The sequence below is a fragment of the Cheilinus undulatus genome, linkage group 1, assembly GCF_018320785.1.
Source record: "Cheilinus undulatus linkage group 1, ASM1832078v1, whole genome shotgun sequence".
NCBI classification, from domain to species: Eukaryota; Metazoa; Chordata; class Actinopteri; order Labriformes; family Labridae; genus Cheilinus; species Cheilinus undulatus.
In genome coordinates, this window is record NC_054865.1 from 614,831 (window position 1) to 759,009 (window position 144,179).

Here is a 144,179-nt window from a genome sequence, read left to right on the forward strand (position 1 = left end):
TTATTATAGAATATTATAGAATACTTTTTGAATATACTATAAAATATTTTACAATTTTAGTAATTATATATATTTTTAGAGTATTTTTCTACTGATATTACTGTAGGATATGATCATAAAGATATTACAGTAGATTATTTTAAAATAATATAGAATATTATAGGAATAAAACTCTAGAATATATTTGTTGAATATTTTATATTATTTTACAAATATTACTGTACAATATTATTAAAGAATTATTTTAGAGTATTATAGGAATATTTCTGTAGAATTTTCAGTATAATTATCGAGTTTTACTAAATAAATATTATTGTAGAATAATATTTTAGAAATATTACTGTAGATAATTTTAGATTATTATTATGAAATAGTATATAATATGAACTATTGTACAGTTTTATTAAACATGTATTTTTGTAGAATATTATAATAAAACATTCCTATAGATTTTCATACGATATTACTGTAGAATATTATAGTAGAATATTATCATAGCAATTTTACTGTAGAATATGATTATAGAATACTATAAATATTTACCTGTTGGACGGAGAATCAGCACCTGCAGGGTGTGGACAGCTCCGTTTGACCTCTGTGACCTTTTCGTGCAGATGGAGGATTATTCTTTTTATTCAAACAGCTGGTCTGCTAAAACTGAGATTTCTATGAGTTATAGTAGTTATATTTTTATTAATAATCACAATGTTAACTGCAATGATGATGACGATAGTATTTTCATTATAAATGCATCTCATTTGTCTTATATCACTGAAAATTCTGTTATGAACCTGAATGACTGGAACTGATCCAGAATAAGGTGGACAGTTAAAACAGCCATGAACTGTTCAGCTTTTACTAAAATATGTGAAATAAATTCAGCAGACTGAACACATCCTCCAAACTTTATTATTTCTGCATCAATCACAATAATGTAGAAAAGTTATGAAGCCGCCATCTTTAATCAGCCGTCCTCTCACTGTTTAGTATCACCACAGAAAACACGCCACGCCTGGACCAGTTTAGTGAAGCTGGATCAGGAGGGGAGCAGAGTCAGGAACCATCCAATCAGGAGCCTCCATTTGTGCGCTGGATTGGTCACCTGTGCTGTTACATATTTATGTTTATATCCTGTTCTATCAGGACCCTGAGGTGAGTGGGTTAAGTATGAACACAGAAACGTCATGAACCCAGACCTCCTGGTGAGGGTTCTGAGTCTGAGAGCTGCAGGAAATATTCACCAGCATTCGCCATGAGAGAGCCGGGTGGTCATGTGACCTTAATGAAGCTGCCTGATCCTCCTCTCTGGCTACTGTCTGCTCTTTATCGTCCCTCATTACAACAAAACTATTACCTGAAAACATGACTACACCTGTCCCAGACTCGACTCTAACATTAACACCTTTTTATCCTAATGTGTGATGGTGACCTCAATCATCTACTGATCAATGCCTGATCAATCATCTACTGATCAATGCCTGATCAATGATCTACTGATCAATGCCTGATCAATCATCTACTGATCAATGCCTGATCAGTCATCTACTGATCAATGCCTGATCAATCATCTACTGATCAATGCCTGATCAGTCATCTACTGATCAATGCCTAATCAGTCATCTACTGATCAATGCTTAATCAATCATCTACTGATCAATGCCTGATCAATCATCTACTGATCAATGCCTGATCAGTCATCTACTGATCAATGCCTGATCAATCATCTACTGATCAATGCCTAATTAATCATCTACTGATCAATGCCTGATCAATCATCTACTGATCAATGCCTGATCAATCATCTACTGATCAATGCCTGATCAATCATCTACTGATCAATGCTTAACCAATCACCTACCGATCAATGCTTAACCAATCATCTACTGATCAATGCCTAATCAATCGTCTAATCTATCTCTGAGCTCTAAACGTTCTCTGAGCTCTTAATGTTCTCTGAGCTCTAAACGTTCTCTGAGCTCTAAACGTTCTCTGAGCTCTAAATGTTCTCTGAGCTCTAAACGTTCTCTGAGCTCTAAATGTTCTCTGAGCTCTAAACGTTCTCTGAGCTCTAAACGTTCTCTGAGCTCTAAATGTTCTCTGAGCTCTAAACGTTCTCTGAGCTCTAAACGTTCTCTGAGCTCTAAATGTTCTCTGAGCTCTAAATGTTCTCTAAACGTTCTCTGAGCTCTAAATGTTCTCTGAGCTCTAAACGTTCTCTGAGCTCTAAATGTTCTCTGAGCTCTAAACGTTCTCTGAGCTCTAAATGTTCTCTGAGCTCTAAACGTTCTCTGAGCTCTAAACGTTCTCTGAGCTCTAAATGTTCTCTGAGCTCTAAACGTTCTCTGAGCTCTAAACGTTCTCTGAGCTCTAAATGTTCTCTGAGCTCTAAACATTCTCTGAGCTCTAAATGTTCTCTAAACGTTCTCTGAGCTCTAAATGTTCTCTGAGCTCTTAATGTTCTCTAAATGTTCTCTGAGCTCTAAATGTTCTCTGAGCTCTAAACGTTCTCTGAGCTCTAAACATTCTCTGAGCTCTAAATGTTCTCTAAACGTTCTCTGAGCTCTAAATATTCTCTGAGCTCTAAATGTTCTCTGAGCTCTAAACGTTCTCTGAGCTCTAAACGTTCTCTGAGCTCTAAATGTTCTCTGAGCTCTTAATGTTCTCTAAACGTTCTCTGAGCTCTAAACGTTCTCTGAGCTCTAAATGTTCTCTGAGCTCTTAATGTTCTCTAAACGTTCTCTGAGCTCTAAACGTTCTCTGAGCTCTAAACGTTCTCTGAGCTCTAAATATTCTCTGAGCTCTAAATATTCTCTGAGCTCTAAATGTTCTCTGAGCTCTAAACGTTCTCTGAGCTCTAAATGTTCTCTGAGCTCTTAATGTTCTCTGAGCTCTAAACGTTCTCTGAGCTCTAAATGTTCTCTGAGCGCTAAACGTTCTCTGAGCTCTAAATGTTCTCTGAGCTCTAAACGTTTAGAGCTCTAAAAGTTCTCTGAGCTCTAAAGTTCTCTGAGCCCTAAACGTTCTCTGAGCTCTAAATGTTCCTCTGAGCTCTAAATGTTCTCTGAGCTCTAAATGTTCTCTGAGCTCTAAATATTCTCTGAGCTCTAAATGTTCTCTGAGCTCTAAACGTTCTCTGAGCTCTAAACGTTCTCTGAGCTCTAAATGTTCTCTGAGCTCTTAATGTTCTCTAAACGTTCTCTGAGCTCTAAACGTTCTCTGAGCTCTAAATGTTCTCTGAGCTCTAAACGTTTAGAGCTCTAAAAGTTCTCTGAGCTCTAAAGTTCTCTGAGCTCTAAACGTTCTCTGAGCTCTAAATGTTCCTCTGAGCTCTAAATGTTCTATAAAACGTTCTCTGAGCTCTTAATGTTCTCTGAGCTCTAAACGTTCTCTGAGCTCTAAACATTCTCTGAGCTCTAAATGTTCTCTAAACGTTCTCCGAGCTCTAAATGTTCTCTGAGCTCTAAATGTTCTCTAAACGTTCTCTGAGCTCTAAATGTTCTCTGAGCTCTAAATGTTCTCTAAACGCTCTCTGAGCTCTAAACGTTCTCTGAGCTCTTAATGTTCTCTGAGCTCTAAATGTTCTCTGAGCTCTAAATGTTCTCTGAGCTTTAAATGTTCTCTGAGCTCTAAACGTTCTCTGAGCTCTTAATGTTCTCTGAGCTCTAAATGTTCTCTGAGCTCTAAATGTTCTCTGAGCTCTTAATGTTCTCTGAGCTCTAAATGTTCTCTGAGCTCTAAATGTTCTCTGAGCTCTAAACGTTCTCTGAGCTCTAAATGTTGTCTGAGCTCTAAACGTTCTCTGAGCTCTAAATGTTCTCTGAGCTCTAAATGTTCTCTGAGCTCTTAATGTTCTCTAAACGTTCTCTGAGCTCTTAACGTTCTCTGAGCTCTAAATGTTCTCTGAGCTCTAAATATTCTCTGAGCTCTAAATGTTCTCTGAGCTCTAAACGTTCTCTGAGCTCTAAACGTTCTCTGAGCTCTAAATGTTCTCTGAGCTCTAAATGTTCTCTGAGCTCTAAACGTTCTCTGAGCTCTAAACGTTCTCTGAGCTCTTAACGTTCTCTGAGCTCTAAATGTTCTCTGAGCTCTAAATATTCTCTGAGCTCTAAATGTTCTCTGAGCTCTAAACGTTCTCTGAGCTCTAAACGTTCTCTGAGCTCTTAATGTTCTCTGAGCTCTAAATGTTCTCTGAGTTCTTAACGTTCTCTGAGCTTTTAATGTCCTCTGAGCTCTAAATGTTCTCTGAGCTCTAAATGTTCTCTGAGCTCTTAATGTTCTCTAAATGTTCTCTGAGCTCTAAACGTTCTCTGAGCTCTAAATGTTCTCTGAGCTCTAAACGTTTAGAGCTCTAAAAGTTCTCTGAGCTCTAAAGTTCTCTGAGCTCTAAACGTTCTCTGAGCTCTAAATGTTCCTCTGAGCTCTAAATGTTCTATAAAACGTTCTCTGAGCTCTTAATGTTCTCTGAGCTCTAAACGTTCTCTGAGCTCTAAACATTCTCTGAGCTCTAAATGTTCTCTAAACGTTCTCCGAGCTCTAAATGTTCTCTGAGCTCTAAATGTTCTCTAAACATTCTCTGAGCTCTAAATGTTCTCTGAGCTCTAAATGTTCTCTAAACGCTCTCTGAGCTCTAAACGTTCTCTGAGCTCTTAATGTTCTCTGAGCTCTAAATGTTCTCTGAGCTCTAAATGTTCTCTGAGCTCTAAATGTTCTCTGAGCTTTAAATGTTCTCTGAGCTCTAAACGTTCTCTGAGCTCTTAATGTTCTCTGAGCTCTAAATGTTCTCTGAGCTCTTAATGTTCTCTGAGCTCTAAATGTTCTCTGAGCTCTAAATGTTCTCTGAGCTCTAAACGTTCTCTGAGCTCTAAATGTTGTCTGAGCTCTAAATGTTCTCTGAGCTCTTAATGTTCTCTAAACGTTCTCTGAGCTCTTAACGTTCTCTGAGCTCTAAATGTTCTCTGAGCTCTAAATATTCTCTGAGCTCTAAATGTTCTCTGAGCTCTAAACGTTCTCTGAGCTCTAAACGTTCTCTGAGCTCTAAATGTTCTCTGAGCTCTAAACGTTCTCTGAGCTCTAAACGTTCTCTGAGCTCTAAACGTTCTCTGAGCTCTTAACGTTCTCTGAGCTCTAAATGTTCTCTGAGCTCTAAATATTCTCTGAGCTCTAAATGTTCTCTGAGCTCTAAACGTTCTCTGAGCTCTAAACGTTCTCTGAGCTCTTAATGTTCTCTGAGCTCTAAATGTTCTCTGAGTTCTTAACGTTCTCTGAGCTTTTAATGTCCTCTGAGCTCTAAATGTTTTCTGAGCTCTTAATGTTCTCTGAGCTCTTAATGTTCTCTGAGCTCTAAATGTTCTCTGAGCTCTAAATGTTCTCTGAGCTCTTAATGTTCTCTGAGCTCTAAATGTTCTCTGAGCTCTAAATGTTCTCTGAGCTCTAAATATTCTCTGAGCTCTTAATGTTCTCTGAGCTCTAAATGTTCTCTGAGCTCTAAATGTTCTCTGAGCTCTAAACGTTCTCTGAGCTCTAAATGTTCTCTGAGCTCTTAACGTTCTTTGAGCTCTAAATGTTCTCTGAGCTCTAAATGTTCTCTGAGCTCTAAACGTTCTCTGAGCTCTAAATGTTCTCTGAGCTCTTAACGTTCTCTGAGCTCTAAATGTTCTCTGAGCTCTAAATGTTCTCTGAGCTCTTAACATTCTCTGAGCTCTAAATGTTCTCTGAGCTCTAAATGTTCTCTGAGCTCTTAACGTTCTCTGAGCTCTAAATGTTCTCTGAGCTCTTAACGTTCTCTGAGCTCTAAATGTTCTCTGAGCTCTAAACGTTCTCTGAGCTCTAAATGTTCTCTGAGCTCTTAACGTTCTCTGAGCTCTAAATGTTCTCTGAGCTCTAAATGTTCTCTGAGCTCTTAATGTTCTCTGAGCTCTAAATGTTCTCTGAGCTCTAAACGTTCTCTGAGCTCTAAACGTTCTCTGAGCTCTAAATGTTCTCTGAGCTCTTAATGTTCTCTAAATGTTCTCTGAGCTCTAAATGTTCTCTGAGCTCTAAACGTTCTCTGAGCTCTAAATGTTCTCTGAGCTCTAAATATTCTCTGAGCTCTAAATGTTCTCTGAGCTCTAAACGTTCTCTGAGCTCTAAACGTTCTCTGAGCTCTAAATGTTCTCTGAGCGCTAAACGTTCTCTGAGCTCTAAATGTTCTCTGAGCTCTAAAGTTCTCTGAGCTCTAAACGTTCTCTGAGCTCTAAATGTTCTCTGAGCTCTAAACGTTTAGAGCTCTAAAAGTTCTCTGAGCTCTAAAGTTCTCTGAGCTCTAAACGTTCTCTGAGCTCTAAATGTTCCTCTGAGCTCTAAATTTTCTATAAAACGTTCTCTGAGCTCTAAACGTTCTCTGAGCTCTAAACGTTCTCTGAGCTCTAAATGTTCTCTGAGCTCTAAATGTTCTGCTCTAAATGTTCTCTGAGCTCTAAACATTCTCTGAGCTCTAAATGTTCTCTAAACGTTCTCTGAGCTCTAAATGTTCTCTGAGCTCTAAATGTTCTCTAAACGTTCTCTGAGCTCTAAATGTTCTCTGAGCTCTAAATGTTCTCTAAACGCTCTCTGAGCTCTAAACGTTCTCTGAGCTCTTAATGTTCTCTGAGCTTTAAATGTTCTCTGAGCTCTAAACGTTCTCTGAGCTCTTAATGTTCTCTGAGCTCTAAATGTTCTCTGAGCTCTAAACGTTCTCTGAGCTCTAAACGTTCTCTGAGCTCTAAATGTTCTCTGAGCTCTAAACGTTTAGAGCTCTAAAAGTTCTCTGAGCTCTAAAGTTCTCTGAGCTCTAAACGTTCTCTGAGCTCTAAATGTTCCTCTGAGCTCTAAATGTTCTATAAAACGTTCTCTGAGCTCTAAACGTTCTCTGAGCTCTAAACGTTCTCTGAGCTCTAAATGTTCTCTGAGCTCTAAATGTTGTCTGAGCTCTAAACGTTCTCCGAGCTCTAAATGTTCTCTGAGCTCTAAATGTTCTCTGAGCTCTTAATGTTCTCTAAACGTTCTCTGAGCTCTTAACGTTCTCTGAGCTCTTAATGTTCTCTGAGCTCTAAATGTTCTCTGAGCTCTTAACGTTCTCTGAGCTTTTAATGTCCTCTGAGCTCTAAATGTTTTCTGAGCTCTTAATGTTCTCTAAACGTTCTCTGAGCTCTAAACGTTCTCTGAGCTCTAAACATTCTCTGAGCTCTAAATATTCTCTGAGCTCTAAATGTTCTCTGAGCTCTAAACGTTCTCTGAGCTCTAAATGTTCTCTGAGCTCTAAATGTTCTCTGAGCTCTAAACGTTCTCCGAGCTCTAAACGTTCTCTGAGCTCTAAATGTTCTCTGAGCTCTAAATGTTCTCTGAGCTCTAAATGTTCTCTGAGCTCTAAACGTTCTCTGAGCTCTAAATGTTGTCTGAGCTCTAAACGTTCTCCGAGCTCTAAATGTTCTCTGAGCTCTAAATGTTCTCTGAGCTCTTAATGTTCTCTAAACGTTCTCTGAGCTCTTAACGTTCTCTGAGCTCTAAATGTTCTCTGAGCTCTAAATATTCTCTGAGCTCTAAATGTTCTCTGAGCTCTAAATGTTCTCTGAGCTCTTAATGTTCTCTGAGCTCTAAATGTTCTCTGAGCTCTAAATGTTCTCTGAGCTCTTAATGTTCTCTGAGCTCTAAACGTTCTCTGAGCTCTTTTCTATCTTAGTAACACATCCTTGATTCAAGTTGCACTCACTTCAGACCACAGCCACAGCTGCCATTGACATCCTAGAACAGCCTCATCGTGTCGCAGCTCCTTGGTTTCAACTGGCTAAAGAGAGTCCCAACATTCTGTCCCACACACACACACACACACACGGCAAAAGTCTGAGAGCCAAAAGCCATCATCAGACTTTAACAGGAACTATTAAAAACCTGTCACAGGCAGTAGATAGATGAATCCAGTCTAAACAGCTGAATGATGAGTCTACTTTTAAAGTCTGGGGGAGGGGTTAAAGGGCTTAGCAGTGGCCTGAGGTCTGTGTGGGACAGCGCCCTGTAGTGGGAACATTTTTAACACTCATCCCAATGTAAAGGATGTAAATAGTGATGGGTGTATGGTTAAATAGAAGGTTTTACTGTCATCAGTGAAGGATGCATTAATGACGCCAGAGTCCTCGCTATGAACCATCAGTAAAGGTTAAAAAGACGCTCCTTTCACTCAGAGTTTAGGAAACGGGGCTCTGATTTATTTCTGCCTTCAACATTTGACCAAAAACTTTGGAGTAAACTACAAAAACTGACCTCAACTCCAGGCTGTGTGAAATTAGACAAATGCTCAGACACAATCCCTGACGACCTAGAGTGTTTAGGGTCAGATAGAGACCCTCGGTACCCCAGCAGAAGGCCAGGAGGGTACAGATCAGTTATCTTGGTACCGGTCCAAATATCTGCTGACAGAACTGAACTTTACCGGACCGCTCAGTGGGAACGCCATGAGAGAGAGCGCAAGAGCGCTGGGAAACCTCAAACAGACTGTTAAGGTTAGAAATGAGAGACTAATAGCTGGTTAACCACGAGTTAGCGGGTCCATAGAGACTCCTCATCAGCTGATCATTGAACAGCCAGTGCTGAATCATTCCCTGATCATGTGATCCCTGGTTAGTTAGCAGTCCCCAGCACCCGTCCTGATTTTAATGTGACTGACAAACTTTTTATCCAATCAACACCAAAGAAAAGGTCAAACAGACTCTGATGAAGATCACGAGTCTGACCGCTCCTAAACCACCGACGGAGTCTAGCTAAAGATGGGAGATCCCGGTACAAACACTCTGGTGGGTCCTGGAGAAGGTCCTAGAATCCTGGAGGTCTCTCTGAGGCTCCAATAGGAGACGGAAATGTTTGACTCCTCCCCCTACAGGTGGACATCTCCAATCAGAGACAGAAATGTTTGACTCCTCCCCCTGCAGGTGGATGTCCAATCAGAGACAGAAATGTTTGACTCCTCCCCCCTGCAAGTGGATGTCTCCAATCAGGGACAGAAATGTTTGACTCCTCCCCCCTGCAGAAGGACGTCTCCAATCAGAGACAGAAATGTTTGACTCCTCCCCCTGCAGATGGACATCGCCAATCAGAGACAGAAATGTTTGACTCCTCCCCTCTGCAGGTGGATGTCCAATCAGAGACAGAAATGTTTGACTCCTCCCCCCTGCAAGTGGACGTCTCCAATAAGGGACAGAAATGTTTGACTCCTCCCCCTGCAGATGGACGTCTCCAATCAGAGACAGAAATGTTTGACTCCTCCCCCTGCAGATGGACGTCTCCAATCAGAGACAGAAATGTTTGACTCCTCCCCCTGCAGGTGGACGTCTCCAATCAGAGACAGAAATGTTTGACTCCTCCCCCTGCAGGTGGACATCTCCAATCAGAGACAGAAATGTTTGACTCCTCCCCCTGCAGTTGGACGTCTCCAATCAGAGACAGAAATGTTTGACTCCTCCCCCTGCAGTTGGACGTCTCCAATCAGAGACAGAAATGTTTGACTCCTCCCCCTGCAGTTGGACGTCTCCAATCAGAGACAGAAATGTTTGTCTCCTCCTCCTCCTCACCATGTCAGCCCTCCTGCTGCTCCGCCCTCTCCTCGGTTTCTGAGCTTGTGTCTCCTGGTTCGCCATCATCCGTCTCTTCTGTGCTTGGACTCTCCGGCCCACCATCTGTCTCCCTGAGTGGGGCGGCGGGATCTCTGACCACGCCCTCCATCTCCACCTCCCCCTCTAGCTCCTCTGACGTCTCCTCCTCCACGCGGCCCACGGTGTCGGGGATGATCTCCACCTCAATGTCGGACGAGTCCCCGATCTCTTTGAACCACACCGTCTTCTGCCCTTCCTTCCTCCTCTGCTTTTGGAGTTTGGACCTCGCCGAGTAGTCGTCGCCGTCGCCCCTGCCCCTCCTGGACGCCTTCGCCGACGGGCTACTGGCAGGGACGTGGTTGTCGTAGACGCCACAGGAGGAGCAGTGGCGGCTCCGTCTCTCCATGGGGATGACCCGGCCCCGGGGCTGGGGGAAGGTGCTCCGTCGGGGGGCGGCGTTGTTCCAGCGTCGGGCCACCCCACGGCTCTGATCGGCCTCGGCGGTGAAGCCATCGTTGGTGAACTGAAGAGAGTCTCTGTGACCTGAACGGGGACGCTCCACCTTCAAACATGGCGCCAGACACTGAGAGATGGAGAGAGAAGAAAGTTAAACTTGTACATTCTTTTACTATAAAATTCTAGAGATGAATAAATGCAACTCTCAGAGATAAACTTCATTTGAATCTATAACTCTTAAAGCTGATTCAACTGAACTAAGAGAGAGCAGTAACCTCCAGAGATCAGTGATGAAGCTTCTGGGAAAGAGCATTAGACTGCACTTCCTTCAGTGACCACTAGAGGCTGTGTCCCGTACTGAGCCACTCCCCATCAACCTCCATGTTAAACTTTACAGAAGACATAAACATGTTCACACCATCCATCATCTACACCACCAGGTGTGGTCCCACTCACACCTACGGGCAATTTAGAGACACTGGTGTTGTGTTTTCATTTTCTTCGACATGAGCAGCGTGCCGTCAACAAGTCTGGACCGCCGGAGGTAAAACCTAGCTAATCTTTTCAGGAAGGAAGCGTCTTTGCCGTTCAAACACTCGATGTGACGTCCAAAAATAAAAACGCTCTGAAGTAAAAACATACCTCACATATTTTGTCCATGCCAGCGTTTGCCTTCGCCAGGCGGGAAATTAAAAAGCCAATCACGATGAGGCAGAGCACCAGCAGAGCCGCCATGACCAGCCCGAGGAGCGCCATGTCTCCAGGGCGGTACCCGATGTTTGAGTCTGATGGGATGGCCACGGCTGGAAGAGATGTGAGTGAGAAACGGGTCATTGTCAGGATTTAGACAGAAGTTCACGTTCAGAGGTGAAAATTAAAGGAAGAACTAAAACTGTCAGGTGTGTTTGCTCCAGGAGAAATCCTGGTCTGTTTGAACCTGTCCCTGGTTTTATGATGACTCAGGCTCCAGGTATCACCTCAGCCTGGAGTCTGAGTAGACTCGTTTCTAGAATGTCCCATAAGGCAGGGGTTCTCAACCTTTTCAGCCCGCGACCCCCAAAATAAAGGTTCCAGAGACCGGGGACCCCCCTGGACCTGACGGGGGTTGAACACAGCCATGAACATGCTAGAATAGTCATGTGGAGACAAGGCTGTCCATAAGGGGGGGTAAAGGGGGAGGTTTCTGGGGCCCAGCCAAACTGGGGGCACACGGAGGTCAGCAAAACCATGGTCCATATCCATACTTCATATTTGACCTGAATAATAACCGCTCTGATCAAAGAAACACTTATCTTTATTTATTCATTTATGTAGTAAATAGGCTTCTTTAAAAGAAAATAACAATTAATATAGGTTAAAATTGCTAAAATCGGCTAATAATGGCAAAAATGGTGGAAAAGGTGAAGAAATCGGATTTTAAATAACATAAATGTGTTAAAAGTGGCAAAAATTGGGTGAAAGTGGCAAAAATGGGCACAGAAAGTGATATAAGGGGATAAAAAAGTGGTTGACATTGGCTATTAAGTGCAAAAAAATGGTGGAGATTAGGTGGACTAGGATGAAAACTTGATATAAACTGGGAAAAATGGGTTAACTGTGGTTAAAATGGGCAAAAGAAGTGTAAAAAATGGTTGATAGAGCCAATAATAGGCAGAAAGTGGCAAGAATTGGTTTAGAAGTGGCAAAGACAGGCAGAAAAGTGATGGAGAGGGTTTAAAATGGACAAAAATGGGTTTTAAGGGGCAAAAATGTGCTAAAATTGACAAAATTGTTGTTAAAAAGTGATAAAAATGGTTAACATTTGGTGAAATTGGTGTAAAGTGGCAACAGAGTCATTTAAAAACTATTCTTATTTTTTTAAGGCATCTGGTGACCCCCTCTCAGTGTCCCGTGACCCCAAAGGGGGTCCTGACCCTAAGGTTGAGAACCACTGCCTTAAAGCGATAGTATGATAGACGGCGTGACTGAAACACGTCTCCATCCTTGGCTATGATGGGTGTGAGGGCAGAATCAACAGTGACGTAAGGGGTAAATACCAACGCCTGACGTTTCATCATGTGACTCCCAGAACACGCCCATGTACAGTCAGGTGACTAAACCCAGCCTCTTTACATCTTGCGCCTGGTGTTGCACCCAGTTCTGTGTTTTTTTTACCTTTTTTACCCATGGTGCATCTGGGATCAGACCACATTCATACACAAACCGCCTCTTTTACCCTCCAGAGTTCCTTCAGTATCCTAACACATCTGTCCTAGAGGACAGAGAGTCGGAGCGTTGTTCTCACCTGGGATGACCTGAACGGACAGGGCGGCGGTCCCAAACTCTCCTGTGGTCATGTCCACGGCTCGGAGCTGTGTCCAGGAACATGGAAAGAACAAAAGAGTCAGTAAACGTTAGTAAACATAGTCACAGTGGAAGAACAAGATGTTTCCCATCAGCCACCTGGAGGGCGAAGGACTCGGTCTTCACGACTCTCTTCAGGATCACGAAGCCGTCCGCGGTGACGTTGACATAGCTGCTGTACTGAACCTCGTACTTCATGTCCGGGTTCAGACCCTGAAAACAGAGAGAAGGAGTCAGAAGGTCAGCGCCCACGTCCTCAGTCCTGCTGTAACGATCCAGCTCAGACTGATCCGTGAGTGTAGTCTGAGCTAGACCAGGAGGAAATCTGTATCTGCTGGTAAATGATCATCCTGACACAGAAGAGACTCAGAGAGGAGGACGCCAGGAGGATGTCTGACAGTGACGAGGTTAGAACACTAGGCTCAGTCCTTTTCACCCCCTCCCCTTGGTTTCCAGGACCTCCTCGATCCTTGAAATAGAAGTCCAAGTGTTGTGGTAAAATCTTGCCCAGTGAAACGGGACAAGCCTTAACTGGACATATTATGCAAAATTCACTTTTTCATGTTTTTCTAATGCAAATATGTCCCCCTGGTCTGTCCACAATCCCAGAAAAGTACCAGAATCCAATCCCTTCCTCCCCTCTCTTTCTCCACCTTTCAAAAAAATGTGTGCTAAAACAAGCCGTTCTCAGATTTTTCCCTCATGATGTCACATGGGTAGTTAGCCCCACCCCCATGTTAAGTTCTCCCTCCCCTCTTGGAAGAAAGTCCCACCTTCCTCTCCTGATCCTGGCAGCTGGCACCAACTTTTAGAAAAGTAGGTGGAACTGGTCTCACTCCAGTTCTGGTCTCACTCTAGTTCTGGTCTCACTCCAGTTCTGGTCTCACTCTAGTTCTGGTCTCACTCCAGTTCTGGTCTCACTCTAGTTCTGGTCTCACTCTAGTTCTGGTCTCACTCCAGTTCTGGTCTCACTCTAGTTCTGGTCTCACTCTAGTTCTGGTCTCACTCCAGTTCTGGTCTCACTCTAGTTCTGGTCTCACTCCAGTTCTGGTCTCACTCCAGTTCTGGTCTCACTCCACTTCCACCAACTTTTCTGAAAGCTGCCAACAATGAGCTTCTATTGATCAAAAATGGAGGGAAAAGCTCCCAACATCCCCAGCTTCACCAACGCCCCTCCTCTGCCTTTAAAGTTGATGTCATCCTTTAAAGTTTATAAACATTCCAGCCTTCAAACCAACAACATTCACACCTGCATCAGACAGGTGAGCTCTAACAGAACCATGGTACTGATGTCAGCAGAGCAGGGGGAGGGGCTTGTACCCAGACACCAAACAACTGTGCCGTACTTAGACCTGACTGTAAATCCTCTCTGAACCTGATCCAGGTCTATGGGAGGACATGTGACTCAAGCAGGGACTCACACCTGTAGTGGGTCTAGACCTCAGGTGAGAAACAGAGCGGTAGAAACATCAAACCCTTGTAGATCATAAACACGTCTGATCATAAGTCTCCTCACCCCGGCGAAGTCCTCGTCCCTGGCCCGGACCCTGAAGGGTCTGTTGGTGCTGCGGTCTCGGAGGATCATGCTCTCAGGGACCGAGTTGCTGTAGATAAATCCCTCATATCTCTCTTTCTCAAAGCGAGGAGGGTTCCTGCTCTTCTTCATCACCTCAAAGGTCACCTGGGTCACAGCGAACTGGTCTCTGTTGATCACCTGAGACGCCTGAGAGAGAGAACAGGGTCACCACATGATGTCACCATGAAGGCGGTCAGCATGAACAATATTCCTCTGGTTTTATACCAGACTTAAAAATCATCCATTGAACCTTTTTACTGATCTTTAGCATCATAAGGAACCGGAGACAGTCCGGTTTTAGTCGGGTTTATTCAAAGCTCCAGCAGGATAAAGAGATCCAGCAGGATCCGTCAGATCTGACAGGTCAGAGATTTAGGTTTATGATATCAGAGGAGAGGACGCTGCTGCATCGACGCTAAAACATCCCCAACGTTTCAGTGCCAAAGGTTGACAATGCTTTTGCACAATTTAGACAATGTGCAGCTTTAGGTCATTAATCCCAACAGTACTCCAGTCAGAGTCTCGGTCTTCATGATCCCCTCCTGATCTGGTCCTCACTCAGATGGCTCTGTTAGTCTGGACTCTGACTCTCTAGCTTTACTCAGTAAGGGGTTTTAGGTACGAATCAGCTGTTTTAGTCAGAAACCAGAGCTGCAGCGTACCAGCACAGTGAGAACGATCGGGCCCACGATGTCCGCAGCTTTAGTCATGCTGATGTTTCCCGTGTCCTCGTCGATCTGGAAAATATTTCCTTCATTTCCTGATGAATAAAAACCACAAAGCAGAAAAACCTGAGTCTTTAGTTTCATTCAACCGTAAATCTCTCTGGAAAATCTGTAAATATCCGTAACCCTGTAGATAAATCATGTTTTTATGGTCTAACCTCTGAGGATCCTGTAGCTGATCTGTTCGCTCCGGTTCTTGTCTCCATCTTTGGCGAACACTGGACCAGGCTCCAGAACCAGGGGCCCCTCCTGTCCATGCAAAAACAAGAATTATCTAGTCTTCTGCCCTAAAACCCTTTTGTTCTGGACCCTTCTTTGTTTCTACTGAGTCCTCAGATTCTCCACAGTCCAGTCCAGACCAAAGATTCACCACCAGACCAGCTGAAACCTACAGGCCTCTCTGCACCACTCTGACGGTCTGGCTGCAGACCACAGATCTCAGACCCCCCTTTCAGACCTCTACTGTGACAAGTAGAAAAGTCAGAAAAACACCCTAAACCCTAAACACCCTAAAAAGTCAGAAACACACCCTAAACACCCTAAAAAGTCAGAAAAACACCCTAAACCCTAAACACCCTAAAAAGTCAGAAACACACCCTAAACCCTAAACACCCTAAAAAGTCAGAAACACACCCTAAACACCCTAAAAAGTCAGAAAAACACCCTAAACCCTAAACACCCTAAAAAGTCAGAAAAACACCCTAAACACCCTAAAAAGTCAGAAAAACACCCTAAACCCTAAACACCCTAAAAAGTCAGAAACACACCCTAAACCCTAAACACCCTAAAAAGTCAGACACACACCCTAAACACCCTAAAAAGTCAGAAAAACACCCTAAACCCTAAACACCCTAAAAAGTCAGAAACACACCCTAAACCCTAAACACCCTAAAAAGTCAGAAAAACACCCTAAACACCCTAAAAAGTCAGAAAAACACCCTAAACCCTAAACACCCTAAAAAGTCAGAAACACACCATAAACCCTAAACACCCTAAAAAGTCAGAAACACACCCTAAACCCTAAACACCCTAAAAAGTCAGAAACACACCCTAAACCCTAAACACCCTAAAAAGTCAGAAACACACCCTAAACCCTAAACACCCTAAAAAGTCAGAAAAACACCCTAAACCCTAAACACCCTAAAAAGTCAGAAAAACACCCTAAACCCTAAACACCCTAAAAAGTCAGAAACACACCCTAAACCCTAAACACCCTAAAAAGTCAGAAACACACCCTAAACCCTAAACACCCTAAAAAGTCAGAAACACACCCTAAACCCTAAACACCCTAAAAAGTCAGAAAAACACCCTAAACCCTAAACACCCTAAAAAGTTAGAAACACACCCTAAACGTTGGAAATAACGTTGATTAAACTTCTGATTATTGTTTAATTTCAGGATTAGGATAAAAAAGTGAAAAACTGCAGAACCTAAAATGTTTAATAAAGCCAAATAAACAGTCTAACAGGAAAGACTCTAACACAGCTAATGTAGCTAAAGCTAAAGCTAACAAGGCTACAGTAGCTGCTTAGCTGTTGTAGTTAAATAGCTGACATAGCTAAGGCTGAAACTAACAAAGCTACATTAGCTGTGTTAGCTATGTAAGCTATGGAGGAAGTGCAGAAAATGCAGCTGGTGTAGCTAAGGCTGAAGCTAACAAAGCTACAGTAGATACTTAGCTATTGTAGCTAAATAGCTAAAAAAAAAGGTAAACATGCAAAGTTAATGAAAAGTGAGTAAATGTGGCACAAAAAAATAATTTCAACACCTGAGCCAAAAACACCTTAGCTCAAACATGAGGGACTGTTAGCCAGGATGCTAACGACAACGCTACTGATCCAAGACACATCAATAGATCAGAGCAGGGGAGGGACACTCTGGGTTTATCAGGGGCCAACCTCTGGGTTTATCAGGGGCCAACCTCTGGGTTTATCAGGGGCCAACCTCTGGGTTTATCAGGGGCCATTCTCTGGGTTTATCAGGGGCCAGCCTCTGGGTTTATCAGGGGCCATTCTTTGGGTTTATCAGGGGCCATTCTCTGGGTTTATCAGGGGCCAACCTCTGGGTTTATCAGGGGCCATTCTTTGGGTTTATCAGGGGCCAGCCTCTGGGTTTATCAGGGGCCATTCTCTGGGTTTATCAGGGGCCATTCTCTGGGTTTATCAGGGGCCATTCTCTGGGTTTATCAGGGGCCAACCTCTGGGTTTATCAGGGGCCATTCTCTGGGTTTATCAGGGGCCAACCTCTGGGTTTATCAGGGGCCAACCTCTGGGTTCAAAGGTGACAGTGTTCCAGACCAGACTCATAAAACAGAAATCAGCTGTTCAGTTTGGTTAAACTGACTGCTGAATCTATGATAAAAGGTGAGGAATGGCAGAGGACTGATTTCGAGCAGAGGTACTGATAGGCTGTGAGACCCAGGTGTGCTTCATTATCACCTGTTAACACCCGACCAATGCTGTCGGCCGGCCTGACCCGAGCTACGGCGTCTCTGAAACAGTCCTGGGGTCGTTGAGAATCTCTGGTCTGGATGAGGATCTGACATTAAAAGGATAAAATCAGGATCCTGCCCCCTGTCCTGATCCTGTCCTGACTTTCTCACCTCCTTCTCGGTCAGGTTCACTCGCCCTCTGTAGCCCGTGCTCACGCACAGTTTGGCGATCCCTAAGTTTGTCCTCATACATGGCTGAAACCACGGCGGCCGGTTGTCCACATCCTTCACCAGCACAGTGATGGTTGCCACCGAGGTGAAGAAGGGCTGGTCAGATGCTGACCCGTTAAACGTGTCCTGAAACAGGGGTCAAAGGTTAAAGCAGCGGCTGCAGGGAGGATTTTATGACTGCTTAGAATTAAAATTCTGTACCTGCACATGTAGAACCAGAGAAATCTTCTGCACTATGTCGTAGTCCAGGATGCTTTTCACCAGTATCTTTGGAGAGTTGATGTTTTCTAGACGGAAATATTTATCCTGGTTCAACGGATGGAGAGACAAGGAGGAATAATCAGGATACATCCAGAATAAGATGGGCAGATAACAGCAAATCAGAGAAGTAGTTGAAATATTGTTTGGTGTGGTGAATAAGAACATTCCGGTTTGTACTAAGAAGGTCTTCAAACTCAGAGAGGATTTACAGTTTAAATGGTTCGCTAATGTTTGAAATGATGCATGTTCGTTTAAAGGTTAACGATGAACGTCTGTGAGTCTCTGTTATACTCAAAGACTTTAAAATGTCAAATCAGCAAAAGTTGATCAAAATTATTCTAATCTAAAGAACCGTGTATTCGTTTGTCATTGTACTGCTGATTTTCTGGGTTTTTCCTTGGAAGAGGCTAAAAGACGCTGACCAACACATTTACGTAAAAATGATCTTTGACCTGAACATTCAAAATATCCCATCAAAGGACCTGAAAAGGCCCTGAAAGATTCCCAAAATGTCCCAGAGTAACTCCACCATAAAAACGAAACATTCCAATAACAATTCCCCACAAATTCCATCTAATTTCCTGACCACTTTCAAGCTTATTGCTCCTGAAATGTCCTAAAATGTCCATCAGTAGCGATGTGCCAATATAAACATAAATAAACAGTCCTTGCTGGGGAATCCAGAGGGATCTGGACTTTTGTTTTTCCTCCACAGAGAAGATTTTGGGTAATAATCAGAAAATTCTCAGGCATTTTGATCAAACCAGAGCCATGTTACCATCCTGGCCCACAAACATCATCCCTGCAGCTCTCTGTGCCTGGACCTCCATGATTCAGGTCTGAGTTCCTTCTTCCCTCAGTCATCATCAGGACCAGGACCATCTTACCGTTGCAGACTCTAAGCGATAGTAGAGCGGCTCAGAATCCACGTCTGTGGCCTCGATCAGTCCCACGCTAGTGTTCACCGCCGTCAGCTGAAAGACAAAATCAGAGACAACCTCACCTTCAACCTGGGATGTACTTCCTGTTTACACTGGCCATTAGTGATGTGATTGGTCCATTAGAGGGCTTCGTGTTTACACTGGCCATTAGAGATGTGATTGGTCCATTAGAGGGCTTCCTGTTTACACTGGCCATTAGTGATGTGATTGGTCCATTAGAGGGCTTCCTGTTTACACTGACCATTAGAGATGTGATTGGTCGACTGATTTGTTGAAAAAAGAAATCAGTTAAATAGAAGCTGTCAGACAAAGTGAAGTAAGCTTCAAGATCTCAGAAAGAAATGCATCATGTCTCATATTTATCTTTTGGTGTCAAACCAAAATGTTTTTGGTCTAAAACAGCGAAAATAAAGGAACTGGGCCCTGCATTCCAATACCTCTAGAGGGGACGGTACATCAGACATCATCCCTGTTAGGTTTGCACTCAGACGTTCATTCTCAGACTCTTTCCATGTGAACGCAGTCTTTTAGACACAAATGAAACTTAAGTTTCTCTATGCTCACTCCAGGCTAAACGTTGTGTTGCAATAGCCTGGGAAAACAATGATATGCTTGCAGTCTGACTCTGGTTTTAAAGCCTCTCTGGTTGTTTAGCCTGGATAAACTGATTTACACTACTAAAGGGAAAATACAGAATTTCTTTAAGTTTGGAGAAAATGTATTACATTTGTTAAAAGTCATGAACAAAGATATCTGGACATTTGTGAAGATAAAATACTCTACTGAGATAACAGCATATTGTTAAACAGAACTGCTATCAAGAACTACATGAGATGCTTTTGTTTGTATTTTTTAATTCATGTATCATTAGTGTGTTTTGTGTGGCTCTGCTGTGTGTCTGTGTACATTTTGTATCTGTTCTGTGTGTGTGAATGTCTTAGTGTATCCTTCTGAAAAAGCACAATAAAAAAGTACTAACACGTGGTTTCTGAAGGCCTGGTTCAGTTATAAATCTACATTATGGTTCTGTATAAATGGCATGATGATGAACATGAACTGTCCTCACCTCATTCACCTCCAGAACAAAGTGATTCTGAGCAAAGTTGGGAGGATTATCATTGACATTTTCCACTAAAACCTCCACAGACTCGTTCACCTGTAGGAGAGAGGACAGAGAGCCAATCAGAAACAGACTTTCAGACTTCACTTTATCAGAGCCAATCAGGGACTGACTTTCAGACCTCACTGTGTCAGAGCCAATCAGAGACAGACTTTCAGACCTCACTGTGTCAGAGCCAATCAGAGACAGGCTTTCAGACCTCATTTTATCAGAGTCAATCAGGGACTGACTTTAAGACTTCACTGTGTCAGAGCCAAGCAGAGACAGACTTTCAGACTTCACTGTATCAGAGCTTGGATTCCAGGATCTGTAACTACTAATGTGGATCAATTCGTCCATCATCCATGCTCAGAAAAAGCAGAACCTGTGTCTCCCTGCTGTGGTCAGAGATTGCTGAGTAGACATGTGTTTGACTCACAAAGCTGGATCCGGATCTACTGCACTGAACCCAGACCACCAGAGCTGAACTGGAAAGGGACTGCAGACACAAAAGAACAATATAGAAAATAAACACACAGCATTATTAATACAGCACAATACGAAATGAGCACACAGCACTACTAATACAAGACTACTGACAATTAAGACACAGCATTATTAATACAGCACTACAGACAATTAACACACAGCATCATTAAAACAGCACTACAGACAATTAACACACAGCATCATTAATACAGCGCTACAGACAATAAACACACAGCATTGTTAATACAGCACTACAAACAATTAAGACACAGCATTATTAATACAGGACAATAGAAAATTAACACACAGCATTATTAATACAGCACTACAGAAAATAAACACAGCATTATTAAGACAGCACTACAGACAATTAACACAGAGCATCATTAATACAGCACTACAGAAAACTGACACACAGCATTATTAATACAGCACTATAAAAAATAAACACACAGCATTGTTAATACAGCACTACAGAAAATAAACACAGCATTATTAATACAGCACCACAGAAAATAAACACACAGCATTATCAATACAGCACTACAGAAAATAAACACACAGCATTATCAATACAGCACTACAGAAAATAAACACAGCATTATTAATACAGCACTACAGAAAATAAACACACAGCATTATGAATACAGCACTACAGAAAATAAACACACAGCATTATGAATACAGCACTACAGACAATAAACACACAGCATTATGGAAACAGCACTACAGACAACACACAGCATTATTAACAGAGCACGAAAGAAAATAAACACACAGCATTATTGATACAGCACTATAGACAATTAACACACAGCATTGTAAATATAGGACTACAGAAAATTATGACACAGCATTATTAATACAGCACAGAAGAAAAAAAACAGACAGCATTATCAATACAGCACTACAGAAAATAAACACACAGAATTATTAATACAGCACTACAGAAAATAAACACAGAGCATGATCAATACAGCACTCCAGAAAATAAACACACAGCATTATGAATACAGTACTACAGAAAATAAACACACAGCATTATTAATGCAGCACTACAGACAATTAACACACAGCATTATGAAAACAGCACTACAGACAATTGACACACAGCATTATGAAAACAGCACTACAGACAACACACAGGATTATTAATATAGGGCTACAGACAATAAACACACAGCATTTTTAATACAGCACTACAGACAATAAACACACAGCATTATTAATACAGCACTACAGACAAATAACACACAGCATTATTAATACAGCAGTAACGTTAAAATTAACACACAGCAGTATCGATATAGCACTAGAGAAAATTAACACAGCATTATTAATGCAGCACTACAGACAATTAAGACACAGCATTGGTAATACAGCATGATAGAAAATTAACACATTATTAATAACGCACAAAAGAAAATTAAAACACAGCATTATTAATACAGCACTATACAAACTGAGCACATAGCATTATCAATACAGCACTACAGAAAATTAACACACAGCATTATAAAAACAGCAGCTTTAGACAATTAACACACAGCATTGTTAATAAAGCACTACAGACAATTAACACACCGCATAATTAATACAGCACTACAGACAATAAACACATAGCATTATTAATACAGCACTAGAGAAAATTAACACACAGCATTATCAATACAGCACTACAGACAATAAACACACAGCATTATTAATACAGCAATACGGACAAATAACACACAACATTTTTAATATAGCATTGTTAAAGAATAAACACACAGCATTTTTAATACAGCACTACAGACAATAAACACACAGCATTATTAAAACAGCACTACAGACAATTGACACACAGCATGATTAATACAGCACTATAGAAAAATTAACAAACAGCATTATTGATATAGCATTGTTAAAAAATAAACACACAGCATTATTAATACAGCACTACAGACAATAAACACACAGCATTATTAAAACAGCACCAACAGACAATTGACATGCAGCATTATTAATGACACACAGCAGTATAGAAAAATTAACACTCAGCATTATTAATACAGCACTAAAGAAAACTAACACACAGCAGTATTGATAGAGCACTAGAGAAAATTAACACAGCATTATTAATGCAGCGCTACAGACAATTAAGACACAGCATTAGTAATACAGCATGATAGAAATTTAACACATTATTAATAAAGCACAATAGAAAATTAACACACAGCATTAATAATACCGCAGTATACGAACTGAGCACATAGCATTATTATTAATAATAATAATAATTATTATTATTAATACAGCACAAGAGAAAATTAACAAACAGCATCATAAAAAGCAGCACTATAGAAAGTTAACACACAGAATTTTAATTAAGGCACTACAGACAATTAACACACAGCATTATTAATACAGCACTACAGACAATAAACACACAGCATTATTAATACAGCACCACAGAAAATTAACACACAGAATTATTATTACAGCACTACAGACAATAAACACACATCATTAAAAATACAGCACTACAGATAATAAACACACAGCATTATTAATACAACACTAGAGAAAATTAACACATAACATGATTAATACAGCACTATATGAAATGAGCACACAGCATTATTAATACAGCACTACAGACAATTAACACACAGCATTAACAATACAGCACTATAGAAAATTAACACACAGCATTATTAATAGAGCACTTTACAACATGAGCACACTGCATGATTAACAGCACTTAAGACAATAAACACAGCATTATTAATACAGCACTATAGAAAATTAACACAGCATTATTAATGCAGCACTACAGACAATTAACACAGAGCATCATTATTAATACAGCACTATAGGAAATTAACACACAGCATTATTAATACAGTTCTATATAAAATTAGCACACAGCATTATTACTACAGCACTATAGAAAATCAATGCACAGCAATATTAAAATAGCACTACAGTTAATTAACACACAGCATTATTATTATAGCACTACAGTAACTTAACACACAGCATTATTAATATAGCATTGTAGTAAATTAACACACAGCATGATTAACACAGCACTACAGTAAATTAACACACAGCATTATTTATACAGCACTATAGAAAAATTAACAAACAGCATGATTAATACAGCACTATAGAAAATTAACACACATCATAATTTATATAGCACTATTCAAAATTACCATACAGCATTATTAATACAGCATTATAGAAAATTACCAGACAGCATCATTAATACAGCACTTACGACAATTAACAAACAGCATTAATAATGCAGCACTACAGATAATAAACACACAGCATTAATACAGCACTATAGAAAATAAACACACAGCATTATTAATACAGCATTATGAAAAAAATTAACACACAGCAATATTAATACAGCACTAGAGACATTTAACACACAGCAGTATTAATACAACACTAAAGAAAATTAACACACAACATTATTAATACAGCATTGTAGAAAATTACCACACACTATTATTAATACAGCACTATGGAAAACTAACGCACAGCATTATTTACACAGTTCTATATAAAATTAACACACAGCATTATTAATACAGCACTATAGAAAATTAACATACAGCAAAATTAATATAGCACTACAGTAAATTCACACACAGCATTATCAATGTGGCATTACAGTTAATTAACACACAGCATTATTAATATAGCACTACAGTAACTTAACACACAGCATTATTAATACAGCACAACAGACAATTAACACACAGCATTGTTAATACCACACTATAGAAAAATTACACACAGCATGATTAATACAGCACTACAGTAAATAAACACACAGCATCATTAAAACAGCACTACATAAAAATATGTCACAGCATTATTAAAACAGCACTGTAGAAAATTACCACACATCATAATTTATAAAGCATTATGGAAAATGAACACACAGCATTATTAATACAGCATTATATAAAATTAACACACAGCATTAATAATATAGCACTGTAGAAAATTAACACACAGTATTATAAAAACAGCACTATAGAAAATTAACACACAGCATTGTTAATAAAGTACGACAGACAATTAACACAAAGCATTATTAATACAACAATACAGACAATAAACACACAGCATCATTAAAATAGCACTATCGAAAATTAACACACAGCATTATTAATACAGCACTACAGAAAATTACTACACAGCATTATTAATACAGTTCTATATAAAATTAACACACAACATTATTAATACAGCACTACAGAAAATTAACACACAGCATGATTATAACAGCACTTTGGAAAATTAACACACATCATAATTGATATAGCACTTTGGACAATTAACACACAGCATTTTTAATACACCACAATAGAAAATTAACACACAGCATTTTTAATATAGCACTGTAGAAAATTAAAACACAGCATCATTAAAACAGCACTATAGAAAATTAACACACAGCATTGTTAATATAGTACTACAGACAATTAACACACAGCATTTTTAATACAGCAGTATCGAAAATTAACACACAGCATTATTAATACAGCACTATCGAAAATTAACACAGAGCATTGTTAATACGGCACTACTGAATATTAACACACAGCTGTATTATTAATATAGCACTACAGTAACTTAACACACAGCATTATTAATACAGCACTACAGTAAATTATCACACAACATTATTAAAATAGCACTGTAGAAATATAACACACCGCATTATAATACAGCACTATAGAAATATAACACACAGCATTATTAATACAGCACTATAGAAATATAACATACAGCATTATTAATACAGCACTACCGAAATATAACAAACAGCATTATTAATACAGCACTACAGACAGTTAACACACAGCATTATTTATATTGCACTATAGAAAATTAACACAGTATTTTAAATATAGCACTATAGAAAATTAACTCAGCATTAACAATACAGCACTATAGAAAATTAACACAGAGCATTGTTAATACGGCACTACTGAATATTAACACACAGCTGTATTATTAATATAGCACTACAGTAACTTAACACACAGCATTATTAATACAGCACTACAGTAAATTATCACACAACATTATTAAAATAGCACTGTAGAAATATAACACACCGCATTATAATACAGCACTATAGAAATATAACACACAGCATTATTAATACAGCACTATAGAAATATAACATACAGCATTATTAATACAGCACTACCGAAATATAACAAACAGCATTATTAATACAGCACTACAGACAGTTAACACACAGCATTATTTATATTGCACTATAGAAAATTAACACAGTATTTTAAATATAGCACTATAGAAAATTAACTCAGCATTAACAATACAGCACTATAGAAAATTAACACACAGCATTTTTATTACAGCACTACAGAAAATTACCCACGCAGCCTTATTATCATAGCACAATAGAAAATTAATGCACAGCATTATTAATGTAGCACTATAAAAAAATTAACACATAGCATTATTAATACAGCACTACAGAAAAATAACACACAGCATTATTAATACACCACTATGGAAAATAAACACACAGCATTATTAATACACCACTATAGAAAATTAACACACAGCATTGTTATTAAAGCACTATGGAAAATTAACACACAGCGGTATTAATATAGCACGATATTAAATTAACTCACAGCATTATTAATACAGCACAATGGACAATTAACACACAGCATTATTAATACACCACTATGGAAAATTAACACACAGCATTGTAAATAAATCACTGTAGAAAATTAACACACAGCGTTGTTATTATTATAGCACTCTTGAAAATAACCACACAGCATTATTAATACACCACTATGAAAAATTAAAACACAGCATCATCAATACAGCACTACAGACAATTAACACACAGTTTTATTAATATATCACTATAGAAAATTAACACAGCATTATCAATACAGCACTCTAGAATATTAACACACAGCATTATTAATACACCACTATGGAAAATTAAAACACAGCATTATTATAACAGCACTATAGAAAATTAACACACAGCTTTATTAATACACCACTTAAGAAAATTAACTCACTGCATTATTAATACAGCACTGTAGAAAATTAACACACAGCATTTTTAATACACCACAATAGAAAATTAACAAACAGCGTTATTAATACAGCACTATAGAAAATTAACACACAGCATTATTCATATAGCACTTAAGAAAATTAACACACAGCATTATTAATACAGCACTATAGAAAATTAACACTCAGTATTATTATTACAGCACTATCGAAAATTTACACAGAGCATTACTAATACCTTACTTTTCATGTGATCAGCCTTTGGTCATTTTAATACCTTAAAACCACCTCACTCTCTCTGCTCAGAAGTTTTTAGGTTCCATGTCATTTTACGGACTTTTTAAACTCATTTTGTGTGAATAATTTTCTTAACTAAGAAGATAAATCAGGACAGAAATACTAAAGGTGTAATGAGACAAAAGCTGGCACTGCTTAACATGAAATCTTTAACCGACAGATGTGATAAATGCTCATCATAGTGAGGTGATCTGGGGCTACAGTGGCCCTCAGAGGCAACTGCAAATTTTTAATTTTCCATTGATGATTTTTATTTACTGCTACATACATTTCACTTAAAACTAACTTTAAAATAGGTGTATATATATATATATATATATATATATATATATATATATAAACACATATATATTTCACAAAAGAAATCTGCAACGGGCAAAAATATTATGAAGAACAAATTCAAAAGATGCTAAATTAACTATTTGACCTTTAAAAAAACATTTTACCACATTTCTACCATACATTTCACTAGGTGCAAAAACATTTTAACAAAAATCATTATTTTTTATAAATAAAAAAATAACTCAGAAATGCCATTTATGACACAACGAAATGATCCACACCCCACCCCAAAAAATAGATAGTAAACAGAAATAATTGATAAAATATTACATTATTTATTAAACTAATAAAACCGTTAACTAAACATTAATGTAATTGCAAAAAAAGAAAAATTCAGAGAGCCTAAAAGACAATTAATCACATGAAAAACATTTAATAAAAATTGAAAATATTTTATGACATGCAAAAAAAGAAACTGAAACATTGTGCCAGGCAAAAAATATTTGATTTTAAAAATGGAAATAATTCATAAACCACTGAAATATTCTGTAAACAATAAAGCCCTGCATTCAACAACTGCCTTTGTTCCATGTTTTTGCTTTTTGTGAAATAGTAGTTTTGTGGATTTTGGTCTAGTGAAATATTTCTCTGGTCAGTTGAACTTTTTTGTATTTGACCTTCAGGGCCACCGTAGATGTTTTTAACTGTTATCCATTCAACATCAGTGTGACTGTATCACCTCATAGTCGAGTCCTTTCTTCACCATCAGAGCATTTCCTCTCAGGTAGAACAGATCCTCAGGGTTCACTGACACGCTCAGAGTCACATCATCGATGGAGCTGATCCTCACCACCTCCACGTCAGCCGTGTTATTCTCAGCCACCGACACAGGGCCAGGAGGAACCGTGCACACTGTCGGGGAACCAGAACCAACATCAGACGGAAGCAACATGGAGCATATGTGACCGAAGCCAGATAAAGTTCCTGCAAGTCGGCATTCCGGTGGTTGAGAAAAATGGATACAAAGTCGTTCTCACCAAAATGATAATTTTTCATTTTTTCTCATTTTATGCAAGTCCGACATTTAAACTATTCATTTGATAAAAAAAGTAACACAAATGTGATATTTAAACGCGTTAATTTTGTGTTTAAAAATGCCCTCTTTTTGTAGTTTCTGGGGGAGATTGAAGGGAGGGGAAGCAAAACTGCTGGGTGATAATTGGCCACTCAGCCTGCCATTGTCCCCAGTTTCAGCCATTGAGATGGATGATAACAAACACTGCATCGCTCAAAATCCAACCCCCATCAGCAGGTAACTACAGCTGTTTCTAGTTATCACCTTTATCAACAAGCCTGCAGCGAAGAAAAGTAGAAAGATGATGAAGAAGCAGCAAGAATTATCAACAGACTTGGGACGACTTCAGGATCACTCGACAGTGAAAGTTTGATGAAGGCGGATTTCCTGTGGGAATATTTTGATGAGCGTCACCAGTCCGATTCAGAAGCTTGGTTTGGGTGGACTTTATGTAAATGTGGCTCTATTGTTCACGCCCATTACCTGGCCTGCCTGAAGGTAGGAGAAGTCCTGAAACTTTGAGCCGGGTTTTCTCAGAACAAACAGAAACTAGAAGTTAACATTCAGATGAGCATATCTTTGTACAATACGCTCAGATTAAGGTGTGTGATACACTGTTAGAAAGCTTGGAATCTACACTTTCATAATGTGTAAAAAAACTCAAAAATGACCTCGGACGACTTGCAGGAGTTTTTACCAGATTTGGTCACAAATATGTAACAATATGTACATAAACATCCATCCATCTATCTATCCATCTATCCATCCATCATCCATCCATCCATCCATCTACCCATCCATCCATCCATCCATCTACCCATCCATCCAACCATCCATCCATCCATCCATCCATCTACCCATCCATCCATCCACCCATCTACCCATCCATCCATCCATCCATCCATCCATCCATCTACCCATCCATCCATCCATCCATCCATCCATCCATCCAACATCCATCCATCCATCCATCCATCCATCCATCCAACATCCATCCATCCATCCATCCATCCATCCATCTACCCATCCATCCATCCATCTACCCATCCATCCATCCATCCATCCATCCATCCAACATCCATCCATCCATCCATCCAACATCCATCCATCCATCCATCCATCCATCCATCCATCCATCCATCCAACATCCATCCATCCATCCATCCATCCAACATCCATCCATCCATCCATCCATCCATCTACCCATCCATCCATCCATCCATCCATCCATCCATCCAACATCCATCCATCCATCCATCCAACATCCATCCATCCATCCATCCATCCATCCATCCATCCATCCATCCATCCATTCATCCATCCAGCTGTTTCAGTTCTGACACAGCTCCTGACTTAGTATCTTGTGCATGAGGGGCCTAAATGGTTTTCCAACATGTGAGGTAGGGAGGTTATTAAATTTATAAGATTGAAAATATTCAACATTTTTAAATACTGTAATGTTGATGGTTGTACAATGAGGTATGAGTATGGTATAATAAGGTACTGTATGGCCCAGTATATGATTCAATACAATATTTTAAATACCATACCATTCAGTATGATACAATAAGATTCTATACAGTATGATGAGGAATGATACAATACCATAGTATCCAACAGGACATGATGTCACCCTTCCTTTATGTCCCCCTTTGGGAAATTAGTTTTTTATTCACTTATTAAAAGTTTAGGTTCTTTCTGACACTACTGATCATCAGAATAACAGATCTGTAGTTTAAATATGGTTTTAAAAAGTCTTGATGTTTAAGTTATTGAAGTTACTGAACTAAAACATCAATCTGATTTTTGCTGCTATGACAGGCTGATATTTTCAACTGGCCAGCAGCAAATATGGACTTTCTGTTTCAGCCCCATGTCTGTGATGAACTTGTTCACCGTGCAGCTCAGGAGGAAATCAGCTGACTATTCAGATGTGGAGAAAAGTGAATGGCTGAAATTGATCAAAATACATGAGGATTTGATCAACTTTTGCAAGATTTGCAAGATTACTCTGCAAATGGATGTAACTTATTGGCTGCACTGTTTTTTAACTTCTAGTATCAACAAATAATGAAGGATGGAAAAACAACAAATAAACAAACAAAAACAATAAACAGAAGCCTTAGACACAATGTTGGTGTCGTATTTACAATCAAACTAGCACGCATCTAAACTGTATACAAACACTGAAAGACCCCCCCCCCCATAAGCTTTTATTTAAATCAGGCTGCAGATCTGATCATCACCACTGATGACTAAAATATCAGACTTTTTGAGTGTTTTGAATTTGACATCCAGAGAAACAACAACAGAGACATCCTCAGCCTCCCTCAGCAGCCTCCCCTTTCCTCCCTCCTCCTCCCCCTAGACTCAGATTCACCTCCTCCCCTTGGCCCTCCTGCGGTGTAAACTTGGCAGCGTAAACCCAGTGTTGCACTCACCTCTCTCAGCCCAACAGAAGGACCATAGACAGGTGGACAGGAAGCACCCCAGCAGGACAAGTCCAGGTCTGCTCTTCAGGTTCAGCTCCATGTCGTGGTGTCGGAGCAGACTCGGGTGAAGTGGGTGAGGAGGGTGAGGAGCCGTGGTACCAGCTGGTACTGGGCCACATAAAGAGCTGTCTGTGCTGCAGCAGCAGAGTGGGAGTCGACTACAGGCCCCATATTTGTGACTTCATCACGGAGGACTCAGCCTCCCACTCAAATACCTGCATCTGTTTGAGCTGCACTGATGCATCATGGGAGGAATCTTGCACAGGAATGTTGACAGCTGGAAAAAATTTTCACATTCAGGATGAAATAATCCTTGTGATGTATGAAGGAGCTCGGAGAAAAAAGAAAAAAATATATATAGCTGCAGGCTGCAGATTGTGGGCTGAGGCCCTTTAAGTTCTAAATACATCTGAGGATCCTTCAGACTATTAGGAACACCTCTGTCAGCAGATTTACCTCTGTGTGATGACGAGGGGACCATCATTAATGTCAACATCACAGCGCCAGCAGCACGCTGACTGTATGTGCTAAAGATTTATGATCAATATCCTTGAAAATGTCTGATAAACAACAACTAAAAAGAAATAATGGTACCTCAGGATGCACAAACCCTGACTTTAAAAAAGTTGGGCCGTGGTGTAAATGTAAATTAAAACAGGAAGTTATTTACAAATCTTTTTAACCAATATTTAACTAATTACAGCAAAAAATCAAGATAGTAGCATAACCTGTGTCGACCTGCTGTGGTCAGAGATTTCTGAGAAGATGTGTTTGACTCACAGAGCTGGATCCGGATCTACTGCACTGAACCCAGACCACCAGAGCTGAACTGGACAGGGACTACAGACACAAAAAAAACAATATAGAAATATAACACAGCATTATTAATACAGCACAATAGAAATATAACACACAGCATTATTAATACAGCACAATAGAAATATAACACACAGCATTATTAATACAGCACAATAGAAATATAACACACAGCATTATTAATACAGCACTATAGAAATATAACACACAGCATTATTAATACAGCACTATAGAAATATAACACACAGCATTATTAATACAGCACTATAGAAATATAACACACAGCATTATTAATACAGCACTATAGAAATATAACACACAGCATTATTAATACAGCACTACAGAGATATAACACACAGCATTATTAATACAGCACTACAGAAATATAACACACAGCATTATTAATACAGCACTACAGAAATATAACACACAGCATTATTAATACAGCACTACAGAGATATAACACACAGCATTATTAATACAGCACTACAGAGATATAACACACAGCATTATTAATACAGCACTACAGAAATATAACACACAGCATTATTAATACAGCACTACAGAGATATAACACACAGCATTATTAATACAGCACTATAGAAATATAACACACAGCATTATTAATACAGCACTATAGAAATATAACACACAGCATTATTAATACAGCACTATAGAAATATAACACACAGCATTATTAATACAGCACTACAGAGATATAACACACAGCATTATTAATACAGCACTACAGAAATATAACACACAGCATTATTAATACAGCACTACAGAAATATAACACACAGCATTATTAATACAGCACTACAGAGATATAACACACAGCATTATTAATACAGCACTACAGAAATATAACACACAGCATTATTAATACAGCACTACAGAAATATAACACAGCATTATTAATACAGCACAATAGAAATATAACACTCAGCATTATTAATACAGCACCATAGAGATATAACACACAGCATTATTAATACAGCACTACAGAAATATAAAACACAGCATTATTAATACAGCACTACAGAGATATAACACACAGCATTATTAATACAGCACTACAGAAATATAACACAGCATTATTAATACAGCACCATAGAAATATAACACTCAGCATTATTAATACAGCACCATAGAAATATAACACACAGCATTATTAATGCAGCACTACAGAAATATAACACACAGCATTATTAATACAGCACTACAGAAATATAACACAGCATTATTAATACAGCACAATAGAAATATAACACTCAGCATTATTAATACAGCACCATAGAAATATAACACACAGCATTATTAATACAGCACTACAGAAATATAACACACAGCATTATTAATACAGCACTACAGAGATATAACACACAGCATTATTAATACAGCACTACAGAAATATAACACACAGCATTATTAATACAGCACTACAGAAATATAACACACAGCATTATTAATACAGCACAATAGAAATATAACACTCAGCATTATTAATACAGCACAATAGAAATATAACACTCAGCATTATTAATACAGCACAATAGAATTATAACACACAGCATTATTAATACAGCACTACAGAAATATAACACACAGCATTATTAATACAGCACTACAGAAATATAACACAGCATTATAAATACAGCACTACAGAAATATAACACAGCATTATTAATACAGCACTACAGAAAAATAACACACAGCATTATTAATACAGCACTACAGAAATATAACACACAGCATTATTAATACAGCACTACAGAAATATAACACACAGCATTATTAATACAGCACTACAGAAATATAACACACAGCATTATTAATGCAGCACTACAGAAATATAACACACAGCATTATTAATACAGCACTATAGAAATATAACACAGCATTATAAATACAGCACTACAGAAATATAACACAGCATTATTAATACAGAACTACAGAAAAATAACACAGCATTATTAATACAGCACTATAGAAATATAACACACAGCATTATTAAAACAGCACTATAGAAAATTTAATGTCTCAAACTTTATTAAAGTTTTTAATAAATACACATTGTGAAATTGTCAGCTGTTCAAAAACATTCAGTACAGAATCATTTTTACCACTGTAAGGGTGTCCGTCCCTCCTGCCGAAAATGGCCTGATACTGGTTAAAATGGAGAGAAAAAGCCTCCGACATCTCTAGCATCACAAATATTCAGTACTCTGCCTATAAGATGATGTCATCCTTTAATGTTTAGAAAAAGAAACAATATCCATCCTTTGAAGATGATGTCATCCTTCAATGTCTATAAAATGTAAAAATATCTGCCTTTCAAGATGATGTCATCCTTCAATGTCTATAAAATGTTGAGAAAACTTTACAATATCTGCCATTGAAGATGATGTCATCCTTCAATGTTTATTAAACGTTACAATATCTGCCTTTCAAGATGATGTCATCCTTCAATGTTTATTAAACGTTACAATATCTGCCTTTCAAGATGATGTCATCCTTCCCGGATAACTGTATTTTATATGTGGGGGGGGGGGGGTTTCTATACATTTTTGTTCTTTCTTCTTAATCTCCTTTTCTGTATCGTGTTAAATTTACATTAAATGCTTTAATGTTAGTCACTCTCACTCAGAGAAAACTGCATTTGTGTTGGAAGTTATTGTGCTTATTAAATTTTGTCTTCACAAATTAAGTTTTTTGTTTAAGTTTAATAGAAGTTTTTGAGGAAAAAAACAGATGGTTGCATTTGCTTTTTCAGATGCACCTCCATATTTTAATCAAAACCCACCTATGATAGTGACAAAAATATAAAGTTATACAGCTAGATAACCAAAAGATGGTCAACGATCATTAGAACTAATGACATCAGGACATCAGCCCACTGAAAACATACAGCTGGGGAAAAACCTCCAACCCTCTCTTCATGTCTGCTTTCAGAAATCATGAATGATGATGCACTGGGCATGCTCACACGACAGCACAGAGACACTGGCACTGACAGGGACACATGATGGCTTCATGTGGACAAAACCCCTCTGTCCACAGACCGTCCTCTGTGTGGGAACAACGGCTCACAGTCATGATGAAGCTCATGCATCATGTTTCCTCACATAAACACAGACATGTGACCAGCAGGGGGCGCCTCCGCTCAGAGGATCAGTGACGGTCTGCTCCCCTGTTGACAGGCAGGCTCACAGATGCCCAGGAACACGACAAAACCACCAAAGACCCTAAAGAGCTTTTAGAAATATATTCACACAGCCTGTTCTTTAGTTTTTATTATATTTACTCACAATAAAACTCAAGGACCATTTAAAGTCTTGACCAATCAAATTAGACCATTTTACTTTAAAGAATATACCCTGAGCACAAAAAGTAAAGAAGCTTGTGTTTGGTATATTATTTCTTTGTTGTAACAATGCTTCTTGGTAATAAATCTTATACTGTTGGAAAGCCTGTTTATTACCCTTTAAATGATGCCACATTTGTAAGGATCATACATTTGTGTGATGAGCAGCAGAGCTGAGGATGTGGGTTGCGCCCATGAAAAATGTGCCAAATCTTCTCTGCCAATGCCAAACAGCTGATTCTGCCATTGACTCTTGCTTGGTGTTTGGTGTATTGGATGATTGAAGTTTGAAAAAAACAATACATATTAGCAATTCAAGGCAGGCTTCCTGGCAGCCCCATGAGACCGGAGATTGGCTGTGTGCAGTCTGTTCTGGATTGTCTGGGCAGAGAGCCGTCGGCCATATCGTCCTGCAAACCTTGAGAGCAAATCTGTAGAAGACAGCCTACGGTACTTAAGTGCTGACAGGGTGAGGAAACAGTATTCTTGGGGTGTTGTCTTCTTGGGACGCCCACTTGGCGGCCTGTCTCTGACATTGCCCATTATATGGAACTTGGCCTTCAGTTTGGAGATGGTACTAGGGTTCACTCCAAACAATGCTGCACTTTGGTTTTGCAGAACACCAGCTTGAAGTTGCCCAACCGACGGGCCCTATCCAGATCAGTCAAATGTGGCATGCAGGGCCCATGCTCACAGGTGCTGCCAGTCAGGCACCTGATTGGAGCACCTGGGGGTACCAGAAGCTCAAAACAAGAGTCAACGGCAGAATCAGCTGCTTGGCATTGGCAGAGAAGATTTGGCACATTTTTCATGGCCACAACCCACATCCTCAGCTCTGCTGCTCATCCCACAAATGCATGATCCTTACAAATGTGGCATCATTTAAAAGGGTAATAAACAGGCTTCCCAACGGTATACACATGTGGACAAAATAGTTGGTACCCCTCTGTTAATGAAAGAAAAACCCACAATGGTCACAGAAATAACTTGAATCTGACAAAAGTGATAATAAATAAAAAATCTATGAAAATTAACCAATGAAAATCAGACATTGCTTTTGAACTGTGGTTCAACAGAATTATTTTAAAAAACAAACTCATGAAACAGGTCTGGACAAAAATGATGGTACCCTTAACTTAATATTTTGTTGCTCAACCTTTTGAGGCAATCACTGCAATCAAACCATTTCTGTAACTCTCAGTGAGACTTCTGCTCCTCTCAGCAGGTATTTTGGCCCACTCCTCATCAGCAAACTGCTCCAGTTGTCTCAGGTTTGAAGGGTGCCTTCTCCAGACACCATGTTTCAGCTCCTTCCACAGATGTTCAGTAGGATTTAGATCAGGGCTCATAGAAGGCCACTTCAGAATAGTCCAGTGTTTTGCTCTTAGCCATTCTTGGCTGTTTTTAGCTGTGTGTTTTGGGTCATTATCCTGTAAGACCCATGACCTGCGACTGAGACCAAGCTTTCTGACACTGGGCTGCACATTTCTCTCTAGAATACCTTGATAGTCTTGAGATTTCATTGTACCCTGCACAGATTCAAGACACCCTGTGCCAGATGCAGCAAAGCAGCCCCAGAACATAACAGAGCCTCCTCCATGTTTCACAGTAGGGACAGTCTTCTTTTCTTGGTATGCTTCATTTTTGCATCTGTGAACATAGAGCTGATGTTTCCCTGTCCATAAAGTTCCAGTTTTGCCTGGTCTGTCCATAGGACATTCTCCCAGAAGCTTTGTGGCTTGTCAACATGCAGTTTGGCAAATTCCAGTCTGGCTTTTTTATGATTTGTTTTCAACAGTGGTGTCCTCCTTGGTCGTCTCCCATGAAGTCCACTGTCATGCCACTTGAAAATGTGTTTTCTACTTTGTTTCAGCAGTTCAGTGTGGTTTGTTTATCTTTGTAACCATGGTAACGCAGTACCAGTGCATGTTGGGAAACAGGAAGTAAAAATTGCCATGCGGTAATAAGCTACAAGCATGTGTGAGCTCCACCACTCGTCAGCTTCTAAGTCGATCGGTTTTCTTTCTCCCTTTTTGCTAAGGCAACGTCTTTTCACAAAATTCCCAGTAAACTTCATGGAAGTGAATCAGCTGTGTCCTGGAGTTTCTTGGAAGTGTTTAAGCTGAACGGAACATAGCCCATGACATCCACTTTGGCTCAAACAAGGACGGATGGTGCGATCTGACACTGATGTACCTTGACCTTGGAGTTGACCTTTAATGTCTTTGGAGGTTGTTCTGGGCTCTTTTGTTACCATTCGTATTATCCGTCTCTTCGATGTGTCATCAGTTTTCCTCCTGCGGCCACGTCCAGGGAGGTTGGCTACAGTCCCGTGGATCTTAAATTTCTGAATAATATGGTCAACTGTAGTCACAGGAACATCAAGCTGGTTGGAGATGGTCTTATAACCTTTACCTTTAACATGCTTGTCTATCATTTTCTTTCTAATCTCCTGAGACAACTCTCTCCTTGGCTTCCTCTGGTCCATGTTTAGTGTGGTACACACCATGTCACCAAACAGCACAGTGACTACTTGTCACCCTTCAAATAGGCCGACTGACTGATTACAGGTTTGTAGACACCTGTGATGCTAATTAGAGGACACACCTTGGTTGAACATGTCCCTGTGGTCACATTATTTTACATCTTTTCCAGGGGTACCATCATTTTTGTCCAGACCTGTTTCATGAGTTTGTTTTTTAAAATAATTCTGTTGAACCACAGTTCAAAAGCAATGTCTGATTTTCATTGGTTAATTTATATTGAATTTCTATTTATTATCACTTTTGTCAGATTCAAGTTATTTCTGTGACCATTGTGGGTTTTTCTTTCATTAACAGAGGGGTACCAACTATTTTGTCCACGTGTGTAAGATTTATTACCAAGAAGCATTGTTACAACAAAGAAATAATCTACCAAACTCAAGCCTCTTTACTTTTTGTGCTCAGTTCATTTATGATGTATAAGAGGGTCCCAACATTCTGTCACACACATACCGTAAAAGTCTGAGATAACGAAAAAGTGAACAGAGCTGAATAATGAGTCTACTTTTAAAACCGAACTGAAGTCTGCAGGAGGAACTGAGTCAGAGTGAGGGCTAGGACTGAGATTTTGTGTGTGTGGGTGTGTGTGTGTGTGTGTGGTAGAATGTTGGGACTCTCTCAGTGAGATCAAAGGAGAACAGCACAGCAACAGCGGGCAGAGCTCACATGATTGGTCCATTCTCTACCTGTTTCCTATTGGTCAGTTCAGAGAAAAATACAAGAGTAGAAGAATGTTTAATGTGGTGCAGAAAGTTCCGTACGTGTTCAGAGAGAAAATCTGAGTTTTAATCCATCAGAATGAGAGGCAATGGTAGAGTAGGAAGAGGCTGGCAGCTTTGAGTGGACGACTGAAAGAAAATCAGAGCTTAAATCAATAAGTCAGGATCTGAGGACGTTAAAATGTCCAACAATAATGATCCACTGTCTGTCTTATTGATCACATTCTCTCTCTGATTGGTTTCCTGCCTCATAATCTCAGCGTGTTTGGAACATGGTGTTGGACTTTTAACCGGTCCAGTTTCTAATTCTCTGTGCCGGGTTGATGAGGTAACTGTGACTGAGGGTTTAACACAGAAAATAATCTCATTAAGAGTTCTTAGTCGGAGAAAAATGTTGGTTCACAGCTCTGATTGGTCAGATTTTCCTCAGTGATCGCGGCCTAAACAATAATATTTACATGACAGATAAAGAAAGTTACAGCTATGATTCTAGTCCACACTCATGGTCCTCATTCTTCACCACTGTCAGGACCAGTCACCCCCCTGACCTCAGCCTTGACCTGTCTCACGCTGAGGATTATGGGAACTGCCCAGTCACATAGGTGTGGTGAGTTGGCTGACCTTTGACCCACAGAGACACTAACAGGAGTCAGCTTAACTCCCTCGCAGCTCGTCGTCTTGTGCTGTCATTCCAGTCTAACCAGTATCCCACTGGGTTTTTTCTCTGACTGGTTAATCAGCGTGCCCTGTACCAGCAGGTTTATGACAACAGGATGGAGAAAAGCTGTTAAAAAGGCTCCATTCTGATCAGCATGTAGGGACACCAGGCTCCGTCAGAGAGCCTCAGAGAGGATGACGTTAATACCAGAAGAGGACAGAGGCTCTGAGATCAGGTCTGTACGGATGCATGGACAGTTTGGAATCCAAACACCCCCTTTAGTTCTGGACTGGAGTTACTTATAACCCTCTTTTTCTGCCATTTGTTTTCACCGTGGAAGGTTCTCTTTATTTTGCTAGGTTATCCAGGACCATCCAGGACCATCCAGGACTATCCAGGACCATCCAGGACTATCCTGGACTTTCCAGAGATTTTTCCACCCCTCCATTCTAGGCCGCAGCAGATGTGGACCTGACCATCTTTAGAGGTTTTGGATGTCTGTGGGTCTGTAGGTCTTCCTCAGGTCTTTCAGGGGTTTTAGTTGAGCCTTCTCTGAATAAATAATTTTTGTGTAAACCTCCTTTAATGTGTTTGGGTTAATTATAGACTGAGGGTCTGCCATGGGGGTTCACCCCCGTTAGTCCCTGATGTCCCAGGACGGTGGCTTCTATCCTGAGCCTCTCTCCCCTCTCTCCTCTCTCTCTGCTCTCTCCTCTCTCTCCTCTCTCCCCTCTCTCCCCTCTCTCACCTATCTCTCCTCTCTCTCACCTCTCTCTCCACTCTCTCCTCTCTACCCTCTCTGTCCTCTCTCTTCTCTCTCTCTCCTCTCTCCCCTCTCTCCCCTCTCTCTCCTCTCTCTCCTCTCTCCCCTCTCTCTCCTCTCTCCCCTCTCTCTCCTCTCTCATCTCTCTCTCCTCTCTCTCCTCTCTCCCCTCTCTTACCCTCTCTCCTCTTTCTCCTCTCTCACCTCTCTCCTCTCTCTCCCCTCTCTCCCCCCTCTCCTCTCTCTCCTCACTCTCCCCTCTCTCCTCCTCCCCTCTCTCCCTCTCTTACCTATCTCTCCTCTCCTCTCTCCCCTCTCTCTCCTCTCTCCCCTCTCTCCTCTCTCTCCTCACTCCCCTCTCTCCTCTCTCCCCTCTCTCTCCTCTCTTCCCTCTCTCCTCTCTCTCCTCTCTCCCCTCTCTCCTCTCTCTCCTCACTCCCCTCTCTCTCCTCTCTCCCCTCTCTAATCTCTCTCTCCTCTCTCTCCTCTCTCTCCTCTCTCCCCTCTCTCCTCTCTCTCTCCTCTCTCTCCTCTCTCCCCTATCTCTCCTCTCTTCCCTCTCTCCTCTCTCTCCTCACTCCCCTCTCTCTCCTCTCTCCCCTCTCTCCTCTCTCTCTCCTCTCTCTCCTCTCTCCAGCCTCCTGCTCTTTTCCTCTGTCTGAAGCCAGAAACATGGGTGTAGCGGAGGAGCTGTTGGACGCCATCCATTAATAATGATTTCTTCTTTTAAACCTTATTAATGACACTGACCCTGTCAGCACTGAGCTCCCAGCATGCACTGCACACTGCCTGGCCGTGTCACAGAGTGAGGATTGAGTGGAAATTCGCAGCTGAACTTTAAAACGATCAGAGACGAGGACAGAGGGGATGTAACACGAATTTCACAGCTACAGGAAATAAAACTATTAACCTTTTCCATGATGGTGAAGACTGATCCGTCTGATGGAGTCCGTTTGATCTGATCAAGGACGTAACCATGGAAACCCTTCATCCTGTGTCCATTGTGATGGCACCTCTGATGATGTCATCCCAGCTGACCAGTTCCATCTCAACTGTCTGACTCTCTGACCGCGACCCTCGTCCTCCAGCTTCCTCTCCTGGTCCTGGTTCTTTAGTCAATGAACGCCACGTCCTCACAGGCTGGAAGCTCATGCACAGAGACACGCCCCTTTGATGACTATATAAGGGCATGAGGCTGCAGGGCGGTGTGCAAACACAGAGGGGAAGTATGCAGAGGTCAGTAATGTCTAAAATAGAATAAAAACAACTGAGCTGAAATACTGGGACAGTTCTAACATGGATGCAGAGCTGCTCCACATCAGACCTCAGCCTTCTGCTCCTATTTTTACACATTCTTTTTTAATTATTATTCTAAATGACTAACAACAGACATTTAGGAGAACATGTTTTATTTTTAACAGAATATTTTTAATTCAATTATCAGAACCTCTAACACAGGGGTGTCAAACTCAATCTCAGCAGAGGCCAGAATCTGGATTTAGGTCTAACCTGAGGGCCGACCAGGGTCAACATTTCACTGAAAACTGTCAACCTCATTTTCACCAGTGATGAATTATGGGAAGTAAAAAAAACTTAGCTCTGATGATAAACACCATAAACATCAACATAAAAAAGTCAAAATGATCAGTTTAAAGGCTCAAAATCTGAAGTAAAAAGGCAATCTTACTAGTTCAAAAGGTCAAAACACAAAATTAAAAGAAAATAGAATAGAAAAATAATATATAAGGCAGAAAAATAAGACTGAAAGTCAAAATCATGAATGTAAAAGATCAAAATATGAGACAAAATTCATGAATTTAAAAGGTGAAGTGTAAGAATATGAAATCAAAAATTGTAAGTTTAGAAGGCCAAAATATGAGATACAACTCAAAATCATCAGTTTCAAAGGCCAAATTATGAGATAAATTAATATTTATGAATTTAAAATATGAGATAAAATTTAAAACTTTGTGTTTTAAAAGCCAGAAATATTTATTTAAAAGGTCAAAATATGAAAGAAAAATGTGAAATCCTGACGTTAGGTTGTAACTGTAAGATGCATAATTGAACATTGGAAATGAAAACACATTAATTTTATCTAATTGTTTTGACTCTTGACTCTAAATGTGATGACTTCAGGATATCTTTAAACATGAAGGTTTAGTTTACATTTTTATACTGGAGTCAGATCTGCAGAGCTCATACTGGGGGGCCAGTTAGAGTCAAAATGTGAAAGGATCTTGCAGGCCGGGTATAATTGAACCACGGGCCAGATTTGGCCCCTGGGCCTTGAGTTTGACACCCCGGCTCTAACAGGTTTATTTGTTTATTTGTTTATTTCATTTGGATCCCCGTTAGCTGTACCCTGGAGCACAGCTAGTCTCCCTGGGTTTACATTTAACTTTACAAGAAAGCAGCACAGTCTGTGCAAACCATCACAAATAGGAAAGAGAATTAAAATCAAAGTTCACACAAATCCAGAAACTTAAAATGTCCATTGAAATTATACAATAATTTCTGTTAAAAATAAAACAAATGTCAACCACAAAACATTAATACCAAAACTACAATCACTCTGTCTATGGCTAGTGTCCTACAAATATGATGTGCCAAGGTGTTTTGTAATACGACTTTTAAAAACACATTTTTGTGTTAATGTAGTCAGTAGTAGAGGTAAGGTTTCCCTGCCTTCATTGCTCTGTACTCTGCCGTAAGTTTTAGGAGGTTAGCGTTCCCTTTGGTAGTGAAAACCTCTGCTGCTTTCATGTCATCTCACAGCAGGAGGTTGAGGACATCATCAGGAAAATGAAGGCATGCACCTGTGTTCTTGACCCCTTCCCCACTTCTTTGGTGAAGTCAAACCTCACTGCTATCAGTCCACTCATCACCTCTATCATAAACCACGCCCTATAGGCCGGCCATGTTCCACCTCAACTGAAAACTGCTGTCATCAGGCCACTCCTCAAAAAACCTACATTAGACCCAGAAATCCTCTCCAACTACAGACCAATCCATTCCTTTCCAAAGTACTGGAAAAAGCCGTTTCCATTCAACTCCATCATCACCTAAAAAACAACAGTCTGTTTGAAAAATTTCAGTCTGGTTTCCACCCTGCACACAGCACAGAAACGGCTCTAGTAGGGGTCACCAACGACCTCCTGATGACAGCTGATACTGGTTCCCCATCCCTCCTCATTCTCCTGGACCTTACAGCGGCATTTGACACTGTGGACCACAACATCCTCCTTCACCGCCTCACAGACACAGCCCTCAGCTGGTTCACATCATACCTCACTGACAGAACTGAATATGTTGCTCTAGGTCAGGCCAAATCCCACACCCACAGTGTCACCTGCGGTGTCCCCCAAGGGTCAGTGTTGGGCCCCACCCTCTTCCCCTTGGCCATGTCATCAGCAGGCATGGAATCTCATTCCACTGCTATGCTGATGAAACACAGCTTTACCTTAAAGTACCCCCACCCCTTCTGCACCACTGCCACTTTCCACCCTGACCACCTGCCTGGAGGAGATTGAAGTGTGGATGAAGCTTAACTTCCTCCAGTTAAACTGCTCAAAGACAGAAGCCATCCTGATTGGCACTCCACACCAGGTCCGCTTATCCTCCATCACCAGCATCACCTTCTCAAAACATACCCCTCTCCAAAACAGTCACCAGCTTGGGTGTTCGAATGGATACCCACCTCTCTTTCGAGATGCACATCAACCACCTCTGCAAGACATCCTTCTTCCACCTCCGGAACATCGCCAAACTCCGACCCACTCTCACTCTCTCCGATGCTGAAAAGCTCATCCACGCTTTTGTCTCCTCCAGGCTGGATTACGGGATCCCCGACCAGAGCCTTAATAGGCTTCAATACATTCAGAGCAGCGCGGCCAGGATCCTGATGAGGGTGCGAAAGTACGATCACATCACCCCCATCCTCAAATCACTCCACTGGCTCCCTGTCCCACTCCGGATTGAATACAAAGTTTCCCTCCTCACCCACCAGTGCATCCATGGACATGCCCCCCCCCCCCCTCACCCCACAGACCTCCTCACGGACTCTCCGTTCCACAGGCAGCTACCTCCTCAAACCCCCAAAGACAAAGCTCTGCACCATGGGGGGTCGGGCTTTCTCTTCAGCCGCTCCCAGTCTGTGGAACGCCCTCCCAGACGACCTGAGGGCTCCACAGACTGTTGATGCTTTTAAGCGTGGACTAAAAACCTACCTCTTCAGAAAAGCTTTTAGCTGGACTCACTCACCTTGCTGTTGTTTTATCATTGTCTATTTGCTATGTGCTCTTATCTGTTTTTAACCCTGTAGCACTTTGAGATTTTCTTTAAAAATATAAAGTGCGTTACAAATAAAATTTATTATTATTATTATTATTATTAAAACTGTCCATTTGTCTCCTGTCTAGTGTTGTATCTGTACGTTCTAAACTCAGTTTTAGTTTGCTGTACTGATAAACAGGCGTTTAAACTGCAGCAGTTTCCATGTTGCCAGTAGAAATGAAGCAGTCGTGTTGTCCTCCACCTTTAGCCAGCCCAGCCTTCGGTGCACGCTGCTGATATCAGTGTCATATGGACACGGTAGAGCCAGGCGCGCTGCCTTGTTTTGTATGAGCTGCAGTCTACTTCAGTCTTTTTTGGTCACATTCAACCATGTTAGCTGACAATCATCCAGCTGTGAGAGAACCAGAGTATTCAGTACAAGTTTAGTTAATTCAGGGTTGAGAAATTTTCTGCTTCTCCTTACTACAGCCAAGGACCTTCCCATTTTACCAACTATAGATTCTGTATGTTTTGACCAGGATAATTTGTTGTCTAAGGTAACGCCCAAGAGCTTAATGTCCTTTCCTTGCTCTATAGGTGAATTATTGATGCAGAGGTTAGCTCTGGCCCTCAGAGAATGATTGGACCTGAAAACTATGCTTTTAGTCTTGGATGTATTCAGTATAAGCTTGTTTTCTTGAATCCATTTTCCTATGATATCTAATTCCTTGTTCAAGGTGGTGGTCAAATCAGCAGGTGTAGTTGTTGATGCATCTACTGTAATATCATCTGTGTACATTATTGATTCAGCATCTGATAGAACTGAAGGTAAACCGTGTGTAAACAGAGCAGAGGGCTGAGGCAGCTAGCTTGGGAAAGGCCACAGTCTGAAAAACTTCCAGTAAAGAAAACTCTGTCATCTATTTGTCAGATAGTTTTCATCCACGTTACTGCTGATGGTCTCAATCTGTAACCCTCTAACGTCCTTAGAGGAAGCTTGTGATTGGTCACATCAACAGCAGCTGTAAAACCTAATAGGACTGCTCCACATGTCTTTTTGTTGTCTAACTCTCTGTCCCAGTCGTCTGTCATTTGTGTGAGCTGTGCATGTAGAGCGTCCTTTTCTATAGGCATGCTGGGAATCTGTGGTCAGATCATTTCTGAGAAGTCTTCTTGTATTTGATGGGATACTGCCTTCTCCAGGATCTTAGTGCTGATAGCGAGCTTATGGGCCCACTGTTAGGACCGTTAAGTGTCCTGTCCCTCCTGAAGAGATTGTAGCCCTCTATACACACAGCATCATCATCAAAACGCTCATCCAAATGGGGTTCAGATATTGCAAATACATGAATAATGTTTGAGAACAATAAATCTGAAATTTCATGCACTTTGTTTCTTAAACTACAGATATTCAAAGAGCAACCTTCAAACTTCTCTTTGGAAACACAGAAGCAGTTGAGATGGCAAGAAAACTGATCTCTAAAAGCAGGAGTTACCTTCATTCATTGTCTTATTTTGATGTAAAAACATTCATTAGATTGGTTTAACAGTTCTTTTCTTCTTCCTTATTGACGCTTGTGAATGATTAGTCAGTCATTCCTGAGAAAAGCAGTGTCCTCTCTGTCTCTTGCAGCTTTCATCTTGGGACTCAGCTCCTTTCTCCTCTCTGAACTGAATCAGGATAGTCCTCATTTATGTAGATGTTTGACCCTTTTAGCTCCTCTGTGTTCCTCAGCACGCTGTCCTTATCTTTGCTCTTTAGGAATTTCACCAGTACTGGTCGAGGTCTGACTGAAACATCATCTGTTGCCTTTGGAGTTTTTCCCATGTGCTGAACTCTGTCTATCCCAGTGGTGTGGGGATCCAGGCCAAGCTTGTCCTTGAAGAGAGTCAGCACTTTCTCCTCAGAGTCTGGGACACTTTCCTTCTCAGTCTCAGGGATACCATCAGTTAACACATTTTGACGTCTGGATTGGCCATCAAGAAAGTCTGCTTTTGCACCTGTTGCAATCATTGATTCTGCCAGTTTGTGTATGTCAGTCTCATTTGATTTACAGTTCGATGACAGGTTGTTATTGTAAGCTTTCAGGTCACTAAATATCTCTGTAGACTTTTTGTACCCACTCAGGCTGTTAGTGCCAAGAATGTCACATTGAAACAAAAAAAAAAAAAAAAAAAACACAATTATTGATCATCCAGCCATCACAGTAAATAAAATAAAATACATAAAATTTAATTCAATTTAATTTAATTTAAAACAAATAAAATACAAAAAATTCAATTTAATTCAATTTAAAAGAAAATAAAATACATAAAAGTTAATTTAATTTAATTTAATTTAATTTGATTTAATTTAAAATAAAATTAAATACATACAATTTAATTTAATTTGATTTATTTAAAATAAGATTAAATACATAAAATTTAATTTAATTTAATTTAATTTAAAATAAGATTAAATACATAAAATTTAATTTAATTTAATTTAGAACAAAATAAAATACAAAAAATTCAATTTAATTCAATTTGAAATAAAATAAAATAAAATACATAAAATTTAATTTAATTTAATTTAATTTAAAATAAAATAAAATAAAATACATAAAATTAAATTAAATCTAAAATAACTAAATTAAAATAATTTAATTTAATTTAATTTAAAATAATTAAATTAAAATAATTTTTATTTAATTTAATTTATAATAATTAAATTAAATTAAATTAAATTAAATTAAATTAAATTAAATTAAAGATTTTTCATTCTGGAGTCAAAGATTCAAATTTACAGTTTTTCCTATTCGTAAACAAATGTCAGACATTTTATCATATTTCGCCTGAGAGGAAATTACACACATTTTCCCGGTTTCCCATAGGGGGCACTTTTATACCAATTTATAAAATCTTGAAATAAAAAAAATACATGAAAGACAAAGTTGTTGCTTATTATTATATATATATATATTTGAGGCTGTGAAAATCTCCCTCAGGGAAATTCAATTTGCATGCAGAGTATGAGAAATATTTGTATTTTTGGTGGGTTTTCAAATGACAAACATTACATTTTAACACTTAAACTGGCGTTTAAAGGGTTGAATTCCTAAAACAAAAAAATCTAAATGTGATATTTATGACCAGGTCTGATCTTCACTGAAATAGAAATAAAATGGAACTTGGTTTATTTTTATATATGCAGCCATTTCAGTGTAATAATTCCCCCCCAGCCTTGAACAAATGTGATGATGTTCAGACAGGAACCGTGGGCTGACAGGGCTAACCACTGCTCCACCGTGCTGCCCTTATTCTATAGAATAAAACCTCAGGTTCATGTCTCTATGAGTCTCTGCTCACGTGTTTCTGACCAAAGATTGTAAAACTCCTCACCAAGCCTGACTGTCCAGTCTCTAGTCAGTGTGGGACCTTTTCTCACAGTTGGTCTGAAGGGTGACAGAGAGGAGCGTTCTTGATCTGTAATTTTCTCCAGAAGAATAAAGTTTTATTTAACCCAGCATTAATCAAAGCTCTGACTCCTTCTCTCTCGTGTTCACACTCGTTCTGAGGAATTACAGCGCCGGTGACGCCGGTGTTATGTTTCTGCAGGCGGCGGTGTGATTCTGTGTCTCATCCTGAATCTCTGTGATGAATGTGAGCCGATAATTGCTGCTGACTTTATTTTAATCACAGGCGAGAACACCTGAACACCAACATCCTCAGAGAACTGTTTACTGCAGGGTCAGATCTTCAGGATGAAGATCAGGGATGTAACGCTGATCACTGAGCCGTTTCCCTTTAAAGCTTTAAGAAAGGAGCGTAGAAGATATCTCCATGTGTCCTTCATCTGTGGACTTTCTCCTCTGCTACTGATCCCGTATGTCACGGTCCTGCAGCGTGTGCCCAATCCGCTCCCACAGCTGAGTCCAGTCCCACCTGCTGCCCCACAAACTCTGACAGTCTGTGCTAAATGTCCAGAATATCGGACTCTGTGTTTGAATAAAGGGTGGTGTTCATGTGTTCACTTCAGCAGCAGCCTGATGAATACACAGCTGAAACCCTCACTGTTCCTCGCACCCCCAAAGTGTTGAGTTCACCTCTTCTCAGATTTCTCACAGCTTCACGGTTAACACTGTAGGAAGTGTTCATATTTCAACACTCTGATAGAGTCCATCTTTGAGAACTCAGCACAAACAGAAGACTACAGCATCGCCACGTCCTCTTCATACCTAAAGGTCACACAGGGGTCAGTTAAAATGATGGAGAGCTTGAGCTACAGTCATCATGAATAAAATACTGTGAAATCAGCTGATCGCTCAGGTTTTGTGCTAAGGCCCTTAGCCCTTAGACCTCATGACTAAACAGGCCCTGTTTAGTCATTTGGAGGCTGTTTCACTTTTCTAAAATCAGTCAAGGCGGTTCATGTCTGTCCAGGTGTTCAGTCGTAATCCTGAACGTTCAACAGTCCTTCATCAGAACTCAGACTCCTGACTCTTGTCCAGGTGAACTTAGAAGATTAGAATAGATGCTCACTGTCAGACATTTGGATTCACTGATCCATTTCACCTCATAGTGATCCACCGCTTCATAGTTTCAGCCTCTCTATGGGATCAACTGGACCACCGCTGGACTGGGATGAAGTTGTCTGGGGATTTGGACCTTGATGCTGGGGCCAGAGGTCCTCCACAGGGACTGTTGGGGATAACCAACATCTGTTTGAATGCTTTTGTTCACTGCTGCTTCTGATTTGTTAAAATAGTTGAAAGATGTATCCCTTATTATGCACAGCTACCCTGACATCATCTGGCCTCATGGTCGACCTGCTGGAAAGGTAGACCATGTTGATGTTGATGATGTTCCTGAGGCAGATTTGCCAGGATCAGGATTCATGAGGACTCAAACACCTCAGGTAATGCATGAATGGATGATAACATGCATTACGTAATAATAATACTACTAATAATAATGATGAAAAAAAAACAAATACAAATACTACTACTAATAATAATAAAAATAACAAAATTAATAATAATAATGATAATAACACATTAATATAAGAAAAATAATAATAATATAATAAAATAATAATAATAGTAGTAACAATAACAATATTAATAATAATGATAATAACACATTAATATAATAATAATAATAAAATAATAAAATAATAATAATAACAATACAAATAAAAAATACAAATAAATAATAATAATAATAATAATAATAATAATAATAAAATAATAATAATAATAAAGTAATAATAATAATAATAATAATAATAATAATAATAATAAAATAATAATAATAAAATAATAATTTATATAATAATAATACAAATAAAATAATAATAATAAATGTATATAATAATAATAATAATAATAATAATAATAATAATAATTTTTATAATAATAATACAAATAAAATAATAAAAATAAATAATAATAATAATAATTTTTATAATAATGATACGTGACTCTGTGCTCTGTGCATGTTTTCACACATTCACTGCTGATTATCCTTCACGGATTCTTCCACGGTGGTTTCTCTGTCAGTGGTTCTGGTCTTCTTAGCTGATCTGGTCTTGCTGCAGCGTACAGCCTCATAAGCAGATTTACGCGGATGGATTTAAAGGCTCTCTCTGATTCGCTCTCTTTAACTGGTTCTGAAGGAGCAGTCTGAGGAGTATGAGAGAGTCTGAGGAGTGTGAGAGAGTCTGAGGAGTATGAGAGAGTCTGAGGAGTATGAGAGAGTCTGAGGAGTATGAGAGAGTCTGAGGAGTGTGAGGAGTGTGAGGAGTCAGAGAGTGTGAGGAGTGTTAGAGAGTGTGAGGAGTCTGAGGAGTCAGAGAGTGTGAGGAGTGTTAGAGAGTGTGAGGAGTGTGATCCACAGGATGACAGCAGAGTTAGACAGCAGTCAGAGAGTGCTGCTCATGGCGAAGGACCTAGAGAACGGGCTGGATCAGCAGGATAAGAGGCGATCTGTTCCTGGGAAAGGCGCGGATTTGGAGCTGGGAGCGCACGGAGCTCTGAGCTGATCGGACCGTCTCTGTGGCCCCCTGCTGGACTCGGAGGTGCTGGACTCGGCTCATAGATGAGATCTGGCCCGGGCAGAGGCGTCAGAGAGCGGATAACATGTCGGAGATCCCCGCTGACGCACAGGATAACCGCACGGTGCCAGCCGCAGCAGCCTCGGTGTCTTACAGCTTTCCCGCGCTCATCTTCGGGGTTTTACTGATCGTCGCGGTCACCTGTGGGAATGTTCTGGTCTGTGTCAGTGTGTACGTGGAGAAAGCGCTGAAAACCACCACCAACTACTTCATAGTCAGCCTGGCGTTCGCAGACCTGCTGCTGGCGCTGCTCGTCCTGCCGCTCTTCGTTTACGCAGAGGTAAGAAGCGAGTTACGGAAGCCTGGAGGTGCCACTGAGCCATGTCTGATTTTATGTAAGGATTAAGAGCCCCACACAATTTAGACCAGGGGCAAAAGTGTATCCACTGAGGGCCACAGTCAGAGAAATATCAGGGGCCAAACTTAAAAACTGAGGGCCACAGTCAGAGAAATATCAGGGGCCAAACTTAAAAACTGAGGGCCACAGTCAGAGAAATATCAGGGGCCTAACATTATCCACTGAGGGCCACAGTCAGAGAAATATCAGGGGCCAAACTTAAAAACTGAGGGCCACAGTCAGAGAAATATCAGGGGCCTAACATTATCCACTGAGGGCCACAGTCAGAGAAATATCAGGGGCCAAACTTTATCCTCTGAGGGGCCACAGTCAGAGAAATATCAGGGGCCTAACATTATCTACCAGGGGCCACAGTCAGAGAAATATCAGGGGCCAAACTTTATAAACTGAGGGCCACAGTCAGAGAAATATCAGGGGCCAAACTTAATCCTCTAAGGGCCACAGTCAGAGAAATATCAGGGGCCTAACATTATCTACTAGGGGCCACAGTCAGAGAAATATCAGGGGCCAAACTTTATCTACTAGGGGCCACAGTCAGAGAAATATCAGGGGCCAAATTTTATCTACTAGGGGCCACAGTCAGAGAAATATCAGGGGCCAAACTTTATCCTCTGAGGGGCTACAGTCAGAGAAATATCAGGGGCCAAACTTTATCCACTGAGGGCCACAGTCAGAGAAATATCAGGGGCCTAACATTATCTACTAGGGGCCACAGTCAGAGAAATATCAGGGGCCAAACTTTATCCTCTGAGGGGCTACAGTCAGAGAAATATCAGGGGCCAAACTTTATCCACTGAGGGCCACAGTCAGAGAAATATCAGGGGCCTAACATTATCTACTAGGGGCCACAGTCAGAGAAATATCAGGGGCCAAACTTTATAAACTGAGGGCCACAGTCAGAGAAATATCAGGGGCCTAACATTATATACTAGGGGCCACAGTCAGAGAAATATCAGGGGCCTAACATTATCTACTAGGGGCCACAGTCAGAGAAATATCAGGGGCCAAACTTTATCCTCTGAGGGGCCACAGTCAGAGAAATATCAGGGGCCAAACTTTATCCTCGGAGGGGTCACAGTCAGAGAAATATCAGGGGCCTAACATTATCTACTAGGGGCCACAGTCAGAGAAATATCAGGGGCCAAACTTTATCCTCTGAGGGACTACAGTCAGAGAAATATCAGGGGCCAAACTTTATCCTCTGAGGGGCCACAGTCAGAGAAATATCAGGGGCCTAACATTATCTACTAGGGGCCTCAGTCAGAGAAATATCAGGGGCCAAACTTTATAAACTGAGGGCCACAGTCAGAGAAATATCAGGGGCCAAACTTAATCCTCTGAGGGCCACAGTCAGAGAAATATCAGGGGCCAAACATTATCTACTAGGGGCCACAGTCAGAGAAATATCAGGGGCCAAACTTTATAAACTGAGGGCCACAGTCAGAGAAATATCAGGGGCCAAACTTTATCTACCAGGTGCCACAGTCAGAGAAATATCAGGGGCCAAACTTTATAAACTGAGGACCACAGTCAGAGAAATATCGGGGGCCAAACTTTATCTACTAGGGGCCACAGTCAGAGAAATATCAGGGGCCAAACATTATCTACTAGGGGCCACAGTCAGAGAAATATCAGGGGCCTAACATTATAAACTGAGGGCCACAGTCAGAGAAATATCAGGGGCCAAACTTAATCCTCTGAGGGCCACAGTCAGAGAAATATCAGGGGCCAAACTTTATCTACTAGGAGCCACAGTCAGAGAAATATCAGGGGCCAAACTTTATCTACCAGGGGCCACAGTCAGAGAAATATCAGGGGCCAAACTTAAAAACTGAGGGCCACAGTCAGAGAAATATCAGGGGCCTAACATTATCCACTGAGGGCCACAGTCAGAGAAATATCAGGGGCCTAACATTATCCTTTGAGGGGCCACAGTCAGAGAAATATCAGGGGCCAAACTTTATCCTCTGAGGGCCACAGTCAGAGAAATATCAGGGGCCTAACTTTATCCACTGAGGGCCACAGTCAGAGAAATATCAGGGGCCAAACTTTATCCTCTGAGGGGCCACAGTCAGAGAAATATCAGGGGCCTAACATTATCTACTAGGGGCCACAGTCAGAAAAATATCAGGGGCCAAACTTAAAACATGAGGGCCACAGTCAGAGAAATATCAGGGGCCAAACTTAAAAACTGAGGGCCACAGTCAGAGAAATATCAGGGGCCAAACTTTATCCACTGAGGGCCACAGTCAGAGAAATATCAGGGGCCAAACTTTATAAACTGAGGGCCACAGACAGAGAAATATCAGGGGCCAAACTTTATCCTCTGAGGGGCCACAGTCAGAGAAATATCAGGGGCCTAACATTATCTACTAGGGGCCACAGTCAGAGAAATATCAGGGGCCAAACTTAATCCTCTGTGGGCCACAGTCAGAGAAATATCAGGGGCCAAACTTTATAAACTGAGGGCCACAGTCAGAGAAATATCGGGGGCCAAACATTATCTACTAGGGGCCACAGTCAGAGAAATATCAGGGGCCAAACTTTATAAACTGAGGGCCACAGTCAGAGAAATATCAGGGGCCTAACATTATCTACTAGGGGCCACAGTCAGAAAAATATCAGGGGCCAAACTTAATCCTCTGAGGGCCACAGTCAGAGAAATATCAGGGGCAAGACTTTAACTACTAGGGGCCACAGTCAGAGAAATATCAGGGGCCAAACTTAAAAACTGAGGGCCACAGTCAGAGAAATATCGGGGGCCAAACTTTATAAACTGAGGGCCACAGTCAGAGAAATATCAGGGGCCAAACTTTATCTACTAGGGGCCACAGTCAGAGAAATATCAGGGGCCAAACATTATCTACTAGGGGCCACAGTCAGAGAAATATCAGGGGCCTAACATTATCTACTAGGGGCCACAGTCAGAGAAATATCAGGGGCCAAACTTTATCCTCTGAGGGCCACAGTCAGAGAAATATCAGGGGCCTAACATTATCTACTAGGGGCCACAGTCAGAAAAATATCAGGGGCCAAACTTAATCCCCTGAGGGCCACAGTCAGAGAAATATCAGGGGCCAGACTTTATCTACTAGGGGCCACAGTCAGAAAAATATCAGGGGCCAAACTTAAAAACTGAGGGCCACAGTCAGAGAAATATCAGGGGACAAACTTTATAAACTGAGGGCCACAGTCAGAGAAATATCAGGGGCCTAACATTATCTACTAGGGGCCACAGTCAGAGAAATATCAGGGGCCAAACTTTATCTATTAGGGGCCACAGTCAGAAAAATATCAGGGGCCAGACTTTATCCTCTGAGGGCCACAGTCAGAGAAATATCAGGGGCCAAACTTTATCCACTGAGGGCCACAGTCAGAGAAATATCAGGGGCCAAACTATCTCCACTGAGGGCCACAGTCAGAGAAATATCAGGGGCCAAACTTTATCCACTGAGGGCCACAGTCAGAGAAATATCAGGGGCCAACCTTTATGCTCTGAGGGCCACAGTCAGAGAAATATCAGGGGCCAAACTTTGTCCACTGAGGGCCACAGTCAGAGAAATATAAGGCACCAAAGTTTATCCTCTGAGGGCCACAGTCAGAGAAATACCAGGGGCCAAACTTTCTAACTTGAGGGCCACAGTCAGAGAAATATCAGGGGCCAAACTTTATCCTCTGAGGGCCACAGTCAGAGAAATATCAGGGGCCAAACTTTATCTACTAGGAGCCACAGTCAGAGAAATATCAGGGGCCAAACTTTATCTACCAGGGGCCACAGTCAGAGAAATATCAGGGGCCAAACTTAAAAACTGAGGGCCACAGTCAGAGAAATATCAGGGGCCTAACATTATCCACTGAGGGCCACAGTCAGAGAAATATCAGGGGCCTAACATTATCCTTTGAGGGGCCACAGTCAGAGAAATATCAGGGGCCAAACTTTATCCTCTGAGGGCCACAGTCAGAGAAATATCAGGGGCCTAACTTTATCCACTGAGGGCCACAGTCAGAGAAATATCAGGGGCCAAACTTTATCCTCTGAGGGGCCACAGTCAGAGAAATATCAGGGGCCTAACATTATCTACTAGGGGCCACATTCAGAGAAATATCAGGGGCCAAACTTAAAACATGAGGGCCACAGTCAGAGAAATATCAGGGGCCAAACTTAAAAACTGAGGGCCACAGTCAGAGAAATATCAGGGGCCAAACTTTATCCACTGAGGGCCACAGTCAGAAAATATCAGGGGCCAAACTTTATAAACTGAGGGCCACAGTCAGAGAAATATCAGGGGCCAAACTTTATCCTCTGAGGGGCCACAGTCAGAGAAATATCAGGGGCCTAACATTATCTACGAGGGGCCACAGTCAGAGAAATATCAGGGGCAAAACTTAATCCTCTGTGGGCCACAGTCAGAGAAATATCAGGGGCCAAACTTTATAAACTGAGGGCCACAGTCAGAGAAATATCGGGGGCCAAACATTATCTACTAGGGGCCACAGTCAGAGAAATATCAGGGGCCAAACTTTATCCTCTGAGGGCCACAGTCAGAGAAATATCAGGGGCCTAACATTATCTACTAGGGGCCACATTCAGAGAAATATCAGGGGCCAAACTTAAAACATGAGGGCCACAGTCAGAGAAATATCAGGGGCCAGACTTTATCTACTAGGGGCCACAGTCAGAAAAATATCAGGGGCCAAACTTAAAAACTGAGGGCCACAGTCAGAGAAATATCGGGGGCCAAACTTTATAAACTGAGGGCCACAGTCAGAGAAATATCAGGGGCCAAACTTTATCTACTAGGGGCCACAGTCAGAGAAATATCAGGGGCCAAACATCATCTACTAGGGGCCACAGTCAGAGAAATATCAGGGGCCAAACTTTATAAACTGAGGGCCACAGTCAGAGAAATATCAGGGGCCTAACATTATCTACTAGGGGCCACAGTCAGAAAAATATCAGGGGCCAGACTTTATCCTCTGAGGGCCACAGTCAGAGAAATATCAGGGGCAAGACTTTAACTACTAGGGGCCACAGTCAGAGAAATATCAGGGGCCAAACTTAAAAACTGAGGGCCACAGTCAGAGAAATATCGGGGGCCAAACTTTATAAACTGAGGGCCACAGTCAGAGAAATATCAGGGGCCAAACTTTATCTACTAGGGGCCACAGTCAGAGAAATATCAGGGGCCAAACATTATCTACTAGGGGCCACAGTCAGAGAAATATCAGGGGCCTAACATTATCTACTAGGGGCCACAGTCAGAGAAATATCAGGGGCCAAACTTTATCCTCTGAGGGCCACAGTCAGAGAAATATCAGGGGCCAAACATTATCTACTAGGGGCCACAGTCAGAGAAATATCAGGGGCCTAACATTATCTACTAGGGGCCACAGTCAGAAAAATATCAGGGGCCAAACTTAATCCCCTGAGGGCCACAGTCAGAGAAATATCAGGGGCCAGACTTTATCTACTAGGGGCCACAGTCAGAAAAATATCAGGGGCCAAACTTAAAAACTGAGGGCCACAGTCAGAGAAATATCAGGGGACAAACTTTATAAACTGAGGGCCACAGTCAGAGAAATATCAGGGGCCTAACATTATCTACTAGGGGCCACAGTCAGAGAAATATCAGGGGCCAAACTTTATCTATTAGGGGCCACAGTCAGAAAAATATCAGGGGCCAAACTTTATCCTCTGAGGGCCACAGTCAGAGAAATATCAGGGGCCAAACTTTATCCACTGAGGGCCACAGTCAGAGAAATATCAGGGGCCAAACTTTGTCCACTGAGGGCCACAGTCAGAGAAATATAAGGCACCAAAGTTTATCCTCTGAGGGCCACAGTCAGAGAAATACCAGGGGCCAAACTTTCTAACTTGAGGGCCACAGTCAGAGAAATATCAGGGGCCAAACTTTATAAACTGAGGGCCACAGTCAGAGAAATATCAGGGGCCAAACTTTCTAACTTGAGGGCCACAGTCAGAGAAATATCAGGGGCCAAACTTTATCCTCTGAGGGCCACAGTCAGAGAAATATCAGGGGCCAAACTTTCTCCACTGAGGGCCACAGTCAGAGAAATATCAGGGGCCAAACTTTCTAACTTGAGGGCCACTGTCAGAGAAATATCATGGGCCAAACTTTTTTAACTTGAGGGCCACAGTCAGAGAAATATCAGGGGCCAAACATTATCCTCTGAGGGCCACAGTCAGAGAAATATCAGGGGCCAAACTTTATCCTCTGAGGGGCTACAGTCGGAGAAATATCAGGCGCCAAACATTATCTACTAGGGGCCACAGTCAGAGAAATATCAGGGGCCAAACTTTCTCCACTGAGGGCCACAGTCAGAGAAATATCAGGGGCCAAACTTAAAAACTGAGGGCCACAGTCAGAGAAATATCAGGGGCCAAACTTTTTTAACTTGAGGGCCACAGTCAGAGAAATATCAGGGGCCAAACTTTATAAACTGAGGGCCACAGTCAGAGAAATATCAGGGGCCAAATTTAAACCTGAGGGCCACAGTCAGAGAAATATTAGGAGCCAAACTTTATAAACTGAGGGCCACAGTCAGAGAAATATCAGGGGCCAAACTTTGTCCACTGAGGGCCACAGTCAGAGAAATATCAGGGGCCAAACTTTTTAAACTGAGGGCCACAGTCAGAGAAATATCAGGGGCCAAACTTAAAAACTGAGGGCCACAGTCAGAGAAATATCAGGGGCCAAACTTTATCCACTGAGGGCCACAGTCAGAAAATATCAGGGGCCAAACTTTCTCCACTGAGGGCCACAGTCAGAGAAATATCAGGGGCCAAACTTTATCTACCAGGGGCCACAGTCAGAAAATATCAGGGGCCAAACTTTATCTACTAGGGGCCACAGTCAGAGAGTTGTCTCTCCTTCTCCCTGAGGCCTGCTGGCTGTGATCACGTTTAAGGACCATTCCGCGGTGTTTTAGGGACAGACAGGGTCTCTGAGTTTTTGTGTTGGTACAAACCTGATTCTTTTATTATCCACACTCTTAGAGAGTGAACGTGTTTTCATCTTACACAGTCAGCCTCTCTGCAGCCCCATTCTGAACCACATCAGTGAAGTTCATCTTTATAAGAATCAGCAGCTCTGATGAGGTCTGCTTCATTTGCACAACTTCTCCTCAAAATCTTGACCAATCGGCAGTGGAGAAAGCCCTCAGAAAGACTTTAAAGATGCTCTAATAGAGTGATGACAGCAAGAGGCAGAAGTTCTGCAAGGACAAGCAGAAAGACTTCAAAGTTTGAAAAGATGCAAGAAAAGCATAAAAATATGTGAGGACACAGAAAAGAGCAGAAACAAGCTGCAGAACAAACAGACGGCCTGCTGGGAGCTACAGAGAGATTCTAGGAAGACCAGAAAACTCTAACCATACGAGGGCAGGGAGGAGAATTAAACCACAGCTATCTACTCTCAGAATACACATCTCACATCTGATACACACCAGTGATGACGACATCTACAGAGCTGGGAAAAAGCTCCCTACCTATGTCTTATTTTTCATATTTGTCACATTTAAATGTTTCTGATCATCAGACAGAGATAACCTGAGTAAACACTAAAGTCAGAGTTTAAATGATGGTTTCATTAATTAAGGGTAACTCCATCCAAACCTACCCTGATATACCTGCTGGTTCCATCCTTGAAGCAACAACTGCAGCAGACATTTATGATAACTGTCAGTGAGTCTTTCTTGTCACTGTGGAGGAATGTTGTCCCATTCTTCTCTACATAATAGTTGTAATTCAGCCACATTGGAGGGTTTTCCAGCATGAGCAGCCTGTTCAAGGTCACACCACAGCATCTCAGTCAGATCTAAGTCCAGACTGACTAGTCCTGTGGTTCTCAACCTTTTCAGCCCATGACCCCCAAAATAAAGGTGCCAGAGACCGGGGACCCTCACTGGACCTGAAGGTGGTTCAACACAGACATGCACAATTCAGAATAGTCATGTGCAGATAAGGCCGTCCATAAGGGGGATAAATGGGAGAGCTTTCTGGTGCCCAGCCAAACTGGGGGTCCATGGAGGTCAGCAAAGCCATGGTCCACTGTGAAGTTAAGCTGTGATAACCATGTCTTATATTCAGCCTGAAAAAATAACCACTCTTATCAAAGAAACAATCTTTTGTTAATCATTTGTGTAGTAATCTTAAAAATGCAGATCCCCTTTGTTAAAAAAAAATAATTAAAATGGTGTAAAAATTGCTACAATGGGTTAATAATGGCAAAAATTTTGGAAGAAGTGATGAAATTGGATTTGAAAAGTAGCAGGAATGGGTTAGAAGTGGCAAAAATTAGATAAACATGGCAAAAACAGGCAAAAATGGGATAATGTGGCAAAAATGGGCATAAATAGTGGTAAAAAGGAGTTAAAATGTGGCTGACATTGCTTTAAATTGGCAAAAATGGGTCAACTGAGAAAGAAAAATAGGCAGATATTGGCAGAAATTGGATAAATTAGCAAAATTGGGCATATCAAATGGTGAAATGTGGTTAAAATGGAAAAAATTGGGTTTAAAAAGTGGTAAAAAAAAAAAAGGGGTTAATAGTGGCATTAATGGGTCAACAGAGACAACATTAAGCTGAAGTGGCAAAAACTGGCAGAAAAAAGTGTTGGAAAGAGTTTTAAAATGGACAAAAATAGGTGTTAAATGGTAAAAATGTGTTAAAATTGGTGGTAAAAAATGATGAAAGGAGTAAAAAATGTGACAAAATTGGTAAAAAGTGGCAACAGTGTAATTTTAAAAAATAGTCTTAGTTTTTTAGGGCATCTAGGGACCCCCTCTCAGTGTCTTGCAACCCAAACGGGGGTCCCGACCCCAAGGTTGAGAACCACTGGACTAGACCACTCCAGAACCTTCATTTAGTCTTTAGTCCATTCAGAGGTGGACTTGCTGGTGTGTTTGGGATCATGGTCCTGCTCCAGAATCTGGATCTTGAGGTCATGAACTGATGGCCAGACATTCTCCTTCAGGATTTTCTACTAGAGAGCAGAACTCATGGTTCTATTGGTCCAGGTCCTGGTCCAGACCATCACACTGCCACCACCATGTCTGACTGTTGGTCTGATGTTCTTCTGTGTTAGTTTGACTCCTGATGGAACGGGACGCACACCTTCCAGAAAGTTCCTCTTCTGTCTGGTCAGTCCTCAGAATATTTTCCCAGAAGTCTTTGGGATCATCAGGATGTTTTTAGTCTAATGTGAGACGAGCCTTTGTGTTCTTGCTCAGCAGTGGTTTTGGCCTCTGAACTCTCCCATGATGCCATTGTTGCCCAGTCTCTTTCTGGTTGTCGAATCATGACCTCTGACCTTAACTGAGTCTGTGAGGCCTTGCAGGGCTTTAGATGTTGTTCTGGGTTCTTCTGGGACCTCCTGGATGAGTCATCCATGTTCTCTTGGAGTCATGTTGGTAGGCCGGCCACTCCTGAGAAGGTTCACCACTGTTCACAGTTTTCTCCATTTGTGGGTAATGGCTCTCAGAGCCCCAAATGCTTAGAAATGTCTCTGTAACCCTCTCAGACTGACAGATGTCAGAGACTTTGTTCCTCATCTGTTCTTTGGATGGTTCCATGATGTGTTGGAGATCTTGTAGCCTCCTTCACTGTCAGACAGGTTCTAGTTCAGGGTTTCTGGCAGTAATGACTTTAGTGTTTAGTCAGGTTATTTTTGTCTGATGTTAATATTATTCTGATGATCTGAAATAATACGTCATTTATTTATTTATGTATTTAATTTGAGGATTATGCACAAAAACTAAGGAACCATGAGGAGGAACATTAATGTTGTTGATTCTCAGAAAATCTCAGGCTCGCTCTCTGATCACTCAGACATCACCGCTGTTTCTCTGCTGCTCCATATCATGAAAACAGGCTTTGTATTCGCTTTACCACTGCTAGAATAACAGGATAGACTGTATCAGTGTAATCAGAGAAGTGTAGACGGCCTCACACGGCTGTCTGACCAGGAGAGATGAGTGAAAGCTCAGATCTGCTTTATCTCTCTACGTCAGGATGAAATGAGCCACTGTGGTTCAGAGCGCTGTGCTCCATCAGCGTCCCGTCTGCAGAAGGTCTAATCTGGTGTTACAGCCAGCTGCACCCTCGTCTGTCGCTCTGAATACGTCACAGGGTCGGAGGATTCCCCTCTGGGGGGGATCACCGTGTGTGATCCAGTTACCTGGGCCCAGGACGGTCCACGTGCTTGCGTCGGATAACGGAAGTCAGAAGTCAGAGGTTGTGTGGAGGAATGTTTGCCAGGCTGAAAACTAAAGAGGATTACTGACGGTGAGATCTGGGACAGCTAATGACCGTGTTTGTGCTCTTTCTTTGTCTGTGCAGTTTCAGGGCGGGGTTTGGTCCCTGAACATGCTGATGTGTGACGGCCTGATGACCATGGACGTGATGCTGTGTACGGCCTCCATATTCAACCTGTGTGCCATCAGCGTGGACAGGTAATGAGCTGTTTTTGTAGCCTTTATTATACACGAGGGACCCATTCCCTCATGAAGAGGACCACCTGACCTGACCAGGACGTCCCCTTTAAAGCTCTGTGTCCCAGTTCCTGTTCTGGTTTTGAAGAGCCCCCATGCAGGATTTAACCAAACCAATGCTCTATGGATGTCTGCGGCACTTTACCAAGGCTGTTCCTGCAGACGTCAGTCATTCCTCAACACTGATTGGTTGGTACAAGTGCCAATCAGCTGCAGCCTAGCTCGCCATCATTCTGTCTTTCTGCTGACTAACATCAGCGAGGCTAGCTGTCATGGTGAGAGGAGCTCCAGGAGAGCTACAGCTTCCCTCGAGAGGCACCGCTGCATTTTTCACACTCAGAGTTTCCATTGTCAGTCGATGGAATCAGAACAGCTGCATCCAAACAGGAACAGCAGGAGCAGACAGGAAGTAGCATGGCTGGGACGACTTCAGGGAGGTGAATGCCGCTGAAAATCAACTAAACACAGCAACAGTGGTCATTTACACCAGGGCCGCCCTGGTGTGTACTGGTTACTGGTGTCCATCTAAAAGCTAGCATATAAAACACACATGTGATCCATGTATATTTACATGTGTATTTTTATCAGGTAGATGGTAGAGGATGCAAAGGTCCCATCAGATCAGTGATAAAAATCTACTTCCTGCCATTTGGTCGCTTTTTTGGTCACTTTTTGCTTTTTTTCCTTGTAATTATCACTTTGACTGTGTTAATGCTAACAGACAGAGAAGTTGTCTTTGAAATAGATTTTTACTATCAGACCCACTTGCAGGTCAGTAATCATCTCTGTAGACTTTTTGTACCACTCAGGCTACTGGGGACCAAAAGTGTCCCATTAAACCCATTAAAGCTCAGTGATTAACTGTAAAAACATGACTTTATGACATCAGGCTTTCATTCTGGACTCATTCATTCACATTTATATTTGTCCAATGTCAGACATTTGTCCATATTTGTCAGGAGGGGAAACTCCCTGATTTCTACAGGGTTTCCATAGGAGCTAATTTTAATTTTAGTTTTAGTCTTTAAATGAAATTTATTTTAGTTTGAGTCACATTTTAGTCATTTCTACCCTTTTTAGTTTTAGTCTAGTTTTAGTCCATAAAAGTCGTCACATTTTAGTCTTTACTTTTAGTCCAAGTATTTATTCTCTTGCCTAAATCTGGTGCTAAATCATGGTAGTGTGTTCTCTGCCAAACCTGGGGTCCCTGCTTTCTACAGCTGAGAGGAAGAATAAATACAGTGTTGGTTTTGACAGATTTACCAACAGTGGAGAAATATCACAGATTTAGAATGTCTGACAAAAACTACATTACATTTTAGTCTAGTTTTAGTCATCACAGATCTATTTTTGTTAGTCTAGTTTTAGTCGTCACAGATCTATTTTTGTTAGTCTAGTTTTAGTCATCACAGATCTATTTTTGTTAGTCTAGTTTTAGTCGTCACAGATCTATTTTTGTTAGTCTAGTTTTAGTCATCACAGATCTATTTTTGTTAGTCTAGTTTTAGTCGTCACAGATCTATTTTTGTTAGTCTAGTTTTAGTCATCACAGATCTATTTTTGTTAGTCTAGTTTTAGTCATCACAGATCTATTTTTGTTAGTCTAGTTTTAGTCGTCACAGATCTATTTTTGTTAGTCTAGTTTTAGTCATCACAGATCTATTTTTGTTAGTCTAGTTTTAGTCATCACAGATCTATTTTTGTTAGTCTAGTTTTAGTCATCACAGATCTATTTTTGTTAGTCTAGTTTTAGTCATCACAGATCTATTTTTGTTAGTCTAGTTTTAGTCATCACAGATCTATTTTTGTTAGTCTAGTTTTAGTCGTCACAGATCTATTTTTGTTAGTCTAGTTTTAGTCGTCACAGATCTATTTTTGTTAGTCTAGTTTTAGTCGTCACAGATCTATTTTTGTTAGTCTAGTTTTAGTCATCACAGATCTATTTTTGTTAGTCTAGTTTTAGTCATCACAGATCTATTTTTGTTAGTCTAGTTTTAGTCATCACAGATCTATTTTTGTTAGTCTAGTTTTAGTCATCACAGATCTATTTTTGTTAGTCTAGTTTTAGTCATCACTGATCTATTTTTGTTAGTCTAGTTTTAGTCGTCACAGATCTATTTTTGTTAGTCTAGTTTTAGTCATCACAGATCTATTTTTGTTAGTCTAGTTTTAGTCATCACAGATCTATTTTTGTTAGTCTAGTTTTAGTCATCACAGATCTATTTTTGTTAGTCTAGTTTTAGTTGTCACAGATCTATTTTTGTTAGTCTAGTTTTAGTCATCACAGATCTATTTTTGTCAGTCTAGTTTTAGTCATCACAGATCTATTTTTGTTAGTCTAGTTTTAGTCATCACTGATCTATTTTTGTTAGTCTAGTTTTAGTCGTCACAGATCTATTTTTGTTAGTCTAGTTTTAGTCATCACAGATCTATTTTTGTTAGTCTAGTTTTAGTCATCACAGATCTATTTTTGTTAGTCTAGTTTTAGTCGTCACAGATCTATTTTTGTTAGTCTAGTTTAAGTCGTCACAGATCTATTTTTGTTAGTCTAGTTTTAGTCGTCACTGATCTATTTTTGTTAGTCTAGTTTTAGTCGTCACAGATCTATTTTTGTTAGTCTAGTTTTAGTCATCACAGATCTATTTTTGTTAGTCTAGTTTTAGTCATCACAGATCTATTTTTGTTAGTCTAGTTTTAGTCATCACAGATCTATTTTTGTTAGTCTAGTTTTAGTCATCACAGATCTATTTTTGTTAGTCTAGTTTTAGTCGTCACAGATCTATTTTTGTTAGTCTAGTTTTAGTCATCACAGATCTATTTTTGTTAGTCTAGTTTTAGTCATCACAGATCTATTTTTGTTAGTCTAGTTTTAGTCATCACAGATCTATTTTTGTTAGTCTAGTTTTAGTCATCACAGATCTATTTTTGTTAGTCTAGTTTTAGTCATCACTGATCTATTTTTGTTAGTCTAGTTTTAGTAGTCACAGATCTATTTTTGTTAGTCTAGTTTTAGTCATCACAGATCTATTTTTGTTAGTCTAGTTTTAGTCATCACAGATCTATTTTTGTTAGTCTAGTTTTAGTCATCACAGATCTATTTTTGTTAGTCTAGTTTTAGTTGTCACAGATCTATTTTTGTTAGTCTAGTTTTAGTCGTCACAGATCTATTTTTGTTAGTCTAGTTTTAGTCATCACAGATCTATTTTTGTTAGTCTAGTTTTAGTCGTCACAGATCTATTTTTGTTAGTCTCAGTCTAGTTTTAGTCATCACAGATCTATTTTTGTTAGTTTTCAGCCGGGTGTACACTGTGTGACTTTCCACATGAGTCACTCTGAAGTTGGACCGACTTTTAGTCAGATCAGGCGCCGTTCGTCGCACTGTGTACAGGGGGTACGAAGGCCAACCACAGCCTGACTATGACCTGATGACCTGCTCCTGACTGGTCAGGAGGATTTTTGGCATGTTTGATATTTTGGTCGTACGACTCCTGACACTTAACAGTGAGAGCAGAAATGCGAGCAGAATAAACAACCGTGGGGGGATTGTTTTCCTGTGTAAATGGTCAGACAACGTCCTAAATTACCATGACAACCGCTGGAATCACTTTCTGATGCACCCCTGTTATGATAAAGGAAATAAACGAGCAGGAAATATTCCTATCCGTAGACCTGCAGCGGACACAGAGGTGATGCTGTTAGTGTGTGAGAGAGAGTGAGAATATGACTGGAGACTCTTCACCCTGAGTGTGTGAGACTTTTTAAAAAGGAAACTCTGCGGGCTTCTGTCAAAGTCCGTCCCGACTTCAGTCGCACAGTGTGAGCACTCAGGTCGTACGCGATGGTTATGGGTCATAAACGAACGAATTCTGATTTGCATGAAGTACATGAAAATTTTTCATTTTTGTGTTTTGGCATTACATGCATCAGGGTTTATCACTTACATTAGCATTTAAAGGGTTAAATCCCCCAAATTAAACCCATTTTTTATACTTCTGATCAGGTCTGATCTTGATTTAAGTGCATCAGAAGTTGGAGTGTTTATCCTAGGACCACCTCCAGCAGTAGCTGGAAGTTCCTTTTCTGTGCATGTATCAGTCTGAGAAATGTACGGATGAAGACCAAACGGAGGTTTCCTTTTTAAGTGAACACGCTGTATGATGTGACGTTTTATTGACCAAAGTCCTCAGTTCAAAACAGGAAGTAAACAGAGGAGATGGAGAGCCCCCTGCTGGTGGAATTTTACACACTGTGTGTTAAACGTGACTGAAACTCAAAGGGGCTTTCATCTGAGGACTGAAATGAAAACAGTGGTCTGTCTGTATCTCCATCTCTCTTTCTACTCATCAGTAACTGCAGTATAATCCACATATGATCAGTATCTAACAGCACCACGGTTCCAGTCTGCAGAACCAGACTGCTGCCTTCATTTCTCCTCAGTAGATGGCGCTGCTGAGTTCAGACTTCCTGTTCATGTCAGTGAGAGTCTGTAAAACTAGGAGGTGTAGCTTCAGACCCAGGTGTTCCTCTCCTTGATATCACTGACCTTTGACCCTCCTGTCAGCTATCCTGCAGATGCTGACCTTTGACCCTCCTGTGTGTTATCCTGCATACACTGACCTTTGACCCTCATGTCTGCTTTCCTGCAGACGCTGACCTTTGACCCTCCTGTGCGCTATCCTGTAGACACTGACCTTTGGCCCTTTGACCTGTGTTCTATCCTGCAGACGCTGACCTTTGACCCTCCTGTGCGCTATCCTGTAGACACTGACCTTTGGCCCTTTGACCTGTGTTCTATCCTGCAGACGCTGACCTTTGACCCTCCTGTGCGCTATCCTGTAGACACTGACCTTTGACCCTTTGACCTTTGTTCTATCCTGCAGACGCTGACCTTTGACCCTCCTGTGCGCTATCCTGTAGACACTGACCTTTGACCCTTTGACCTTTGTTCTATCCTGCAGGTTCATCGCCGTGTCCATTCCTCTAAACTACAACCGTAAACACGTGGATCACCGTCAGCTCATCCTCCTGGCAGCGACCTGGCTGTTGGCCCTCGCCGTGGCCTCTCCCGTCGTCTTCGGCATCAACAACGTGCCCGACCGCGATCCCTCGGAGTGTAAACTGGAGGACAACAACTACGTGGTCTACTCCTCCGTCTGCTCCTTCTTCATCCCCTGTCCCATCATGGTCTTCCTCTATGTGGGGGTCTTCCGGGGCCTGCAGCGCTGGGAGGAGGCTCGAAGACTCAAACTGCGCAGCAGCATCGAGGCCTGCAGGAAACTGCAGCACGCCGCCATCGCCGCGGCCCTACCCCCGCTGGCCGGCACCATCCCCGGGCCCCTGCCGATGCCGCTGCCCCGGATCATCGAGAGGGACCTGGCCCAGTGTCGGCTGGACGACACGGACGACGACATGCAGCAGGAGATCCCATACCCTCGACAGTACCGGGAGAACTCGGTCCCCACGCTGACGCTCAGCGAACAGCTGAGCAGGAAGAAGAGCGCCAAGATCAACAACCGGGAGAGGAAGGCCATGAGGGTACTACCTGTCGTAGTGGGTGAGTGTTCTTAAAAAGCCAGATCTACAGCCGAAACTTCCTCCAAAGTTCACAGTTCATCCTCTCCATCCTCAAGTTTCCTGCTTTGACATGAATTTTCCCAGCATGCTCGGTGATTCCTGCTTTGTCTGATCAGTGTTCATTCTAATTTTTCCCTGATGGAGACCAGACTCATGTCAGTATTATCATCAGAGGTTTTTAAATCAATGGGAGTATTGATAGTGAATTCCCATGAGTGTTTTACACTGATATTACGTCTACAGTTTGGCCAGTTAGAGAATGTTCAGATTCAGAGAACATAAAAGTGAAGACTAAAATGTGAAGATTAAAAAGTCAGGACTTTTTATGGACAGGATGAAACATTTGAATGGAAAGGATAGAGCGAGGACTAAAGTCAGAGTTGCTGCTTAAATGAACTCTAGTTTTCCTGCTTCAGTTTCACCTTCCCGCTTATAATTCTTTTTGTTCGGCTTGCATTTGATTTTCCTTTCTTGTTCTTCAGTATAACCTTCAGGCATGACTTTAATTTACTTCCCTTTAAAGCCATTAAGGACAAAAATGTCCGAAGTGGTAGTCTCATGTTTTAAAGGGTCTTTGTTCACAGCAGCAGGTTTAAATTGCTGCAGACTGAAGGCGCTGACTCTCAGAGCTGAAATGTTCAGTATGCTAATGAGCCGTCTGTTTGATAGCAGCCCTGCAGCTCTAAATAATTGGTGTGTGGTGCCAATTAATCAAATGGCTTTAGAAAACTAATTATAAACAAACTTCGCTGACATTCTGGTCTCTGCAGCATCTGACACTAAACTTGACTTCCTCCTTCACGTGTGACAGAGCAGGAGGGTTCAGGTGGAGATAAACAGACCTGAATGTTGGTCAGAGCGGTTCCTCCTCTGCTGTGTCATGGCTCTGTGTTATGTAGATCAGGAGGGTGTGAGGCCGCTGACGCTCCTGCAGGTCGCTCTGAGTGTCGGGATAAAAGCGTCACCTTTGACCGGCCGTCTCTCAACAAGCAGCACGGCGTGGGTTTAAAGCTCTCAATCCAATTATTATTCAGCACATGTTGTTACTGTCACAACGGGAGGAGCTGATTAACTCCTACTCTGATTCATTGGACCAGTTGGATCAATCAGCATCCTCCAGCATTGGCGTGAATAAAACAATCAGTGATCAGCTGATCTTTGGCCATCTTTAGCTGACAGACAATCAAACATAATTACTCCTGGAGAAGTAGATCCAGAGGTGGATGAAGGACCTGAGAGCAACGTCCAATCAGAAAACAGACATCGGAGCAGAGAACCAGAGCGGGCAGGATCAAGTTTTTACTTCCAGAAAGAGTTTTCCTGCAGAATGCCTGCAGCCGCATAATGAAGAATCACATTATACAGAGAGAAGGTCAGACAGACGTTACACAGCCATGCTACAGCAGCAGCTACAGTAGCATCTACTACAGCTGCTACAGTAGCATCTACGACAACTGCTACAGTAGCATCTACGACAGCTGCTACAGTAGCGTCTACAGGAGCATCTACGACAACTGCTACAGGAGTGTCTACTACAGCAGCTACAGTTGCATCTACTACAGCTGCTACAGTAGCATCTACGACAGCTGCTACAGTAGCGTCTACGACAACTGCTACAGTAGCATCTACGACAACTGCTACAGGAGCGTCTACTACAGCAGCTACAGTTGCATCTACTACAGCTGCTACAGTAGCATCTACTACAGCTGCTACAGTAGCATCTACGACAGCTGCTACAGTAGCATCTACGACAGCTGCTACAGTAGCGTCTACTACAGCTGCTACAGTAGCGTCTACTACAGCTGCTACAGTAGCATCTACGACAGCTGCTACAGTAGCGTCTACTACAGCTGCTACAGTAGCATCTACGACAGCTGCTACAGTAGCGTCTACTACAGCTGCTACAGTAGCATCTACGACAGCTGCTACAGTAGCGTCTACTACAGCTGCTACAGTAGCATCTACGACAGCTGCTACAGTAGCGTCTACTACAGCTGCTACAGTAGCATCTACGACAGCTGCTACAGTAGCATCTACGACAGCTGCTACAGTAGCGTCTACGACAGCTGCTACAGTAGCGTCTACTACAGCTGCTACAGTAGCGTCTACGACAGCTGCTACAGTAGCGTCTACGACAGCTGCTACAGTAGCGTCTACGACAGCTGCTACAGTAGCATCTACGACAGGTGCTACAGTAGCGTCTACGACAGCTGCTACAGTAGCGTCTACGACAGCTGCTACAGTAGCATCTACTACAGCTGCTACAGTAGCATCTACGACAGCTGCTACAGTAGCGTCTACAGGAGCATCTACGACAACTGCTACAGGAGCGTCTACGACAGCTGCTACAGTAGCGTCTACTCCAGCTGCTACAAGAACATCTACTACAGCAGCTACAGTTGCATCTACTACAGCTGCTACAGTAGCATCTACTACAGCTGCTACAGTAGCATCTACTACAGCAGCTACAGGAACATCTACTACAGCAGCTACAGTAGCATCTACTACAGCTGCTACAGTAGCATCTACGACAGCTGCTACAGTAGCGTCTACTACAGCTGCTACAGTAGCATCTACGACAGCTGCTACAGTAGCGTCTACTACAACTTCTACTGTAGCATTTACTACAGCTGCTACAGTAACATCTACTACAGCTGCTAAAGTAGCATCTACTACAGCTGCTACAGGAGCATCTACTTCAGCTGCCACAGTAGCATCTACTACAGCTGCTACAGTAGCATCCACTACAGCTGCTACAGAAGCATCTACTACAGCTTCTACAGTAGCATCCACTACAACAGCTACTACAGCATCTAATACAGCTGTTACATTAGCGTCTCCTATAGCTGCTACAGTAGCATCTACTACAGCTGCTACAGTAGCATCTAATACAGCTGTTACATTAGCGTCTCCTATAGCTGCTACAGTAGCATCTACTACAGCTGCTACAGTAGCATCTAATACGGCTGCTACAGTAGCATTTACTACAGCTGCTACAGTAGCATCTACTACAGCTGCTACAGGAGCATCTACTTCAGCTGCAACAGTAGCATCTACAACAGCTGCTACAGTAGCATCCACTACAGCTGCTACAGTAGCATCCACTACAGCTGCTACAGTAGCATCTACTACAGCTGCTACAGTAGCATCTACTACAGCAGCTACAGGAACATCTACTACAGCAGCTACAGTAGCATCTACTACAGCTGCTACAGTAGCATCTACGACAGCTGCTACAGTAGCATCTACGACAGCTGCTACAGTAGCGTCTACAGGAGCATCTACGACAACTGCTACAGGAGCGTCTACTACAGCTGCTACAGGAGCATCTACTACAGCAGCTACAGTTGCATCTACTACAGCTGCTACAGTAGCATCTACTACAGCTGCTACAGTAGCGTCTACTACAGCTGCTACAAGAACATCTACTACAGCAGCTACAGTTGCATCTACTACAGCTGCTACAGTAGCATCTACTACAGCTGCTACAGTAGCATCTACTACAGCAGCTACAGGAACATCTACTACAGCAGCTACAGTAGCATCTACTACAGCTGCTACAGTAGCATCTACGACAGCTGCTACAGTAGCGTCTACTACAGCTGCTACAGTAGCATCTACGACAGCTGCTACAGTAGCGTCTACTACAACTTCTACTGTAGCATTTACTACAGCTGCTACAGTAACATCTACTACAGCTGCTAAAGTAGCATCTACTACAGCTGCTACAGGAGCATCTACTTCAGCTGCCACAGTAGCATCTACTACAGCTGCTACAGTAGCATCCACTACAGCTGCTACAGAAGCATCTACTACAGCTTCTACAGTAGCATCCACTACAGCTGCTACAGTAGCATCTTATACAGCTGTTACATTAGCGTCTCCTATAGCTGCTACAGTAGCATCTACTACAGCTGCTACAGTAGCATCTAATACAGCTGTTACATTAGCGTCTCCTATAGCTGCTACAGTAGCATCTACTACAGCTGCTACAGTAGCATCTAATACGGCTGCTACAGTAGCATCTACTACAGCTGCTACAGTAGCATCTACGACAGCTGCTACAGTAGCGTCTACTACAGCTTCTACAGTAGCATTTACTACAGCTGCTACAGTAGCATCTACTACAGCTGCTACAGGAGCATCTACTTCAGCTGCAACAGTAGCATCTACTACAGCTGCTACAGTAGCATCCACTACAGCTGCTACAGTAGCATCCACTACAGCTGCTACAGTAGCTACTACAGCTGCTACAATATCATCTAATACAGCTGCTACAGTAGCTTCTCCAGCTGCTGCAGTAGCGTCTACAGCTGCTACAGTAGCATCTAATACAACTGTTACATTAGCGTCTCCTATAGCTGCTATAGTAGCATCTACTTCAGCTGCTACAGTAGCATCTAATACGGCTGCTACAGTAGTATCTACTACAGCTGCTACAGTAGCATCTACTACAGTTGCTACAATAGCATCTACTACAGTTGCAACAATAGCGTCTACTACAGCTGCAACAGTAGCGTCCACTACAGCTGCTACAGTAGCATCTACTACAGCTGCTACAGTAGCATCTACTACAGCTGCTACAGTAGCTACTACAGCTGCTACAATTGCATCTAATACAGCTGTTACAGTAGCGTCTACAGCTGCTACAGTAGCATCTACTACAGCTGCTACAGTAGCGTCTACAGCTGCTACAGTAGCGTCTAGAGCTGCTACAGTAGCGTCTACAGCTGCTACAGTAGTATCTAATACAGCTGCTACAGTAGCGCCTCCAGCTGCTACAGTAGCGTCTACAGCTGCTACAGTAGCATCTACTACAGCTGCTACAGTAGCTACTACAGCTGCTAAGGTAGCATCTAATACAGCTACTACAGGAGCGTCTACTACAGCTGCTACAGTAGCGTCTCCAGCTGCTACAGTAGCTACTACAGCTGCTACAGTAGCATCTAATACAGCTGCTACAGTAGCGTCTACTACAGCTGCTACAGTAGCGTCTACTACAGCTTCTACAGTAGCATTTACTACAGCTGCTACAGTAACATCTACTACAGCAGCTAAAGTAGCATCTACTACAGCTGCTACAGAAGCATCTACTACAGCTTCTACAGTAGCTACTACAGCTGCTACAATAGCATCTAATACAGCTGCTACAGTAGCGTCTACAGCTGCTACAGTAGTATCTAATACAGCTGCTACAGTAGCGCCTCCAGCTGCTACAGTAGCGTCTACAGCTGCTACGGTAGCATCTACTACAGCTGCTACAGTAGCTACTACAGCTGCTACAGTAGCATCTAATACAGCTGCTACAGTAGCGTCTACAGCTGCTACAGTAGCGTCTACAGCTGCTACAGTAGTATCTAATACAGCTGCTACAGTAGCACCTCCAGCTGCTACAGAAGCATCTACTACAGCTTCTACAGTAGCTACTACAGCTGCTACAATAGCATCTAATACAGCTGCTACAGTAGCGTCTACAGCTGCTACAGTAGCATCTAATACAGCTGCTACAGTAGCGTCTACAGCTGCTACAGTAGCATTTAATACAGCTGCTACAGTAGCGCCTCCAGCTGCTACAGTAGCGTCTACAGCTGCTACAGTAGCATCTACTACAGCTGCTACAGTAGCTACTACAGCTGCTACAGTAGCATCTAATACAGCTGCTACAGTAGCGCCTCCAGCTGCTACAGTAGCGTCTACAGCTGCTACAGTAGCATCTACTACAGCTGCTACAGTAGCTACTACAGCTGCTACAGTAGCATCTAATACAGCTGCTACAGTAGCGTCTACAGCTGCTACAGTAGCGTCTACAGCTGCTACAGTAGTGTCTACAGCTGCTACAGTAGTAACTTATACAGCTGCTACAGTAGCACCTCCAGCTGCTACAGAAGCATCTACTACAGCTTCTACAGTAGCTACTACAGCTGCTACAATAGCATCTAATACAGCTGCTACAGTAGCGTCTACAGCTGCTACAGTAGCATCTAATACAGCTGCTACAGTAGCGTCTACAGCTGCTACAGTAGCATCTAATACAGCTGCTACAGTAGCGCCTCCAGCTGCTACAGTAGCGTCTACAGCTGCTACAGTAGCATCTACTACAGCTGCTACATTAGCTACTACAGCTGCTACAGTAGCATCTAATACAGCTGCTACAGTAGCGTCTACAGATGCTACAGTAGCGTCTACAGCTGCTACAGTAGTATCTACTACAGCTGCTACAGTAGCACCTCCAGCTGCTACAGTAGCGTCTACAGCTGCTACAGTAGCATCTACTACAGCTGCTACAGTAGCTACTACAGCTGCTACAGTAGCATCTAATACAGCTGCTACAGTAGCATCTAATACAGCTGCTACAGTAGCTTCTCCAGCTGCTACAGTAGCGTCTACAGCTGCTACAGTAGCATCTACTACAGCTGCTACAGTAGCTACTACAGCTGCTACAGTAGCATCTAATACAGCTGCTACAGTAGCATCTAATACAGCTGCTACAGTAGCGTCTCCAGCTGCTACAGTAGCATCTACAGCTGCTGCAGTAGCGTCTACAGCTGCTACAGTAGCATGTAATACAGCTGCTACAGTAGCGTCTCCAGCAGCTACAGTAGCGTCTACTACAGCTGCTACGGTAGCATCTACAACTGCTACAGTAGCATCTTATACAGCTGCTACAGTAGCGTCTACAGCTGCTACAGTAGCATCTAATACAACTGCTACAGTAGCGCCTCCAGCTGCTACAGTAGCATCTAATACAGCTGCTACAGTAGCGCCTCCAGCTGCTACAGTAGCATCTAATACAGCTGCTACAGTAGCGCCTCCAGCTGCTACAGTAGCATCTACAGTTGCTACAGTAACGTCTACTACAGCTGCTACAGTAGCTTCTACAGCTGCTACAGTAGCATCTAATACAGCTGCTACAGTAGCGTCTACAGCTGCTACAGTAGCATCTACTACAACTGCAACACTAGCATCTACAGCTGCTACAGTAGCGTCTACTACAGCTGCTAAAGTAGCATCTACAGCTGCTACAGTAGCGTCTCCAGCTGCTACAGTAGCGTCTACAGCTGCTACAGTAGCGTCTACTACAGCTGCTACAGTAGCATCTACAGCTGCTACAGTAGCGTCTACTACAGCTGCTACAGTAGCATCTACAACCATATGTGCCTCATGTTTGATAAAAAGCCAATAGTTTTCAGAGGCAAGGATGGGATGTTGGTGAAGCTGGGGTTGTTGTGGGCTTTTCTCCAATAGGCTATAGTTGGTGAGGAGCTGGCCAGGTATCTGGTCTATCAGACTTTAGTATCTGGTCTATCAGTCTTAAGTATCTGGTCTATCAGACCTTTAGAATCTGGTCTATCAGACCTTTAGTATCTGGTCTATCAGATCTTTAGTATCTGGTCTATCAGACTTTAGTATCTGGTCTATCAGTCTTAAGTATCTGGTCTATCAGACCTTTAGTATCTGGTCTATCAGTCTTAAGTATCTGGTCTATCAGACCTTTAGTATCTGGTCTATCAGTCTTAAGTATCTGGTCTATCAGACCTTTAGTATCTGGTCTATCAGTCTTAAGTATCTGGTCTATCAGACCTTTAGTATCTGGTCTATCAGACTTTAGTATCTGGTCTATCAGTCTTAAGTATCTGGTCTATCAGACCTTTAGTATCTGGTCTATCAGACTCTAGTATGTGGTCTATCAAACCTTTAGTATCTGGTCTATTAGACTCTAGTATCTGGTCTATCAAACCCCTAGTTTCTGGTCTATTAGACTCTAGTATCTGGTCTATCAAACCTTTAGTATCTGGTCTATCAGACTCCAGTATCTGGTCTATCAGACTCTAGTATGTGGTCTATCAGACTCTAGTATCTGGTCTATCAGACTCTAGTATGTGGTCTATCAGACTCCAGTATCTGGTCTATCAGACTCCAGTATCTGGTCTATCAGACTCTAGTATCTGGTCTATCAAACCTTTAGTATCTGGTCTATCAGACTCTAGTATGTGGTCTATCAAACCTTTAGTATCTGGTCTATCAGACTCTAGTATCTGGTCTATCAAACCCCTAGTTTCTGGTCTATTAGACTCTAGTATCTGGTCTATCAAACCTTTAGTATCTGGTCTATCAGACTCCAGTATCTGGTCTATCAGACTCTAGTATGTGGTCTATCAGACTCTAGTATCTGGTCTATCAGACTCTAGTATGTGGTCTATCAGACTCCAGTATCTGGTCTATCAGACTCCAGTATCTGGTCTATCAGACCTTTAGTATCTGGTCTATCAAACCTTTAGTATCTGGTCTATCAGACTCTAGTATGTGGTCTATCAGACTCTAGTATGTGGTCTATCAGACTCCAGTATCTGGTCTATCAGACTCCAGTATCTGGTCTATCAGACTCCAGTATCTGGTCTATCAGACTCCAGTATCTGGTCTATCAGACTCCAGTATCTGGTCTATCAAACCTTTAGTATCAGGTCTATCAGACTCTAGTATGTGGTCTATCAGACTGTTGTATCTGGTCTATCAGACTCCAGTATCTGGTCTATCAGACTCCAGTATCTGGTCTATCAGACTCCAGTATCTGGTCTATCAGACTCCAGTATCTGGTCTATCAGACTCCAGTATCTGGTCTATCAAACCTTTAGTATCTGGTCTATCAGACTCTAGTATGTGGTCTATCAGACTCTAGTATCTGGTCTATCAGACTCCAGTATCTGGTCTATCAGACTCCAGTATGTCTATCAGACTCCAGTGTCTGGTCTATCAGACTCCAGTATCTGGTCTATCAGACTCCAGTATCTGGTCTATCAAACCTTTAGTATCTGGTCTATCAGACTCTAGTATGTGGTCTATCAGACTCTAGTATCTGGTCTATCAGACTCCAGTATCTGGTCTATCAGACTCCAGTATGTGGTCTATCAGACTCCAGTATCTGGTCTATCAGACTCCAGTATCTGGTCTATCAGACTCCAGTATCTGGTCTATCAGACCTTTAGTATCTGGTCTATCAGACTCTAGTATGTGGTCTATCAGACCTTTAGTATCTGGTCTATCAGACTCTAGTATGTGGTCTATCAGACTCTAGTATCTGGTCTATCAGACTCCAGTATCTGGTCTATCAGACTCCAGTATCTGGTCTATCAGACTCCAGTATCTGGTCTATCAGACCTTTAGTATCTGGTCTATCAGACTCTAGTATGTGGTCTATCAAACCTTTAGTATCTGGTCTATCAGACCTTTAGTATCTGATCTATCAGACTCTAGTATCTGGTCTATCAGACTCCAGTATCTGGTCTATCAAACCTTTAGTATCTGGTCTATCAGACTCTAGTATGTGGTCTATCAGACTCTAGTATCTGGTCTATCAGACTCCAGTATCTGGTCTATCAGACTCCAGTATGTGGTCTATCAGACTCCAGTATCTGGTCTATCAGACTCCAGTATCTGGTCTATCAGACTCCAGTATCTGGTCTATCAGACCTTTAGTATCTGGTCTATCAGACTCTAGTATGTGGTCTATCAGACCTTTAGTATCTGGTCTATCAGACTCTAGTATGTGGTCTATCAGACTCTAGTATCTGGTCTATCAGACTCCAGTATCTGGTCTATCAGACTCCAGTATCTGGTCTATCAGACTCCAGTATCTGGTCTATCAGACCTTTAGTATCTGGTCTATCAGACTCTAGTATGTGGTCTATCAAACCTTTAGTATCTGGTCTATCAGACCTTTAGTATCTGATCTATCAGACTCTAGTATCTGGTCTATCAGACTCCAGTATGTGGTCTATCAGACTCCAGTATCTGGTCTATCAGACTCCAGTATCTGGTCTATCAGACTCCAGTATCTGGTCTATCAGACCTTTAGTATCTGGTCTATCAGACTCTAGTATGTGGTCTATCAGACCTTTAGTATCTGGTCTATCAGACTCTAGTATGTGGTCTATCAGACTCTAGTATCTGGTCTATCAGACTCCAGTATCTGGTCTATCAGATTCCAGTATCTGGTCTATCAGACTCCAGTATCTGGTCTATCAGACCTTTAGTATCTGGTCTATCAGACTCTAGTATGTGGTCTATCAAACCTTTAGTATCTGGTCTATCAGACCTTTAGTATCTGGTCTATCAGACCTTTAGTATCTGGTCTATCAGACTCTAGTATGTGGTCTATCAAACCTTTAGTATCTGGTCTATCAGACCTTTAGTATCTGGTCTATCAGACTCTAGTATGTGGTCTATCAAACCTTTAGTATCTGGTCTATCAGACCTTTAGTATCTGGTCTATCAGACTCTAGTATGTGGTCTATCAAACCTTTAGTATCTGGTCTATCAGACTCCAGTATCTGGTCTATCAGACCTTTAGTATCTGATCTATCAGACTCTAGTATCTGGTCTATCAAACCTTTAGTATCTGGTCTATCAGACTCTAGTATGTGGTCTATCAGACTCTAGTATCTGGTCTATCAGACTCTAGTATCTGGTCTATCAGACCTTTAGTATCTGGTCTATCAGACTCTAGTATCTGGTCTATCAGACTCCAGTATCTGGTCTATCAGACTCCAGTATGTGGTCTATCAGACTCCAGTATCTGGTCTATCAGACTCCAGTATCTGGTCTATCAGACTCCAGTATCTGGTCTATCAGACCTTTAGTATCTGGTCTATCAGACTCTAGTATGTGGTCTATCAGACCTTTAGTATCTGGTCTATCAGACTCTAGTATGTGGTCTATCAGACTCTAGTATCTGGTCTATCAGACTCTAGTATCTGGTCTATCAGACTCCAGTATCTGGTCTATCAGACTCCAGTATCTGGTCTATCAGACTCCAGTATCTGGTCTATCAGACCTTTAGTATCTGGTCTATCAGACTCCAGTATCTGGTCTATCAGACCTTTAGTATCTGGTCTATCAGACTCTAGTATGTGGTCTATCAAACCTTTAGTATCTGGTCTATCAGACCTTTAGTATCTGGTCTATCAGACTCTAGTATCTGGTCTATCAGGCTCCAGTATCTGGTCTATCAGACTCCAGTATCTGGTCTATCAGACCTTTAGTATCTGGTCTATCAGACTCTAGTATGTGGTCTATCAGACTCTAGTATCTGGTCTATCAGACCTTTAGTATCTGGTCTATCAGACTCTAGTATCTGGTCTATCAAACCTTTAGTATCTGGTCTATCAGACTCTAGTATCTGGTCTATCAGACTCCAGTATCTGATCTATCAGACTCCAGTATCTGGTCTATCAGACCTTTAGTATCTGGTCTATCAAACCTTTAGTATCTGGTCTATCAGACTCTAGTATCTGGTCTATCAGACTCCAGTATCTGGTCTATCAGACTCCAGTATCTGGTCTATCAGACCTTTAGTATCTGGTCTATCAGACTCTAGTATGTGGTCTATCAGACTCTAGTATGTGGTCTATCAGACTCTAGTATCTGGTCTATCAGACTCCAGTATCTGGTCTATCAGACCTTTAGTATCTGGTCTATCAGACTCCAGTATCTGGTCTATCAGACCTCAGTCGTGTTGACGGCGTCTCCTCTCAGTAAATCTGATGCTCATCATTCAGAGTTTTCTGACTTCCTGTAGAGAGACATGCCTCCATCCATCAGCCCGTTAACATAGAGATAATTTTTTTATTGGAGAGGTGAAACGGCACCGGAGACAACGGCCTGGGTCTGATTGTCTCGTCCTCGTCGCTGATGAAGGGAACTGGCTTATTAGAGAGAGTTATGATTCCAGCTCACACGGAGAGATCAGGAAATGTGAGCAGGCTCCTGCTGGGATCAGAGGACGGCTGTAAATCATGTTTCTACATCCAGATCTTTAAATCGCAGCAGCGTCACAAAGCTCTCCTTCAGTTTGTTTTATCAAATGTTGAGAATAAAAAGGTAGAAAAGTCCAAAAACCTAAACGCTCCTGAACCCTGGAGCAGAGACATCTGATTAAAATGATGTGGTGCTCCTCAGCTCCGTCTTTAATGAACCCCGTCTGCTCCTGAACCTTCTAGACGTCAGCTCACCATGAAATGTTTGACATAAAAACAGGGAAAAATAAGAGTTAATGAGACATCAGGGATGGAGGAAGAGCTGTACTGATTATGGAGAGAGAGGGCTGTTAAGATAAAAACCTTTGAAGGCAGGAGTTTGGTTTTCAGCAGGCAGGATGATGAGTGAGGACCTCAACGGTCTGGGATCGTGACCTGGATAGAGTTGTCAAAACCCTCTTTTTCCATGACTTATATCAGCGTCTTTCTTTCACCATGTCCATGTCCTCACTATAAACTAGTCTGTGAGCCACATGACTGAGGTTTTTACAGCTGGAGTTCTGATGGATGGTGGACTTACCTCTAGGCTCACTATTGCCACCCATTTGAAAACCACTGACTTATAATGATGCCTCTCTTCCTGTTTCCTGCAGGTTGCTTCCTGTTCTGCTGGACGCCCTTCTTCGTGGTTCACACGACGAGAGCCATGTGTCTGACCTGTGAAATCCCCCACGGTCTGATGAGCACCGTCACCTGGCTGGGCTACGTCAACAGCGCCCTCAACCCCATCATCTACACCATCTTCAACACCGAGTTCAAGAAGTTCTTCAGGAAGTGTTTCCGCAGCTGCTGCTGACCCTGGTCCTGCTGAACAGACCCCGTCCTGCTGAACAGACCCCGTCCTGCTGAACAGACCCCGTCCTGCTGAACAGACCCCGTCCTGCTGAACAGACCCCGTCCTGCTGAACAGACCCCGTCCTGCTGACAGACCCCGTCCTGCTGACAGACCCCGTCCTGCTGAACAGCCCCCGTCCTGCTGACAGACCCCGTCCTGCTGAACAGCCCCCGTCCTGCTGACAGACCCCGTCCTGCTGACAGACCCCGTCCTGCTGACAGAACCCGTCCTGCTGAACAGACCCCGTCCTGCTGAACAGACCCCGTCCTGCTGACAGACCCCGTCCTGCTGAACAGACCCCGTCCTGCTGACAGACCCCGTCCTGCTGACAGACCCCGTCCTGCTGAACAGACCCCGTCCTGCTGACAGACCCCGTCCTGCTGACAGACCCCGTCCTGCTGAACAGACCCCCGTCCTGCTGACAGACCCCGTCCTGCTGACAGACCCCGTCCTGCTGACAGACCCCGTCCTGCTGACAGACCCCGTCCTGCTGACAGACCCCGTCCTGCTGAATGGACGCTGACAAAGGAGATGTGGAAACTTAAAGGAAAGTTCCGGGTTTCCGACAGGTCGTCTCTGCAGCGACGTGGACGTCTTTTCTGCTGCAGACGGAGCGACCACACAAGCAGGAGATTTCTTTCATTTTGGCGTCACGGTGTGGATGGACGCTCCTGGAGGATTACTGCAGATCAACACAACCAGCTCTCCGATGGACCAGAAACTAAACAGCCTCTCTCTGGGCTCCGTCTGTCGGACTGAAACAAAGCCTGAAGGCTCTGAGAGGAATAAAACTGAACCATGTCCAACGTAGCTGAACAGATGAATGGAGCAAAAACATTTAAACCAGACTCTACAGAGTCAGGACGTGTCAAAGAGACGTCCCCTCACTCTAACAGCTGTTTCAAACTGGGTGGGTGTCGGCCATGACAGCTGAGGAACACATCAGCTGTCATGCTGACGTCCATTTTAACCACTCAGGTATATAGTCAGTGTTGTGGTTTGGTAAAGGATGGTCCAGTGTTTCCTAGGCTAAAGGAGATAATAAAGGAAACAATGAAGCTCCTTTCCTTACCATTTGGAGAATTCCAACAGTCCTTATCATGGCCGACACTTAGATACTTCCGGGTCATTTCACTCAGTTGGGAACCTTCCTAAGCAAGATGGACTTTTCAAACGCACCCAGGACTCAGTGATTCTGGTCTCAGACTGTTCTTCAGTCTTTGTCTCTGAACTGCCTCCTGGTTCTCAGGTGTTCTGTTCGTGCTCTAAACGTCTGCCTCTCTGATCTTCAGCTCAAACCGTTCTCCTCAAACTGACACTGTGTGCACGTTTCAAACTGTCTGTGCGCTTTGTAAACATATTTCTTCTGATGAACCGACCAATAGGAAACAGTTAGAGGATGGACCAATCACATTAGCCCGTTGTAGCTGTGCTGTTCTCCAGGGGAGGAGTGCACCAGCAGGTCATACACCTGGGCGTAACCTTACACCCGACTTAGAGCCGGAGGTTAGGACTGACTTATAGTTTGACCAGGGGTGTCAAACTAAAGGCCCAGGGGCCAAATCTGGCCGGTGCAGTTTCACCTGGCCCGCAGGTCTGAGGTCTGCAGATTCCTGCAGTTTAGAAATGTAAATTTAACCCTGAAGATTTAAAATATCCTTTGTTAAGTCATAAAAATGTTAAAAAGTAAAAACTAGAAAAGCACTCGGAGAGTGCAGACCTCCTCCATCAGCCCTATCTCCTAGTAAAGAATCCTTCAAAAAATCCCTGGATCCAGACGGTGATCTGGATCACTCCCAAAATCTAATCAGTTCTTCCTCATGCCATTGCTGACATTTCCTGAAAATTTCATCAAAATCTGTCCACAACTTTTTGAGTTATGTTGCTAACAAACTAACAAACCCTTCCGATCACATGACCTCCTTGGCGGAGGGAATAATGAGCTAGAGGAAAGGAGGATGAACTTTGTTAAGTCATAAAAATGTTCAAAAGTAAAAATAATGAGATAGAAAGTAGGAATAGGGCAGAGAAATTAATTTGTGTGTTAATATTTTCAATTTGCATCTCAAAATTCTGACATAAATTTAGTACTTTTGACTTTTTATGGCATATTGTGAACTTTTAAGTTCCACTTTTAATTTTCAAGTCATATTTTGAAATTTCAAGATCATGATTTCAAATGTAATCTCAGATTTTGATCTTTAAAACTCTTAACTTTGACTTTTAATCCCATATTTTAACCTTTTAGATTCACAACCTTAAATGTTAAGTTTTTTATGTCCACCTTTAAACTCATGATTTTTACTTTCTAACTCATTTTTTTGCCTTTAAAAAAATTATTGACTTTTGATTTTGTGTTCTGACCTTTGTAACTACTGTTTTGTCTTTTTATCTCAGATTGAGCCTTTAAAATTAGCATTTTACTTTTTTTATCATCAGTTTTTTCCCCCTTCATGTAATAAAGGAATATCTCTTATTACCTGTGAACATAAGGTTGACAGTTTATGGTTCGATGTTGACCCTGTTAGGCCCTCAGGTTAGACCTAAACTCAGATTTCAGCCCCTGCTGGGGTCGAGTTTGACCCCTCTGAGCTAGACCACATTGGAGGTCTGTCTAGGATGGAGTAGGAGGACTTTAAAGTCAGACCTCAGTGTGGACAGGGATCACAGCGATGGTTCTCAACAAAGCAGACACTTTAACGGAGGGGAGACAGTCATCTGTGATTGGATGATAAACCTGTAAGTTAGTGCAGGCAGTTAGCCAATAGAAAAGCTTGGTTTTAGCAGACAGCAGACTAAAATGCAGACTATTCAACTGGAGGCCCCGTGGCCAGGTCAGGCCAAGTGGCCCTTTAAAGATCCAATATGTAGAATTTTTGCCCCTAAATATCAATATAATTTAAAAAGTGACCATTCCTATATTATATATTTTTTTAACTGATCTCTTACAGCAGGGGTTCTCAACCCTTTTAGCCCCAAAATAAAGGTGCCAGAGACCAGGACCCCCGCTGTAGCTGAAGGTGGATGAACAGTCAGGTAGAATAGTCATGTGGAGACAAGGCCATCCATAAAGGGGATAAAGGGGAGATCTTTCTGGGGCCCAGCCAAACTGGGGTCCATGGAGGTCAGCAAAACCATGGTCCATTATAAAGTTCAGCTGTGGTATCCTTATTTCATATTTAACCTGAAAAAATAACCATTCTTATTAAAGAAACTAACATCTTTTTAATCATTTGTGTAGTAAAAAAGCCTTCTGTTGAATAAATGAATTAAAATGATTTAAAAATTGCTAAAATGGGTTAGTAATGGCAAAAAATGGGGGAAAAGGTGAAGTTGGATTTCAAAAGTTGCAGGAATGGATTAGAGGTGGCAAAAATTGGCATAAATATTTGTAAAAGGAGTTAAAGTGTAGCCAAAATGGCCTTAAATTGGCAAAAATGGGTGGAAATTTATCAAAATGGGATAAAAAATTTATATAAACAGGCAAAAAGGACAGAAAAAATAGGCAGATATTGGTGAAATGGTGAAATGTGGTTAAAATGGGAAAAACAGGGAGTTAAAAGTGGTAAAAAGGGGTTAATAGTGGCAGTAATGGGTCAATGTTATCTTAAAAGTGGCAAGAATTGGTTTAGAAGTGGCAGAAAAAAAGTGGTGGAAAGAATTTAAAACTGACCAAAATAGTAAAATATGGTAAAAATCTGTTAAAATTTGTGGGAAAAAATGATGAAAAGGGGTAAAAAATGTGACAAATTTGGTGTACAAGGGCAACAGTGTAATTTAAAAAAATATTCTTAGGTTTTTAGGGAATCTAGGGACCCCCTCTCAGTGTCTCCCGACCCCCAAGGGGTTCCCGACCCCGAGGTTGAGAACCCCTGTCTTACAGTATCTCAGTTAGTCCCTAAACCACCACGGCCTCCTTCTCTATGCTGGGTCTACGTAGGTTTGAACTGAGGACTCTGTTTAATCCAAACATCGCCTCATAAGGTGGGTTCACTGAAAAGAAAACCAACGTTTGCTTTTCAGAAGTACATTTCTGGTAGTGAGGGAGAAATACTCTGCAAAAGGCACCCTGGGACCACAAAACAATGTTGGCTCAAATTTAGGCTCCCTCAAGCGTTTCTGGAGTGTTCTACCCAGAAAGCCTCTGTGTTTTTGTCACTGTTTGCCATGCAGCAGGTATCCAGAGCGTGCTGGGAAACTCTCCAGTGTGGATTAAAACAATACTGAAAAGAAGAGCGGGCCAACATTCCTCCAGTGATGTCAAAGACTCGCCGCCGGTTATCAAAAATACCTGCTAAGGCTGGAAGAATTACTCCCTAGTTTTAGGGAACAATGACTCTTCCTGTAGTGCCAGGTAGGTTCAAATGTTTTTAAAAGATTTTAGGGTGGAAAATATTTTAGAAAATAAGAATAAAGAAGCAGGTGAATACTTGATCACAGTGTCATGGCCGATCTCTCAGGCCCTTCATAAGAAGTGGGCCCCATTCCAAACTAATTGAACAGCCCTGCTCTAAATACTGAGGTGATGTGGAGAGGAGCTGCCCACGCCCTGCAGGTGCTGAATCTCTCGCTGGGACGCCCAGACTTCCCTCTCCCCAGCCACTTCATCCAGCTCTTCCCAGGGGATCCCAAGGTGTTCCCAGGCCAGCCGAGAGACATAATCTCTCTAGCGTGTCCTGGGTCTTCCCCGGGGCCTCCTCCCAGTGGGACCTGCCCAGAACACCTCACCAGGGAGGCATCTGGACCAGATGCCCACGATGGGACGGGGCGTAGCCACGGCCGCTCTGTGTGAGAACAAGGAGGTTAATAGCAGGTTTGGATGGAGAGACTGAAGAACAGAGACCAGGATGAGTAAGTAAGGATCTCAGAATATCTAAAAAGAGCTCTGAAATTCTGATAGAAATCATGTTTAACCAGGAGCTGGACGGTTCTGTCAGCCCAAATAAACACAGAAATGATAGAGAGACACGGACATTGTTTCAGAGGACATGTTCATCCTCATCAGGAGAACACGTCTGAAGGCAGATAAACACGGTACAGATGATTTTCAGAGTAAAAGCCCTCGTCTGTACAGGATGCTGTCACTCTGAGTTTGCTCCGGCTCAGGTCTTCAGGGAATCCGGTCCCGTCTAGAGAGATCTCCTGTTAAACTCAAATGTCTGATATGAAAGCCTGAAAGTGAGACTGCACCGTCACACTGCAAACACAGAGAGAAGAAGACTTCATACAATGGTAGCTTTATGTCTGGAGTTGTATTCAAACATCATCATTAAATAAATTAAATGATAAGTAAAGAGTAGCCTGTTTGAATATGTTTTTAAAAATGTATGATGTTCACTCTGCCCCGACATCTTTGCATGAAAAACTAAAACTAATAAAAACTAAACTAAACTAACAAACCAGCACTAAAAACTAATAAAACTAAAATAATAAACCAGCACTAAAAACAAAAAAAACTAAACTATCAAACCAGCACTAAAAACTAATAAAACTAAAATAACAAACCAGCACTAAAAACTAATAAAACTAAAATAACAAACCAGCACTAAAAACTAATAAAACTAAAATAACAAACCAGCACTAAAAACAAATAAAAACTAAAATAACAAACCAGCACTAAAAACTAATAAAACTAAAATAACAAACCAGCACTAAAAACTAATAAAACTAAAATAACAAACCAGCACTAAAAACAAAAAAAACTAAAATAACAAACCAGCACTAAAAACTAATAAAACTAAACTATCAAACCAGCACTAAAAACTAATAAAACTAAAATAACAAACCAGCACTAAAAACTAATAAAACTAAAATAACAAACCAGCACTAAAAACTAATAAAACTAAAATAACAAACCAGCACTAAAAACTAATAAAATGAAACTAACAAACCAGCACTAAAAACTAATAAAACTAAAATAACAAACCAGCACTAAAAACTAATAAAATGAAACTAACAAACCAGCACTAAAAACTAATAAAATAACAAACCAGCACTAAAAACTAATAAAACTAAAATAACAAACCAGCACTAAAAACTAATAAAATGAAACTAACAAACCAGCACTAAAAACTAATAAAACTAAAATAACAAACCAGCACTAAAAACTAATAAAACTAAAATAACAAACCAGCACTAAAAACAAAAAAAACTAAAATAACAAACCAGCACTAAAAACAAAAAAAACTAAAATAACAAACCAGCACTAAAAACTAATAAAACTAAAATAACAAACCAGCACTAAAAACTAATAAAACTAAACTAGACTAACAAACCAGCACTAAAAACTAATAAAACTAAACTAGACTAACAAACCAGCACTAAAAACTAATAAAACTAAACTAGACTAACAAACCAGCACTAAAAACTAATAAAACTAAACTAGACTAACAAACCAGCACTAAAAACTAATAAAACTAAACTAGACTAACAAACCAGCACTAAAAACTAATAAAAACTAAACGAAACTGACAAACCAGCACTAAAAACTAATAAAACTAAACTAGACTAACAAACCAGCACTAAAAACTAATAAAACTAAACTAGACTAACAAACCAGCACTAAAAACTAATAAAATGAAACTAACAAACCAGCACTAAAAACTAATAAAACTAAAATAACAAACCAGCACTAAAAACTAATAAAACTAAAATAACAAACCAGCACTAAAAACTAATAAAACTAAAATAACAAACCAGCACTAAAAACTAATAAAACTAAAATAACAAACCAGCACTAAAAACTAATAAAACTAAAATAACAAACCAGCACTAAAAACAAAAAAAACTAAAATAACAAACCAGCACTAAAAACTAATAAAACTAAAATAACAAACCAGCACTAAAAACTAATAAAACTAAAATAACAAACCAGCACTAAAAACTAATAAAATGAAACTAACAAACCAGCACTAAAAACTAATAAAACTAAAATAACAAACCAGCACTAAAAACTAATAAAACTAAACTAGACTAACAAACCAGCACTAAAAACTAATAAAACTAAACGAAACTAACAAACCAGCACTAAAAACTAATAAAAACTAAACGAAACTGACAAACCAGCACTTAAAAAAAAACTAATAAAATCTAACAAACCAGCACTAAAAACTAATAAAAACCAGACTAAACCAATAAAACCAGCACTAAAAACTAATAAAAAGTAGACTAAACCAATAAAACCACCACTAAAATCTAATAAAAACTGAACGAAACTAACAAACCAGCACTTAAAAAAAAACTAAACTAAACTAACAAACCAGCACTAAAAACAAATAAAAACTAAACTAACAAACCAGCACTAAAAACTAATATGACAAACCAGCACTAAAAACTAATAAAACTAAACTAGACTAACAAACCAGCACTAAAAAACTAATAAAACTAAACTAGACTAACAAACCAGCACTAAAAACTAATAAAACTAAACTAAACTATCAAACCAGCACTAAAAACTAATAAAACTAAAATAACAAACCAGCACTAAAAACTAATAAAATGAAACTAACAAACCAGCACTAAAAACTAATAAAACTAAAATAACAAACCAGCACTAAAAACTAATAAAACTAAAATAACAAACCAGCACTAAAAACTAATAAAACTAAAATAACAAACCAGCACTAAAAACTAATAAAACTAAAATAACAAACCAGCACTAAAAACTAATAAAACTAAAATAACAAACCAGCACTAAAAACTAATAAAACTAAACTAGACTAACAAACCAGCACTAAAAACTAATAAAACTAAAATAACAAACCAGCACTAAAAACTAATAAAACTAAAATAACAAACCAGCACTAAAAACTAATAAAACTAAAATAACAAACCAGCACTAAAAACTAATAAAACTAAAATAACAAACCAGCACTAAAAACTAATAAAACTAAAATAACAAACCAGCACTAAAAACTAATAAAACTAAAATAACAAACCAGCACTAAAAACTAATAAAACTAAACTAGACTAACAAACCAGCACTAAAAACTAATAAAACTAAAATAACAAACCAGCACTAAAAACTAATAAAACTAAAATAACAAACCAGCACTAAAAACTAATAAAACTAAACTAGACTAACAAACCAGCACTAAAAACTAAAATAACAAACCAGCACTAAAAACTAATAAAACTAAAATAACAAACCAGCACTAAAAACTAATAAAACTAAACTAGACTAACAAACCAGCACTAAAAACTAATAAAACTAAACTAGACTAACAAACCAGCACTAAAAACTAATAAAACTAAACTAGACTAACAAACCAGCACTAAAAACTAATAAAACTAAAATAACAAACCAGCACTTAAAAAAAAACTAAACTAGACTAACAAACCAGCACTAAAAACTAATAAAACTAAACTAGACTAACAAACCAGCACTAAAAAACTAATAAAACTAAACTAGACTAACAAACTAGCACTAAAAACTAATAAAACTAAACTAAACTATCAAACCAGCACTAAAAACTAATAAAACTAAAATAACAAACCAGCACTAAAAACAAATAAAAACTAAACTAACAAACCAGCACTAAAAACTAATAAAACTAAACTAACAAACCAGCACTAAAAACAAATAAAAACTAAACTAACAAACCAGCACTAAAAACAAATAAAAACTAAACTAACAAACCAGCACTAAAAACAAATAAAAACTAAACTAACAAACCAGCACTAAAAACAAATAAAAACTAAACTAACAAACCAGCACTAAAAACTAATAAATATACACTAACAAACCAGCACTAAAAACTAATAAAAACTAAACTAACAAACCAGCACTAAAAACTAATAAAAACTAAACTAACAAACCAGCACTAAAAACTAATAAAAATAAACTAACAAACCAGCACTAAAAACTAATAAAAACTAAACTAAACTAATAAAACCACCACTAAAAACTAATAAAAACTAAACGAAACTGACAAACCAGCACTTAAAAAAAACTAGACAAAACTAACAAACCAGCACTAAAAACTAATAAAAACTAAACTAACAAACCAGCACTAAAAACTAATAAATATAAACTAACAAACCAGCACTAAAAACAAATAAAAACTAAACTAACAAACCAGCACTAAAAACTAATAAAAATAAACTAACAAACCAGCACTAAAAACTAATAAATATAAACTAACAAACCAGCACTAAAAACTAATAAAAACTAAACTAAACTAATAAAACCACCACTAAAAACTAATAAAAACTAAACGAAACTGACAAACCAGCACTTAAAAAAAAACTAATAAAATCTAACAAACCAGCACTAAAAACTAATAAAAACTAGACTAAACCAATAAAACCACCACTAAAAACTAATAAAAACTAGACTAAACCAATAAAACCAGCACTAAAAACTAATAAAAACTAAACGAAACTAACAAACCAGCACTTAAAAAAAAACTAGACAAAACTAACAAACCAGCACTAAAAACTAATAAAAATAAACTAACAAACCAGCACTAAAAACTAATAAAAACTAAACTAACAAACCAGCACTAAAAACTAATAAAAACTAAACTAACAAACCAGCACTAAAAACTAATAAAAACTAAACTAAACTAACAAACCAGCACTAAAAACTAATAAAAACTAAACTAAACTAACAAACCAGCACTAAAAACTAATAAAAACTAAACTAAACTAACAAACCAGCACTAAAAACTAATAAAAACTAAACTAACAAACCAGCACTAAAAACTAATAAAAATAAACTAACAAACCAGCACTAAAAACTAATAAAAACTAAACGAAACTGACAAACCAGCACTAAAAACTAATAAAAACTAAACTAACAAACCAGCACTAAAAACTAATAAAAACTAAACTAAACTAACAAACCAGCACTAAAAACTAATAAAACTAAACTAACAAACCAGCACTAAAAACAAATAAAAACTAAACTAACAAACCAGCACTAAAAACTAATAAAACTAAACTAACAAACCAGCACTAAAAACTAATAAAAACTAAACGAAACTGACAAAGCAGCACTAAAAACAAATAAAAACTAAACTAACAAACCAGCACTAAAAACTAATAAAAACTAAACTAACAAACCAGCACTAAAAACTAATAAAAACTAAACTAAACTAACAAACCAGCACTAAAAACTAATAAAAACTAAACTAAACTAACAAACCAGCACTAAAAACTAATAAAAACTAAACTAACAAACCAGCACTAAAAACTAATAAAACTAAACTAGACTAACAAACCAGCACTAAAAACTAATAAAACTAAACTAAACTAACAAACCAGCACTAAAAACTAATAAAACTAAACTAGACTAACAAACCAGCACTAAAAACTAATAAAAACTAAACTAACAAACCAGCACTAAAAACTAATAAAAACTAAACTAACAAACCAGCACTAAAAACTAATAAAAACTAAACTAACAAACCAGCACTAAAAACTAATAAAAATAAACTAACAAACCAGCACTAAAAACTAATAAAAACTAAACTAACAAACCAGCACTAAAAACTAATAAAAACTAAACTAAACTAATAAAACCACCACTAAAAACTAATAAAAACTAAACGAAACTGACAAACCAGCACTTAAAAAAAAACTAATAAAAACTAACAAACCAGCACTAAAAACTAATAAAAACTAAACGAAACTGACAAACCAGCACTAAAAACTAATAAAAACTAAACTAACAAACCAGCACTAAAAACTAATAAAAACTAAACTAAACTAACAAACCAGCACTAAAAACTAATAAAAACTAAACTAAACTAACAAACCAGCACTAAAAACAAATAAAAACTAAACTAACAAACCAGCACTAAAAACTAATAAAACTAAACTAACAAACCAGCACTAAAAACAAATAAAAACTAAACTAACAAACCAGCACTAAAAACTAATAAAACTAAACTAACAAACCAGCACTAAAAACTAATAAAAACTAAACTAACAAACCAGCACTAAAAACAAATAAAAACTAAACTAACAAACCAGCACTAAAAACTAATAAAAACTAAACTAACAAACCAGCACTAAAAACTAATAAAACTAAACTAACAAACCAGCACTAAAAACTAATAAAAACTAAACTAAACTAACAAACCAGCACTAAAAACAAATAAAAACTAAACTAACAAACCAGCACTAAAAACTAATAAAACTAAACTAACAAACCAACAGTAAAGACTAATAAAACTAAACTAACAAACCAACAGTAAAGACTAATAAAAACTAAACTAAAACGAAGCATTATTCCACAATAAAACTAAACTAACAAACCAACAGTAAAGACTAATAAAAACTAAACTAAAACGAAGCATTATTCCACAATAAAACTAAACTAACAAACCAACAAAACAACTAACAAACCAACAGTAAAAACTAATAAAAACTAAACTAACAAACCAGCACTAAAAAAAAATAAAAACTAAACTAACAAACCAGCACTAAAAACAAATAAAAACTAAACTAACAAACCAGCACTAAAAACAAATAAAAACTAAACTAACAAACCAGCACTAAAAACTAATAAAAACTAAACTAAACTGACAAACCAGCACTAAAAACAAATAAAAACTAAACTAACAAACCAGCACTAAAAACTAATAAAAACTAAACTAAACTAACAAACCAGCACTAAAAGCAAATAAAAACTAAACTAACAAACCAGCACTAAAAACTAATAAAAATAAACTAACAAACCAGCACTAAAAACTAATAAAAACTAAACGAAACTGACAAACCAGCACTTAAAAAAAAACTAGACAAAACTAACAAACCAGCACTAAAAACTAATAAAAACTAAACTAACAAACCAGCAGAAACATAGAAACTAAACTGAAATCAAACAATGGAAGTGAAAATGAAATGAAAAATTAAAACTAATGAAAAAAACAAAACTATTATAACCTTGGTCTGGTTCTCTGGTTCCAGTTTGTCTTTGTTATTGTGGATTAAATAAGGACAAAGGATGGAAGAAAGGAAACTGGCACTATAAACAGGAGCTAGCTACAGTAGCTCACATTAAAGAGTCGTTTAGAAGAACAGACTCGTTCATGAACAGCTCACCATTCCTCTGGTTATTTTGTTGGGAGAACATCAGTAATTACATCAAAGACTGTTGGAGACTAAATGAGGATTTTTCGATGTTAAAGGGACTCAGCTAGTCTCCTAGCTCAGGACTCCTCTGGACTCTGGTCTCCCTCCATCTGGATAGACCACAGTAGGAGGTCTGCAGGACTGAGTATCAGTTATCTGGATCAAAATCAGGTAACAAATCTCAACTAAGAAACTGATGATGACTGCAGCTCCATTTCAAACTTTCCTCTGTTCTCATTCATTCATAACGGCTGTCCTCACTTCAGTCAGATCAGACCAGACTTCAGTCGTCTAAAATTACAGCAACTATGAAAAGCAACATGTCAGTTCCCTGCAGTCAGTGACCTAGACTCAGAGATGTCAGGAGCTCACACTTTCTTTTCCTGTCTGGTAGCAGAATGAAGGAGAGGTGAAAACTGCAGCAGTGTGTGAGCTGAAAAAAAAAACAGACAGCCAGGATTAATTTGTTCAGATCGGTCTAAAACATGACACGCTGAGCTCACACAGAGCAAAAGAGAATCAATATCCCAACTAAAAAACCCCAACAGATTAATTTAGGTCAGAGTGGGACACCGTAGTTAGGAAGGGAAGTAGAAGCACCTCCTGGGGAGGGTCTGAGAACTGGATGGTAAGGGTTCAGCCGGTCCAGAAGGGCTGGCTTTGTGTCAGTGGTAGTGTGATATTTCTTTAACACTGTTGGTGTGTGTTTGGTGACAGAGGTGGATTAAGGAGCTAGTTTTACAGCATCACCAGCTACTGCCATCCCATGTCAGAGTTCCTTTCACTAATATTCTATGTCTGAGCTGTTTTAGGTCCATCTCTCCAGGTATCCTTACAGCTGCCCCTAAGACCAGGTCCAACCAACTGGGGTGTTCAGGGCCCACCAGGTGCCGCACCCATCCCTCCTCTCCTGAACACGTCAGTATCCAGTAGCCAAAAACTCTGACTTTAATCCACACAATCAAATACGCATGACATCTTTAAGTTGGACTGGTCTAAAAATCAATAGACATCTGCAGTAAGATGCTGCAGATGTTTTATCAGTCTGTGGGCCAAGTGTTCTGTTTTATGCTGGAGTCTGCTGGGGAGGCAGTGTAAAACACGAGGATGCAAGGCATCTGAACAAACTGGTGAAAAAGCTGGCTCTGTGGTCAGAATCAAGTTGAACTCATTGGAGGATGAGGAGGAGAGATTGAAGAAGGAGGAGGCCTTTCTGGGGAACATCTACAGTCTCTACAAGGACATCTACAGTCTCTACAAGGACATCTACAGTCTCTACAAGGACATCTACAGTCTCTACAAGGACATCTACAGTCTCTACAAGGACATCTACAGTCTCTACAAGGACATCTACAGTCTCTACAAGGACATCTACAGTCTCTACAAGGACATCTACATTCTCTACAAGGACATCTACATTCTCTACAAGGACATCTACAGTCTCTGTGAGGACATCTACAGTCTCTATGAGGACATCTACAGTCTCTACAAGGACATCTACATTCTCTACAAGGACATCTACAGTCTCTACAAGGACATCTACAGTCTCTAAGAGGACATCTACAGTCTAAAGGCATATATCCACTGTAATTAAAGGCACATATCTACTGTAAATAAAGGCATATATCTACTGTAAATAAAGGCATATATCTGCTGTCAATGTAGGCCTGTAAAACAAATATTTGACAACCGGCATCTCATGGATGATCGGACCCTTCAGGCTGTTCTCTGGCTCCCTCTGCTGGGGAAAAACTATCATTTATTTTGATGGTACCACCAGGTACCACCAGGTCTCTTTTAACTGCCCTGGTGTAAATAAAGGCTGATCTTTGGTTTAATGTTTGTTCAAAGCCTATGAAAGAGCCAAGCAGTTTTTGTTTACAGTAATTAATAGTGACTCTGATCAGCCTGAAGACCCTTCTTAAAAACACAGCGCTGAGCAGGAACTGAGTGGTTCTGTTGGCCTCTTCAGCCGCTGACGTCCAGCTGGCACTGCGGGGGTTTGAGAGTGTTTGGCCGCTGGACTGAGGATCAGCATCTCCAAGTCTGAGACCGTGGACTGCTCTCTGTCCAGGTGTGGAGTGGATCTTTGCAGGAAAAGGAGTTCAGGTATCTCTGGGTTTTGTTTATGAGTGAAGCAAACAGGCCGTGAGACTGACGGGCAGATGGGTGCAGCGTCAGCAGTACTGCGGCCGTCGTGATGAACCATGGCAGTAAATGAGCTGAGCCTTAATAAAGCTTTCAGGAGACAAGTCGGTCTTTGTTTCAACCCTCAGCTATGATCAGGAGCTCAGGGTAGTGAACTCTGACCTGACCCCAGGTAAACAGAGGAATATTGTCTTTATCATAACAGGGTATATCCTTTATTATAATACTAATGATGACTGCTGCTCTATTATAGACCACATCAGAGAGTACGGTCTAGACCTGCCCTCTTTGTAAGTCTTCAGATACCTTTTGTTATGAACTGGTGCTATACAAACAAAGACTGATTGATTGAGATGACGTCAAACGTGTCAGATTTATTGATTAGAAATAAATTCTATACAGTACATGTTTCCTGTAATGATGTGAGTCAGCTTTTTATTACACATTCAAACTTTTCATCTGACATTACGGTGAATACAAACCCATGGTTTGGACGTCATCACTTACCTGTCTGTCTGATTCTGATTTAGGAACATTTCAGTGACCCGCCTCCAGAATCAGCTCATGATTACCACCAGTCTGTGACAGGATCAGTGATCCATGTTTGAGCACATGCACTCATCAAAACAGCGACCGTGAAGTCAGTCCACAGTCTGACAGCGTTCATAAGAGCAGTGAATGAAGTCCGAGCTCCTGGTTGGTGCAGATTCACTCAATCCTCTGGTTTCGCTGAATCCTGCAGAGAAAAGCAGGTAAAAAGCATCAGTAAAGATATCAGCTGCAGACTGTGGAAAAACAAAACCATGAGATCAGTGAAAGCCATGTGGTCTTTGGCCAAAGCTTGATCCAAATGAGGTAACTGGACTCGGCAGGACTTGGAAGCCTGTCAGACAAGGGGAAAATAGTCTTCAAAAAAACCTAAACCTAGTCCAGTTAACCTTTTTGGCTCAAGCTTTGGACATCTTTAACCACAGGTGTCAAACTAAAGGCCCCGGGGCCAAATGTGGCCCGTGGAACAGTTAAATCCGGCCCGCAAGATGATCTGATATTTCTGTTCTAACTGTCCATCAGTCTGAGGTCTGCAGATTTCCTCAGGTATAAAAATGTGAACTTATCCTGATAATTTAAAATTTCCTTGTTATGTCATAAAATCTGAAAAAGTAAGGAGTAAAAATATTTAGATAAGAAGTCAGGAACATGGAGAAAGAAATTAATTTGTGTTTTAATTTCACATTTTCAATTTAGCATCTCACAATCAGGACTCTAATTTAGGATTCTGACTTTTTATCTCATACTTTGAGCATTTCAACTCATAATTTTGACTTCTCATATAATATTTTGATTTTTAAGATTCATAATTCTAATTTTTAAGTGATATTTTGACCTTTTTAACTAATTATTTTGTATTTTGCCTCATATTTTTAACTCCAAACTTTGACTTCATAATCCCATAGTTCATGGTTTTGACTTTCTTTCTAATATATCTGCCCTTGAAAAACATTATTTTTCAATTTCAAATTCATGTTTTGACCTTTTAAAGTAATAAATGTACTTTTCTCAGATTGTGAGCCTTTAAACTTGTCTTTTAAACTTTGAAAATGTCAAAATCCTTTTTTAAAGTTTTTTTTTTCATGTGTTATTATTGGTGAAATGAGGTTGACAGTTTATGGTTAAAAAGGTGACCCTGTTAGGCCCTCAGGTTAGACCTGAATCCAGAATCCGGCCCCTGCTGTGATGGAGTTTGACACCCCTGTCTTGAACCCGTTCTGCTTTTTTCTCTGATACAACCCTTGAGTTTTTATTTCATAGGAATAAACCAGAGAGGGGATGGAAAGATTCAGCACACAAACAGTCTGAGAGATCCTGAACGACCTCCTGACAGTTCTACCAGACCTGGACAGACAAGGTCTTGGCTGGTATCTAATCATGAGGTCCAATTACCGTGACCTTTGACCTGACATAAAACATTGGCAGCATTGATCTGTATTATTCAGACAGCATGGAAGACATTACCACCAACTTTGCTGATTATATAAAACAAATTAAACATGTTTGGGCATCTAGGATTTCCATTTTTGTTGCATCAAAAAACGATCGGTTTGGACTGTTTTTACTAAAATCATGACGGTTAAAAACTCTGGTATGGTGGCCAGAAAATCCCTGAAAGTATTCTTGGTATCACAACAACAAGAATAACCGAGTCCAGCCGACTGACTGGAGAAGAACCAAAGAAAGAACGAACAACCGTCCAAAAGAGTAAATGAACAAATGAGTGACAGTCTGACCAACAAAGGAGCAACAACCCACGGCCGTCCACATGACCGACCAGCAGAACGACTGAATGAACAGCCAAACAGACCAACTTTGTCCACCAGTGAGCTCCAGCACAGAATGATGTTCTGCAGGTTCCCAGTTCTGGATCATGAAAGCACACCTACCTACCAATCTACCAGCGACCAGCCCGCCTTTTTACTAATGTTGAAGCAGACCACATGAGTGAGGGGAGCGGGAAACTATCACGCTCGTTAACTAGTGATCTAAAGTGAAAACGCCCTCAGATGGATTCTAAATATTAACCACATAAACCTTGATGAGAAATAAAACCACAAACTCACCGTCTGGCCCCTGGCGGCCATCAGAGCTTTGAGCTCCTGACTCCACCCGAGAGCGTCGACCAGAGCTTGGACACCACTGACAACATCGCCCTGCTGAATGACATCCTGGGGCCACCGCCGCCATGCAAAGGGACCCACCAGGTCCCTGTTGATGAGTAGGCGGGGCACAGAGCTCCGCACGGCTCCTGCCAGACTGGCGAAGGGCTCCACCTGCAGGACAAAGAGGGAAGAGCGACATAGAGCATGATCATTTTTGAGCCAGGCCTTCTGGTCCAACACCAGAGCCTGACAGAATGACTAGACGCACATTCACACAGAAGAGTGGAGGCTGTAAGAGCTGTTATGGACAGGTGGACAAATACTTTTGTCCATGTGGTGTATGTGTTCTGTTTGAAGCTGCCGTCTCACCTCCAGAGACGTTCCCATGATGATCAGCAGGTCTGCCAGAGGAAAGTCCGTCAGGTATTTAAAGAAGTGACGAGGAAGCTCCTCCCCAAAGAACACGATGTCGGGCTTGACCACACCTGTGCAGGTGGGACACCTGGGAACCTTCCCGCTCATCACGTCTGGCTGATGAGACAGGGACGCAAGATAGCAGGAAGACGACAAATTATTAAAGATGATTAATCTCAGAATTTCTGTAGTTAATCCTTAATAATCTTCCTTTTGGTCACATTTGATATTCCACCATTTTCCATCTAACTCTGTACTGTCTTAAACTAAAGGCAAGTGACTTCCTGCTTTTATTTTGAAATATCGTTTATTCAGGATTTCATTTAAAAACTTAAAAGTACTGGAATCCTTTAAAGGTAAAAATACTGAGGAGGGTGAACTACTTTTATATTTGGCTCCTTGCAGACTAAAACTGATTTGACCCAAAGTAATGTGAACTCTCAGTGGTTTTACTTTATTGACTTCCTTTCAGTCAGAAAACTGGAGCTATTTTAATCCCGGATGTCTCTGGTGGTCTGCCTGATGTCTGGCATTAATGTGTGCTTTGTGACTCACTCTTAGCTCCTCCCCCTCGTATTTCCTCCTACAGACAGTGCAGGTCGCCGTGGCAAACGTCCCATGAGCCTCCACCAACATCTCTGGAGGAATCCCCGACACTTCACAGAAAAAAACACACGAGTAAACAGGCAGGGCGGAGCTAAACTCTCTCTGTCCAATCAGAAAAGACATGAATGCCTACATCTCTCCAGGCCGTCGATGTTCTGCGTGTACATCCGGAGCAGCTGACCCTTCTCATGAAGCAGACGCACAAAGTAGTGAGTCACGTTGGGCTGGTAGTTTCCAGGGTACAGCTCTTTGGCCAGGGTGAAGAACGGGTTCGGGTTGTGATGGAAAAAGTTGATCTCAAATATGGCCTCTGCGTATGGCAGGTCGTACTGCTGCAGGTTATCATAGAGACCGCTACCTGGAGACCTGGGGGGAAAACCAGAGAGACAGACCCACCATCTCACCAAAAAATAGGATGGTTGGAGATTTACTGTCTACTGTAGGACTGATTCTATTCTAGTGGTACAGCTCCTCAGGTTTCATCAGTAGATACTCAGTATTTAGTCAGCTTTAAATGAATCACAGTAATTTCCTTGAAATATTCAGAAAACTTGCAATAAAATCTTCAAGACATGTCGTAGATGTTTTGAGAGGCATCTGACTGCAGACCTCGACCGTGGGGTGGAGAGTGACGTTCAAACCCTCCTTGGGTTTTCCTAAGTTTGTGGTCTACTGTTTTAAATTCTATCCCCCTAACTCTGACCTGTAGGGTTCAGGTGCCTAACTCTGACCTGTAGGGTTCAGGTGCCTAACTCTGACCTGTAGGGTTCAGGTGCCTAACCCTGACCTGTAGGGTTCAGGTGCCTAACTCTGACCTGTAGGGTTCAGGTGCCTAACTCTGACCCTGACCTGTAGGGTTCAGGTGCCTAACCCTGACCTGTAGGGTTCAGGTGCCTAACCCTGACCTGTAGGGTTCAGGTGCCCAACCCTGACCTCTAGGGTTCAGGTGCCTAACCCTGACCTGTAGGGTTCAGGTGCCCAACCCTGACCTGTAGGCTTCAGGTGCCTAACTCTGACTCTGACCTGTAGGGTTCAGGTGGCTTACCCTGACCTGTAGGGTTCAGGTGCCTAACTCTGACTCTGACCTGTAGAGTTCAGGTACCTAACTCTGACTCTGACCTGTAGGGTTCAGGTACCCAACTCTGACCTGTAGGGTTCAGGTGCCTAACTCTGACTCTGACCTGTAGGGTTCAGGTGCCTAACTCTTACTCTGACCTGTAGGGTTCAGGTGCCTAACTCTGACCCTGACCTGTAGGGTTCAGGTGCCTAACTCTGACTCTGACCTGTAGGGTTCAGGTGCCTAACTCTGACCTGTAGGGTTCAGGTGCCTAACTCTGATCCTGACCTGTAGGGTTCAGGTGCCTAACCCTGACCTGTAGGGTTCAGGTGCCTAACTCTGACCTGTAGGGTTCAGGTGCCTAACTCTGACCCTGACCTGTAGGGTTCAGGTGCCTAACTCTGACCCTGACCTGTAGGGTTCAGGTGCCTAACCCTGACCTGTAGGGTTCAGGTGCCTAACTCTGACCTGTAGGGTTCAGGTGCCTAACTCTGAACCTGACCTGTAGGGTTCAGGTGCCTAACTCTGACCTGTAGGGTTCAGGTGCCTAACTCTGACCTGTAGGGTTCAGGTGCCTAACTCTGACCCTGACCTCTAGGGTTCAGGTGCCTAACCCTGACCTGTAGGGTTCAGGTGCCTAACCCCGACCTGTAGGGTTCAAGTGCCTAACTCTGACCCTGACCTGTAGGGTTCAGGTGCCTAACTCTGACCTGTAGGGTTCAGGTGCCTAACTCTGACTCTTCCCTGACGGGTTCAGGTACCCAACTCTGACCTGTAGGGTTCAGGTGCCTAACTCTGACTCTGACCTGTAGGGTTCAGGTGCCTAACTCTGACTCTGACCTGTAGGGTTCAGGTGCCTAACTCTGACTCTGACCTGTAGGGTTCAGGTGCCTAACTCTGACCCTGAACTGTAGGGTTCAGGTGCCTAACCCTGACCTGTAGGGTTCAGGTGCCTAACTCTGACCCTGACCTGTAGGGTTGAGGTGCCTAACCCTGACCTGTAGGGTTCAGGTGCCTAACCCTGACCTGTAGGGTTCAGGTGCCTAACTCTGACCCTGACCTGTAGGGTTCAGGTACCCAACTCTGACCTGTATGGTTCAGGTGCCTAACTCTGACTCTGACCTGTAGGGTTCAGGTGCCTAACTCTGACTCTGACCTGTAGGGTTCAGGTGCCTAACTCTGAACCTGACCTGTAGGGTTCAGGTGCCTAACTCTGACCCTGACCTGTAGGGTTCAGGTGCCTAACTCTGACTCTGACCTGTAGGGTTCAGGTGCCTAACTCTGACCCTGACCTGTAGGGCTCAGGTGCCTAACCTGACCTGTAGGGTTCAGGTGCCTAACTCTGACCTGTAGGGTTCAGGTGCCTAACCCTGACCTGTAGGGTTCAGGTGCCTAACTCTGACCCTGACCTGTAGGGTTCAGGTGCCTAACTCTGACCTGTAGGGTTCAGGTGCCTAACTCTGACCCTGACCTGTAGGGTTCAGGTGCCTAACTCTGACCCTGACCTCTAGGGTTCAGGTGCCTAACCCTGACCTGTAGGGTTCAGGTGCCTAACCCTGACCTGTAGAGTTCAGGTGCCTAACTCTGACCTGTAGAGTTCAGGTGCCTAACTCTGACCCTGACCTGTAGGGTTCAGGTGCCTAACTCTGATCCTGACCTGTAGGGTTCAGGTGCCTAACCCTGACCTGTAGAGTTCAGGTGCCTAACTCTGACCTGTAGGGTTCAGGTGCCTAACTCTGACCTGTAGGGTTCAGGTGCCTAACTCTGATCCTGACCTGTAGGGTTCAGGTGCCTAACCCTGACCTGTAGGTTTCAGGTGCCTAACTCTGACCTGTAGGGTTCAGGTGCCTAACTCTGACCCTGACCTGTAGGGTTCAGGTGCCTAACTCTGACCCTGACCTGTAGGGTTCAGGTGCCTAACCCTGACCTGTAGGGTTCAGGTGCCTAACTCTGACCTGTAGGGTTAAGGTGCCTAACTCTGAACCTGACCTGTAGGGTTCAGGTGCCTAACTCTGACCTGTAGGGTTCAGGTGCCTAACTCTGACCCTGACCTGTAGGGTTCAGGTGCCTAACCCTGACCTGTAGGGTTCAGGTGCCTAACCCCGACCTGTAGGGTTCAAGTGCCTAACTCTGACCCTGACCTGTAGGGTTCAGGTGCCTAACTCTGACCTGTAGGGTTCAGGTGCCTAACTCTGACCCTGACCTGTAGGGTTCAGGTGCCTAACTCTGACCTGTAGGGTTCAGGTGCCTAACTCTGACCCTGACCTGTAGGGTTCAGGTGCCTAACTCTGATCCTGACCTGTAGGGTTCAGGTGCCTAACCCTGACCTGTAGAGTTCAGGTGCCTATCTCTGACCTGTAGGGTTCAGGTGCCTAACTCTGACTCCGACCTGTAGGGTTCAGGTGCCTAACTCTGATCCTGACCTGTAGGGTTCAGGTGCCTAACCCTGACCTGTAGGTTTCAGGTGCCTAACTCTGACCTGTAGGGTTCAGGTGCCTAACTCTGACCCTGACCTGTAGGGTTCAGGTGCCTAACTCTGACCCTGACCTGTAGGGTTCAGGTGCCTAACCCTGACCTGTAGGGTTCAGGTGCCTAACTCTGACCTGTAGGGTTAAGGTGCCTAACTCTGAACCTGACCTGTAGGGTTCAGGTGCCTAACTCTGACCTGTAGGGTTCAGGTGCCTAACTCTGACCCTGACCTGTAGGGTTCAGGTGCCTAACTCTGACCCTGACCTCTAGGGTTCAGGTGCCTAACCCTGACCTGTAGGGTTCAGGTGCCTAACCCCGACCTGTAGGGTTCAAGTGCCTAACTCTGACCCTGACCTGTAGGGTTCAGGTGCCTAACTCTGACCTGTAGGGTTCAGGTGCCTAACTCTGACCCTGACCTGTAGGGTTCAGGTGCCTAACTCTGACCTGTAGGGTTCAGGTGCCTAACTCTGACCCTGACCTGTAGGGTTCAGGTGCCTAACTCTGATCCTGACCTGTAGGGTTCAGGTGCCTAACCCTGACCTGTAGAGTTCAGGTGCCTATCTCTGACCTGTAGGGTTCAGGTGCCTAACTCTGACCTGTAGGGTTCAGGTGCCTAACTCTGATCCTGACCTGTAGGGTTCAGGTGCCTAACCCTGACCTGTAGGTTTCAGGTGCCTAACTCTGACCTGTAGGGTTCAGGTGCCTAACTCTGACCCTGACCTGTAGGGTTCAGGTGCCTAACTCTGACCCTGACCTGTAGGGTTCAGGTGCCTAACCCTGACCTGTAGGGTTCAGGTGCCTAACTCTGACCTGTAGGGTTAAGGTGCCTAACTCTGAACCTGACCTGTAGGGTTCAGGTGCCTAACTCTGACCTGTAGGGTTCAGGTGCCTAACTCTGACCCTGACCTGTAGGGTTCAGGTGCCTAACCCTGACCTGTAGGGTTCAGGTGCCTAACTCTGACCCTGACCTCTAGGGTTCAGGTGCCTAACCCTGACCTGTAGGGTTCAGGTGCCTAACTCCGACCTGTAGGGTTCAAGTGCCTCACTCTGACCCTGACCTGTAGGGTTCAGGTGCCTAACCCTGACCTGTAGAGTTCAGGTGCCTATCTCTGACCTGTAGGGTTCAGGTGCCTAACCCTGACCTGTAGGTTTCAGGTGCCTAACTCTGACCTGTAGGGTTCAGGTGCCTAACTCTGACCCTGACCTGTAGGGTTCAGGTGCCTAACTCTGACCCTGACCTGTAGGGTTCAGGTGCCTAACCCTGACCTGTAGGGTTCAGGTGCCTAACTCTGACCCTGACCTGTAGGGTTCAGGTGCCTAACTCTGAACCTGACCTGTAGGGTTCAGGTGCCTAACTCTGACCTGTAGGGTTCAGGTGCCTAACTCTGACCCTGACCTGTAGGGTTCAGGTGCCTAACCCTGACCTGTAGGGTTCAGGTGCCTAACTCTGACCCTGACCTCTAGGGTTCAGGTGCCTAACCCTGACCTGTAGGGTTCAGGTGCCTAACTCCGACCTGTAGGGTTCAAGTGCCTAACTCTGACCCTGACCTGTAGGGTTCAGGTGCCTAACTCTGACCTGTAGGGTTCAGGTGCCTAACTCTGACCCTGACCTGTAGGGTTCAGGTGCCTAACTCTGACTCTGACCTGTAGGGTTCAGGTGCCTAACTCTGACTCTGACCTGTAGGGTTCAGGTGCCTAACTCTGACCCTGACCTCTAGGGTTCAGGTGCCTAACCCCGACCTGTAGGGTTCAGGTGCCTAACCCTGACCTGTAGGGTTCAGGTGCCTAACTCTGACTCTGACCTGTAGGGTTCAGGTGCCTAACTCTGAACCTGACCTGTAGGGTTCAGGTGCCTAACTCTGAACCTGACCTGCAGGGTTCAGGTGCCTAACTCTGACCCTGACCTGTAGGGTTCAGGTGCCTAACTCTGACTCCGACCTGTAGGGTTCAGGTGCCTAACCCTGACTTGTAGGGTTCAGGTGCCTAACCCTGACCTGTAGAGTTCAGGTGTCTAACTCTGACCTGTAGGGTTCAGGTGCCTAACTCTGAACCTGACCTGTAGGGTTCAGGTGCCTAACTCTGACCTGTAGGGTTCAGGTGCCTAACTCTGACCCTGACCTGTAGGGTTCAGGTGCCTAACTCTGACTCTTCCCTGTAGGGTTCAGGTACCCAACTCTGACCTGTAGGGTTCAGGTGCCTAACTCTGACTCTGACCTGTAGGGTTCAGGTGCCTAACTCTGACTCTGACCTGTAGGGTTCAGGTGCCTAACTCTGACTCTGACCTGTAGGGTTCAGGTGCCTAACTCTGACCCTGACCTCTAGGGTTCAGGTGCCTAACCCCGACCTGTAGGGTTCAGGTGCCTAACCCTGACCTGTAGGGTTCAGGTGCCTAACTCTGACCCTGACCTGTAGGGTTCAGGTGCCTAACTCTGAACCTGACCTGTAGGGTTCAGGTGCCTAACTCTGAACCTGACCTGTAGGGTTCAGGTGCCTAACTCTGACCCTGACCTGTAGGGTTCAGGTGCCTAACTCTGACTCTGACCTGTAGGGTTCAGGTGCCTAACCCTGACTTGTAGGGTTCAGGTGCCTAACCCTGACCTGTAGAGTTCAGGTGCCTAACTCTGACCTGTAGGCTTCAGGTGCCTAACTCTGACCTGTAGGGTTCAGGTGCCTAACTCTGACCCTGACCTGTAGGGTTCAGGTGCCTAACCCTGACCTGTAGGGTTCAGGTGCCTAACTCTGACCTGTAGGGTTCAGGTGCCTAAATCTGACCCTGACCTGTAGGGTTCAGGTGCCTAACTCTGAACCTGACCTGTAGGGTTCAGGTGCCTAACCCTGACCTGTAGGGTTCAGGTGCCTAACTCTGACCCTGACCTGTAGGGTTCAGGTGCCTAACTCTGACCCTGACCTGTAGGGTTCAGGTGCCTAACTCTGAACCTGACCTGTAGGGTTCAGGTGCCTAACTCTGACCCTGACCTGTAGGGTTCAGGTGCCTAACTCTGACTCTGACCTGTAGGGTTCAGGTGCCTAACCCTGACCTGTAGGGTTCAGGTATTTAAGTATTTTTATGGAAATTCCGGATATACTCGATATTTAGTAGTTTCATTGGAAGTTTTTTGAAATTTGCTGTGAAGTTTTGGGCTATTTTTTTAATGGAAGTTGGGGATTTTGTTTTTTTGGATGTTTGGGGGAAATTGTTGGAAGGTTTTCTGGATTTTTTGGGTACATCATTGAAATGCATTTGTTATTTGGGGGTTTTCTATTTGAATTTTGAAGGGGGATGGTTGCTTTAAAATTTTTAAATATTTTAAAAGAAACTTGGGAAATTTCTTTGTTGGTTTGGGGAATGTGATTAGGATTTTGTGTGTGGAGCAGGGTCCTTTGGAGTTTCTAAAATGTTTATGGAAATTTCAGGGGATCTGTTTGGATGTTGTTCTTACTCTTTCATGGACTCTTTGGGGAATATATTTGCATATTTTTGTGAATTTGCTTTGAGATTTTTTCCAGGGAATTTGAGTTTTTTAGGGACTGACCTGGGTAAGGGACTTTCACTGGAATGTTTAGGCTTTATAACGCTTCCCTGAAACATTTGGGGGATTTCTGAAGACATGTCGGGGTACTTTTTGTGGGCAGTGTGTGTAAATGTTGCAGATGCTTGTCCTTAACCAGTCCTCGTGGTCCATCATTAAAATGAGTCCCCCATCCCTCTCTCATTGACTGATGACCCACAACAAGACTCAGCCTAATCATTGCTCTAAAACTGATCCAGGTCTGGATTTCCTGCAGAAAGAGGACCTGCAGGAGATTTGTGGACATCATCTCTGGACCCTGACCCTGACCCTCCCTTCCTATTCAAAGACCAGGCTCAGCTTTTAGACTGATCAGGTTCTACTGATCCCAAACGAGATGGAGAATCTCAAAAAGTATTCAAACTTCAGCTCAGGTCTCTGGAGGTCCAGTACCCCTTCCTTACAGAGCATCAACACTGATTGGTTGCTTAGAGTGGGAAGTAAAAACGCAAAAAACCAATCCAGTGACAGCAGTCATATACAGCCCTCTAACATAACCCCAATTATCTGAAATACTAGAAGAATGTTAGTACAGGACGCCTATTTCTGCTGCTGCAGTACCAAACAGGCATCAGTATGTTGGACTTTTATTAGAGCCAAAGTTTAGATTCCAGTACCCCGATGGCCCGACCCCTCATCTTTAATAAAAGGAAGCCACACTGAACCTGAAGTCTGGGATGCCACTGGGCGTGCTGATCCCGGCTCCGGCCATCACCACCACCCTCCTGACATGCCGCTGTCTGATGCTCTGAGCGATGTCCTGGAGGGTCTGCTGCTCGCCCTCTGCACCGCCACCTCGAGAGAAAAACCCTCGAGTCCCGTCACAGCAGGCCGGGTGTGTCTGTCTGTGGAGGAGAGGAAGAGGAACATGTTTGGATCACAGTCTATGATGGGTATCAGAACTCTCCGTCCCTCCTCTGATTCTAGCTACAGCCCCTCCATCGTCTCTGTGGCTCTCTGTGGACAGGTATCTCTACGTGCTAAGAAAGAATGGAGGCCAATTAGCCACCAGCTAGGAGGTTAGTGGTGCCTCTTCAGCAGCTTTTCTCCCTCATGTTGTCATCAACATCCTTTCAAGGACACGCTGATATATTATTTATCTGATAGACCTGATGGGGGTACTGGTTTGACTGGAAAAACAACCTGGGGCCTCAACTGGTCTGTATGCAAAAGGATGGCATCATCAAAGGCAGAGGACAGAATGTTGGTGAAGCTGGGGATGTTGGGAGCTTTACCGCTCCCTTCCCACCACACAGACAGAAAGACAAAGTTAGCAGCTTTTGGAAAAGTGGGTGGAAGTGGTGAGGTCCAGTTCTTTCTCTGTGACAACCACTCATCGTTCCTTTACAGAAAAAATATCCATAGATACTGTGTACTGTCGTTCATCTAGACCAGGGGTTTTCAAAGTGTGTGAAAACCCCTCCTCTAAGAGAAAATTATTCATTCAGTGGACCCCCACCCACATAAAGATTCTGATTTTTAAAAAAAAAACATAACCATATTTTCAAACATTTATGTCTAATTTTAAATATTTTTAACATTTTTATATCTTTGATATTTTGGTCTGCAAATGTTCTTAAATATCCGTCTTTACCAGGAAGTCAGTTATTTGGTTTCAGTGATAAATTTATCCCCAATACTACCTGATCATTCTGCTCTGATAATCCTTAAAGCAGCGTTACTCAACCAAAGAGCCAAACTGTGGAAAAATTCCTCTGCAAGAGCCGCAATATAATGGGTGAAAAGTGGCAAAACAGCTGAAAGTAGCAATAAAAATAAGTTAAAGATGGCAAAAATGGTCAAAAAGCAGCAAAAAAGGGTGAAAATGGGCAAAAATGGGGATAAAAAGTGAAAAAAGATGGGTGAGAAGTGCAAAAAAATGAGTAACAGGTGGCAAAAACAAGTCAAGAAATTAGTTTAAAAAAATGGGGAAAAAGTAGGAAAAAGTGGTATTTAATGACAAAAAGATGCTTAAATGGGTGAAAAATTGTAAAAAATGGTGAAAAGGGGCAAAAATTGGAAAAAAGTAGCAAAAAGAAGTGGTAAAAAGTAGGGAAAAAGTGGAAGAAATGGATAAAGTGTCAAGAAAAGATATAAAGGGACAAAAAAGTTTCCCTTTTTTAAGGTTTTCTGGGGGAATAATATTTTAAATGAAGACATCAAAGAGCCACTAATAATCACACATTGAGTATCACTGCCTTAAAGTAACTATATAACTAAGTCCATTCATTTTGCTCCATGCACAGCAGAAGTTAGCAAAGCAATCACTTTTTTTCCTAGTTTTTGGTCCCACGCCTCCCCTGAAGTTCTGTGGCGCCCCCCAGGGGAGGCCTGCCTCACACGTTGAAAACCGCTGATCTAAATCCTATCATGATTTGATTTTTGGTCCGTGTTACCCAGCCCTAAATGGTGGACCCTGACAGCCCTAAAGCCCTCTCCTCTGAAGGTCGAGCTTCCCTATTGTGTGCAAAGTGTTATAATTTCATGCCACAGTCTGAGAAACACGATGCTTTAAAATCCTGCAACAATTTGTTTTAGAGCAGCTCCATCCAAGATGTTATGGAGCTATTATTGTTGCAAAAGTATTTGCAAGTGTTGCAAATATTTATTATATATATTAAATATAGTGTGTGTGTATATATATATATATATATATATATAAAATTTTTAATTTAATTTAATTTTAATTTTTTTAATTTGGTTGTTGTCCATTGCAGTTCGCACTAAACAGTCATTTTAATATTTTGATTATTTGCTCTGACATCACGCTGATAGCTCCGTCAGCTACCCTTAAAATAGAAAATCGCTCTGCAGTCCCCTCAGCAAAGGAATCCCAACATAAAAACAAACTGTTTTGAAAATTTATTTCTTATTACCTGTTTGTTTTTTGCTGGTAACTCTTATGCACTGATGCACTATGCATTTGCAGATCTGTGCACCCATTTGTGGATTTGTGCACAGATCTTTGTACGCATTTTCAAATACTTTTGCAACAATAATAGCTCCATAAGATGTTCCCTCGCCACTGATATTTGGGGTTAAATTGTAGCGGATATAGTCAGCCAGTGTGTAAAGGTGTTGGCTTGCAGGTGTTGAGTGGACACTCTCCCTTGAACAGTGCTCCTGTAGCTGAGTGAAAACGGTTATTTTCAGTGTTACTGGGGTCTCTGTCATGAAGGGTTACTAATGTGTGGTGTTTAATCTAGCCGGGGTGTGGAGAAAAAGAGTGCGTTGACTCAAACTCAGGGGAACCAGTTGTTTTAGATCAGGCAAACCAAGCTGTTTCCATCCTGCTGAAGTGGTCGATCGATGCCTGGCAGGTGGGTGGTCATGATGTGGTCGTCGTGGTTCACGGGGCTCCGAAGATGCATGTAGATGGTTTGGAGAGTTAACTCTCGTAGGGTCGAGACCACCTTTTCTCATGGTACAAAAGTTTTATTTTCCGATTATTTAATTTGTTATTGGCAACTGTGACGCACTACTCACCCATTCAAACATTTTAGCCGCAACAGAAAGGAGATGTGACTTGTAAATCGACGTTGATATGTTTGTGAATGTGTGTCGAATCTGCGACTGCAGCAGAGGCTTTGGGTAAACACACCAACAGCTGGATCACGGAAAGCAGTTAAGGTGGAAACCAGTAGGGCGATAACACCGGTAGCACAGGTATTCTACCTTGTCAGAGCTGCAGGAGCTGGACTGGCTCTTCTCTGTCCCAACCCTTCAATAGAAAACAAGGCATGTGTCACCATTATAGCACTCCATGTCATGTTGTTTCTGGACTGATTATACTGACCATGCGCAGAGAGGGTCCTGCTGGGTCTCAGACACAGGCTGCGATAGAAGCTCCGTGTGACAGTAGAAATCACCGAGGAGCTCAGAGGAGACATGCTGTCAGATAAACCGCCCAGACAGTAGTGAAGGCAGCACTCCTACTGAGAGACAGAGTCACTAGTCAACGCGGACTCGGTCTGATCAATCAGGTTATACATTTACATTCAGGAATAGACGGTGACTACTGAGGCACTACCGAACCGGTTCAATGAGTGTTTTCGTTCCTTGACCTCGTTAGTGCCGTAATGTATGATGTAGCCTCTAGTGATGTGTCGTTCGTGAACGAGTCGGTTTAAAGAGTAGACTCTCTAACATGAATGATAAGATCCGGTCCCGTTTGAGAACTGTTTTATATAACTATTGTTGTTATTATTGTTACATGTTGTGTGTATGTATTATGATCCATAAGCATGGATATTTTCTCAACACAGCTCTACGACAGACACACCATGCCTTATGGGCTGCTTTATGGTTTAACATTAATGTTTTATATCACAGGTCACAGCTCAAGCCTCAGGGCCAAATCTGTTTCATGGAACAGTTCAACCCAGCCCACAAAATGATCTGATATTTCTGTTCTAACTGTCCCATCAGTCTGAGGTCTGCAGATTTCCTCAAGTATGAAAATGTGATTTTATCCTTGATGATTTAAGATATCCTTGTGAAGTCACAAAATCTGAAAAAGTAAGGAGTAAAAACATTTAGATAAGAAGTCAGGAATGTGGAAAAGAAATTAATTTGTGTTTTATTTCAAATTTTCAATTTAAAATCTCACAATAAGGACTTAAACTTAGGATTCTGACTTTTAATTTCATACTTTGAGCATTTCAACTCATAATTTTGACTTCTCTTATTATATTTTGAGCTTTAAGATTCAAAATTCTAATTCTTCAGTGATAATTTGACCTTTTTTAACTAAATATTTTGTATTTTGCCTCATATTTTCAATTCCAAACTTTGACTTCATAATCCTATAGTTTGAGTTTTTAGACTCACAGTTTGAAATTTTGATTCATATTTTGACTTTTAATTTCATGATTATAAATTTTCTTTCATATTTTGGCCTTTTAAACTCATGATTTTGACTTTCTTTCTAATATCTTTGCCTTTAAAAAACGTTATTTTTCCATTTCAATTTCATGTTTTGACCTTTTTGAACTAATAAATTTCTTTTCTACAATTGTGAGCCTTAAACTTATTTTTTAAACTTTTAAAATGTCAAAATCGTTTATCAGCAGTGCTACGTGTTTTCTTTTTTTTTTTCTTTTTCGTATTTTATTACGGGTGAAACAATTGTTGTGATGAATGGTTAAAAAAGGTGACCCTGTTAGGCCCTGAGGCTGGTCCTGAATCCAGAAACCAGCCCCTGCTGTGATTGACTTTGACACCTCTGTTTTACATTATAACCAGCCAGTGAGCAGATTTCATCTAACAAGCAAGGTGTTATGGGGATAATTCCAAAAATAATTAAACCAAATTTTAATTATTCAAAAAAACATTTATTTAATTGGAGTAAAATATCAGCACAAATATCAATAGTATCTTACGACATATTAAATTCGGCAGGTAAAATGAAGCCAAAGTGGTGTCAAAGAGCCATTTAAGAGCCGCTGGAGCCTGGCCAAATGATCCGGATCACTAAAAACAGCTGAAATTCCCATCGCTGCTCGCCTCAGCGTCACTACCGTAATGGACGTAATAATCTAACTTCAGCCAAACAAAACAACTCTGTTATATGTTACTACTGATCAGAGCTGATTAGTATCTACTGCTTGGTACCAGAATAGCAAATATTATATCGATAAGAATAGAGATGGGTGATTAAATCAACTTTACGGAATGAAAATTTACGAGTAGGCACTCTTGAAACTCCTCCTCAACGTCCCATGATCCTTTGCGCCCTGAGAAGACGAGAAGAGCAGAACACGGCAGGCTAGCTGATGTTAGCATCCTAATAGCTTCGGTCAGTTTAGAATAAAATAATAAACTTTTAAAAGTCCTCACCATGAAAGATGTCAGCGGGTACCTCAAACAGCAGCAGAGCAGCAGCCCCACTCCAGAGATGGCGGCGGAATGGCACACTTTGGAGGAATATTATAACAAAAGGTAACGAAAACAGTAGAAGTTAGCTCTGTGCTGCTAACGCTAGGCTAGCTAACGGCTGCTAACTCATTCATTGGAAATGCACGCTGAGTCATGCACAGAGCTAGCATTAGCCGAGGCTAGGGTAACGATTGTGGCAAGTTCATCTTTAAAGAAATGAAAGGAGACCGTTTTGATATTTTAAATGCTCATAGCAATCACAGTAAAATCTAAATCTAAGAAGGATGAAAGGTAAAGAGAATAGTATAATTCAGAGCTGCTGTTAAAGTGTTGGAAGGTGACGAAGCATCAGAAAACTAGAAATAAAAACTTAAATCGATCTTAGTTTGCTGCCATGGTTAGAGACGTCCTAGAAACCTACTCATTGTTGTATTTATCTGATATTTGCTGGTAAATTCACAGACTGTTTAAAGATAGACACTGACCACTGAGTACTTCAGTTTAAAAACATGACCACCGTTTCAGTGTTCAGGAGTGTAGCTGCAGTCTTAATTCCTCTCCTACACACGTCTTTGAAAACAGGTGAACATTTCTTAAAGCGTTGGTCTGATGATTGTTAACAGAACCTCCTGAGGGTCACCGGTCAGTTTGGTCATGCTGATGCTGCTCATGAGTCTACTTTGACCTGACCGACTTCCAGAAATGCAGAGAAGCAATCACAGATGAGTCAATCACATTTGTAAGCCTCCAACAGGGCTGTCAAACTCAGTCCCAGAATCTGGATTTAGGTCTGACCTGAGGGCCGACCAGGGTCGACATTTCACCAAAAACTGTCAACCTCATTTTCACCAGTGATGAATTATGGGAAGTAAACAACAGCTTAGCTCTGATGATAAACACCATAAACATCAACATAAAAAAGTCAAAACGATCAGTTTAAAGGCTCAAAATCTGAAGTAAAAAGGCAAACTTACCAGTTCAAAAGCTAAAAACACAAAATAGAATAGAAAAAAATAATGTACACGGCAGAAATATGAGACTGAGTCAAAATCATGAACGTGAAAGATCAAAATATGAGACAAAATTCACAGCTGTGAATTTAGAAGGTGAAATATGAGAATATGAACTCAAAAGTTGTGAGTTTAGAAGGCCAAAATATGAGATACAATTCAAAATGATGAGTTTTAAAGGCCAAAATATGAGGTAAAATTAATATTTGTGAATTTAAGATTTAAAATATGAGATGAAATTAAAAATTGTGTGTTTGAAAAGCCAGAAATATTCATTTGAAAGGTCAAAATATGAAATAAAATGTGAAATCTTAAGTTTAGGTTGTAACTGTAAGATGCATAATTGAAAATTGGAAATGAAACACATTAATTTTATCTAATTGTTTTGACTCTTGACTCTAAATGTGATGACTTCAGGATATCTTTAAACATGAAGGTTTAGTTTACATTTTTATACTGGAGTCAGATCTGCAGAGCTCATACTGGGGGGCCAGTTAGAGTTAAAATGGGATAGGCTCTGGTGAGCCAGGTATAGGCTAATAGGTCGTTTCCACCGAGCGGTCTGGCTCAGTTCGGTGCGGTACAGCACACATTTTTTGCCGTTTCCATAGAGAAAGGGTCCCAAAATATCGACCCGTACCGTCCCACTTTTCGGCACCCTTCCGTAGGGGTGCCAATCTTACCTAACCGTACCAAAAAGGTGGAGCTACACACAACAACAGGGCTGCACTGATGTCACGTCAGCGTGCGACTCAGCTGCTCACCTCCGGGCTTCAAACAAGGATGTTTGTGCTGTGAGAAGTGGGCGAAAACGGAAGAAAAATGGACCAATATCTGCCTAAATGGGAAATATTTGGACTAGATGGAGTTTCTAACTGTTTCCTAGTCTATGGATATTGGTATCTGGCCACAAATCAAGTTTCCTGACATTTATCTGGATGATTTTTAAGAACACAAAGCAGAGCCTGAAGGCTCACATCAGCCTGATCCATCCGTGATGGATGAGAAACTAAATTAATGCAAAAGTTTAGTGATACGAAGCCTTTGAACAGTTCATTCTCATCTGTAACTAGTTATTAATCTACTTCTTACATTAGGTAACCTGTGAAAACATCGCTCTGTGGTTGTTGAACGGGCTCGTAAAACTTCAGGCTGCAGACTTTTAAAACCAGATCAGCGCACCCCGGATTTCTGACTTAATCTAGCTTGATTTTAACACCAGCTGAACTTTAACTTTATTTCTAATGCAGCGAATTCTCACAGTACAGCTCTAAACTTTCATATTTTGTCGTATAAACTGTTCTAGACTAGATATATTCACATATTAATGTAGCGTTAGGACTTAAACCGTCTCTGTACACGTATTCATCAGCTGAGGATCTGTACTGACAGCTGTTAACATCATTAAGATGTAGTTATTTTTTTAAAAAACACTTTCAGCTGAAATAAAGCTGTTAACTGCTTATTCCTGACTGATTTCTGTCACTCATCCTTTCTATAACTCTGCTGCTGGACCAGCAGACTCGTGCTGTCTGTGACTTTACATGCATGCTATTACAGCCCCGCCCACCCAAGTGAGAGCACGGGTGTCTGTGGAAACGCTAACTATTTTGGGGTTTAGCGTACCAAACCATACCAAACCGAACTGAATCAAACCGGACCCCCCTGATGGAAACACGGCTTAATTGTACCACAGGCCGAATTTGGCCCCCGGGCATTGAGTTTGACACCCCTGTTCTAAAAGAAGCTTTACAAACTATTTTCTTGTAAACCAAAAGCAAATGACATGTTTTTAAATTTATACCTGGCTGTGCAGATAAATTCTGCTCTTTAAAAAGTTCTTTTACTGGAGTTAAAGTCAAGTTTAGTCAGTAAATGGTAGTGAGGCACAGATCCTGATACCAATATTGGTGCTGACACCAAGCCTGAGTACTTAATCTCATAAAACATTACAGACACTGTACCTAGCCTCTAATTATGTGAGTTTGTAGTCTGTTGGAGCCATGTCTGCAGTTTGGTGACATTTGAACAGAAATGAGGATGTCAGAAGTAGAGGGAAATGAAAACTATGCACTGATATTTAGTCAGGATGGATGAAGAACATTGATGAAAACAAAACAAACATTTAAAATGATTTTCAGAAGAGTGGTTGTGTTTTTAAGTACTCATATTTGTACTCTGAATCAGTGAGTAGCCAGATGTAAGTACTCGTACATGGACTGGAAAAAGGCGTAATGTGCATCCCTATAAATCCGCCATCTATACCAGTAAGTTTGTGGAGTATGAGGCTGAAGTCTTTTCCTTCGTTCCTCCTCATTCCTTCAACTTTGAAGGGTCATATCTGCTCCTCAGAGCTTCCTGTCCAGCTCCCAGAAGATCAGGAGGAAGAGAATGTCGCCAGCTGTTAAATCCACAAAAAACAATATTTAGAATGACTTAACATTTGATCTGGTTTTACAGAAATATAAAAAGGGGTTAAAACTGGCAGGAATGTTGCAAAAATGTCCAGATAAAGTGGTGAAAAGGGGTAAAAGAGTGGCACACAGGGGCAATAATTAGCAGGAAAGCTGCATAAAGAGGTTAAAGAGTGGCAAAAAATGTGTCAAAAATGGCCGAATGAAGTAGTGAAAAGGGGTTAAAAAATGTCAAAAATGAGTTCATGCTGGTGCTAAATCATGACTGGGGAGGGCCCAGTCTCTGTAGGTGGGCCTGTCTCCTGGTGGACTGCTGCATTATAGATAATAGGGATAGATTAGGGGTGGGCGATATGGAAAAAAAATCATATCACGATTTTTTTATGGCCAGATGATGATCTCGATTTTTATCTCGATTTTTTTCATTAAATTTCTAAGACAAATTTGCAAGTTAGTGACCAGAAAAAACAACCTTTTCTCTGATTTTTCTCTTATTTCTTCTGGACCATCCTCTTAGCCAATGCGTTATACACTGCCTGGCCAAAAAAAAATTCACCTCCAAAAAAAAGGTCACACACTAATATTTGGTTGGACCGCCTTTAGCTTTGATTACAGCACGCATTCACTGTGGCGTTGTTTCGATAAGCTTCTGCAATGTCACAGGATTTATTTCCATCCAGTGTTGCATTAATTTTAATATTGATGATGGGAGTCTGACCACTGCGCAAAGCCTTCTCCAGCACATCCCAAAGATTCCCAATGGGGTTAAGGTCTGGACTCTGTGGTGGCCAGTCCATGTGTGAAAGTGATGTCTCATGCTCGCTGAACCACTCTCTCACAGTCTGAGCCCGATGAATCCTGGCATTGTCATCTTGGAATATGCCCGTGCCATTAGGGAAGAAAAAATCCATTGTTTAAGAAATGAGAAGTTACTCACTGCATCAGCTGGGGTTAAATAACTTGTTTCCAGCTGAAAGATAATCGCCCATGCAGTAATTATCCAATAGGAGGCTCGTACCTATTTGCTTAGTTAAATCCAGGTGGCGACTTTTTTTTGGCCAGTGTATGAGTGTGTGTGTGTGTGTGTGTGTAAATATATATATATGTGTTTTATCCCACAATATATTAAAGTTCCAAACATTTATTTTCCTGCATTCTGATCTATTCCGGCTTCTGGAATCAATTTCTAAATATTCTGCAGAATTATTATGTGTGTCTTTGTCTGTGTTTTAAAATCTACTACTGTTTATTAAGCACATTTTGATACTTTGTTTGCATTTTAAAGTATATGGTATTTAAAAAGAATTTCTGCAGCTGAAGCTTTAAACAAGTAGCCTGTTCATACAGTACGCAATTTAACATCACATTTACTTACATTTACTCCAGCTCTACTAGTAGAGCCGATCCTACGATAAAACAGATTAAGCAGATCGCCAACACATTCTATTTTCTCCACGATCTGAGATCGTCTTATTGCGCACCTCTAGGATAGATCTCACTGCTAATGCCTTAAAATTTCCTGCGTTTTGAAAGAAAATACTAATGCAATGATATGTTAATCAGACAGTTTTGTTAATTTGAAAGTCCAGCCCCCAGAGTCTTTGTCTAGACTAAATCTGGCCCTTCACACATGTACTTGCTTTAACACAGGTTCTAAGGATCACAGTTTTTGTCCTGAATCGTGTTTATATTGAGGCATTCAGATGGATTTTGGTAAAAATAAATGTGTAAATGTGGTATATCAGCAGAGATCCAATATCATGCCGTGCATCCTTTAGTGTTAGGTAACCAATGGATGGATGGATCCATGGTTAATCTCTTTAAGTTCCAGTTTATGTAGGAGTAGAAACACAAGAAAGTGCCAAGACTCTGGATCTAGGTGGTTTGTAACAGCAGGTGTTGGTGGGGTGTTATAAGATTTTGGATTCTTTTTTGTTTTTTCAGTGTCACAGGTCTAAATACAGCACAACTAGGGATGCAGCTATCAGATTTCTGCTTATATCTGATATGCTGATATTTCTAAACTTGTAACCAGTACCAGTAGATATACACACTCTTTGATTAAAACACCACCAAAAACAAATGTGTCCTGTCAAAGACAGGCTGAGCCAATCAGAGCTCATAGAGGAGCGGGGTTGTGACGGTCTGGTGGTAGTTTGAAGTGCGGGGCTTCCTTCAGTTGGTCTCTGTGAGAGTGTGGGGCCCCAGACCAACACCTGTACCTGATGGTATATTTAAGGCTGGTTTATGAATTACACTGTTGTCATGCTTTAACAGCATAATGCTTCTTTCTTTTCAGCGTTGAGAACATTAGGTGTCTGGGATTTTTGCTGGTGCAGAATCAAACAAGTTTGAATGGTTTAATTTTTACTGGGATCAGAATCTAAAGTTTGAATTCTGGAGGCCATGTTGGGGTGTTAAATGAAGCGTCTGTGTGTTTCTCTCTTCCACAGATTGTGGCATCAGCTGACCCTGAAGCTGACAGACTTTGTTAAAGATCCCTGCTTCAAAACCGGAGATGGACTCATACAGGTAACGCTGTGAGAGGCTGAAAAGCTGAAATTCAGGAAGGCGTTTGATAAAAGATCACTGTTTCCTGCTCACTGAATGTTTTAGCATATAAACCCACTTAGACACTTAAATCAAGATCTTAAACTCCATTTTAATGTGAACAGTTAAATCTGATATTTTTCTTTAAATGAACTGAACCATCAAGGTTTTGAACATCTGTGTTTGTCTTTCTCTTCCAGCTCTACGATAATTTCCTCAGTGACTTTGAACACCGGTGAGATAAATGTGGCTGCCATGTTAAACCTGAGAGTTCAGTGTTTTCTGTTTCTTTGTTGATCTGTTTCTGATAATAATCCTGTTTCATCTTCAGGATCAACCCCTTATCCCTGATGGAGATCATACTCTATGTGGCCCGACAGATGCAAGGTAAGACCAGCATCTTCAATGCCAGATATCAGGTTTCATATTTTTATGTCAACATGACTGTTTGTGTGTGCAGATCCTAAAGATGCCATCACTTTTCTGGAGAAGACAAAGGAAAAGGTAAATGGAAAGATAAAAAGTTAAACTTTTAAAACTTTATTGTTCCACAGAGAGAGAAATTTGTCTCGGGCACTTCACCCATGCTCCACCCAAAGACAACAGTAAGTCTGAATAAATACTGAATGCTGCAGTCCTGAACCCTACGCCAAGGCCAACACACACTCGCTCTGCATGCAAGTACATGTAGAAACAACACAGACCACAAGCTCTGTGATTGGCCGACTGGGCATCACTGGGTGAGACAAGCATCTGCAGATGGAGATACAACTAGTTGGATCTACACACACAACTATAGATATCAGACGGTCATTTCCTCATCCATGTCTGTCTCCAAAACCCCCCTCCTCTGTCTCAGTTTGTAACAAGCCACACGCCGGTCTGTCATTCAACCTCCCTTCTCCTAATTGGTGGACGGAGTCCGCTCCCGCAAACAGGGATGCACAAGAATGACGTCACGCTCATCATGAGAGAAGCGCCTGTGTGTCTGTGTGGAAGCCGGTCGCATATAACCGCACCTCGTGGTAAAATTCAAAAAGTCGGGGTAGTTTAGGCCCTCGTTTAACAAGAATTCGCCTCTGGAAAAACCACCAATTCAACTCAAATCTGCTCAACTACTCAACTCAAGTCTACTCAACATCAGGAAAAGAGACGGGAGGAGACTGACACAGACGCTGCCAATGCAGCTGACTGACTGACAGCTGACAATGAATTAGATAAAGAGGCTGCTACTTTCTGTGAGTATCGATAGGTTTTTGTTTGCATGGCATGCATGAATTTTCTTTGAACTGAACTGGATTTTCTTGTGTTGAAACTTAACTGAATGATGTTTTATTGCTGAACTGAACTGAGTTTTGCGTTTGGGACTGAACTGAATTAAAGAGGGGTGAGGGGATATAAAGAACTGAAATCAATGGACTGGAAAAAAATCAGAGCCTGTAAAGGTATTTTTGAGTTATTGTTTGGGGGGGGACTTTGTTAAGGGACTTTGTTTCATTATTATTGTTTTTTTGTGTGTGTGTGTGTGTTTTTTTTTCTTCCAATTTAATACAAACTTTATTCTTTAACTGAGAAAGTTGGTACAGGTTTCCATTTCTTAAAAATTTTGGGTTGTTGAGTTTTATACTTTTACATCCTTTGTGTTGGTGATTTCCTACCCTCACCTTTGGTCACAAGCTGTGGTTAGTGACTGAAAGAACGAGATCGCGGATACAGGCAGCTGAAATGAGTTTCCTCCGCAGGGTGTCTGGGCTCTCCCTTAGAGATAGGGAGAGAAGCTCGGTCATCCGGGAGAGACTCGGAGTAGAGCCTCTGCTCCTCCGCGTTGAGAGGAGCCAGATGAGGTGGCTCGGGCATCTGGTCCGGATGCCTCCTGGACGCCTCCCTGGTGAGGTGTTCTTGGCAGGTCCCACTGGGAGGAGGCCTCGGGGAAGACCCAGGACATGCTGGAGAGACTATGTCGCTCGGCTGGCCTGGGAACACCTTGGGATCCCCGGGAAGAGCTGGATGAAGTGGCTGGGGAGAGGGAAGTCTGGGCGTCCCTGCTTAGGCTGCTGCCCCCGCGACCTGGTCTCGGATAAGTGGAGGAAGATGGATGGATGGATGGATGGATGGTGTTGGTGATTAATATCAAGTGGTCAGCCAGGTTTACCCCTGGCTGGCGCCCCAGAAATGAAAACAAAAGGAAATTCAAACCACTAAAAACTGTCACAAGCTGATTCAGCGTTGTACTTTCCATCTCCTCTGGTGTCTCCTCTCTTTTCTCCATCACAGTAACAGCAGTATAATCAGCTGATGATCGGTCTTTATCAGCTTCCAACCCCAACAGACTACGCATGCTTTCATAAGCCATGGTTTCCACAAATAAGCAAGAAATATGGCGACAGGAGCGGGAACGGTCATGCTGGTCATGCTGGTCATGCTGGTCACGCTGCCGAGTTCAGATGGCTTCAGACTCAAACTTCTGGAGTGTTTGCTGGCAGTGTTAATTTAGTCGACTAAAACTATGACCAAAAATGTTTGTCAACCTTTATTACATGACAAAAACTAGACTGAAGTAACAAAAATAGATCTGTGATGACTAAAACTGACAAAAACTAAGTTTAGTTTTCATCAAGATGACTAAAGCTAGACTAAAATTAAAAATAGCTGCCAAAGTTAACTCTTTAGCTGGTTTGGTTTCAGGGTAACATCATGAGAGGAGGATTTGTTGTTCTTGGTTCTCAATGCTAACATTTTATTAATCAGATGATGGAACCTTCTGGACCGCCCTCTCACTTTAACATGTCTGTGTCTGTTCAGGTGAAGAGCAGCGAAGAAGCCGTCATTCTCTGTAAAACCGCCATCGGCAGCCTCAAGCTGGAGATCAACGACCTTCCTGCCACAAAGGTAAAACACCTTAAACACGTGTCTGTTCTCTGGCTGCTGAGGCAGATCAGACCTCACACCGTCTGCATGTTTAATGGATCTAACACGTTTGTCTTCTGGAGCTCCTGCTGTCGTTCACACATGTGGTGTCGATGGCACATCAGCTGTTAAACCAATCAGCAGACGCTCCAGTGACTTTCTGATTCTGTTTTACTGGAATAACTGCTGAAGGCCCACAGCCTCTCTGAAAGAACCCTCACAGTCAGACTCCTGTGCTTCATCTCCCAGTCAAAGTCTCTCCTCATCATCTGAAAACTTTAACAACTGTTCTGGCTCCTCCTGCTGTTTCTTATGTTTGTCAGTTATCCTGAACATGTTTGCAGGAGTTAAAAATGTGATTTTACCTTTTTAAACCCGACGGGTCCCTTTGTATAAAATGATATACGGTATAACCTCAGATACGATTCCTCGAACACGCCATTACAAAAGCTGGAGGAAAATGATCTGCCTCGAGGCTTCAATCCGTCTGCACCCACACACACCCAAGGTTAAAGCATGGACGTCGCGCTGTGAGACATGGCGTTCTGTGTTTGCACGGGCCGTTAGTGTGACTGACTCTGACTGAAACTCATGGAAGGTGATGCCGCGGTGTTGTCTGGCTGGGGCATTATGGCGATTACAGAGTTGAACTGATGTAACGGTGTTTTAATGAAAGGTAAACAAAGATTTAAAAAAAACAGCAGGGACTGTACTCCGTTCATTTCTGAGTTTACGTGCTGCCTCCAGGACTTGTCGATGAGTCAGCGGTCAGTTTGTGTCTGCAGACTGACCGACAGGAACCGGTGGGCTCACGTTTAAGTCCTGGTTTGCTACTCTCTGTCGTCTCTCTGCTTCCACGCGTGCATGTCAGGTGAAACTGTAAACGACTATTTAGAATTCAGCGCTGTCACATCTTGGTCTCAGCGTGTTTTAAAGAGGCTCCGGCATCCCGGGGCTTTAAAGAAGACTACGTACTGATGATACACCAACCCAGTCAAACAGAAGCACCTTACTGACACCGTCAGAGGTCATAGGTCAATAGATCACAGGAGCAGCTTTACACCTTAAAATGTGGCCTCCAGGTCAGGAGACGGTGTTTCTAATCATGTGTTAGAGTGGATTAACTCACAAACAGTAGTATGGTTAAAAAGATGAAACGTGAACAGATCATAAATCTGTGATGTTAAAGCAGCTTTCACTGGATCATTACACCGCTGTGTGAACGATGAAGCTTTATTTCGGCTCACATGTCAGAGTCTACACTCACACTATCAAATGTTCCAATGATTTTTAGGAAATAAGTGCCCTTTTTCTAAAAATTAAAGATAACTTGATGAAGGACTGGAGCATAGAAATAAACTGCAACATGAGAAATAAAGTGTCAGCACTCTCGACCGGGCGTGCGTCTTTCAAACTCTAAAAACTCGAAAACTTTGAATAGAAACACACCCACAAATGCTGCTGGGATTGAAGTTACTCATGTCTGCCACCTCCTGGTGTAAAGTGGTAACAGCGCAGACCTCCACCATTAGCCCTATCTCCCAATAGTACAGAATCCTTAAAAAAAAATCCTGGTTCCAGACGGTGATCCAGATCAGTCCCAAAATCTAATCAGTTCTTCCTTATGACATTTCTGAGATTTCCTGAAAATTTCATCAAAATCTGTCCATGACTTTTTAAATTATGTTGCTAACAAACAAACAAACCCACCCGATCACATGACCTCCTTGGCGGAGGTAATGAGGGGTGGGTCCTGAAGCCACCCTGGTTCTGGTAGGTACCAGTTAATACTGAACACAGTCTTTGATGAACGCTGACTCTTGAACGGTTTCTCTTGGCTTTGGACTTTGTGGGTTTTTGCTGGGTTTGTTACGGTCAGATTTTTGATCCGTCCTCCTCTTTGGACAGAACTAAAGTATCCATAACCCACTGGTTCAGTTTACTCACAGACCACTCAAATCTGAAAAAACTAACAGCCTCCATGAAAACCATGATCCGAACATGTGAGAAAACATGGTCCCCCTTTTTGCATCACCTCCAAGAATGATTCCTCTGTGTTCCTGTAACTGTTATAAATGTGTGTAATAACACCTGAATTTATGAACTGTGTGTTGATATATAGAAATTCTCTGTTGTATTTATTTATATATTTGCTTTTCCCCCTTCAGTCCTTTTGGTACTGGTTGATTATTATTTTTATTCCTGTTTCTTTTGTCTGATCATTACCAGTCATTTTTGTGTCCTACTTTTCTTCATACCAAGCCACATGTTTCTAATTGTGCAGCGTGTATTTTAAGCTTTAAACTATTTGCATGATCCTGCCTGTTTTAATCGTCCTGGCAACAGACGACCAGTTGACTGTCGGATGATCGCTGGTTGCCGATCTGAGGGTTGTTCATCTTTGAACCAGAGTCTGCCAGGGTGAACAGAGGAAGCACTGCCACCTTAAAAACTCTGCAGACATTCGATACTTTAAACGGCCTCTGTTTTTGTACATTTGAATTTTCCTGCAAGTTTCAAACAAATGAAAACACCATATTGCCCATTCTTAGGTGTCTAGAACTGATGCAATTAGAATCACTTCAGTTTATCATTCTGGTACTTGGACTAATCCCAGAGACTGAACCTTCTCCTAAAACCAGATTCTGATATTTCTATGTAGTCAAACTTATCCTGGAAAAGAAAAACAAGGCTCTTCCTGAAACTGGAAATAAAGAGAAAAGCCAACAGTTGAGAGTTTTTAAACACTGATGTCTGTGGAACATTTCTACATGATCTCTTTTCCTCTTTTGTCTCCTTTTTTTATTAGAAAATCATTGAAGAAGTGGAGGAAATGTTGAATAATCTTCCTGGTGTCACGTCGGTGCACGGACGCTTCTATGACCTCTCCAGTAAATACTACCGCATCATTGGAAACCACGCCTCCTACTACAAAGATGCTCTGCGTTACCTGGGCTGTGTGGACATCAAGGACCTTCCAGGTGAGCAGAGGCATGATGGAAAACCAACCTCTGATTGAGTCAGGTGTAACGTGAAGTAGGGCGGGGCTAAAGGTGGCGTCTGCATATTTTAGTGGATGGTGAGGGAGAGAGGTCAAATATGTTGTCTCCATGTTGTTGCTGTGTTACCCGGCCCCATCATGAAATGTTTTTTCCTCCTCAGAGACGGAGAAACAGGAGAGGGCGTTCACGCTGGGCCTGGCTGGACTCTTAGGAGAAGGCGTTTATAACTTTGGAGAGCTGGTGGGTTTTTGGCGGGCTCTCTGCTCTTCCTCACGTCTGTCAGGCCGTCCTCATCGACTCTCTCTGTGTCTGTTTGCAGCTCATGCATCCTGTGCTGGAGTCTCTGAGGAACACAGACAAACAGTGGCTCATCGACACGTTATACGCCTTCAACGGAGGAAACGTGGAGAAGTTTCAGGGCTTCAAATCTGCCTGGGGCCAACAGGTGACTAACAACACCTGATTCACCTTCATCACAGTGATAGTAAACCCTCCAGGCTCACAGAAAAACAATTACATACATGTATGAACTTTTATACCTCCTGTTTGAGGCGGAGTTAAAGGTGTAGTGGTGGACAGCCCTAGGAGTTCCTGATCCATCATCAGCCGACCTCAGCAGCATTCATGTAGACCAGAGGTCATCGGCTACGTTTGTGTGAGGACCAGCTTTTTTGGGGTTTGGGATCAGGACAAATCAACACAAAGAAGAATTAATATTTTAGGCTTAAATTGTATTTCTATTTATACTCTTACTCAAAACTTATGTGTTTTTTATGGCCTTTAACAGGGAGCTCGGAGCCCATCAGCTTTCTGCAGCCACAAGGAGGCGTTTGACATATTTAGGCTCCATAATGGGGCTGTAGCGCCATCTCACTTGACTCGTGCTCATTTTTAATCGACGGGGGAAGGCAAAGAGAGGGCCGTGTTTACCTCCAGCCTCTATGAACTATTCAGAGCACAGCACAGTTTTTCTGAGATAAGCTGCTCGTATTTCTGGTCGAATATTCTCTAATGGCTGATAGGCCTGGGTTCAAAAGACCCATGGATGATGATGATCTGTGATGTAAACAATCAACAATATTTTGAATTTAAGGCCCTACAATGTCTAAAATTCTCTTAAGATCTCGTAAAATGTCTTTTTTTCTGGTAAAATTAGTGGAAAGGTTAAAAAACGGAATTCCAAAAAACATTAAAATGGAAAAAAACGAATTTGGCAAAAAAATAAAACAGATTTCATAGGGCCCTACATCTACTTTGCTAGTCATTCTGGGCTTCCACCTCCATGTCTTTTTGCCAGTATGGATGTGAAATGGGTCTTAAATTGTATTTATGATGGTCTTGAAAAGTCTTAAAAAGTCTTAAATTTGACTTGTTGAAATCTGCAGAGACCCTGAAACAAGATGATAACACTTGAGATTTCTACTACGACGGATCTTTTTCAAAGGACCAGCATGAACTTGTGATATCAGACTGAGATCAAGATTTTCAAATCTCACTGCCTATTTGCAAGGCATTCTGGGAGATTTCCCTTGGAGTGTGCCTTTGTAGATTAAAGATTTTACCAGTGCACATAAAAAGACGTACGTTTAAATAAAAGCCTCTCCCTGAGAGTCCAGGATCATTCAGCATTCATGTTGGACTGATCACGTCAGGAACCTCTGAGCGTTAGCCTCTATGGACGCCTGCTCAGTAAACAGGGATGTGTTTTCTCTGCTTGTTGCAGCCTGACTTGGCAGCTCATGAAGCCAAACTGATGCAGAAGATCCAGCTGCTCTGTGTGATGGAGGTAAGAGCAATGATTCCCCTTTTTCCTTCATTCTCTGAAGAACCTGCCCAGGAAGTTATGATTACAGCTGTTAATACCAAATCAACACGACTGCGAGAATCTGCAGCCTTTCTCTGACCACCACCACATGTCCATGTTTGTCATTAGGGCTGGAAATCAGAGTCTCATAGTCGGGTTCCATTACCATTCCTGGGGTCACGATTCAACTCAGGATCGATTTTTGATTTGACCTGATGCCCAGTTTTCATTTCCTGTGTTTTACAGCAGGTGCTACACCAGCGACAGTCTGCTGTAAATAATTATTCAACATTAAAACGTGTTGAAGATGAGGCAGTTTTCATCTTCACGTTACAACAGTGACGATCCACAGAGGAAGATATCGGAGCAGATAAACGGAGCTCAGACCGTCTGCTGTGGAAATGTTTTTTATTTATTTAGTTCCCTGTCATAGATCAGTGTCTGTGTTTCCATCTCTCTCATCCATCTGTGAACCATCAGATCAAATCTAAAGTCTGTTTTAAAACATTCAGGTTTTAAATTTGTTGCTCCAGCTTTCTTGCACCTTGGGGATGAAGTCACTCTGAAGCAGTGATTCTCAGCGTGTGGCTCTTTTATGTCTTCATCTGAAATATTATTCCCCCAGAAAACCTTAAAAAGGGAAACTTTGACCTCTGAAATTATCCATACAAGTCACATTAATCAGTTTGAATCCCACATTAAAACAGCTGGCTTTAATTTTCAACTTTTATTTTCTTTGTTGCCCTTATTTGCAATTTTGTGCCACTTTTAATCCATTTTTACTGCTTTAATCCCACTTTTACCATTTCTTTTTGCCTGTTTTTAACTACCTCTATCCAATTTTTGCCTCCAGTTTTTTGCATCTTTTACCCTGCTTTTTGCTATTTGCAATTTTTTTCCTTTTTTACCACTTTTGTGGTGTTTTGCCATTAAATGTGACTGTTTCAACATTCTTGTCACTCTTTGCTGCTTTTTGACCATTTTTTCCCACATTTCTGCCCATTTTAGTCACTTTACACAAAATTTTTTGCCATGTTTTTGCGGTTTTTGGCCATTTTTTGCCGCCTGTAACTCATATTTGGTAACTTTTTCTCCCTGTTTTTCCACTTTTTACATACTTTTTGCCATTTTATGCCTACTTTGCCACTTTTTTGCCGCTGGTTGACCATTATTTTCCACCTTTGACTTATTATTACCTCCACCAAGGAGGTTATGTGATCGGCAGGTTTAGTTTGTTTGTTTGTTAGCAACATAACTGAAAAAGTCATGGACGGATTTTGATGAAATTTTCAGGAAATGTCAGAAATGGCATAAGGAAGAACTGATTAGATTTTGGGAGTGATCCAGATCACCGTCTGGATCCTGCAGTTTTTTTAAAGCAGTGGTTTTCAAGGTGTGAGGCGGGCCTCCCCTGGGGGGAACTTCAGGGGAGGCGCAGAGCCATAAACCAGAAAAAAGAAGTGATTTGCTTTGCTAACTTCTGCTGCATGGAGCAAAATGGATAAACTTATAGTGACTTTAAGGCAGTGATACTCAACATGTGATTATTAGTAGCTCTATGATGTCTTCATTTGAAATATTATTTCCCCAGAAAACCTTAAAAAAGGGAAACTTTTTTGCCCCTTATACCATTTTGTGACACTTTTCATCCATTCAAGCTACCTTTGGTCATTAAATACCATGTTTTTCCCCTACTTTTTGCCCATTTTTGCCACTTTTTTCCAATTTTTGCCCTTTTTCACCTTTTTATGCCATTTTTCATCCATTTAAGCATCCTTTTGTCATTAAATACCACTTTTCCCTACTTTTTGCCCATTTTTGCCACTCTTGACTGCTTTTATTAACTCATTTTTTTGCCTTATTTTTGCCACCTTTGGACCATTTTTTGGTCACTTCTCACCCATCTTTTTTTCACTTTTTATCCCCATTTTTGCCCATTTTCACCCATTTTTTGCTGCTTTTTGACCATTTTTGCCATCTTTAACTCATTTTTATTGCTACTTTCAGCTGTTTTGCCACTCTCCACCTCTTAGATGGTGGCTCTTGCAGAGATTTGGCTCTTTGGTTGAGTAACGCTGCTTTAAGGATTATCAGAGCAGAATAATCAGGTAGTATTGGGGATGAATTCATTACTGAAACCAAATAACTGATTACCTGGTAAAGACGGATGTTTAAGAACATTTGCAGGCCAAAATATCAAAGATATAAAAATGTTAAAAATATTTAAAATTAGACATAAATGTTTGAAAATACAGTTACGTTCTTAAAAAAAACCTGAATCTTTATGTGGGTGGGGGTCCACCGAATGAATAATTTCTCATAGAGGAGGCTCACTGTCACACACTTTGAAAACCCCTGGTTTAAAGGATTCTTTGTGATTGGGCGATAGGGCTAATGGTGGAGGTCTGCGTTCTCCGAGTGCTTTTCTAGTTGCCACTTAAATCAGTTTTTACCACTTTTCACTGCTCAGATTGTGACTCTTAGCAGTTTGGCTCTTTGGTTGAGCAGGGTTTAGTAACGCTGCTCTAAAAGGTTAAAAAAATGAAGACAATAAAAGCATTAAAAATGTCTCCTCCTCTTTTTCTAGATGACTTTCACTCGCCCTGCAAACCACCGACAGCTCACCTTCACAGAGATCGCTCAGAGCGCCAAAATCCCCGTTAACGAGGTGGGTGTCTTAGATGTGGAGTGATTAACACTCCGAGTTTCTGCACATTAACGGCTGTGAGCAGAGCTGACGTCTGTGTGCTGCAGGTGGAGCTGCTGGTGATGAAGGCTCTGTCCGTGGGGCTGATCAAAGGCAACATCGACGAGGTGGACCAGAAGGTGCAGATGACCTGGGTGCAGCCCCGAGTGCTCGACCTGCAGCAGGTCAGCCACCGCCGTGGTTTTAATCTTGTCGTGTTTTCACAGGGAGGCTTTCTTTATAAGAAGGTGCAGAGGAGAAGTGTTCTACCTGTCCTGAAGCTCACCTGCTTTGTGTTTCAGATTAAAGGGATGAAGGAGCGTCTGGACTTCTGGTGCGGAGACGTTAAAAACATGGCCATGTTGGTGGAGCAGCAGGCTCACGACATCCTCACATAAACCACCCGCCTCTGTTTTCTATTGTTTTCTACACGTTCATTCTTTTTCCAACATGTTCATCACAAACAATCGACTGTCGTTATTAAACTCTGACATGAGCTCTGACTCTGTTCAACAAGAATTAAAGTGTTAATGATGTTTGAAGTCTGGAAGTGGATGATTCCATGTAAACTGTTATTTAATGGACTTAAATTCAAGTTTATATCTTATTTTGATTTATTTTTACAAAACTTTTTCCTCACTAATACATCTCAGATAAATACATGATGGTCTGTACACCTTTGAAACTTTAAAAGGCCTCTAAAAATGTTTTATTTTGGCTTAGAAAAGAAAAACTGAAATTTTCAAGTCATACCTTTAGAAGACTGAAGTTGGAAATTCATGAGAGTAAAGTTGAAAAATTAAGAAAATTAAATCCTCAGTTTTTCAGGATTAAAATCTTAAATTACCAACAAAGTCTTCAATCACAAGATTTTATTAAGTTTCTAAAAGCAGAAGACAAAATGTACGAGATGAGCAGTAGACGGACGAGAGTCAGGTTAAAAAAGCTGTTTGTGATTAGCTTGTTTTATTTAGAAAAACAATGCTATAGAATAAGCCAGCTTCCTGTGCTATGTGCACATATCGATCATTTTATTAGGTACACCTCTATAACTGCTTATCCTTTCAGCTGATAGCATGGCAGGTATGAGTAGTAGAGCCATTCTTAGAGAGGATCTGCTGATCTTCAAGAACAGCTAAAAGCCAAACTACTGACTGAAAGATCAGATCTCTTCATTCTGGCTTTTCTTGGTTATTTTTTACTCAGAAACTGGTGCTGGGCAGTGATTTCAAAGTGTACTCAAAAAGTAAAAATACACTAAAAAGCTGCTCATATACCTGATCAAATGTAATTGGTTCACTTTTACAGGGGGGAAAATGATATTTAGCTTCATCTGGAAGGATTTTCTTACACAGCTGTTTCTGCCTGTGTAATGTTGTAAATTTAAGACTTTTAAACTTGAAGCTCGGATTTATTCCTTGAAGATCTGTGACATTTTAAACTGAGCTTGTAGACGTGGTGAAGATGATGTGCTGAAGGTCCAACAGGAGAAGGGTTATGATTAAAGGTCATCATGGTGTTGTTACTGGGTGTGTGGAAAGAGAAGAGGAGCCGTTCCCCGATGCCACCTTCGGTTCAGCGGTTCCAGGTGAAGTCCAGGACACGGTCTGAATTGTGGATTGTGGAAAAGGAGGTCCCTGCTAGGCAGGAGAGCCCTGACCACACTTCTACCTTTAAGAACACCTACCTGTGTGAGGTAGGTTTTTCTGTTCTTACCTCAATCGAGACTAGGGACGCACCATATTGGATTTTTGCTGATATCCGATATGCTGATATTTACAGATTAATTTAAGCCGATACCGATGTTTAAATATGTTTTACATAACTAAAAATTTCGTCCTTTTAACACAATTTTAGGTTTGAGGATGAAAAAAGAAACAAACTTTTTTTTCTTAAAACACACTTCAACTCATTAAAGCCTGAAAACACAAATTATAGCCAGAAAATTCTGTTTTTTTGGAACTGAAATGTTTATTTTGCTTTCTACTGAAATCCAAAAAATCCAAATGTCCATAAAATTTTACATATATATTTTTATATCTCATTTGATACATTAGGTGTTTTTGGTAACTCAGTGGCATTTTTATCATTTATTAGATTGTATTCAGAAGTTTTTTTTTAGTAATTTATGATCATATTGATTAGATAGAGGTATCATAAAAGTTTGTATCAAATTTAATGCAACAGACTTTAAGGGGTTAAAGTTTGAAGAATGAGAATGAATAAAGAAAAAGATCTCAACTGACATAGGTCTGATGGTTCGGCCTAAAACTCCACTACTTCATTAGTATTTATGGCCAGATTTTACAGCTGATATATGCTGTTATGCATGGCTAACATATCAGATGTAAATATCTTCAAAAATGTTGATATCTGCCGATACCGATATCTGGCCGATAATGTCTTGCATCCGTAATCAAGACATCCAAAGTCAAAGCTGGGCACTGAGAATGAACCGAGGCAGCTGCACCCAAGACCTGAGAAACTCGGTATCCTCAGTCATAGACGAAATAAACGCATGTCTGCGGTCTCAGCAGTCCCACAGAACAGAACAGGGAGTAGACATTTAAAAGGGTCAGAGTTTTTATTTTCAGGGTCTTGTTCACGTCCAGTGTCAGATCATTTTTAACTGTTCCAACATGTTTGGATGCACACTCATGTCAAATACTGTAAATTCATCCTATCCAGTGTCCAAGCAGGTTTTTTTTCAAACTTTTACACTCTGTCCACAAAGTCTTCTTTGTTATAATAAAATTAAAATAAATTGGTAACATATGGATTCTTTTTTGTAGATGAGAAGAAATATCCGACAAATGTGCCGTTACAGCATGATATAAAAGTAAATTCCTTAAGCTCTGCAACTTTAAAGACAATGTCATTATTCATGAACTTTTATTTTATAGCCAGATAGTTGTAAAAGCTTCCTAAACATACTGGAGTGTAAAGCTGATCATGTTGAGTAATAATTCTAACAGCAACAGTAGCATAAATGAACAGAAGGGTGAAAATGAAATATCTTCTTATAATGTGTTCTGAAATGACTTTTATTAATAACGTGTAGACTCTCATATTTCTAAGTTTTCTATTTGTGAATTTTTCTGCCCATTTGGATTTTTCTATGAACAAGGCTGGGTTTTATTCCTTCTAGAGCTTCTTTTTCTAAGTGTTAATCTAAAAGAACAGAGCTCAAACTGGCTCAGAAAAGGGAAAAGGTGCTCTGTGAGGGTGTGGAGGAAACATCCAAAGGTAGGCTTTATTTCCCCTGTGAACGTCTGTGATCACATTAGAGTGATGTTAAGCAGTCGTGCATGTTTGGGAGGTGATCCTACAGCATAGAGCAGCTGTTTGTGTTGAAATAAAGTTATCACACTTATTGTACAAGGCTGTTATTTTTGTGCCTTTCAGTAAATGCAGTTGCAACGGGTCTGTATGTTGGCTCACGCAGACTATAATGTTGACAACTCCAGCACAGTTGTGTTGTAAAATCCCATTTGCATTTTTCTTTTGACATGCTGTCATCATGATGTTGTTTCTTGTGCAGCTTTTGACTTTTTTGTATGACTTACAGTGTGTATTCATCAAAGATTAATTTCAGGTCCATGCAAATCTTAGAACAAAGATTATGGTCTGAAGTTTCTTCAGATTATAACATCTTTATTATGAGGTCAATAGGGCTGTCTTTGACTTGGCACTTACACAGTGGAAATTGGGCAGATTTTTGATTCTAGTCAATTTACTGAGGATTACAGGATGGAAAAATATCAAGATATACATTTAAATAACAAGACTACGTAATCAGGGCCACGGGAAGAGAAAAATATATATATATTTTAGACATTACGACAATACAGTCGTGATATTACAAGAATAAAACATTACAAGAAAGAAAGTCTGCCGGGGCGCCGCCCCCGTTAAAATGAGCAATGCTGAGCGTGTCGTGAAGCTATAGGGGACACTGGGTATGGTTGTAACACTTTTTAAAGATGTGTTACAACCCACCCCACCCTGTCAGCCATTGTTTAGCTAGCTGTACTAGCACAGTGGTTTGAAATGCATTTGTTCTGATTTAAGTCACATGCTTTTATCTGCAACAGTAGAAGTACTAAACAAAATATAGTCAAAAAGTTTACTTTCTTACCTGAAAATCAGTTTTTTCTCTACAGAATCTGCATGCACCTGTTTCCAGCCTTGACAATCACCTTGTGTGATCAGGGAGGAAGTGGGTAAATACTGAAAGGATCATGTGACTCCTATCTTATCCCTGATTGGTGGAATTGGTGGCGTTACAACTCTCCCCATGTTACAACTATACCCGGTCTCCCCTACTTTAGTATCGGTGTCACAAACAAGGACAAACTTCATCTTTTGGCTCATCAGCACCAAATTATTATCAGAATCAGGACAATACTCCGTCACAGCCCCGCGGCAGACTGGCTTTCTTGTTATATTTTATTCTCGTAATATTATGACTTTTTTCTCGTAATATTGACCTTATCCTTGTAAATTACGACTTTTTCCCGTCATATATATATATATTGTTTTCTCTCTCTCATCCAGTGGCCCTAATACTCCGTCGTACTAGACAGCTTTGATTCAGTGCCATTAATAAATAAATATAAACAGGAACATTATACTACTGATAACTATAATAATGAATTCTGAAACCACGGTTATTAATAACTTGTGGGGTGTCTCATATTTCTACTCTTCATTTGAAAATTGATCATCAAGTCGTGATTTTGATGTTTTGTTCTTTAAGTTGATTTATTTCATCGGATAGTGTTACATCAAACTGTGCGGAATATTCATGCGGGCGACAATGGTCACTAAGGACGTTCATGGTTTCCATGGTGACAGCAGAATTGGACAAGACTTCATGCTTGTGATTGGTGGAAATTAATTCTGGAACGTTCCATCCCGATGTTATAAATACAAGCTGAGGCCATCGTGGACCTTTTTCACCCACTGAGAGTTGGAGAGGTGTGTTCATTCTGAGCCAGCAAGCTAGGCTAGGTTAGCTTAAGCTAGCAACGCTCGCTCATTTTATATTTTTGCTTACTTCAGTGGATAAATCTATCTGTTGGACAGAGTCGCCCGGGGCATCAGCGACTTAAGCGGCTCCTCGGGGCCCCGTCGCAACCAGGGGGCCCCCGAGAGAGGAAGTTCAGAAGCAAACTACAGTGAGCTCAGCCAGGCTGTGAAGAGCAACGAGGTTCAATAGTTTAAGTCGATGTTTTACATCGGGGGGTTCGTACAACGCTGTTGTAGGCTGTTTCTTAATTCTGTTCATTAAAACAAATATTTACGTAATGTTCTTGAACGCACCACACAACAGTCGAACAGCGTCTCTGCACCGGAGCAGTACAGGCACGCATACGGAAGCGGATTAGGGACATTTTTGATGGAGAAATTAATTTTGGGCAAGTCGAGATTAAAGTCGAAATTTCTAGAATAAAGTTGAAACACAACTTCCAGAAAAAAGTCTAAACCTGTTATTGATAACAGCGGATCAGAGACGCTGTTAATGTGGCAAAGAGAGGATGTCTGCTGTTAAATCCAGTATGAGGTATAATTTCACATGTTCGTCGGTATGAGGCAGACAGTTATTCTCTGTTACTGTCTTAAATACACTGACAGGAGCACAGCAGCTCTCTCTCTCTCCTCTGATCACCTGACGCACAGGTGCCAGACTCAGCCTCGGTAATGGGAGAGTGAAGGGAGATTGATCACTCGTTTATCGATCATAGACAAGCTGCTGCTAATGACAAAATGTTAGAAAAGGCAAAAAAGGGACACTTTGTCACGTGTTGTATTGGGAACTCTAACAGTATTGTGTGTGATGCACAAAGAAAATGCAAAACGCCATGTACACGATGTGCACTACATTTGTGTAGAAATAAAAATCCCCGGATGTTTTCATCGCCTCCACGCTTCCCTTCATATGTCAGTAGATACTGATGTAGTCTATCCCACCACAACAAAACTGATCGATAAACGAGTGATCAATCTCCCTTCACTCTCCCATTACCGAGGCTGAGTCTGGCACCTGTGCGTCAGGTGATCAGAGGAGAGAGAGAGAGCTGCTGTGCTCCTGTCAGTGTATTTAAGACAGTAACAGAGAATAACTGTCTGCCTCATACCGACGAACATGTGAAATTATACCTCATACTGGATTTAACAGCAGACATCCTCTCTTTGCCACATTAACAGCGTCTCTGATCCGCTGATATCAAGAACAAGTTTAGACTTTAATCTCGACTTGCCCAAAAAATTTTCTCCATCAAAAATGTCCCTAATCCGCTTCCGTAATGCATGCCAAACACTGACTAGAGTCCCGTTAAACTGTGGTTTTCTGAAGTTTCTGTTACCAAATGACTCCACACACAGTTGAGTCTCTTCTTAGCGGGAAGCTGAGCTGTGTAGAGTCTGACTGTTTTAGTACGGAGCGGGAGAAAGGACATACAGAGGATAAAGGTTAGCAGACTCGTCATCATGCCCTCCTGCACACAGACAGCATGCAGACCACAGGGATAAATACGGTCACAGGTAAAACGGTTTAATCCAGATCAACATGATTATAGAGTAAAGACGGGGCTCTATAGATCTGTAGCCTGTTATTTTAGCGTTTAATGAAGAAAACCAAGCTTGCATCAGTCCTAATATCTGACTGTAGGAGGGGATTTCATGTCACTGCTGATCATTAGAGAGCTGTAAAGTAAATGATTATTATAGAAAACTATCTGACTGTTACTGCAGTAGGGTTTATGAGGTTAAAGCATGTCAATAAGTGGACTACTAGCCTCCTGGACTGTTTTTTGTGGCTCTAAATTCTTCTGAAATGTGATTCAGAAAGAGGCGGATGTGTTTTAGGAAAAAAACAGAGAAAAAAACAAAAACTTTTTTTGACGTCACGAAAATAAAGTCGTAACATCACGAGAATAAAATATTACAACAGAGAAAGTCTGCCGGGCGCCTCCGTTAAATGAGCGATGTTGAGCATGTGGTCAAGCTGAACTTTAGTTTCACAAATACAGAAAAACTGCATCTTTAGGCACATCAGCATCACATCACTGTCAGAATCAGGACAGCACTCCGCGGCACACTGACTTTCTCGTAATATTACGATTTTTTTTTAATAATGTAAAAAATATTTTTTTAGTTCTTTTTTTTTGCTCTTCGTGTGGCCCTAATACTACACCCTAGTTTTAGGGTGTAGGACATCAGCAGGTTTATTTCTGACTGAGGTGGAGAGAGTACTAGACTATTGTACTGAAGTAAAAGTAAAGTTACTCTGGATAAAATATACTCAAGTAAAAGTAGTAAAAAAGTCATTTAAAATTTACTTAAAGTCCTGAGTAGTTATTTTTGGTACCTGAGGAGGTTAAACAGTAAAATCTGATCTTTTCTTAATGTGAAATAACTACAAGAGAACATGAATCTATAACCAGGTTGTTGTTAAAAGGTGAGACTTAACCTAAAGTCAAATCCAGCAGCAGTTTCAGGATGAAATCTGGAATTATTCTCTCTCTGCTGTCCGTCATGAGTGTGAAAGTCAAACTTCTGGACATTTTCTAGTTGGCTGAAAGCTAAAATCTCCTCATTTTGGCTTTTAGTGTTTTTTTACTCAGTACTGAATACTTTTTAAAATGTAGTGAGGAACAATACTTTCCTCACAATCTATTTAAATAAAAGGAAAAGTAGTGATTTTGAAAAGTACTCAAAAATGCTACTCTATTACAATAACTAGAGTAAATGTAATTAGTTACTTTCCAGCCCTGATTTCTGTGTGTTTTGCACATTAATGTAAGTTATCACCATTAACACATTAAGAATATTGATTTTATTTGTTTAGTGTGGATGCTGCTGATGAGGAGGGTCTCCTAAATAATGATAAGATAAGAAAAAGAGGAAGAGGTCCATCTCCCTCACAGATGTCCACTCCTGCAGACCTCGGGACCAACACAGACGGTCCAGAACAGAGAGGAGACGGGAAACCTTCTTCATCTGTGTGCAGAAAGGTAAAACTCATAACATCCCAGCAGAGACAGAGGGGTGGAGGACTTCCTGATCTCCCAGAGACAACCACAGTCCTCTCCAGATCCACAACAGTCCAGCTCACAGCCCAGTTTACTGCATGCATGCCAGTGGGCCCAGAGTCTGGATCTAATAGTCACTACCATCATGTACAGGGATGATCATCAGTGGACTAAAGAGACACACTGGTCAAATACATGAGTCTAGTTTAATTTAAAGAATCAACTGAGACAGATCACTTCAGCTTTAACTGCAGTATATAACACGACATTATATGTTGAATTTCTCTCAATATCTATAATGTGGTTTGAAATAAAATGAAGAAAATCTCAGGCTGTGTTACCTCGTTTTTCTCCACTGGGGTTTAGATTAGTTGTATATGTGTAGATTATTTAGCATTGACTGCATCAGTAACAGTATCAGTGAATGGGGGGCCCCAATCAAAGTTTGGTTAGGGCCCCGAGTAAGCTTGACCCTGCTATGACCTCAGAAACGATCCATTACAAGTCACATTAATCAGTTTGAAACCCCACTTTAATATATAATTTTTGGCCATTTTTTTCCTTTTTTTGCCACTTGTTGCCCATTTTAACTACTTACATCCCATCTTTGCCACCAGTTTTTACGTCTTTTATCCTGCTTCTTGCTATTTGTAATTTTTTCATTTTTTTTTGCTCCATGTTGCCTTTAGATGCCAGTTTTCAACATTGTTGACACTCTTTGCTGCTTTTTGACCATTTTCCCCACATCTTTGCCCATTTTAGTCACATGTACACCATTTTTTTGCCACTTTCTGCCCTATTTTGCATCAATTTCTCCCTGTTTTTCCACTTTTTGCCATTTAATGCCTACTTTGCCCCTTTTTGCCACTTTTTTGCCACTGTTTGACCATTATTTGGCACCTTTAACTTGTTTTTAGTGCCACTTTATTTAGCTTACATTGTGGCTTTTGGAAAGGTATTTTTCAACAGTTTGTCTCTTTGATTGAGATGGGTTGTGAAGTGTTTTTGGGTGAGGCATTAAACACACTGTTTTGTAGAGGTAACTGAAGTTTTAATCCTCATGCTTGGACAGGCTCACACTGTACACAGTGTATTACTCCACACTGCAGCCCCCCGCCTACGTCATCACAGCCGTATCACAACATCCCCTTTCTTTTACTCAGGAGCCCGTACATTTAAAGTACGGAGAAATCAGTTTGTTTGTTTTTTTTTTGTATTTAAACAACTAAGGTTCTCAACGGTTCCCTTAACAGAACATTATTTATTAACAAAATGAAAACTAGTATAGGTAAATCCTTACCAACTGGACTAAGATCCTACTCTATATCTAACTGAGCATGCATACATAGTCCTTGTAGTGAGCTGGTTTGTTTACAGTTCTTCCATATCTTGTGCGCACAGGCTGCACACTTGTGGGTTCCTTAGTGTTCTCTTCACTTAAGGGTGCTTTGTCTTCCTCCACTGGGTCACCGTGATTCATGTGAGCATCATCTTGAGGTCGAGGCTCTGCAAAGCTGATCCTCCTTATGTTTTTCTGCATTTCTGGATCGAACATTTCACGCAGATGGCTCCTGCAGCGTCTGATTTTGCTCCCATTTGGTGTTTGTACAATATAACTCTTTGGCTCTTTGCACTTTTCCATTACCACTGCTGGGTGCCATGTTCCTCTCTCCTTGTTCAGCACAGTGACATGTTGTCCAGGATAGAGTGGAGGGAGTTCTCTGCGACTGTTTCTGTCGTGATGTTCTTTCATGTTTGCTGTTCATTGTTCTAGGTGCAGTCTCTGCTCTTTTTTACCTGGTTCTGTTCGGCTTGGCAACATAGTACTGACAGGTCTCCCGAAGATCATTTCTGCTGGTGATGGCAGTTTGCTGTTAACAGGTGTCACTCTAACTCGCAATAATGCCGCCTGAATGTTACCTCCTTGCTGTCAAGTCTTCTTGATCACTGACTTGATGTACCTTACATGCCTCTTGATGCATCCATTACTCTTTGGATAATGGGGTGAGCTTGTAACGTGTCTGATTCCCCAGCCTGTTATGAATTTCTTGAAGGCCTGTCCTGAATACTGCAGTCCATTGTCAGTTAATATTTCATCAGGACGCCCAAATAGTGACATGTACGTCTGCATCTTTTGTGCAACTGCATGGCTGGACACAAGCACGGTCATTTCGTCAACAACTGGATACTTAGATACTTAGAGGTTCCTTGGGTTTGCATCTTGGTGCTCCATGCACACGTGGCAAGATCTACATACTCTCTCTATGTCGTCATTCATCCTTATCCAAGATACACTCTCCCTTGCAAGACGATGTGTTTTCTCAATGCCTTGATGGCCGACATGTAGTTGTCTCAGTATAGTGTCTGTCATTGAGTCTGGAATAAGTACCTGCCTGCCTTTGAATATGACTCCTGACTCCACTGCAAGTTCATCCCTAAAGGACCAATAAGCACGCAAGTCTTTTGGCAGATCCTTTACGTTTTCTGGCCACCCTTGGTGAATCACTTCTTTCAGTGCATTGAGTCTGCAATCGTGGGCCGTCTCTGCGCGTAAAGCATCCTGTTTTTCCAGGGAAAAGTTTATGATGGAAACAGTAAGCATTTCTGAGGAGTACTGGCAATGATCAGCTCAATAAGACACTCATTCAACTCCTCGTCAGTGAACTGACATTTTTGTGCTAAGGTTCTAGCTCTGGTCACAAATTCATCAATACTTTCATCAGGCTTTTGTCTGTATTGTGTAAGATGGAGTCTATGTATCCTAAAGTTCACATTTAACTTCAGCTGATTTTCAAAGAATCTCCACAGGTTGGCTGGCACTTTTTTCTCCTCCTCACTCAGACCGCTAGCATTTAGCCTCTTTAAGCCTTCATCACCAATGCCTCGACATATTTTCCTCGCCTGTTTGCCTGCGTCGGTAATCTCCTCATCCTCTGTGTAGAGAGACATCTTCTGTTTAAACAGTGAAATAGCTTCACTCAGGTCCAGATCTGACCAGTTCATTGTGGGCAAGTGTCTCTGTCTACGAGCGTTAGCCTAGCCATTGCTAACTCTGTAGCTCCTACACCCACCGCCAGGCAAACATGGTTATCCACGGACAACTTCCAGCTCCCATCAATCAGTGGGGGGTCCGTCTTCTGCGTGCCTTCACCGCTGCCACCATGAAGTGTTATTGGGTGAGGCAATAAACACACCGTTTTGTGGAGGTAACTGAAGTTTTAATCCTCATGCTTGGACAGGCTCACAATGTATTACTCCACATGCTTTAAATGTTTTAATGAGCTATATCTCACCGTGGTGCCTAAGTGTGTTAGCATTGATACTGGAACACTGATCAAACTACCGTTATCTATCCATGCTGAGATAAGAAACAGATCTAGACGGTCTGCTCAGGGTAATACTCCGCCTGTGTTAACTAAAATAGAGGCAGAATCTCTATTTCTGATAGAAACATCTATCTTCTATAAAGCTTCTCCTGTCCTTAAATCTGCAGTGAACAGAAGCTCAGAGAAATATCCTACAGACGTTTTCTTCTGCTTTATTGAGTCTTTAGAAAAGAAAAACGTCTTTTTGTTGCTGCAGAGAAAAGGACTGAACGAGTCTTTGACTGTTTCCTGCATGTTTGTTGAGCTTCAGCGAATGCTTTACTTTTATTCAACCGGCCGTTTACGGTGGTAGAAGAGCTTCATTCTTTACTCACGCTGCACTGAAAACGACCCGAATTAAACATATGCTTCAACATTGTTAGCTATATAAAAACTGAATGAATTGATTTTAGATTTGACCCTCACATAGTAAAAAATACATCCTTACAATCAGGGTGGTTGTGAGCATTTTAAATCAAGATCAGACCTGATCATACTTATCAAATTTTAACCCTTTTTTGGGAATTTAACCCTTTAAATGGCAGTTTAAAAACCCTGATGTTTGTAATCAGTGACTCTCAACTGGGAGGTTGGGACCCAAAAGTGGGTCACCAAGCTGTTTCCAGTGGGTTGTGACTGGTGTTTGTGGGAAGAATGGTGGCGAAAGGTCTGAGAAGTACTGCAGTCCTTTCAAGCATCCATGTATGTTATCTGACTGTGCTTCATTATAATAATGGCTAAATCTTTTCTCAGCATTTACACTAATTTGTCTCCTGTTCTTGCAAAAACAATTTTGCTTTTCTCATGACAATGAGCTAATTTCTCATGATTTTTTAAATAAAAAAATACATGTATTAATGGAGAAATAGGGTGTAAAACATGTTTTTATGTGTCTTTTTGCAGTCATTTATTTGGTTCTTTCCAATATTCAAAATGCTAAATTATTCATGAAACAAACGTACCTTTATTTGGCTCCTGATTTGCCAATGAAGAATCTGGTGGGTCACAAGGCTAGACAGGTTGGGAGCTACTGTTTGTAATGTAAAAAAAGAAAACATTTTCATATACTGAATGTATATTGAATTTCCCATGAAGGGGATTATCACAGCCTTGAATATGTTAACCATCAGCGGCTCCTTGGATATTTATTCGTTGTAATTATTCCTTATTTAGCTCTTTAGAGCTATTTAGCTCATGAGGCTCTGCTGCTTGTCTTCATACCTCTGACTCAGCGTCTGTAATCTTGCATGTTCTGCGGTGACCTTTTACCTTTAAACGAGAGTTCTGTTCACCGTAGGCGTTTACTAGCTGGATATGTTTCACCGGTCGTCTAAATGTCTTTTAGTTCTGCACCTCAGGAAAACGTCATGTGGACTCTATAGAAAGGAAGGATAACTTTAGAAATGTCTGCCCGTCTGTACGCTTTGGAGAAAAGTGATTAAGAACTACGGAAGCTCATAAATCTCACCTGTTAAGATGGTGGAGCTAAAGTTTAGCTAAGATGCTAACGCTAAACGCAGCACAGACCCGAACAAACACACTTTTCTGAGTTCAAACTCTTCAGTTATCCCCGTAACAACAGCCCCTTTATTCACGGGGTTTACAACCGTAACGTGCTGTTGGGAGTGACTGATTTGGCGACATAATACATCTGAGCCCACTGACATTAAACAGAGAGGACCTCACTGAGCTGAGATCAGCTGATCTCCAGTTAATTCAAGAAAACAATCAAGAACAGTCAGATACACAGAGAAAGGAAATAACCATGTTTTAGAGACATGCAGACTGAATACTCACATTTAGAGGAATTATGACAGGAGAAAATGTATAGAAAGCTGTTTAATTTGACTGTTTTCAGTATTATTTTAACCCCTTGTTCTCCTGTACCAGCAGACACACAGAGCTCTGTCTGTCCAAATCTACTTATGACTTCAAATTCATTTTAATTTGTGCTTCTTGGGAAAATTTTACCTTTAGTTTGTACTGTTATTAGGATTAATAATGCTAAGGAAGTTACAAGTACAGAAAGACGAACATGTACCAGTAAAAACTCATTTTAATATTTAATTTTTCTTAAACATAATCTCAGAATGTTAGCACAGGAGGCCTGGCATTTAGTCTGGATTATAAATAAGATCAAATAAACTTAGATTATTATGAAATTATCTCGGTTTCCCCCTTTTTTGGTGAGTTTTGTTAAAGCAAAAAGTTATTTTGATTCTATAATCAGATTGTACTGGATCAAATCATTCTGTATTTTAATGAATCGTCAGTGAATCCAATCATAGTCTGTGAATCGAGCTTCAAATCGAATCGTCTTGAGAAGGAGAGATTCACACCCCTAACGTTTATATGTCATCAGAATCATGTGACTGCAAAGAACCTATGTACAGTGTGATTATGAACACAGCCTTCAGTCCTTTCAATCTGTGGTTCCCAGCCTTTTCAGCCCACAACCCCCAAAATAAGGGTTCCAGAGACCAGGGACCCTCACTGTAGCTGACAAGGCCGCTTTCTGGGACCCAGCCAAACTGGGGGTCCATGGAGGTCAGCAAAGCCATGGTCCATTGTAAAGTTAAGCTGTGATAACCATATGTTATATTCAACCTGAAAAAATAACCACTCCTATCAAAGAAACAACCTTTTTCTAATCATTCGTACTGTAAACAGTCATCTTAAAAATGTAAACCTCCTTTGTCAAAAAGTAGAATTAAAATGGCGTAAAAATTGCTACAATGGGTTAATAAGGTGGTGTTACGGCCACAGCCCCCCCGTGTAACTAATTACTTCTGTGGAGTGTCTGTGCATGTGTGTGTGTGTGTGTGTGTGTGTGTGTGTGAGTGGCTTGGGTGCTCTCTAGGCTGATTCCTGACACCTGTGCTGCTGGTGAAGGTGATCAGTGAGCAACTGCAGCAGAACCAATCAGCCCAACCCTCATAAAAGCCTGGACTGCCAGCAGTTGACGCGCGGCTTCACCTTAGTTTTGAGCTCGCCACTGTGCCTCTTTGTGTTACATTTGTTTAGTGTTTTGAACTTGTGTTCAGATTCTGTTTGTTGAGGCACTAGTTTTGATGCACTGGGCCAGGTAGTAGTTTAGTTAGGCACACACTCACATGTAGGTTTTGCTATTTGTTTAGTCACACTAGGTTTAGGGGTGCTGTTCTTTTGTTATTAGATTTGGTTAGTTAGTGTAGTTAGTTAGGAGTTATGTTCAGTTTGTATCACCAATTAGTTCGTTTTAAAACACTAGTTAGGCGCTGTTTTATTTGGTTATTGGTTGAGCAGCACTCGTCAGTCCTTTCATTTTGCCTCACTTTTGTTAAGCACAATTTTACTTTTGTAATAAATACCTTTAATTTACCAACTACATCTGGTTTTATGTTACTTCCTTTACCCACAACGAGCTGGTCGCAACAGTGGTGAAATTGGATTTGAAAAGTAGCAGAAATTGGTTAGAAGTGGCAAAAGTTAGATCAATATGGCAACAATGGGCATAAACAGTGGTAAAAATGAGTTTAAATGTGGCTGACATTGCTTTAAATTGGCAAAAATGAGTCAAGAAAGAAAAAAATAGGCAGATATTTGCAGAAATTGGATAAACTAGCAAAAATGGGCATATCTAATGGTGAAATGTGGTTAAAATGGGACAAAATGGCTGTAAAAAACTGGTAAAAAGGGGTTGATAGTGGCAATTATAGGGCAACACAGACAATATTAAGCTTAAGTGGCAAGAATTGGTTCAGAAGTGGCAAAAACAGGCAGAAAAAAAGTGTTGGAAAGAGTTTGAAGTGACAAAAATGGGTGATTAATGGTAAAAATGTGTTAAAATTGATGGTAAAAAACGATGTAAAGAGGTTAAAAATGTGGCAAAATTGGTGTAAAGTGGTAACAATGCAATTTAAAAATTATTAGTTTTTTTAGGGTATCTGGGGACCCCTCCTCAGCATCTCAAGACCCCAAAGGGAGTCCTGACCCCAAGGTTGAGAAGCACTGCTTTAAATGAACATCATGCAGTACTGAAGAAGACCAGAAACTAGAGGTTACAGACGGATCTCAGATTCCAGTCAGGCCTGGACTTTAGAAAGAACGTGTTTTCAGGATAAAGCGTTAAAACCGTGGCGTCCTCCCAGTCTGACTGTGTGGAGCTGTCCGTGGTGCTGAAGTGTCTGCAGGGAGCAGAGCTGAGCTTCAGCTGTGCTCAAACCTGTTAACCTGTCAGCTTCCTTTGGATGGATAGAACATCGTCTTCATTTTGTCTTATCTACATTTGTTACTAGGATGGAATACCTACAGAATGTAAACAGCACAATATAAAATATACAGTACAGACTGTCATGTCATCCAAATCCAAATGTGGAAAACATTAAAAAGATTATTCCTGTCAAAAATTCATTCTGAATCAGCAGTATGAGTCGAGATAATCACAATTTTCTATGTTGTTTTTCTCAAACACACTCAAGTTGTGTTTAAATTTCTCAACTTAAACATACAAATATAAAGTTGCATTAAAAAATTGAATTTTTTTACAGTACCGCTTTCAAAATATCTTAGTTTTTAAAAAAAAGGGTTTCCTTTTTTGAAAAAGAAGGTACGTCTGCAAAGGTCAACAGTGTCTCTTCTGTAACCTTAAAGCCCCTTCTGCAGGTATTTTAGTCAACCTTTACTCCTGAATACTAACATAATTACAGCCTTTAGTGCAGTGATTGCTCAGCCTGACATCATGACTGCCATTGAGATCTCAGATTAATCATGCAGCACTAGTTTGTTCCTCAGCTGTTTTGGAAAGAAGCCCCGTATTTAAAGAATCATGGGAACGTTATTTTTCACATAACCTTTAGTGCAGGTTACACTGGCGACTTTTAAGCATTGCCAACATATTTGTACAAATCTTGGTAATTGCACAAGAAATTGCTCATTAATCAGTGAACAGGAACCTCTTTGTTGCCTTGTTATCAGATTTAAAATAAAGATTAAGTCCCAGTGTGTCCTGCTGCATTTTCAAATCACAGAAAGTGTAGTATTTATTTCACCTGAAATGTGTCAAATACCAGTTTCAGCAGATGTTCTGATCTACACATTGTGCAAACATTTAAATGTCAGTTTTCTGGAATAGTTTGCAAAAATTTCTTCTTTCCTTTTTAGTGATAATGAGAGACATAAAATGATAATTCCCTTCACTACATTCATGTGGATTTGGGCTAATCTAGAAATATTTGTTTTATTTCATGTTTTATTGTGTTGTTAGAATATAGAAATATTTAGTTTTTTTCATGTTTTATTGTGTTGTTAGAATATAGAAATATTTAGTTTTATTCATGTTTTATTGTGTTGTTAGAATATAGAAATATTTAGTTTTTTTCATGTTTTATTGTGTTGTTAGAATATAGAAATATTTAGTTTTATTCATGTTTTATTGTGTTGTTAGAATTGGAAATATTTAGTTTCATTCAAGTTTTATTGTGTTGTTAGAATATAGAAATATTTAGTTTTATTCATGTTTTATTGTGTTGTTAGAATATAGAAATATTAAGTTTTATTCATGTTTTATTGTGTTGTTAGAATATAGAAATATTTAGTTTTATTCATGTTTTATTGTGTTGTTAGAATATAGAAATATTTAGTTTTATTCATGTTTTATTGTGTTGTTAGAATATAGAAATATTTAGTTTTATTCATGTTTTATTGTGTTGTTAGAATATAGAAATATTTAGTTTTATTCATGTTTTATTGTGTTGTTAGAATATAGAAATATTTAGTTTTATTCATGTTTTATTGTGTTGTTAGAATATAGAAATATTTAGTTTTATTCATGTTTTATTGTGTTGTTAGAATATAGAAATATTTAGTTTTATTCATGTTTTATTGTGTTGTTAGAATATAGAAATATTTAGTTTTATTCATGTTTTATTGTGTTGTTAGAATATAGAAATATTTAGTTTTATTCATGTTTTATTGTGTTGTTAGAATATAGAAATATTTAGTTTTATTCATGTTTTATTGTGTTGTTAGCATTGGAAATATTTAGTTTTATTCATGTTTTATTGTGTTGTTAGAAAATAGAAATATTTAGTTTTTTTCATGTTTTATTGTGTTGTTAGAATATAGAAATATTTAGTGTTATTCATGTTTTATTGTGTTAGAATATGGAAACATTTCGTTTTTTTCATGTTTTATTGTGTTGTTAGAATATAGAAATATTTAGTTTTATTCATGTTTTATTGTGTTGTTAGAATATAGAAATATTTAGTTTTATTCATGTTTTATTGTGTTGTTAGAATATAGAAATATTTCGTTTTATTCATGTTTTATTGTGTTGTTAGAATATATAGAAATATTTAGTTTTATTCATGTTTTATTGTGTTGTTAGAATATAGAAATATTCATGTTTTATTCATGTTTTATTGTGTTGTTAGAATATTGAAATATTTAGTTTTATTCATGTTTTATTGTGTTCTTAGAATATAGAAATATTTCGTTTTATTCATGTTTTATTGTGTTGTTAGAATATAGAAATATTTAGTTTTATTCATGTTTTATTGTGTTGTTAGAATATAGAAATATTAACTTTTATTCATGTTTTATTGTGTTGTTAGAATATAGAAATATTTAGTTTTATTCATGTTTTATTGTGTTTTTAGAATATTGAAATATTTAGTTTTATTCATGTTTTATTGTGTTGTTAGAATATAGAAATATTTAGTTTTATTCATGTTTTATTGTGTTGTTAGAATATAGAAATATTTAGTTTTATTCATGTTTTATTGTGTTGTTAGAATATAGAAATATTTAGTTTTATTCATATTTTATTGTGTTGTTAG

At 40.9% G+C, this 144,179-nt stretch overlaps 4 protein-coding genes across 5 annotated transcripts; 2 read left to right on the forward strand and 2 right to left on the reverse strand.

Moving 5' to 3' along the window:
* Window positions 1-7,297: 7,297 nt before the first annotated feature.
* On the reverse strand, window positions 7,298-30,424 carry cdhr5a (cadherin-related family member 5a). The gene is made up of 14 exons (XM_041789563.1): window positions 30,334-30,424; window positions 27,557-27,729; window positions 20,102-20,161; window positions 19,630-19,719; window positions 18,510-18,596; window positions 17,563-17,667; window positions 17,302-17,487; window positions 14,858-14,948; window positions 14,637-14,734; window positions 13,915-14,121; window positions 12,498-12,611; window positions 12,340-12,406; window positions 10,698-10,858; window positions 7,298-10,182 (listed from the first exon to the last, which is right to left on the reverse strand). The coding sequence occupies exons 1-14, from the start codon at window positions 30,422-30,424 to the stop codon at window positions 9,583-9,585; spliced, it is 2,130 nt and encodes a 709-aa protein (XP_041645497.1). The 3' UTR covers window positions 7,298-9,582.
* Window positions 30,425-49,644: 19,220 nt separating this feature from the next.
* Window positions 49,645-78,673, forward strand: drd4b (dopamine receptor D4b). The gene is made up of 4 exons (XM_041793328.1): window positions 49,645-49,899; window positions 60,339-60,451; window positions 65,449-66,044; window positions 78,471-78,673. Exons 1-4 carry the CDS (start codon window positions 49,645-49,647, stop codon window positions 78,671-78,673), a joined length of 1,167 nt encoding a protein of 388 aa, XP_041649262.1.
* A 14,627-nt stretch (window positions 78,674-93,300) lies between these two features.
* Window positions 93,301-107,759, reverse strand: sirt3 (sirtuin 3). Of its 2 annotated transcripts, XM_041788667.1 has the most exons (8): window positions 107,507-107,759; window positions 107,386-107,431; window positions 104,376-104,555; window positions 96,749-96,981; window positions 96,565-96,665; window positions 95,965-96,126; window positions 95,557-95,766; window positions 93,301-93,677 (listed from the first exon to the last, which is right to left on the reverse strand). In XM_041788667.1, the coding sequence occupies exons 1-8, from the start codon at window positions 107,598-107,600 to the stop codon at window positions 93,654-93,656; spliced, it is 1,050 nt and encodes a 349-aa protein (XP_041644601.1). In that variant the 5' UTR covers window positions 107,601-107,759; the 3' UTR covers window positions 93,301-93,653. The 2 variants fall into 2 exon arrangements, with proteins under 2 accessions (XP_041644601.1, XP_041644611.1); XM_041788677.1 differs by lacking the exons at window positions 107,386-107,431; window positions 107,507-107,759 and adding an exon at window positions 107,197-107,359.
* A 1,589-nt stretch (window positions 107,760-109,348) lies between these two features.
* psmd13 (proteasome 26S subunit, non-ATPase 13) lies at window positions 109,349-126,496 on the forward strand. The gene is made up of 13 exons (XM_041792385.1): window positions 109,349-109,650; window positions 115,465-115,543; window positions 115,762-115,796; window positions 115,893-115,948; window positions 116,022-116,065; window positions 118,364-118,450; window positions 121,278-121,449; window positions 121,631-121,710; window positions 121,790-121,915; window positions 123,194-123,256; window positions 125,862-125,942; window positions 126,029-126,145; window positions 126,263-126,496. The coding sequence occupies exons 1-13, from the start codon at window positions 109,550-109,552 to the stop codon at window positions 126,356-126,358; spliced, it is 1,137 nt and encodes a 378-aa protein (XP_041648319.1). The 5' UTR covers window positions 109,349-109,549; the 3' UTR covers window positions 126,359-126,496.
* The last annotated feature ends 17,683 nt before the right edge of the window (window positions 126,497-144,179 follow it).

What these genes read in the sequence shown, in the direction of transcription:
- cdhr5a (XM_041789563.1), bottom strand. Translation starts at nt 30,424, where the DNA reads ATGGAGCTGAACCTGAAGAGCAGACCTGGACTTGTCCTGCTGGGGTGC. An exon ending in AGAAAGGACTCGACTATGAG is followed by an intron (nt 20,162 to 27,556) that starts GTGATACAGTCA and finishes TTGTGTCTGCAG; the next exon opens with TCCCTTTCCAGTTCAGCTCT. An exon ending in GCATGGACAAAATATGTGAG is followed by an intron (nt 10,183 to 10,697) that starts GTATGTTTTTAC and finishes TCCATCTCTCAG; the next exon opens with TGTCTGGCGCCATGTTTGAA.
- drd4b (XM_041793328.1), top strand. Translation starts at nt 49,645, where the DNA reads ATGTCGGAGATCCCCGCTGACGCACAGGATAACCGCACGGTGCCAGCC. An exon ending in CGCTCTTCGTTTACGCAGAG is followed by an intron (nt 49,900 to 60,338) that starts GTAAGAAGCGAG and finishes TTGTCTGTGCAG; the next exon opens with TTTCAGGGCGGGGTTTGGTC. An exon ending in TGTGCCATCAGCGTGGACAG is followed by an intron (nt 60,452 to 65,448) that starts GTAATGAGCTGT and finishes TCTATCCTGCAG; the next exon opens with GTTCATCGCCGTGTCCATTC.
- sirt3 (XM_041788667.1), bottom strand. Translation starts at nt 107,600, where the DNA reads ATGTCTCCTCTGAGCTCCTCGGTGATTTCTACTGTCACACGGAGCTTC. An exon ending in ACGAGGGGGAGGAGCTAAGA is followed by an intron (nt 96,127 to 96,564) that starts GTGAGTCACAAA and finishes CTGTCTCATCAG; the next exon opens with CCAGACGTGATGAGCGGGAA. An exon ending in TCATGGGAACGTCTCTGGAG is followed by an intron (nt 95,767 to 95,964) that starts GTGAGACGGCAG and finishes TTTGTCCTGCAG; the next exon opens with GTGGAGCCCTTCGCCAGTCT.
- psmd13 (XM_041792385.1), top strand. Translation starts at nt 109,550, where the DNA reads ATGAAAGATGTCAGCGGGTACCTCAAACAGCAGCAGAGCAGCAGCCCC. An exon ending in CCGGAGATGGACTCATACAG is followed by an intron (nt 115,544 to 115,761) that starts GTAACGCTGTGA and finishes TTTCTCTTCCAG; the next exon opens with CTCTACGATAATTTCCTCAG. An exon ending in ACGACCTTCCTGCCACAAAG is followed by an intron (nt 118,451 to 121,277) that starts GTAAAACACCTT and finishes TTTTTTTATTAG; the next exon opens with AAAATCATTGAAGAAGTGGA.